Raw genomic sequence first — 119776 nt, 5'->3', positions numbered from 1 at the left:
AAAACAATTAATTTTGTTTTGGCACAAAAGGTTATTGTACATCAGGGTCTTATGTAGTATTGAAATAAAATTTTTTGTAAAGCTCCAACGGCCTATAATCCATATTAAAACAGGCTTAAACGGTGTCACATTCAAAACTAGTGCAGTTTATATGGCCACTCAGTTGCGGAATGAGGGAGCAACGACACTTTCAGCCAGCTGCGTCCAGGAGAAAGTACATAAAAATTAGCATTAGTATTGCCACTCTGGGGTGGGGTCAAAAGGTCGAAGTGCTGAGAGCGCCAAAAGCGAAAAAGCGCGGTAATCGCGGTCCTCGGTCCCCATCATAATCATTTCCCTGCCCCAGCATCTAATGGCGCTGGCAACAATGTTTGCTCCTGGTGATTAACGCAATTAAACAGGTGCTCAAAATGATGTTTCCAGTGGATTAGGCGAGGACACAGGATGCAGGATACGGAATACGGGGACTGGGAATGAGGATTGGGATGAAGTTGAGGATTCGGATGAGGGATGGGAATGCGTACGTCCGCTAATAAGGGATACATTAGCAACATGCGCCACGTTCGCATTAATTCTGGTCGTTGGTTGTGGGTTTTTTTTGTCGTGGGCGGCAAGGTATGTTCTTGCAACGCTAAACTTCCATTAGCCCACTGTTCGGGGGTTGGGCGTTTTTATAACAGGTGTACTTCCACAACTTCTTGTGCCCTGGACTCCGACTTCGATTCCGACCCCCGTGAGAATGCGGACCGCTTATGCAATTTCCCTAAACTGTTCACATGACCTCCTCCGCAGCTAATGAGCCACTTAATCGGACGATTGTACAAGCACTCATTCTTCGTCGAGAGTGAATGGGAAAATAAAACTCACTATTTTCAAGCCATTGTAAAGCGGGCTTTAAAAGGCTTTTGACGGAGAATGGATAAAAGACTTTTGTTACCCCGCAAATGCAAGGGGATAATCAACTCGTTAACAACATATATTATATATTATAATCCAATCCGTCTGTTCGTCCGTCCGTTTCTACGCATGAAACTTTCCCAAAAGTTTTTTAACTTCCTGTTTTTAAATTTTTTTCAATGTTTTTCGGGATATCGTAATGGGGTAATATTTTTAGAATTACTGTTTTAAATTTAGTAGAAACGGAAGACTATATCATTAAGCTCTCATTGAAAAAATCAGAAAAATTAATAAATCAGTATGCAATTGTTTTAAAGAATATTTAATTTTTGCAATAGTAAATATGGTATATAAACTTTGGAATGCATATGTAAGTTTGCTTCCTTTCTTTGTTTATTTTATTTTATTTTATTTTATTTTTGAATAATTTAAAAAATGAGCCGAAACCTCTTTCAGAAAGCTATCGTCTTTATGGTTATTATATTTATTATCTTCCAATTGCCCGGAGGAATTGATATCGTAGGAGAATAATTTTATTGAGTTTTTGTGACTATCATATTTTCTCGTTCATGATACATATGTAAATATTGTTTCAAACTACTACTACGATATTTACTTTTTTCTCTGATTTATCTTTAATGGAAAATAGATCAGATTTATATGTCTAACTATAACTATTACACAAGAATATTACTACTAAAAAAAACCAACACTTTTTTTGTGATTTTTTCTTTTGAGCTGGCCTATAGTTTATCGCTTTACGGCTCAAATTTTTTCACTGACCAGAAAAACTGTTAATTATTCGGTTTTGTTTGTTGTTTTCTCCTTCATGTGTTTCATTTGTTATTTCACCCATCATTTATTGTTAGGAAAACAAATGCATAAAAGAAAAATAAAAACAATAGAAGAGAAGTAGTAATAGTAAAAGGCGAAAAGCGAAAAGCAAACTACTTAATGACAATGGCAATCCGCAACCCACACAGAGCAGCCCAGAATCGGAATCAAAATCGGAATCCGACTCTCAGACCCAGCATAGTTCAATGATTTGCTACTGGGACACAGTCCAGGAATAAAAAATAAGTACATAAATAGGTAGGGTAGAGGTAGGTCTCTACGATCCGTAGGTGTTTGTTCAAAGTTAAAATTAAAAAACATTGATTTTATGTTTTAAGTATATATATATATATGTATAATGTTAATAGATATAACTAATAGTAGTCTCGAGTTTCACATAACGTTTAAGCTGTGGTTCTAACATTAAAATGACTTCTTAGATTTCTTTTTAAATATTTAGAAAATTCCCATGTAGTGCATATTCAATTTTATATCTAATGTTAAATAGTTTCATAGCTTTACATATTAAACAATATTAATACTATTATTATATTTATATTGTATAATTTAAGTTCTATAACTATAATATTTTACAAATAGTTATTGTATTAAAACACAAATAAAAGGTTTTAAAGTCTCCAGAAAAGTATTTTGCTTAAAAATATTTATTTATTTTATATTAATTATTAATTATTATTGATTATTATTATAAGATATAAACTACTCCCAAAAGGCATGCGAATCCTAGCTTTAAAATTTAAGCACCCTATGTCAAGGTATAATAAAAATAAAACAACAGGAAAACAGCTAAGCAGAGCCATAAAAAACTATTAACAAAACAAAAGTACAAAGCAGCGAACACGCCCTGCTTTTGGGGACGAGCAAAAAGTAAACAGAAAAGCCATTATCGACCACAACAATAGTGCTGCTGTTAAGCACTCTGCTTGCACAGAGAAAAAATATCACTAAAATGTTATTAGAATAGCTGAAACTACGGCACATTGAAATGAAAATATAAAACAGACATTATTATATTTTCCCTAAGTGTTTTTCCTCGTTTTGTTTGGTATACTCTTTTATTGTGTTATTTATGTTATGTTATTATAAGAAATTTTTCTTTGTTCATTAAAAATATATATATTTATTATCATTATAACCAGGGAAGGTAATATAACCTTCAAGCATTAACAAAGCTAAGGCACAATTTAAATGACAATATATTATTATTTTTATTATTGGGTATGAAATAGTTAGGAAATTTTTTCTTTTCCATTAAAAATATTATATATACCGTTTTTATCGGCACAACCAGGTAAGATATTATATATAGCCCTTAAGCTCTGGAGTTGATAATACAATTTTAAGCAACCATTGTCTTTTGCGTTTGTAAGGCCGTAAAAACTAATTTGGATTTTTAATTTAGCTTGATATAAAGAATTACAGATGACACCGTTTATTTAGTTTGTATATATATTTAGCAGAATACTTTAAATTTTTTTTGTAATTTAAACTGTACGTGATTTTACAAAATTATTTCAAGTTTATGGTCAAGAGTATTCTCACTTCGGCCTTAAAAACTAGCGCTCCTTTCTTGGGTTTCTTGCTGAATTGTGCATGGCAAAAACAATTACAATTTCGCAAACAAAGATAATTTGCGAATGAGATCGACGACGCGATACAATGGCACACCACCAACAACACAGTAATATATGGGGTGGCAAAAAACCTGAATATCGAAATAGAAGAGCTGGAATGGGAAACAAAAACAGAAGCTTCTGTCATTGGAATGGGTGAAAATGCAGGGTGTGTGATCGCTAATCGGCTATCGGCAATTGTCGATCGGTAATCGGCGCGTTCCTCAATTCTAAAGTACACTTACACACTTGAAAAAAGTGAGAGCTTAAAATGGGAGCACATATCAAATGTAGCTTAATGTCAAGCGAAGCAAACAAGCCGCATTCTGCCCACGAAATAATGGCTTCTATTCTTTTCGAGTAAGGCATCGTCATCTTTCTCAAATTCCATTTCTCGTGCAAATATGTACCAAACACAAACTGATAACAAAGCTAAAGTAACAGTTTATCTTAGAATCAAAAGAAAAAGTGTGAAGGGGAAGTGAAGTTAAATAGAAAATAAAAAGACTCCTTTTCGCCGATATCTCTGTGGACTGCCGTCCACGTAGTGACGATGAGCCCCGGTGAGACTACAATATATATTGAAAATAAGCCAAAAAAAATTGCAATCAAAAGGTATGGCTTTTATTCTAAGACTCTAAAAAAGTAAATTACACCAGCGTGCCGATTACGAAACTTATTTAATAAAAATAATGTTAATATTCTTGGTAAAATAAATAAATAGTCGTTAAAAAAATTGATATCAGAAATTTTTGTAGTTGAAGATGCGCTCGTCAGTTTATTCATACCTTGTGAAGAAGTGTTTTTGTTTGATACACTATAAGCATAAACAGCCAAGTCGATGTACACACAAAAAAAAAACTACAAGATTAGTTTTAATAAGTGTGTCTTGAAAATGAACATCTGTCAGTGTTAAAGTATAATTTTTAAATCAGTACTAAATAACATAGCCCCTATACTTTTAAGTTTTAATTCGTTTCCGAATAGTCTAAAACTTTAGTGGTATTTATTAAATGCTCATCTTATAGAGACTTTTTTCATACCTAATAGCTTAAAATTCATATTACAATAGTTTAGGTTCTATGGCAATTTTTTTGGGGTATTTCCATGTAAAGTTTTTCCCTTACCACTCGCGGGATTACAAAAGCTGTTATATTGACTTCAATAAACTTTTTTCCCCCAAGTTTTGACTGAGCAGAACACGGGCAAGCCGTAAAGCAAAAAAAAAAGGGAAAACTAAAGAGATTGTGAAATTAAAACAAATCTGCAACTGCAATTTAGCTCAAGACAAGAATAACTGCTTGCCAATGTAAATTGTAGGTGTCAAAATTATCTGACAATCCAAAGTCTCATTTCACAACACTGTATATTGATTTGGTCAGCATATTCATGGAAACGAATGTTACTGTTATAAGGGAAATCTAAAATGTTGACTTTCACATGACTTAGCTATTTGGTTAACCAGTCCATAGCTCACAACTTAAATTATACAGATATAACAAATGTGATTTTGGAACAGTTTACAAATTTGTTAAATTAAAAGCACAACTTTTTGGGTTTTAGAAGACTATTTTCTTTGGCTTGTTTGAGACTTGACACTTTCAATGTTTAGATTGAGAAATACCTTTTTGATTGGCGATCATCCGGCCCTATGGCCACAGTGACCACAGTAAATTAAAGTACATAAAGACAATGAGGTAAAATTCTATGAGTATCTATTTTAAATTTTAATAACTTAGCTCCATATCACAAACAAAAAGATTTTCAAAGTCGGTGACCACATTACTCGAAAACGGCTAGACCGATTGGTCTCAGATTTTAACACTAGCTTTTTAAATACATTTTTTAGTAATTTATTAAATATTTTTATTTCACCGATATATATATTTTTTATTTTTATTTATATTATATATTATATTATTTTTTTCGGCCTTCTAACTGTATTGTATAACCCAGTTAAGGGTTTACATTTTTTTTTGTATCATGGGTGATTTAGCCCGTCCCCCCAAAACAAAATGGTTAAAGTAAGTAGAATTTTTTGATGTTTATACCTGATAGTTTAGCGATCTTCCGACAGAATATTCCAAAGCGCCGTGACCACAGTGCGCAATCGTTTCGCATCTCGTAATGTTGCTGGTGTGTTGTTGATGTTGCTGTTGTTACTGTTGCTGCTGTTGTTGCTGCTGTTGTTGTTGCTGGTGTTATTATCGCACAGCGTTGTTGCTGCTGCCGCTGGCGTCGCCGATTGGCGGCGATCTTCGTTTTGTCGGCGGCTTCACTTCACTTCAGTTCAGTTTAGTTCAGTTCAGTTCGAGTTCGCACTCGGCCACAGTCGGTCGTCGCGTTTGTACACCGGTACCGCCTTCTACCGAAAACCGAAGTGAAGAAACCAAAATTGAATACCCAACAGCGAGAGTCGAGTCAAAAGTCGTAGTCGCAGTCGTAGTCGTAGTCGTAGTCATAAAGCGTTTCGGCGCTAGACGATCGCGAGAATTGCTATTGCTGCAGCTGAAATGTGTCGCACAAGATCGCTGCGTGTCGCGCTCAATTAAATACACATATTTTTTTATTTCCTCCTATTCTGTTCCCTTTTTTTTTTTTTTGTGCTTTTGCACCACATCGTTGTGTTATTTATATTTAATTGTTTAATAACAACAACAACAGCAAAGTTAAGTGCGAAAAGTGAAGTGGTAGTGGAGTTTTGCCGACGAGTGTGCACAAAATTGGAGCAGGCTCCAGAGTTCTCCAGATCGAGAGTTCCAGAGTTTCGATTTGGGTGGCGTTGGCGTTCCCCTGGTAATAAATTTATTGAATGTGATGATAGTATGTAGTAGCCCCCCGTCCATATATTTTACTTGCCCATCCTGCGGCAAGTTCAAGTTCAGCGACCACGCGGACTCCTCCTCGATCACTCTTCAACACTCGCCCTTTATTTTTGGCACTCTAAGAAAATACAGTGTTTACTGGGATCAGTGCGATACTAAAAAAAAGTTGTATTCACTGTAATAATTGGCGGAAGAAATATTAAAACAATTTTGCTTGGCTTTTCTACATTCGATCAAAATTATTTTGATATAAATGCATTATTTGTGTGTAAATGATTTAAATGTTGCATTAAATTTAAGATAAATTTGACAAACAATTAAATTAATAAATTTATTTACAAACTTAAACTAAAGCTGCTGCTGTAAGGTAAAGCTTCTTTAAGAAATAATGGTTTATGTTTAACATATAATTTTAATCTATGAATATCTTAACTGATCAATAAACAAATTAAAAAAATTAAATACATTTTTTTTACCGAAAACATAATCTTAAATGATGGAAAAATAGACTTTTAACAATCAAGGCACATTTACCAAAATTGCTTAATCAATTTTAAATGTTTAATCTTAAAGCCTAAGTAGGTTTATTGCTCATCTAGTGTTGAAATATATAAGTGTAAAATTTTGTAAGGGGGAACATATTATTTTGTTTTATAGATTGCCCGATTTTTCTTTGAGTGCGTTTCTCTCTCGCCGAAAGTGCGTTGCGTTCTCTTCTCGTCCTCTTTTTTTTTTTTTTGATTTTTTTGCCCACTCAGTACATTGCACCTTTTGGAGCGCATTTCCTTTAGTGTCGTCTTTCGCTTTCAATGCATTTTGACAGTGGATTGCTAATCGGCCAGGTATTCGCAGTCCACCTTAAAGCACCTTTTCTTATACATATAGTATACCCCCATCATTCCCATTCGCATTCGCATTCGCATTTTTGCCGCCGTTGTCATTTTCTCCCGTCGGGCACCGCCCTCCTGCTATCACGCACCTGATGATAAACAGCTCGAATTTTGATAATTTGTGTGGATTGCTGCGAATTGCTGAAATGGCTAATCAGCCGCTGTTAGCACTTCCACTCCCCTCCTCTTTTTGACCAAAAATTCAGTCGCCTTATCGCATGCCAAAACCGAAAGCCAAAAGCCAAAATCCTAAATCCAAGCCCGAAACCAAAACCAAAACCGAAGCCACCACAAAAGCGTTTCAGTTGCGCGGAATCGGGTCTATATTACCTCACTGCGGTTTAAACAAGTGCACAGAGAGAACATTTCGTAGAAGATATACATATGTACATAAATTTGTATTATTTTAAGTGAGTCAACCTCGTCTTAATGATATTCCCAAAAATTATAATGCTGCGCAATGAAGGAAACTTATTCAAATTTACTTATACAAAACCCCATTAATAATTCTAATATAATACACTGATTACTTAGTAAGGAGCTGATTGTTAACCCTTTTCTGGAATATTATTAGGATATTTGGCAGTCTTAGTATTAAATAAAAATACTCTGGAACCATTAATGCAAAAATATATTTAGATAGCTATTAAATAAAATATACGTATTTGCTAGTTAAAAAAGGATAAATACTTTTAGTACATTTCATTTTTATTTAATTTTTCTATTTCATTTCATTTTTCACTTTAGAATTTTTTATATTTTTAGAATTGCTTATGTTGATTATATCCCACAAAATCAAACCAAAATTGGTTTAATTTCTTAATATAGGACTACAATTTGACTAGTTAAATTTGTGGTAATTTAATGTTCTGATTCATTTACTTTAACTAAGATACATATGTTTAATTTTGTTCACTGTGCGTGCATCACTGCTGATTGCTGATAACTGGAGAATGTTTACTGTCATTACCTGTGTCTCACTACCTGACCCCCCCTCCTCTTCCCTCCACACCCCTCCCCTCCCGTCCTTCGCTTTCTGAACCCACTGTCTTGATATGGAATTTCTCATGCAATTTGCGGTTGTCGTAGCTATTAGCTTTAGATAGTCCACTGCGGCAGCCTTTCTTATCAATGGGTTGCTTTCTAGCTCTCTTTTCTTTCGCAGTCCAGTTCAGGTAGAGTTTAGAGCTTAGCATTTAGCGTTACCCGACATTGTATCTGTATTTGTATCTGTATCTGTTTGCCGTCCCAGTTTCGTTGATAGCGATCGCCAGTGGTTTACTCCGCTAATGATCTTAGCTCTGCATGGGCACATCGCATATAGACTTACTAATCCAGTCATATATTTTAGTTGTTTATCACGATGGTCATTTAAATACACACACTTTATAAGACCCCCGATGTGCACAGTTATTCTTGGGTTAATCTTCCCGCGGGCGCTTTCCAATAAATATGTTTTTGCCTAACTCTAAAAGCTGATGTTCTGCTTGTAGTTATTAAAGTGGTTGCAGCTTCTTCGCTTAAACTTTGTTGGACTGATTGATTTTGTCCAACATCAATAATTTAACACCTGAATAATCCAACGGTCAGTTTTTAAATTGCTTATATTTACCTTTACTTAGGAGTAATTTGCCAATCGATCTGCTTTAATTGTTAAATAGTTTTTTAAAACATTTTATGACATAGCAAAATATGCAAATATTAAATGTTAATATAATCTCATTTTGTTATATCTTAAATAATTGAATGTCACTAAATAAAATGTATACTATATTAAATTTCATTTAATTTTCATTTATTTATATCCTAACGCTACAAGTACAGACTTATTTTTATTGCGTTAGTCACAGTTGGTTTAAAAACAGGTTTAACATTATAATTTTGAAATTATATTATAAATTCCTTACAATTTGTTAAGTGATATAAGCGTTAGTTAACAATATGGCCTCATTTTAATTCTGAAGTTACATGATAAACATTCGCTTTTGATAAGGTTTTCATATGTGAGTTTTAAATGACATATATGTATACAATATCTGCGGACTACCGATAATCACTTGATGACTGTTTAGTGATCACACTGTAATAAAAACCATATCCATATTGGACTTTATGTCCAGATTGCCTTCTTGAGAAGCCCTTATGATCTCAGCTAAAATTCACCACCGATCTATGACACCCACACAACAAATGCCGCTGGAAAAAAGTCAACTTTGACTAATGCGCTGCATTGGCGATCAGTTTTAGCGATCAGTTTTAGCACCGATCCATGTATCCATGTGTCCATATATCCGTGTGTCCCATGAATCCATGTGGGCGCAGCAGCCGAAAAATACTCGTAGTTGGCCAAGTCTCACTTTTGTTTTTGTTTCGGCTTTGTTTTGCTTTTTGGCTGGCCTTTGCGCTAACCAACTGTGCCCAACTGTTCCAATAGAAAGCCAATTAATGCCGCTACACGCAGAAGAAAAACCCAATGGTTTTATAAACATAGAAAAATTGTTACTTTCCTATTTGCAAATATTTAATGTATTTTGTTGGTTTTGTTATTCCATTTATTTTGTATATAATGTTTAAATAGTTAAGAAAATTTATTTATTTTTGTCATATTCTAAAAACTACTATTCTGAAATGTAGATAATCTTTTTTAATAGACATGTCTCTAATATTTATCTCTTCGGAACATTTGAGTGTCATCTAGTAATCTGTGAGTCATTAGTATAAGGCAATTTTTTGCAGTGAATATATATTTTTTTTCAACACTTTTGTTAAGTGTTGATTTTAAGTCCACAAATGTTTCCTGAGTGCTCAGAGAAAAGCTGAAAATTAAACTGAACTAATAATGAAATGTAAGTGTCTATAAATAACTTCCATATGACTAAAAAAAAAGGCATTTTTATGCAAAAATAGAAACCACAATTAAAATAGGTGCATACAATTTTTTTTGGACAACTACTATATTTCCGTGTATTTAACATTTTATAGTTAATCAACTATTAGGGAGAGTTTTAAATATTAAATGGTTGACTTTACAAAAGTTTTTTTTGTCTGTGTATACGCTCCGGTTTTGGATCTTGGTTTTGGTATTGGGTTCGAGGCCGGCTTTTTGGAGGAAGACGATCGGGGATCGTGGATTGTGAATCGATCGATCGATCGATCGGTTGATTGGCGGATCGTCAGCGTCTAAATATAGATTTCGACCATATTTGCTGGCAAATATTGGCCATGAGTGTGCGTCGGCCGAACCTGCCTCAATCCAAGTGTCTGTATCTTTGGTCTGCATATATAGTATGTATATATATTTGCGGCTGCGGCTGCGACTGCGGCTGCACGTGTTTTTTGTGGCAGACGGCAGATCGGGCAACATGTCACCCCACGCGACATGCAACATGCCACAGTCACAGTGCTCCAACTTCAACTCCATCACCATCACCAACACCATCACCATCACCAACTCCATCTCCAACTCAAACTTCATCTCGGTTTTTCCAGTGCCCAGTTCACAGTTTTCGTCGCAACATTCCCAGCGATCTGATGTCGACGACTACCGAGCTCGAGCTCCCTTAATAAGTCTTAATCTATGTGTCAATATTTTCTTGTTTAGTTCCCAAACACACACGACCGCTGTCTGCGTACACACTATACACTATACATGTTGAGAGTATCTGCATCGCGTAGAATATACGATATATCTTATATTTGCTGTTGTTTCGTGCATCTTTTTGGCCAGCCAATTCTCGTTCGGATCCAGAGCCACCTCTTCCTGGTTTCGCTGGCATTCTGCATTCCGCAGTCGCCATCGCCATCGTCATCGGCATCACGCATTCAGACAATGCCCGCGTATTCATAAACAAGGCCGGTCCGCCTGTGTCCCTCATCTAGTTCGCCTCCTTCATTTTTATTTTTTTTTTTATTGGGACTTGGGACTTGGGACTTCAGCAAGTTGGTGCCACTTCCCTCGGTTGCCATGCGCCGCACACAAAATGTTTTGTTTCCATCATACCCAGTGATCCGAGAGCGAAGTGATATATCGTCTTCTCCAGCCAGCCAACAATGGAATGAAGGATCTTTTTAGCCAAAAAGACAACAATAAAACAATTCGCAAATGTCAGCTCATCCGCATCGTGTTGTTTCGCCTGAAATAGTTTGGCAAATTAAGATAGTTTCATGAATTTACGATTATAAATCATTGTTCAGTTTGATTCAACAATAATATATCAGTCTAAAGACATATAATAAAATCTTTCTAACCCACAGAATATATAAAATAAATATATATATATATATATTATTATAAAGAAGTTTAATTTCAAGATTTTGTTATAACACCACAAGAATAAAGCGTGAAAGAGTTCTGCAGTTCGAGTTTAATGATTCCACGATTATAGATCATTACATAATTTACTGTCACTCTAGTAGAAAACTTAAATAAAAAAGTTAGATACGGTTAATATACGATTTATTTTGGTATTATAACCTAGGTTAAGACTGCATGTTAAACAAAACTAATTTTTCCAAATTTGTTCGTTCCTAAGATTAATCAATTATAGAAACATAAACTTTAAGTATAGAAATTTAAATTCCATACAATTTTTTTTTGAAGAAATTCATTTTTTCCTAAAATATACATGCTGGACTAATCTTTCCTAGATTGTATTCCTTATTTCCCAATTTTTTGGTAGTCTTGACAATTTGTTGGGCTATTTTTTGTTTCTTTTTGCTATAATTGTTTTGAATTTTTTGAATAATGGGTGTCGCGTGGTCGGGACACTCGACTCGATTGCGCCTCGTGTTGTTTTTTGGTGCGTTCTGTTTGCCCACGGCTGCTGATATGGTTGGCCGTCCTGGTTGCGTCTGTTGTCCGTGCAAACTGAAACTGTCGTCATTGTATTGTGTCTCCTTCACTCCGGCTTGTGTTTGTTTGCTGGTTTGCTGGCTAGTTGGCTGGTTGGCTTGCGAGTAGATTTTCTCAGTGTCTGGTGGAAAGTAAAAGCCGGAGTCTTCTTTGTCTGGCCAGAACGCGATGGTAGCTATCTGCCAGATATGTGTGTGAAGTCAAAAGCCGGACTTATCTGGAGCTGGTCTAACCACTCGCTAACTGACCTTGGTCAACGCGATCTGAATTGCCCGTATCTACAGATACGCATACACAAAGTGCCAGATAGTCGACGGCAGGCATATCGCATGTCGATTGCAGTGACGCCAATGCAATTGTGCAGATTAATTAAAGGGACACTTGTTGTTCGCTGATTGGAACCATTGGCTGGCTGACCCATATGCATTTCAATTGGCGAGTGCCACCATCGAAATACACCGTCAGAATATCGAAGAATTCAATTTAAAAGGACAAACGAATTGAATAGACAATAAACTGAAATTGAATTTATATATTCAAACCAAACAAAGAATCTTATAATAAAAGCTAACAAGAACATTTTTAAATTTTGGAAAATGTACTTTATTTTAAGCAACAAAAATATTTTATTGAGATTATGTATAAAGAGGTTGTTGTATCTTTAATTTTTGTTTAAAACAATTATTTAATAAATGCAGCTTTAGGAAATTGGGAAATGAATGCCCTCGCAATGTTTTTGTTTTTAAATCTTCAAATTGCTTTTTTTAAACTGATTGGACTAAATTAAGATAAATGGGTGCTTGTAAGGTTTAAATCCACTTTCGGATACTTGAGAGAAGAATTTAACGAATTGACCCAAAATAGTCTTGAATTGCCGACCAATTATGGTGGCATTTTTTCTCTGTGCAGCCATATCTACTCCAGAAATCAATTGAGTGGCAACGAAATGCGATCGATTTTGACTTGGCGAAGAAATCACCTTCGGCCCAATTGAGATTGAAAGGCCATCCAGCCCATCATCGGCGACATCATCAAGGCAATCATCATCGTACAGAAAAGTTTCTGGATCTTGCTCTGATTCTGGTTCTGGTTGTGGTTCTGGAACACAGTGGCCTTATCATTCAATTGACAGTCCAGCCGTTGAGGTTTATCGGGGAAAATAAACGGCACAAAGGCCAGAAACGACCGAGCGATAAAGACTTTTCCGAGAAGATTAGACTTTTAGACCCGCCGAAATCTAGCGACCGAGATTCTCGTTTATCTCGTTTGTATCACACAATTCATTTCAATTTCACGCTGCTATTTAACCTTAACACAAATTCAATAAATAACCGAGGCGAAACCGAAATATTCATAAGAGCGAAATTGATAAACCCAAGAGATCGATCCGATCGACAGTCTCGTTAGCTGACCGCCATGTGTCGTATTGATATTGTTATTGATATTTCATGCCTCAAATATTTCTTTGCCATCCCCATCCCCAACTGTCTTCTCTTATATCACATTCGGTTAATGATCTCGTAAAAAGTATCGTAAACAAAGTATGGTTTGAAAATAAACCAAAGACCTGTTTGGATCTGCACGAAATTGGTTTAATAATATCGATACTGTGACAGCTGAATAAAATCTTGGAATAAGTTTGTTATTTTTCCTATTTATTGACTTTAAGCAAAATTTATTGCTTGTATTGACAATTTACACTTTATTTGTTTAACAAATATATATAAGTTTTGCTGAAGATCGTGGTTTCCTCGTTTCCCATAAATTGAGGCCTACAAAATTTTAATAATTCTAGTATTGATGTTAAATATATAATTAATATTCGTATCTGAATAACTTTAATAACATTGTGTTACAAAATTTAAACTTTATATATTGTTTATTAAACCAATACTGCTTATACAGAAAAAAAGTGTCACAATTTCACTTCGTAGAGTTATATTTGATTTTTCGCCAGAAGCAATTCTATAGCTTCGCTAAATTGCGAAGAGTTCCATTTCGAGTGCGACATTACTCCATCGATATATCTGATCGGCAATTTATGCAGCAAAAAGGGGTGAGAAGCAGCTAAATAAATAACAGCTTCAACACAAAACGCTCATTTTGTATGCATTTAAAGCTATTGTAATGAGCTGCGTACCCCTCATTTTGGGGATCTTGGAGAAGGGGAAAGGGGGCAGGTGGATCGTTGACTTGTATTTTTTTCACGCTTCTCGTTTGATTGCCAACGATTTGGCGTTTTGTGGCTTTGAGAAATGCGACAACCAATGCATTTCAGCCTGAGTTGAAACTTCTGGCCATTGCCGTTGGTATTCGTCAGATGTATACGAGTGTATACACGCGTATCTTGTATCTGGTATCTGAAACTGGGGAAAAATTTCATTTGCAATTCAACTTCCGTCAACTGGCCGAGGAATTTCGTGGCTTTGAGCCAGTTCAGCACATAAAAAAGCCAACAGCCGACAGTCGAAATGAAATGGTTATGTAAATGCAGAAATTGAAATGAAAATGTAATTAATGAGCATAAGATGCGGAAAATTGTGGAAAAATACGTGAAACGAGTTTTTCATTTTATTTCGTTTTCAGTTGTTTATTTTTTTTTTTTTTGTGTTTTTTTTTTTTTTTTTTGGTTTTGTCTTTTACCATTTTCAACATCACCATCAACATCTACATCGCCATTATCCATTATCCATTATCACCATCGCAATCCACATGAAATGCGTGGCGGGGTTTCGGGTAGGAATACGGGTACGAATACGGGTACGGGTACGGGCACGGGTACGGACATTGTCAAACAAACTTCGGGCCAATGTTTGGACAGGGGCAGAGCAATCGTTTGGGTTTTAATTAAAAACGTATGAATGTACGAGTATCTTGCAGATACATTCACTTTTAGACAGTCGCGCGTTTTATCTTTTTTCATATTTTTAATACTCCATTTGGCAGTTGATGTCTGGGGTCGTCTGTTTTATTTGTTTGTGCCTTCATGCTGGAAAGTTTTTTCAGATCCCTGAGTCATAGTGTATATTAAAGGATGTCCCTGAAAGTATCCAGTAAACGTTCGTCTTAAATTGTTGTTTCTTTTCAAGTTTCAAGTAAACTAAACAGTCCAAGCATAAGCTTTAATTCCCTTTTAAATATGTCTATTTAAAATCTTATTTACTGTAGATCTACAGAAATGACTATTAATTTTAAGTCGTTTTAAAAAGTTTCACCAGAAGTCATAAAAACTTGACAATTTTCAAGATGGTTAACTCTACACTGTTTTTTCAAAACCTGAGGCAATATAAATTGTAACAAACTCTTTTTTGGGCTATAATGTTCTTTCTTGTTTGAAGTTTACATAGTTGTGACAAACATTTCCAGTTTTAAAGAAGATCCATAAAACATGACCTAACTTTCAGCTTTCCCAATTTAGTTATTCCGATTTTTGCTAAGTTAGTTTGTGTTGAACAACACAATTTCGGAGGTTTCTTGTGAAATTAAATAAAAGAAATGTGAATTGTTAATACTTAAATTGGCTTGCCAATCATGTGCTGATTGCACACCCACTTACCAATCCTTTTCTACTTTCAAACCCATTAATTACTATTTTTATTTATAATTTTTTTGTTGAGTCTGAAATCGAAGCGATCCATCCCATCGACTGGAACGCCTTCTTTCAGATCCCACTTTCTGAGTGCCCACTAAAAACCATAACTCTTTCTAAATTCTCTGCCCACAGGAAAAGAGCACGTACACATTGCCGCGGATTGGAGAACCCCCCCATATTTGGGTGCGGAGTCCACCACCTGTCGTTAATTAAATGTCAACAGATTTGAAAGGAGTGGCGAAGGAAGATCCAGCCGAGACCGAGGAACCAAATGAATTGGATTCGGAACTGCGACCTTAAATCCAGTAATAAGCAAGCGAAATTATGCAAAATGTTTCCCCGACTGTCGAATAAATCATAAGAAACCAGGCAGAAGACACACTAAAACAGGGGATCAACTGGTTAAGCGAAACAAATCTCGAGGGACACAAACAAAAACGAAAAAGAAGGAAAATGGTTAATGCGGTGATGGATGCCATAGCGGTAAGTGAAGGGGTCTAAAGCAGATTGATCACTGGGAGCTTGCTTAATTTAATTTGCAGTTTTATACTGCATAATTTGCGATTCTCCGTTTCGTTTTTATGATGCCTAAATTGAAATTGCCGACTGACTTCATATTTCCCCGCCGCAAAATCACAAACAGTCCCCCCCCTTCAATTCTCCGGCAGCCAATTGAAGTTTTGTTTGTACTTCAAACAAGACACTCTGCGGTTGAGTTTTGTTTTACTTCCTTTTTTCATTATTTTTTTTTTACTTTTTTGCTTGCTTTGCCCACATTTTCAATTTGAATTTGTTGTTGAATGTGGCAATTGCTCAATTGGCTGGCTTGTCTATGTCTTTGTCTCGACTTTATCTGTGTGTTTTTGTGTGCGAGTGTGGCATATTACATGCTAATCCATATGTTTGAGTTGATTTCTCGTTTCGTTTTATCTATTTGCAAATTGAGGAGTGCAACGGGGCGAATACGCGATGCGGATTACATGAAAAAAAAAGAAAAAGAATAAGGGAACCATTCCCTGTGCTAATGTCAGATCTGCACCTAAACAAATTAATGGCTTTGATATAAATAAAATTATAAAATAATTATAATATTACAGTATTTTTAAAAACCTGAAAATGTACAGAAATTAAATTTTTTGTAATGTTGTACAAGTATTAAAGAAAATACAACAACCCGTAAAAGTAAAAGTAAACTAGCCAAATTTGTTTTGTTTTTAAATTTGCAACTTTAAAAATTTGATTTAAATTAAACTTATTAACATTTTTTAATGCAATTTTGCTATAGACATTTTTTATTTCATAACGTTTTTATTTAGAATTTAACATAACTTAATTGATAACTTATTTGTAGTTAAATTACAATAAAACAGTATTAAAAACTGATATATAATAAGTGTATTGCGTCCCAATCATATTGACTTTTTTTTGGTAAAAAAAAAATATATATATGAGGGTTTCAAAACACACCTTATGTGGCATTATCGCAGACAGCTCAGTTTGCAGTTCCTTTGCCGCAATGGTCGATTGGCTTACATCAACAATTCATTCCCCGATTTTTTTCATTTCACTCTTTGGTCAGCATTTGCATACAACTCGCCAAATTCTGCTGGTTTTTCGAGCCATAACAAAAAGCCTCAGAAAAATAACAAAAATCTGAAAACCATAGAAATATTTATAAATACCGAAAGACATAACAAAAAAAAAAAAAAATACGGCAAGAAACAGAAGTGGAGATCAAATTAGCACAGAGCGTGGGAGCCGGTTTGCTTTTGGTTGACGTGGATTTTGCTGCTTTTTTTGGCACTCGGGACATGGTTAACATTAACCATGTTGCACATGGGGCACCGCAGACATGGAGGTAGGGGGTTTCAGGGGGTTTGTTGGGGCGGGGAGGGGGGCGGTGGGCGAGGCGGATCGACGGGACACCGCCGAAAACCCGTTATTATTGCATTAGCCGAGACAGTGGCGCGTAATTATTGGAGATCGACTACGGCCTCGCCGCAAACCGCCGGAAGTTAAGACCAGTTGGACAGGTACGCAGCATTCAGCTTCGCCTCCAATTCGCCCCACCAGACATCACCCAACTCCAACTCCAGTTCCCAAGCCCAGCCCAGCCCACTGTTTGTGCTACGAACATTCCTCACGGACCCAGATCCGAAGGCTAAGTCCAAGTGCCACCGATACTTGCACTTGGAAAAACAGGCACCACATTCTTTCATTGCAAGGCATCAACATTTATTTTCAAGCAAAATTATTTGCCTTCTAAAATGTTTAGTATATATTTTAATTTGTCTGACTGTTTTCGGATATAATAAAAACAGAGACTTTTTTAAGGGACTACCAAAATTTTCATTTACAAACGTTACATATTAAACTTTTACTCTTTGCGTTAAGTTTATAAATATCAACCAAATAGGATATTAATAATATTAAATTCACAAGAATTCACAAAGTGTTTGAAAGTTATTAAAAAAATTTAAAGTTATAAATCCTGAACAAAACAATTACAAATCTTGAAAAAGGGCATGCAAACAGAGATGATTGGAACAAGTACAAAGTATTTATATTATTATTATTATTATTATGGTGATTTCTAGTAAATTACAATTAATATAAAATAATCTAGAACTCAGTCACTTATTTAAGTAACCACATACGATATATTAACAGAATTCTTAAGCCAGACTTTGCACATGCAAATTCGTCCAATAACATTATCAATTAAATCATTACAAACGACTGTAATTATTAAAACCAAAAACCAATCGTTGGCCGTTTTTATGATTTCCTAAAGTGCAATACTGGTTCTGAACAACATGTCGCCGGAAAAGGTTTACTCAATTAATCGTGCATAAGAAACTAAAGAGGAAATATACTTTACTTTTAATTATCGAAAAAAGAGAACGAGCTAAGAAAACAGTGACGATCGCACCTCCAACAAACAAAATTTCACAAAGTTGAAGGTTTTGATTAAAAACAAAAACTGATTTTTAGGTGGTCTTATCCGTTAATTTAGCGCTAATTCTTTTCAAAACTTGTTAAGCAAGCACTATGGACATTTAATGGATAGCTTGAAAAACATCTTGAACTGTTTGTTAATTCCGTAGATTGGATTGAATTTGATTGTGGGGCTCATTATGTTGTATTTTGATTTGGAGGCTTGTCCGACTCTTTGTTAACCTCCAACATTTGCCGTTTCATTGCAGCTGCTCAGCTCGCTGGCCAGCGACTTGGACATAATGCTAAACGATCTTCGATCGACGCCGAGTCATGCTGCAACATCATCATCGTCATCGTCAACGACAACAGCAACAGCAACAGCAACAGCAACAAGCGCAACAACAGCAATGCCAACGAGCCAGCAGCAACATCATCTCCATAATCAGCTGCCAATGCAATCACATCATTGGCAGGGCATTAGCAAGAACAAGAATAACAATTGCAGTAAGAGTAATAATAATAATAACAATAATAATAACAACAACAACAATAATTTGCCACACCCACCTGGTCTGATCGACATCAAACTGAAGTCGATCCGATCGGCGGCAACAACAATAACAACCAGCGCGACGACAACAACCAGCAATCAGTTGCAACAACGACGACGAGTGGCCCCCAAACCGCTGCCACGCCCCCCGCGACGCAGCCGCCCCCCGGCACCGAAGCAGGAGGCAGAGGGGGAGGAGGATGGGGATACGGACGCCAGTGACCTGGCCAATTCGACCTGCCCGCTGAGCGCCAGTGCAGCGGCCACACGGATCACCGGTCTCTCGCCGGAAGTGAAAAAGGTGCAGAGACTGCCCCTGTGGCATGCTCGAAATGGAAATGGAATTGGAGTCGCCGGAAATGCCGCAAATGGCGGAAACGGAAACACCACCCACTGCCACCCAACAGCGAACTGCGTCCCCCTGCAGCGACGTCTGCCGGTCCAAGGTCATCAGCAGCGAATTCTGACCCATCGATTTCACCATCATCGACATCAGCATGGGTGAGTCCCCTTCAAAGATTCGCTAGTCATAGATAAGATATTTGTTATATTACTATTACCTTTTTGAAAATTTAAAATAAGACATTTTTTATATAGTTACTATCAAAAAACCTGACATAATTCATTTAAAGAATTTGGTGCAATCTTATTCTTATAAATGTATAAAATAAAAGAGCAAAGGCTACTTTGGAACCATTATCAAAATTGCAAATTATTTCTTTTAATTATGCCCATCTTTGGGCCACATTTCCCATTTTAATTTTTATATGTTAACAAGTATTTTGTTTACTAAGGGAAATTAGATATATTGCCTCGTTTAGGCGAAAGCTGTCGAAGTACCACCAGAAATTGGGTCAAAACAATATTTAAAGTGGCAACCGAGCCTTTTGCTGCCGTTCTTGGCCATAAGGAAGTGGAGTTTTGTTTTCTCGGAACCGGAGATCTGACCAGACGAAGACGGAGATGGAGATGGAGGTGGAGGAGGAGGTGGAGGCCTTGGGCCTCTGGATGAAGGGTTGGCCAAGCTGGCAATGGGCTGTGAACTTTTTATGCTCCGCTGAGCGCTTCATGGGAATCGGTGGCATGCTTCGGTGGCATCGAAAAGAGCTCCGTAATGGGTTAAGTCAGGTCAGTTTAACCGGCGGGTGGGTGTGACAGCTGAATCATCAACGTCATGGTCACCAGTTGAACGCGACCTGGCGAAGTGACTGAGGATCACCGCGTTGGGGTCACCACCAGATAAGCTTAGAGAAATGCAAGACGGAAGTCTTTTTCAAAGGGGTTGAAAATAGCTCATTAATTATGACTCTGAGATAATATTGTTTCACCATTCAAAATAGACTCAGTATTTGGGGAATGAATTCAAATTAATTAAAATAGAGGAAAGTTTTCACTACACCATAAAATGCAGTGTATAAAAGTAAGCATTCCCAACAATAAAATGTTTTAAATAAAGTAAATGCATTCTCAAAGATACATTTTATAGCTTAGTTGTGTATTGATATTATTTATTTTCGTAGAAAATAGGCAATCGTACTTAAGATTTTTAAATTTTTTTTTGTTCTTTGTTTTTAAAAATTTAATATACAATTTTGAATTTAATAGTCAGATTTTTATTTTATTTCATTTTTTCTATTAGTGTTGAATAAACATTAAGTACCGAGTATTTTTAAATGATTAAATGGTTAATTTCCTTTAAGACAGTGTTTTCTGCAGGCTTAGCTTTATCAAAACATGGCGACAACTTGACGAGGGTGCAGATCGGGGTCACCAATCCGGTTGACTTTGGTCGCATCGTAAGCCATGAAAACCTCAGCCTTAACCTTTTCATTAGCCACTCCACTCCGAGAAAAAGACTTCTGCTGCTGACAGTTTAACCAAATTGTAACGGGCACAAAGAGCCAACTAACCAGGCCCACAAAATGTGTAACACGAAAATTTGCTACATGTATGTATATCGATATGTTGGTAATCCATGTAAGTGCAATATGCTTAGCATATAAATTATGAGGCCTGTCCGAAAGAGCGAAACCGCAACTCCAGCTTCGACCCACCCGAAAACCTTCTGTTGGCGTTAGGCGTTGAAAGAATTCCGCTGGAGCAAAAAGAAAAAATCCAAGAAGACAAAAAGACAAGGCTAAAACGAAGCCAAGACTAATGCGAGGGTCTGTAAATGAAGTGTTATATTTTATGTGGCAATCCGCAATGTCGGCGATGACAAAAACCAAAGACAAATACAAGGCTCCATAAACTTGAGTAAATATGAATATGTCTAACTGGGTGGTTGGTGAAGGACCCCCATTTTTGGGAGAGGGTTGCGAGCCAATGGCTTCTTTCATGCTTCTGTTGCTCGTTGACAGGCGGAAGAACCATTCCGTTCCATCCCTGCCACATTCACATCCACAACCCCATTCTCAAAGAGGACTTTCCCATCCTGCTGGTACAAAGGGTTGTGACTTTTGTGTGTTTAGCTATTTATTAAATTTGTTTGCCAACACACAATTGGTGGGTGGACCGGGTTTTTGTCCGTGTGGGGGGATGAGGCCATAAGGACCCATACGAACATGAGCTGCGTAACTAATTTGCTTAAAGTGCACGATGCCTCATCAACAACATCAGCTACAATGGACAATGGCACCAACCGTATCACATATCAGCAAATATATTTCATCGAATGGCAATCTAAAAGTGGATTTAAGTACAACAATTATATTTTTGTAACGAATCTTTTATTCTGGAGATTGTAATAGGTACATAATAAATGTAAGACTAACATTTTAATTAGTTACTAGTGAGCTTGAATTTAGGCTGGTACTATTAAAACTAAGAAAAGAAGAAAAATCATTCCTACTTATAATTCAAATCGTTAATTATCAATTATACTGTAAATCGATCATATTATCAATCGATAATTATTAAGTTTGTTATAAATCAATCATTATTGATTTAAATCCATTTGGATATTTTAGTTCAGTCACTAAAGCCATTTATAAATTTATGTAAATAGCCACTAATTGAAGAAAGAGACTTTACTTGGGTAGATACATATTTAAAGAGTTCTAAAATGCAAATTACTTAAGTTTTTACAATATTTATCATCCACAATAAGGCAATTCCGTCCCACTGTTTCCCAGTGAACCGCAGAAACTTTCCATTCCGTTCTGCTCCCCAAGTGTTTTGTGGTCTTTATCCCCCAGCCCTGAACTCTGACTCCGAAAATTGATGATGTCTAGGAGCGTCTATCCCTCGTCCGCCACCATGGCCATCAGCATCATCATCATGGCCTGGATGATTGTCAAAAGTTTGTGCAATTTGAGCGTTTTAAGTTTGGCGCTGTCAACGGTGCGTATGCGTGTCCACAGGAGACAGAACTGCTTGAAGTGCGACAGGTGTTGTTTGCTTTATTAACTTAAACAAAACACAAATACTTTTGCACGCACACATAACCAGGCGAGACATCCCTGAAAAAGCCCGGTTAAGAGCAGGCCTTAATGCGGCTGTCATGTAAACAGATTAACATAATTAATTTATTTGCTTCTTGCTCGTTGCTGTCATCGTCTGATCCACAAAATTTCGTACCCTTCACAACGGGTATTTGCTGCATTAAAATATAATGAGATCTTAATAACAAATTTTTACTGCTCTCTTTTTTAATTTTTTGAAACTTTTCAAAAGTATTTATTTTGGTCGCTGGTTCATTTCGATTTATTAGGAACAGACCTGCATGGAAAAGTTGTGTATTTGATTATTTTTGTAATCGATTTGCGTGTCCAGAATTGTAATTTAAATTTAAACCATATTTAACATCAATAAAATGCATTTAAATAAAATAGGAACTATTTTCAATTTAACATTTTCCACTTTAGTTAAAAGATTGTAACATTATTATTAATCATGGAATTAAATATACATTGTATTCAATGTTTTAATCCACTATTTAATTTAAATGCAAATATTTAAATATTAAATTTAAAATTTTGAATTCAATAGTCAAATATTTATTTTTACTACCCCATTTTATTTCTTAAATTTTTTGATTTATTGGCTAACACAAAATTTTTCCAATTTAATTTTTAATTTTTGACTCAGATGAATAAACACAAGTTAATAATTATTATTAATTATAATAAATACAAATTCAATTAATACATTAAGGGTATTCTAGGCTTGCTTATTATGCATCCCCAAATTTCCCATTGCAATCGAGCAAACTAATTAGAGATTTTCCTCAAAGGGATCCAATTAACTTAATAAATCGGTGGGTATTAGTCAAAGTCAAGTGCGCAGCGGTGAAATTTGCGAGAGAAAGACTGCGGTGGGGTATCTGTGGAGGAAAGTATCTCATGGCTGGATCATGAATGCGCCCTCATTAATGTTTGTTTTGTCATCTTGCAAGCAGGCCAAACGAATCGATGGTGGGATGATTGATCACATTTTTTTTCGCAGCTCTCTTTCAATCATTGCCTCGATCGCTGGGCATAGAAATCATGACCTGCTCTCGAGAGATCTCTCTTTGTGTGGATATCAATCATATTTAGCATACAACTGTCTATCCATCATTGACCGAATGAATGAATGAATATTTGAATGAGTGACTGGGTGACTGGGTGCCTGGTTGAGTGCTGCGGCCAAAGGCCGTGAAACGAAACGATTTCGAGGTTCCGCATCTCACGAGTCGCATTTCAATGCCAGCGAGATGGACGTCAATTGAAGTCTCCGATTTCGCAATTATGCAACTCCCCCGCATTGCCAAGTTTTTTTTTTGCAGAGTGTTGAGCACACATATTTATCGCACATTTGCCACAGACTCGCTCTAAATTTCCCCAGACAATACAATGACCAAAGACATAAAACAAAGCAACAAGAAACCCCCAAAAAGAAAGTCCACTAACCAAAAAGTGTAAAACATTAAGAAGAACAACGCTCGGGAAATATGCAAATTGAAAGGACCCCAAAAAAAAGCCAAGACAACTTTCGAGTGACGTAAATTGCATATTAAATTTTACATTTTTCATATTTATGCAGCTTCCAAAGCAGTCGTAAAGTGAAAGTGACTCGAAAGTGGGAGTTCGGGGAGTTTTGGGAGTTTGGGGAGTTTGGGGGTCAGTTGAGCCTGCCAACCCCCCTTTCGGCAAGGACAAACAACATTTCAATTTGGGAAAATATTCATTATGCTCAAGTGTAAGCAACGCAGACTAAACGGAAGCGGAAACGTGCCAAAGCAAGAAAAGGTGACCCCAAACTCGGCAACTTCACCACCCAATTTTGCACCCTCCACTCATTTGGCCATTGTCAGGCGGCTTCTTCTTCATTGTCGTTGTCGTTCTCGTTGTCGTTGTTGTTGTTATTGTCGTTGCCTTCCTGCATTGTGAAAAGTTTTATAAAGTTATGAAAAGTCATTCAAGTTCAGACCACCCCCATCCCCCCTTTTTCCCCAGACGAATCAACGACTTGGCGACTTTCGAGCACTTTCTGCTCATTTTCCCCCCGTAAAATTCGTGGCCGCGAGTGGGAAGGTTGGTTGCTCCAACTAAACAATAAAGCCGTCAAGAACGTGCAGCGTCTAGAAGGATCTCCTTCGGTTCCTTTGGTCCACCTGCTCCTGTTCTACAGCTTGTGCCACACCATCAACATTGTCATCTAAGCTGCAATGACAAGTTGCTCCAAAGTGGCAGAAGAAATTGACGGGAATCCGGAACACTATGAACCGATTTGCTCAAGCGTTTGGCATACGAAGTACCTCAGAATAATCTTTGTTCAAAATAAAGTTATTTCGGAATTTGTAAGATTACTAATTAGTTAATAATTTAAAAGCAAGCTTATCATTATTAAATTGGCAAAGTTGTTTTTTAAAATTACTTATCTGTTAAAGAGTGTATTTTAAGTTTTTGTTTTAGTTTGCATTACATTTCTTCTTCCATGTTTCGTATTTTTTTACAGGTAGAATAGCCTTATCAATTTAAACTCTATTTTAAGGTTGCGTTTCAATTCATTTTTATTAACAAATTTTAAATTTTCTTTTCAAAATATGAACATATTTAAATGCTGGCTTTATTGAAAGTTCCAAAGACTTGGGAAGAAATATCCAAAGAAACTCATTAGTAGAATTTTATAATTAAAAAATATCTCCCTCCGAAATTGTACTTAAGATCCGTCGCTGTCATAATTTGATATCCCTTATTCTCATTCCTTTCTTTCAGTTTTAAGCACTCTGCCATTTTACGATGTCTTGATGTTTAAACTTAAGTGCTCCTTTTTCCATTAGTATCCGTTCCGCGACAGCTGCTCCTCTTAGTTTTTTTTTTTTTTATCGAAGTAAAACTGCACCTTTAAAGCTCATTAACTGCGAAAAGTTGCCACAATGTTGCCCGCCCACAAATTTAATGTCACCTCATGCAGAATCACCAGAATCACCAGAATCACCAGCATCACCGAGTGTCTGGTCATTTTGCCCCCACAATTTGGGGTGAGTATATGTATGTATATGTCGCCCCGTTTCCATGGACTGCAGTAAATAATTTTTGGCAGAAAGGTTGTTGAAACATTTAATAAAACCAATATAAATCATAACAAACACTTAGCCCGACAACAACCACAAAATGCGAGTTGGGGTGATGGGGTCGGCAACAAAGCGAAACTAAAATTCCAAAACGTTGCCCATTTTCGGCCGCAAGAACTTCAGGCAATGCGGAATGGAGCGGAGAATTCCGCACCGTGGCCGAGACTTTAGCGTCGCTCCTCCGTCCGGAAAATGACAAAACGGACGGAGGGGTTTTTTCCGAGGAAAAAGGGAGGGATATGGGGGGGCAGACCCATGCATTGCTACGCGTGAACGCACCTTTTGCAGGCACTGTGTGCCAGTTTGTGAGTGTCTGCGTGCTCCTTATTTATTTATTAATTATTATTATTGTAAAGGTTTCATCCTATCGCTACAAGTTTTAAAACTTATAATTAAGTGCTTTTATATTATCTGGCAACTAAGTTATAAGCTTGTGAAAAAATAAAATAAATAATTAAATAAAAATTAAACTGAGAAACGTGTTATAAAATAAAAGTTTTTTTCTTCTTGAAATTACCGTTTTTAAAATTTTACTTACCTGGATATGGTTATATTTCGAATATTTTGAGTTTCCACAGATTAAAATTAGCAAAGATAAATAAATTGTGTCGTGTTTTGTAAAGTGAACATTTTCACCATTGTTTGAACGTATTCAGAGCAGTGTGGCCCTCATGCTTTGTCGCCTGTTACATAGTTCCGTGTCCGTGTCCGTGTCGTCAGCAGCAGCAAAAGCAAAAGCAACAGCAACAGAAACACCAAAATCATCCGCAGAGCAGCAGCTTCCCCATGGTAACATCCATGGCAGCAGCAGCAAAAATGTGCAAAAAATTAATTGCTACGCATAAATCAAAAGACTTTGCCACTGTACTTGGCCTCGCACCGCCCACCGCCCATCGCCCACTTTTCGAACGCCCCTTGGTTTTGGTCTGGCATCCCCCCAATCCCCTATCCCCTGTTTACTTGTTACTATTTCTGATTTCCATCAGCACTCTTATTATGGCCAAGAACGATATATGTAAATAACTATATCTTTATATACCAAGATGCAATTTGCAGCCTCATTGTTTTTGGACTCGTTGGTGCGTTGGCATCAAGGCCACTTCTGGATGGGGTCCAATGCACCACCCATCCACGCCCCCCCTGTCGAAGGTGCTTCAATGGAATCGCAACAGTAATCAGAAAACAGCGAAATGCGAAAGACAACAGCAGCTGTTTGCATCGCCCCTTGATTACCGGAAGTTTTGCCATAAAATCAAGCGAGAAAGACGCGATGCAACGACCATGACAGAGCCATAAAGAAGATATAGTAAACAATCGCACAAGATGCACCCATCCACCCCCTCGATTTGCCAGAAACATTATCATCATCATCGTTAATGGCAATCGTTTAAACACGCCTGATGAATGTGTTTTTTATGACTTTCAAGCTCCTCGGCTCTTTATTTGCCGATTGACTGATGTGCCAAATGGGCCAATATTTCAATGCATTGTTGCCGCACTTTCCACAAACAATATTGATAAAGTTCACTTCATATATATTGGTCGCCAATAATTCATTCAATTAAAGCTGAAGCTTATTGTCAACCTTTGGTAAATTTTTTTTATTAAAGGAATATACAGCAAAGGACTTAATATATTTTTTATAACACGCTATTTATTAAGTGTTTTTCTTTTATGAATTAATAATGGCTGTTTTCACACCACAAAACTCATTTATTATTCTTCCAATAATTGATATATATTTTTGCTGTTATTGTTTTTCTTCGCTTATCATAGATACGTCAGAAGACCAATGTTCAATTTATTTTGTCTTTCTAAAATTGAATATATACACTGGTTTCTATTGACTCAAGGAGATAATTTATCAAACTAATATAAATCTCTGTCAATAAATATTTGAGCATTTGAGTGATTGAAACATTGAAAACCTTTTCTCCGCATTCCGTAGGTGCAAATTGACCTTCTTTCTTAACTTTTTTCATGCCCAGCTCATCTGTCTGCCAGCTATAAAACCATCCATCGATTTGTCGCTCCCATGCACTAAAATATTTTTATGCGGATCATAATTCCCAGCACTCTTGGCACTTGGCACTTGGCAAGGCCATTTACAGTTGGCTTCTCTGATTGCTGTTTGTTATGTGCGGTTTTTGTTGGCTTGCCCACTAAATTAAAGAACAAACAAAGTCTGTGATGCCTCATGTCACATACCGCATATCACGTATACGTCATAGGTGCCGGTACCGGTGCCGCCCATAAAAAGTAACCATGCATAGCTGAAAAAGCAGAGCGGACCGTAAATAATGCAAAGGCGATTTATCAGCCAGAGACAGCGACAGTTTCCAGTTTCAGTTGCATTCATCGGACCCATGTACAAATTTACAAATGTGGGGGCAAAACCCAAGCACCAGAATACCTAAACGCCGCGACTATTCAAATGCAATTTCGTAATAGTTGTAAAGCCAGGTCCCAGAGTGTCCTAAAAAGCAACAAAAAAAATACACAAGACAGAACTTTTTTGAAAAACAAAACTTTGATATACGCTACCTTAATGTGGGCCTATAGAATTTAGAAACTTTTTAAGCAGGGCTTTGGTAATATTGAACCTTAGTTACAAAAATAATACTTAATAAAGAAAAGTAACAATTCTAAGTGAAACAACTGCAGAAGATACGGTAGTAGATTTTTAAACAGTAAATAAAATAAATTATTAAATTAAGAAAAAAATGTTATTAAGAAGTTCCTCATTTCTATACTTTTCGTTTATTTGAGATTCAAAGCTGCTAGAAGTTATACTTATTTAAAACTTAAAGTTATGTTAATCAAGCAAGCATCATCAAAAACTCTTGAAAATTTAATAATTTGCATACCTTTCCTTGTTTAGTAAGCAATAAAAAAATATGAAATAAAATATATTTAGAAGGACTTGATCTAATACAGCCCATATTTTATAAATTTATTTATAGTTTGTGCTATAAACAAATTTAAAAACTCTAGAATTTTAGAGATTAATAAATGTTGAACAATTTTTCAAAAGAAGAATTAAACCATTTGTTTTATTTAAGTAAGATCCAGTTTTTATAAGCATTGTGAAATGTATTTATAATTATTTTTATCATATTATTATATATGGCATACATGTTGTTAAATTAATTAAAGCTCCGTTTTCAAGCCAAGCGTCATTCAAAATCTCTACAGTTATAGAATGAGAAACAACTGGTGGCATGAAACATTCCAGACCTGAACTGGTCTGCCCAAAGTTTTACTTTTTTTTTGGGCGGTCTGCTCCAAAACCCAGCCCACGATCTTTTTGTTGGTTTAGCCCCGTTAAGCCTCACACTAATTACACTTGCGCTTTTTACAGATCCACACACATAAACTCTGCTCACATGACTACAACATTTTTCTTCTTAGCCCGGCCACAAAAAACTCGAACATATTTTCATTTTCATGGTCAAAGTGTCAGTCGAATTGGGTGGGGAAAAACCGACCAGGGGAAAATGAACAATTTTAAATGAGAGTTAGGACCGGTACAAAATATGCAAATGAATGCTGCTGTCTCCATATCCGTTTCCTTTGCCCTTCCTTTTTTATTGTTATATTTTTTTGTCCTGCGCAAAAGCCCGCAAATCTTGATTTAATTTCCGGCTATGAAAAATTCAGGGCTTGCAAATAGTTGTGGTTAGAAAAGGGAAAGCAGAGAGCAGCTCATTAGGATCGCAAAGCGTCACGTATTCGGAAATGGTATACGGTGATTTTTAGTCTAATTCCCAAGAACCTTATATAACTCGCCTTCACACTATTTAAATCGCCAGGCTGTTCACAATTTAAAAACTGAAATGAAATGAAAACAGGAAAGAAAGCAAACTTCGCCAAGCCGAAGTTCATAAACCCTTGCAGCTATTGCAAGAATTAAATACTTAAAAACATTAAAATTATGATTTACTTGCGTGTATGTGGAAAAACATTGAAGCTATGATGATTTGCAGCTCAATTATTAGATATTTATTTTATATATTTTTATTATTTCTATGGGAGCTATATGATATTGTCGTCCGATTTTAATGAAATTTAAACCGTTATTCTAAAATATTTAACCATTACTATATGTCGAAGAACTAAGATCGGGGGCGGATGGGATAGGTTGCTAGCTGTTCAAAATAGCAACTCTTTTGACTTTGGGTCTTATTTTGGCAAAGTTACAACAAAAAGACTCTTCAGAAATAATTTTGTTTGAAAAATCGCCAATAATCACAAAAAACACATTAAAAACTTGGTTTTTGTGTCAAAACCCTGGGAAATAATGGTCAAAATGTGGAATGTCATACACCGTTGAATTCGTAACAAAATTTCCAATCGAATGGCATTCACAGTTAAAATTTTTTTAGATTTTCAAATTTCTGCAAAAAATGATGATGTACCCCCTTACAAAAAATCCAGAAACTTGGACAAAATTCATTTTTTTAAAAAACGTCTTTCTAAATTCTGTTTTTGTGTCAAAACAAAATTTATTGTCTTAAATCGATCGGGGGCGGATGGGATAGGTTGCTAGCTGTTCAAAATAGCCACTCTTTTGACTTTGGGTCTTATTTTGGCAAAGTTACAACACAAAGACTCTTCAGAAATAATTTTGATTGAAAAATCGCCAATAATCAAAAAAAAACACATTAAATACTTGGTTTTTGTGTCAAAACCCTGGGAAATAATGGTCAAAGTGTGGAATGTCATACACCGTTGAATTCGTAACAAAATTTCCAATCGAATGGCATTCACAGTTAAAATTTTTTCAGATTTTCAAATTTCTGTAAAAAATGATGATGTACGCCCTTACAAAAAAGTCAGAAATTTGGACAAAAATTATTTTTTTAAAAAACGTTTTTCTAAATTCTGTTTTTGTGTCAAAACAAAATTAATTGTTTTAAATCGATCAGGGTTGGATGGTATAGTTTGCAGCTGTTCAAAATAGCAACTCTTTTGACTTTGGGTCTTATTTTGGCAAAATTACAACAAAGAGACTCTTCAGAAATAATTATGTTTGAAAAATCGCCGAAAATCCCAAAAAACACATTAAAAACTTGCTTTTTGTGTCAAAACCCTGCGAAATAATGGTCAAAGTGTGGAATGTCATACACCGTTGAATTCGTAACAAAATTTCCAATCGAATGGCATTCACAGTTAAAATTTTTTCAGATTTTCAAATTTCTGCAAAAAATGATGATGTACCCCCTTACAAAAAATCCAGAAACTTGGACAAAAATAATTTTTTTAAAAAACGTCTTTCTAAATTCTGTTTTTGTGTCAAAACAAAATTTATTGTCTTAAATCGATCGGGGACGGATGGTATAGGTTGCTAGCTGTTCAAAATAGCAACTCTTTTGACTTTGGGTCTTATTTTGGCAAAGTTACAACAAAAAGACTCTTCAGAAATAATTTTGTTTGAAAAATCGCCAATAATCACAAAAAACACATTAAAAACTTGCTTTTTGTGTCAAAACCCTGCGAAATAATGGTCAAAATGTGGAATGTCATACACCGTTGAATTCGTAATAAAATTTCCAATCGAATGGCATTCATTAAAAAAATCATCAAAAATTAAATATTCTTAAAAACATTAAAATTATGAATATGCTAAGCTTTGTATAGCTTAACTTATATTTACAAAAAATAAAAACTTTCATATTATTAGGCACAAAAAAAGTACGTCTTCCTCCAAAGTTAACCAATTCTTTCATTTCTTTAATATTCTATATCTAGCGTGTACAAAACAGATTTCACTATGTTATCTTCAGACCAATAAAAACCGACACAAACTCATGTTCTTGGACGCTTTAACCCACGCCTTGCACCTCGGCCACGCAGGAGCCATCTATCGCCGGCTTTATGGCTTTGCCAATGAATGGACACATCCTGGCTGCCCAAGGACCCTCACCCTCGGCCACCTTTCCGGCCACTCTATTATTTATTTATAGAAAGTTGGCAGACTCACGCCTGGGGCTAGGAATTTGGTCCTTTGCTGCTTGGCCGGCTCCATTCTGTGACAAATGAATTTGGGTCAAAAGTTGTGCAAATTAAAAAAAAAAAAAAAAAAAAAAAAAAACAACGACCACAAGGAAAAGGACTATGGAAGGCTTCGTTCTTTGGCGGATGTCAAAGTTCCTTCAAACAGGACCAAAAGATTCGTCTCGCCTTTGACTCGCCTGAGTGACATTCAACTGGTCAAAGTGCTGAACCGAATTGCAGTTTTATTTCCATTCACGTACCTCCACACACAGAGTGATACCCCCAAACAAAACAAAAATAAAGTGTAGCGACTAAGTGCTACTCTCTATTCTGTTACCTATTATGTTGCATACCCAAAGACAACCCACTGTTTGTTATACGGATGGGTATTAGTATTTCCTTGCCATGTTAAGGTTGTGGCTTCGAAACTGTTATCAAACCCAATGTTAAAACTTAACATGACATTGAGAAATCGGACCATATTCATATATTAACTTTGACTCTTGATGATGATTAGAAATATGAATTCCATGGAGTCAAGTACATTTGCGTACTTAAATACGCTTAAATACGGCATACCCCTTTACCCTAAAAATAAAAGGGTACAAAAAGCACATAAAAAAAGGGGACACCAAAGCGTTACAAAAGATTTACACCATCCAAACCTCAACGCCATCTCCGTATCCGCATCCGCATCCGCATACGACGCCACCTTCTGCTTGTGGGCAATACCATTACTTTTTCAGTTTGCTGGTTTGAGTAATGGATTAGATTTTTACTCACTTGTTCTGGGCTTCCCCGCATCGGCATTGGATGATAGTGTGTTCGTTTTTTATAGTCCCCAGAAAAGGATATCACGCCGTTGACAGTGGGATGCTGGAAACAAACTTAAAAGAACTTACAATTCAGGGTCCACCTAAGAACTTTGCTTGATGGTTTTGTAAAGAGGGTGAACCGGAAGCATCTTTAAAGTTCGATGTAGTGATTCCTCCCATACTTCCACGCATTTGATTTTTATCGTGAATCATCTATAAGGCCAATTTGTACAAATTAAGAAACTTCAGCTATTATTTTCTGTTTTTGAGAATAATTATTTTAATTTAAGCAAGTAAATAAGAGGAAACCATGGCCAATTAGAACATTTTAATTTTTTAAGAAATTTACATCCACATCTTTAATGTGTTTTATGTTAGTCAAACTATGACCAAAAAATACTAAGTGTAAGGCATCTACAAACATATGTTCATATATGGCTTATTCTCTTAAAAAATGTTTTTATATATTTATTTATTTATTTCTAATTATTAAATTTATAATTTTTTCTTTGTTCATCAATCTGTTATTACCCAAATAAGTTTGAATTTTAACACACATTTTTATTTGATGGCCCTTTTTGCTAGTGAATTATTGTGTTTCCACCAAAAAGTGACAGAAAGTTAACTTTTTTGTCATCTTAGTAGGCCTAGCACTTTGTTAGGTAAATTGTAAAAGACTAAAATCATTTAAAGCAGAACGTGTTGGGAGTAAGAACAAAAACCAAATTGCTTTCGTTGAACTTACGTCTTTTTTTTTAATTTAATAGATTCCTTCAAAACGTAATTTTTCTGTTGTGAATGTTTCTGATCCCGAATTGAGTTGAATATGTTCACCGCATTTATGGCACGAACGGCGGCAGTTTCGATGACCGTATATGTAACGTGCCGAGCTGGAGTTTGGGGCAAGACGGAGGAGTCGGATCGCCTGTTGCAGCAGATCACCACGGTTGTTCATCCGGTGACCAAGCTGGTGAGACGAGTGCTGCCCTTCGAGCAGACCGACCTGAGCGTGGGCCAGTTGGCTCGGGAGTACTACAATGAAGGCGTCAAGGGAACATTCCACGTTATCCGCAACATACCCAACTACTCGGGAGATCTGGCCAAAGGAGCCAAGTTTACCTGCTTGGATCTGGTCCAAAAAGCTAGGGTATTGCGTCAACAAGATGGTACCTGGTTAAATACCTCCAAAGACAATGCCAAGCTGAAGGATGCTCCTCTAGAACCTGCAGCCGGCGATGGGCACTCCCAAGAACTCGTCGTTATCGAGAGACCAGGGAATATAGGCGCCTTTGCCGGGGACGGCAATGTGGCCCTAAAACGGAGCACAAAGTGAGGGATTAAACACAAACAAATACTGCCCAAATCAGAAAAAAAAAATCAACCTCACCATGATTTGCCCTTTGCACAATCTAATTGTTAAATCTTTGAGTAAAGTTCGAGCATTTAAATCAATCTTTTAAATTTAACTACGTGTCACGATGGGGGAAAAAAGCAAAAAATGAATTAAACTTCCGCAGGTCGAAGTTTATATACCCTTACAGTGAGAATACAAATAAGCACTGTTTTTGTTAACTATACATGGATTTTGAAGCGTATAAGCTCAAAAGCAATTGAACTACATATAAAAAATGTATAAATTTAATAATTTTATTTCTGGCAATAGAAAAAAGTCTTTTGATATAGGTACAAGAGAATAAATTTAGTTTCATTCAGATAAATTTGTTAATATTATGGTATTGTCTATCCTCTGAAAACAAAAATATTTTAATATTATTAATGTCATTTAATGGTCATTCCAAAGTTTTAATTGTAATGTAGAATAATCTTTCTTATATTGACCATTGAATTTTTGGCTAGTTTTGCCTAAAATAAATATTTTAATATTTTGCGGATGAACAAAGATTTGTTAAATTCGTTGTAGCCAGAGTAAGAGCAACAGAAGCCAATAGGTATTGTCGTGTTCTTGTATTTTATCTTTTCCGGCTCCTGTGCCCAGACACTCGGTAAACAGTGAAAACCGTCAACAGTCTATTAAAATGCCAGCCGAGCCGCATTGCCGACCGAAGTCAAGTCGTGCGAAAAAGGATATTCAATCCTTTCCCTTTCCGAAATGCGAACTGAAGCCAAGCGAACCAAATCAATCCAACCAAACACAAAAACCCTTATCCCATTTCCCTTATCCAGTTGTTCTGCGTGTTGCTTAACATGCGTTTTAATGTGACCCTTGCGGGCCCATAAAAATGGTGCTTTCTTACCTATGTTATGAAAAAAAACCCAATCGGTGCCCTCCATCCTTTTATCCCCCCTTTTATTTTTGTTTTCATACCCGAAGTACTTGTAGCACGTTTATAAAGCATATTCTTGACCATCCATGACACAGTTTTACCTGTTTCGATCCTCACAGCATTGAATAAAATAATAGATACCAAAAATCGAACCAATCGAACTATTTTTTTTTACCATATATTTAAGATAAAACCAAACGCAAAATATATTTCAACAGGGCAGTTTCACCTACTGGCTTCGATTGATTTCCGCTTTTATTGTTGAATGTTAGAAAAGGCAGGAGAAAACAGTTCGCTGGTGGGTGGGTCATAAAAATGGGAACGTCAGGTGAAGGACATGGTCGTGCTGGGAAGGGTAGTAAATCCATTCTTTAAGTGAAGCAAAATAAACTTTATAAACAGCACTAGGCAATTGGCATTCAATGATTTGAATAACTACCCTATGTGTATTTATCATTTATTCTAATTAGTGTAAGCTTATTTACTTGCATTTTCTTAAAAGCTTGTTTTTGTTTTTGTTTTAACTTTTTGAAAATAATACCTTAAATGTCAACATTTGAGAAGAATTTGATACAAAGCTTTATAAAATATTTGTTATATTATATTCCTAATATTATTTTGAAATGTGTCATCGCGCAGGTTTCGATTCCTAATGTTTAAATCTAAATGTAATTTTTGTATGGGATATTTTCCGAGACCTGCTTCAAACCAACCAAATTTTCCTCAAATCTTTCTTGTTTCCCCGAAATCTTTCTCTTGCATCGAATATTTAAAGTATATCCATTGCATTGTTGTTCAAAGCATAATCCGCGTTGTATCTATTTACATATTTATCTGCGTTTTGCGGGATTCATTTCGGTGACTCCTGATGGAGGATGCTAAAAAGGTTGCCGTGAAAGGATAGGGATCGATGGAGCGAGGATGAGGATGAGGATGAGGATGAGGACTACGTGCCGCATCTTTTGGCTGACTCTTTAACCGCTTATGCCTTAGATTTATAGTCACGGATTTTATTTATGTCACTTTTCCCATCCTCACCGCTGGCACCATTTTTCTTTGCGGTTTAGCATACAAAACGTCTGGTCCTGGTCCTAGTCGTAGTCCTGGTTTTCTCGCTCTGGTCCTAGCCCTTTTATTCTACCAAATTCCATTTTCCCGCTGCTCTTCTAAACGCTGCATAAAATCAATTTCCTTAAGTTCAAGTCCTTGATGATGAGGTAAAAGTGTTGTAAGTTTATGCTCCTCTAAAGCGTGGGCTTTCAAGTGGTACACTTCAAAAAAAAAGGAAACATGGGACACAAATTATTAATATAAAATGTGGTTATATTTTTCTTATATCTTGTATAAGAATTTCTGAAACTACAAATCTAAGACTGATAGCTTTGAATTATCAATTATCCATAGATATATATATTTAAAGATTTTACAAATATAAAAAACAAAAAAGTATTTATTCTCTTTTAACATAATATTTTATAAATTTAAAAAAACAATTTGAATAAAAATATAGGTGAATACCAGAATTTGTGTCGATTTCTCAATATCATGTTAAGTTTTGACACTGAGTTAAAAAGGTGTTTCATTAACATTTACTTTCTCAAAATAATGCTCGAACTTATCTGACCAAAAACTCTTAACTAAAGGCAAAGTTTGGCACTTTCTGCCACAGATTTAAAACCAGAATCTTAACCTGACATTGAGAAATCGGACTTTAAGGGTTACAGACGTTGCGATCTTTAGAATTCATGGGAAACTTTTACCACCAGTTCCCAGAGTGCAACATTTTTGCACAGTGTCTGACGAGTGTGAGTGTTTGTCAGACCTTGGCGCTGTTGTCGGCACAGCTGGCGCTAAAGTTCTCTGGGGTGGGGTTTGTGGTGCTTTGGTGCTGGAGTCGTGGGGTCATGGGGCAAAGAGGCAAAGAGGCTGGGCTGGGGGTGGCACATTTGGCGCCCAGCCGAGCGCCGTCTTGCATATTTAAGTTGGCCGAACTCCCCATGTCTCTGGGAAGAGAAGTGCCCCGGTTGCTTCGTTGTTTCCGTTTAGTTATTTTCCCCATTACCTGAGTTCGCAGACTGTTGGTTGGTCCTAAAACCAGCTTCATTAGCAGTGGCTCTTCAAGGGCCCCTCCTCCACTCCTCCACTCCTCCATACTTTTCATACATTCACTTGGCCACTGCACTCATTTCCGTTCACTTTCAATTCCGTCCGTCTGAAGTCGTTTATTAATGAACCGACTTGATGCCGGATCCGTTTTTCGTTTTCCGGATCTGCCACACTTCACTGGCATTTTCATCCTCCTTTGGCCAACTGTGTGCGTGAATATTTTGTGCTAATTTCCGTTTAATTGTTTAATATGTTGTTTGCATTCTCTATTAGCCCAAGTTTCCGTTGTTCATTGTTCTGGCAATTATTATTTTCCGGCTTGCCACTTCGAAGTGACCTGTCTGTAAAATTCGGAGTTGGTAGACAAGCAGACTCAAAAGGGATCTAATCGAGTTAATAGCCAAAATTAACCGAAAGCTTGTGAAGTCGCTCAAGTGGGGTAAAAATGGAGGATTTAAATGAGTGGATATTAACTTTGAGTTCTTCGCTGCGCGTGTTTATGGAAATTATGATGGAGATACTCGTATTTAGCAAAATAAATGCATTAAAAAGCGGGTCTGGCAAAATGCTCGGAGCTAGAATATAGTGGTGTTGGGCAAATATAAACTAATTTATTTCTTGCTGTTATATAAAACAGGTAAAAGTTTAACCCAGCTTTAAGGAGAATCGGTTCTAGAAAGTTGAACACACTTTTAGTTTTATTTTAGTTCTATTCAGTTTGTGAGCAAGAAGGAATAAAGATTGATTTGTGTTCCAATTGGCTGAATTTTGTACACATTGTGGACACATTGTGAAAATCATAATAAACATTCAAAAATATATATGTCTTAAATAGCGGCTATTATTCAGTCACTAGCGTTTTCATTTGACAAATTGAAAAACTAAAAACGTTTGGTTATAAATAACTTAACTTTTGCCGCAGCCAAAAGTAAGTCGAGAATTTCCCCCAGCTCCCATGGGAGTCGGCAGTCTCCATGGGCAGCTGTTGTTTAACCATCTCCCGTGGCATTGGGTCTTAGCCGCAGTTAAGACTTCATTTACATACAAGTCCCTCACTCCCGTGCTAATTTAAATCATTTTAATGGCCCAGAAGCGAAGGCAGCTCAGCTAATTCTCGCACAACTCCTAAGCCCGTCCAAATCCCAGTGCCATAAATGTGGCGCTGGATTAGAGCAGTCGGAAAATGGAAAATGGAAAATGGAAAATGGCAGTGGGAAACTCAAGGAAACTCTTCGGGCTCTCAGCTGCGTCTCGATGAAAAAGTCGGGCGGAAAAGGATGTCTAACAGACAATGGAAGCCGCAGCCTCCATTCTGCAAGCTCCAACTTCGAATCTCCAGTCCTCACTTTCAATTATTCGCTTTCGCTGTTCTTGTTTCGGTTTTCAGTCCCCTTTTCCCTCCCGCCAATTTCCTCCTGCTCTTGTTCTTTGGCAGTCGTAATAGAATAAAGTTTTCACCATGGGAATTTCAACTGTTGTTTTTCAGCATTTCCCACCTGACCGCCTACCCAGGTTGAAACTTAACTTGAAGCCCCCACGCAAACACCGCCATTTCCACCCACCGAGACCGAGGACATAAAAAGTACATAGATCTCCGCCTGCTGGGGAGCGTCTTTAGCTTGTTCCGCACTTGTAATCCACTTGCTCCTCTTGCCAGCAGGGGTATTTTTTTAGTGTGTGATATTTTCCAGGGCATGGAAAAACCATGTCCATACATTCGATCGTCTTTTAATTGTTATATTTTAACATTAACACGTGAAAATACAGAGAGAACATATATAAATGGGTATAGGCAGTTCTACAATTAATAAGAAATTTGTGGAGAGCTCTTATTTTAATAAATTTAATACTTATTATTAAATTTTATTTGTTTAAAAAACATTTGATTTTGATTAACTGTTTATATAATGGTCGAATTATTAAACTTTTTATTTCCGTTTTTTTTTTAATTTTCATAAAGTTAAGTATATTTATGTTTTATTTAATTGTATTTATTTGTTTGATCCAAGATAATAATATTTTCATCCTAAAGAGTTCACTTAATAAATAATAATAAAATGTGAAATTCTCGCAACACACTTTAGAATCTGTTTAAGCCAAAATTGAATTTGACGAAACAGGGCCCAAATGTGTTCACCTTGGCCATCTATTTATCATTTTTATGTCAGCATAACGTGTGTATTTTTGTGGCAAAGAGCATTCTGCCGCCTTATTCACCGATGCTGTTGCTTTTCCCTCGTTTATGGTTTTAAATTTAACACTAAACCAGAGAAATGACTCGCACAACTTGGCCGGAATCCAAGGGGGGTAACTTAACTGTCTTTTAGTAGCGCTGCTTACCTACTTACGATGCCGTCTGCTGTCGTCTGCCGTCTGCTGTCGTCTGTCTCCTGTCGCCTGCTGTCTGCTTATTGCTTTTATTTATTTACTAGACATAACTCCAAACATCTCCAAATCCCCCCCCTCTTTGAACCTCCCCTGGCGTACACAAACAACCCCCCTCTCCCCCCGCACTTTGGGCAGTCATGTTTTTGATTTGTTGTGGCCCGCCGGCGTTTTAGCAGTCGCAGGTGTTGTGGCCCTTCATTTCAGTGGTGTTTATGACACAAAGTTGAATTTTATGCCAGCAACCGAAAGTATGCAAAAATATATTTATACTCACCCTGCATATATTTTGATACTCTTTCTAATAGTATTTTCTGTTCGCTCTGGAACCAAATTTATAAATAATGGAGAAGTTTCTTCACCTAAATGATGGTTGTAATCACTTTTTCTACTTTAAATTAAGTGAAGGCGTGAGGCGTTTTATTTATGATCAAACTATTAGGTGTTGATACAATTTTTTATAAAAATTTAACTTAATTTATTATAAATAAATTTTAATATATTTTTCTAAGCAAATAGATTAATTTTTATTGTTAGACTTTCAAAGTTTTCACTTACAGATGTTTTTTGAACATATCTAAAATATATTCCAAATAAAAGGGTATTCGTGGCTATACTTCAAGCATTCTTTATTTCACTGAACCGTAGTCTCCGGTGCAAGTATCTGTATCTGCATCAGTACATGTTCCTGTATCTGTAACTGTATCTGTATCTGTATCGCGACACAAGGGGCATAAAAAACATGGCCTGAAAGTAGGCAACACAACATTTTTATTGGCCCATAATGTTTTATACTTACATACATTTGTCGGGAAAATCGAATGCTGAATGGTGGTAGGGGGAAATCGAAGAGAAATCGCTGTGTTTTACCCTGTTGTGGGTGACTAGTCAATTAAACTGGTGACCGGGGTCATTTGATGGGGTTTTGATTTGCCTGCGGTCGACAGCACTGGCCGCTCCAATTCATGCGGTGATTAGATGGCGCCATGGATTTTTCGCCGTAAAACTAATCAACCTTAAATGCCTTTTTTGCGACCATCAAAGTTAAGCTGCTTAAATGGCACCAAGCCACCGAAAGACACAAACTAATTAAGTAATTACTTTTCGCTAATTAAACGCAAGCGGAAAAGAAATTCAACTTCAATTCGAACTGATGCCCTGTCTCCTTGGCCGTGACTCCCTGTCCGTCAGCCTCACACTTTGGCCCCAACTTTTGCTCATTTTATGTGGATCGATTGAATCGACGATGTTTAAATATTAATGATGAAACGAAGCGAACACGGTCGGTCGCACCACCGAAAACTACGAGCACTACGCCGTGGTTCGTTTGTAAGTCCTTTTTATAAGCGGACGAGATGGAAAAGTTTTCCACAGCTTTTGGAGCCGTGACTCATGATTTTTGGAGTCCTTGTGCTCGTAGTTCGAATGCCACATAAGCCACACCTGCTGCAAAAAAAAACATGATTCGCTTTTGTAATTCAGGTGCATTTAAAGCTAAATTTGTACAATATATTAAGGCCCTCGAAAATAGTTAAGAAAATAAATTAAAAATATACAATATACGATAAGATTTGGTTGTGATTTTTTTTTTTGTTAAATACAACATTAAAGGTATCTTGTTTTTTATTCAATGAGCATGTAAACAACTTCTAACAAATGAGTGCATAAAATATTATAAAAAGGCATTTCTAGTTCTAGTTCTAGTTCTAGGTAGATAATTAAAATTTATGCAGGATATTAATATATATGAAAAATAATAGCCTTTAGAATAAAATCAATCAAAGTTGCCAATTACAATAAATCAAATTAAGTATATACATTATTAAATTGTATAGTGTGATAAAAGAGTAAACTTTTAAAGTGTGCATTAATAATATATTATCCGCAATAGTATTTGACTATTCTGTATTTACTTTTACCTTGAAGCAACTCATAAGCTATATTGCAGCGATGCTAGCGCCATTTTGTGCGACAAAATCCCCAAAACTCAAAGAAAAGTGTCGGGAAAATATCAGACACCATAATTAACTTGCTCATAACGCGGCAACAAAGGATGACAGCAAAGGGCGTTGTGGTTGGGCGGAAAAGGGGGGCTTTTTGGGCGGCAAGGACGAGGATAAGGACGAGACCAGGCAGACGCCAGATGCTGCCCGACTAAAAGCAGCAGCAACAACAACAACAACAATAGCGTACAAAAGGGGGCAGCGTTGCGTGCGGAGGGGGCGTGGCACTAACATTGGATAATTTTTTCGCCGGCCATTATTTTTTCCCCCATTTCGGCAGCAGACTTTTGCCATTTTTGTTGTTTGTTTGAAAAGCCGTGCAGTGAAGTGCTTTAAAAAGATAAAAGCCATTTATCACGCATGCACACTCACACCCATTCAAAAGTGTGGGTAAGGGGGTATGACGGATTTTACGCCCAAAATAATACAGGTGCAGGAATCGAATTATGTATTATAGGATAGAAAATGGAGTGGGTAATGCCACATTTACACTGAAAAGTCATTTCAAGAAGCGATTTCAATGAGATTTCAATATAAAACATTCTAAACTTTTAAGAAACGGTATTCATTGCTTTAAAATTGACGTAACAATAGTTTAATTTTATTGCTGTCTCATATAAGTTTATTGTGAGGGGCACCAAAAGATTAAAGAAAAAAACACAGTTAAGCATCCCTTAATCTATTTCTATGCTCGAAATGTAAGTAAGGAGATTTCTCAAAAATTTTACATCCATTTAAGTTAACGTATAGATGGATTCTCTTTTCTTGTGTTAAAGCCGAATGCACACAAGAAAAACCCTTACCATTTTTGCCACAACACACTAATATATGGATGCTAAGCCGATCGGGAAGCATTTTGTATATATATTCTATAAATGTATATATCCCACTCTTGCCGACTTCCTAACTAACGGTCACATCGTGCATATAATTTCCGGCCTAAAAGCATGCAACAGTTTTTCCGCCCGCTCCGTTTTCGGCCACTTTTCAGTTTGGTTTTTCAATGCACGTAGCAAAAGTTAGCCAAAGTCATAAAGCACTTTTTTCTTCATCTCCTTTTTTGCTGCCAATTCAATTTGTTATCATTTTTTCCCTCGTTTGCGGTTGCTCCAGAGTGTGTAAAAGTGTTTCGGTGTACGTCGGAAAGTCGTAAATAAACCTGAGGAAATAAAAGGAAATACCAAAGTTAAGAGACTGTAACAATTGCACTTCCTATAACTTCAACTTCAATTTAAATGAAAGCGTTTTAAATACCTTTTTTTTAATGAGACAACCATGCGAAAGCTACGCACATTTATTGCATTCTTTGTTTTATAATGTTTGTCTAAATATCCACAAATTCCATAGAACACATTAATTATTTTTGTACTTGTACAACTTTTTTTTATTTAATACGAGTATAGATTTTGGGATTTTCCTTTCATTTTTTAAAAAATCATTTTGAGTCTTATAAACAAACCTTATATTATTCTGTTATATTTTATTTGTTGTGGCTTTCTAAGCTGTACGTTTTTTTTTAAACAATTGAAATTGCATAGAAATTTAATATAATGTATTGTTGTAAAACCAACCTATCTTATTTGGTCAAAAAGGAATATTTGTTTATCACCCTGATAGCAAAACATTGTGTGCAATTGATATTTTTATCGGTCGTAAGTTTTAAGAAAAATTTTAACAATAGATGCGAATGGACCCACTAAATTTGCGATGTTGCCGCCGTCGTTAATTTTTATCGCATTCGCGTGTCTGGCATGCATGCTTCACTACCGACCCGCCCACCATCCACGCCCACTGCCACCCATTTCCACCCACTACCAACCACCCACATAGACAGCCAGCAGCACGCAACTGAGCTGAAAATTGCTACTTTGTCTGACGCTGTCTGAATTCAACAGCAATGTGGACTAGTGGGTTAATATGTCTATCACTTTTATATGGCTAGTTGACGCTACTAATACTCCACACTTGCAAAAGCGAAAAACTCTCGAGGGTTTTCCATAAAGCCGTAAACGGCTTTCGCTTCCTCGGATTGCGCAAGTTGCCAGAAAAGGGAAAAGTCGATTGCACAGAAGAGTAATTTGAAATGTCAACTATCAGTAAAACAAGTTCTGATTGTCTTCAAATGTGTGAATAAGCTGAAGAAAGTTCTCCGAAGAAATTTCACACACACCATCTTGTGGATTAGAAATCCCCTAAAACCAAATTGTATTAAGTAATGAAACTCGATTGTTCCTTTAAGAAATCACAAGTAAACATGTCACAGATTTGTTTATGTTCAAAAATTCTTATATATATGGGTTATTGCTAAAATATATACATAAGTGTGTTGATATTGAAAATCATTCATTGGGTGTTAAAAATTTGTTAAATTTTTCAAAATGAGAAAAACATTGTTTTGTTTTTTTACACTATCTGTTTTTTAAATTTGAAGTTTAAGTTCCAGAATTAAATTATTTTTAAGGTTTTGATTGGAGAAAGTTTTTGTTAAAGTTTTTTAATAAACAAGTTGATCCTGTTTCTATCTCTTTTTCTTTGTTAATCCCTCTCTAGCTTTCTGACTATTGTTGTGATTTTCATTCCCATTTTTACTTACCGCATCGTGATTCCACTTGCCACAATTTGCATCGCGATTCTGCGGTTGCACTTGTTACTTTCTGCACATCGCCCACTTTTCAGCCCACCGTGGCCGCTCTCTTATTGGATTATGCGCTTTCTCTTTCACGCACTTCCGCATTTGCCGCAAAACTGGAAAATGCCAATGGACAGTGGAAAAACCAGACGCAGCGAAGAAAAACGCGAATGCGAATTCAGGCAAAATCTCTAGCAACATCAAGAAAAGCCGGTCAAGCTGGCTGAAAGCTCTGAAATAGTTTCTGCTTACAATTGGATTTCCTTGGGCAAAAAGAGGAAGCAGCAAAGTTGTCTAATTAATTTGCATTTTGCCAATGTTTGTCGCTTATCGATTTAATTGCCCGTCTTCCAATTGAAGTTGATTGAACTTCCAGGAGAGCAAAAGAGCATGGAGATCGGTAATTTGAGACCAAAGTGAGAGAGTCCTGGCCAAGTCTTCTCTTTTCTCTGGAAAGAGCGCACAGTGGTTGTATTAAATGGCAATATCGATCAAAAACCTAGATTTTTAAAATCTTAGCCCAATTTAGAAAAATTAAGAAAGGGGACTTATCTTTGGCAAGCTTATTTTCCAACAGATATTTTTTTTAGTCAATTTGATAATATTTTATTTGATTTTAATAAGCAAGACAAAATGTTCCAAAGAAGTCAGTTTTTTACAAAAAAAAGTAAAGCTATGCAATTTGGGACTGCTGTTTATATACTTTCAATAAACAGTCATCCTAAGATAATTTGTGTTTATTTTTTTACATTCCTTATTGAGCGTTGTTTCCTATAATCGGAACAACCAAAAAAAAAAACAAAATACGCCTTTGCTTAGATTATGATTCCAGAAAATAGGCCTGACTCATTTAGCTAAAATATTTTGTTTTTTAACTTTTTTTTTTGCATATGCAAGTACAGTGGTCAAAAATCTTATATTTATATTATCTTTCCTTAACATTCTTTATATTAAATTGTTCGATTTAGCCACACTTCTACAAATTTCGATATAAGTCACTTTGCAATAGTTTTTATAAGATATTGATCGTGATATTTTTTGATTAATGGATATAATAACATAGTTTTCATTTCAATATAATAAATATATATCTCTAGACACGAAGTACTCTACGGCTGGCCGTAAGTATGGTTTTTGTTTCAGGTCTTTGGAGTTTTTTATGTCGGCATCTTATTTTGTTCACATCGAATGTGGTGGATCTTCCGCCGAGGCTTCTATTTATATCGCCGGCAAGTTGTGTGTGCTGCGGGGCGATCTGACACCACAGTGCCCATGCCAGCGGGGCCCACTGCCGATGCCACCGCCGATGCCACCGCCGATGCCACCGCCGATGCCACCGCCGATGCCACAGTCGATGGCAAAGTCGATGCCTCAGTAGCCGTCGCTCGTCAGTCACAAGAAAACTTTCGATGCGAACGCGCGCCGCATCTCCTCGTTCTCCGTGAATGTAGTTTGTGTGTTTTTGGGGGGGGCAGAAACGAGTATATGAGTATTCGAGCCCCTCAATCGCGATCCACAGAGGTGTGACCATTGCCCCCGGGAATCCGAATCTGAATCCGAATTCAGATACCTGACCCAAAACTCGCAAACAAATTCAATGTGAATCACGATTCGCTTGAAATTCGCCTAATCGTCTGCTTCTTTTTCGTAATGCAAAAAACAATATCACACAGAAAGAAAAGTTCAATTATTGTGAATGAGTTTAAACATAAAAAGGAGTATTTTATGATATTTAGAAAACTGTATTTATCAAGTATTGATACATAAACAAATACTTCTTACTTAGTCAGTCTGTTGCAATCTTATATCAACAAGAAACTTTAAAGTGTTATTATAAGACATCGAATTATTAGGTTTTAAACATCCGTTTCCAACAGAACTTTAAACACAAATTTCGTTCATCAAATCACAATTTGATTTAAGCTTAATTTTATAACAATTTAATGGAAAAAATTAATGTTAAATAAAAGATTAGAAGAATTTATGGGTTAAAAAAAAAACTAAATAGTCATAGAATGATTGTTGATATCACACACATAATGTAATATAGTTTTAAAAATATTACTCGATTTATAAATGAGTGAATTTAAATCAATATTATCAACCCTTTTTATTACCAACTGTGGTTGGTTGTTGCTAGGGGTGATGTACATACATACATACTTACATCCAAAAGTGTATGTAAATGTATGCATTGAGACATAGACGCAACAATGTTACATCGCAAAAACAGTTTGCATAAGACGTTGTTTGCGAAACTCCAGTGTAGAATAGACCTTACCTTAGTTACCCATTTCGGGGTCACCTTTTCTCCGTGTGTGATTGTTTTACGCTCTTGTGACTGCGTTTGCGATTGCGACTGTATACTGTATGCTGTAACTTGGCTAACAGTTAACGGTAAACTGAGCTGACAAACAACAAATACAAAAGAGCAATGATGACGATAATAACAAAAACAAAACAGAAGAAAGCACTTTTATTTTTTTTTTGACAAACGACACAGCGAAGCGTAGAAGAAACAAAACAAACGAAAAGAAAAGAAAAGAAAATACCTACTGCAAAAAAAAAGGCAACAAACGAGGCAAATTAAATTGCAATTTATGTAATTTCTGTTCGCCATTATGGCTGGGTGGGTCATTGGCATCTTTAGCCCCCAGTACGAGATCAAATTGAGCTCTGAGCAGAAATGAGCTCTGCGAAATGATCGCCATGCAGATATGAAGGCCAAAAGCCTTAAAAGCCGGCAAATTCTGCGGAATCGGTTTGGTTTGCTCATTAATCACACGCCAAACGATCGGCAGACCTTATAGCTACCACCAACTGACACATTTGTCAGATCACGGCTTCTGAGTTGCTCTTAATGGATATATCTACAAGAATCCATCAGAAGAGGCTCTTTGCAGATCAAAAAATGGTGTGCTAATGATTCACCTTACATTTTTAACAACAAATTCCATACAAAATGATGAGTTTATCAAAGATTAAGGGAATAGGTTGATTTTGGAAAAATTGAAGCAAAAGGTATTCTTTAAAACTAGCCTTCCTTTATTTAAAAACAATATTTTTTTGTAAAATAACTCCCACTTTTACTTAAATTACAAAATTGGAAAATCGCGACAAATCATTTATTCTAATGGAAGGGGAATTTTTTTTTCAATTAAGAAAAATGTTCTTGAAGTTGTATATATTTAATATGGCAACACAAGTTATTTGGAAAACCATCGAATCTGATTTATTCCTAAATATCAGCTCCATAAATATACATAGATTTTTTAAGCTTTCTTCGCAGCTAATTTTCTCGAGTTGATGAGCAAATTCCAGTTCCTGATAAAAGCAAAGTTTAGTCACAGTTTATTAATTTTGTTTAACATACAAAAGATATAGTACCGCATCGGGCATACATCACCGATGAATCAAGCTAAAAAGAAAGAGCGTGACAAAGAACGAAAAGCGAATCGCGCGTCGCGTTTCGAAAAGTGTTTTCATCTTGATATCATTGATCTTTTTGTTTCTGTTCAATTTTACATTATTTTGTGTTGTGCCCCAAGTGAAACGATCTAATGAAAATAAATAAAAATAAAAACGAGTTCGTATGGGTATTACCCCGAAGGCCGAAGATCTTTCAAGCGACTCCCTGTGTGTGTGGGCGTCTGCTCAGTATCGCGCGTCTATATATGGTGTATATATCTTCTGATTAGTTTAATTAAAGCGTATTTCAATTGCCCTGCTCAGTGCGCAGTTGTTGTTAATGCCACCGCCACCGCCACCGCCACAACCACAGTCTTTGTTGCACCACATTTCCTGCCGCACAAAAGAGGAGGCTCCGCCGAAGCCGCCGCCACGAGAATTGGAAAAACATGACAACGACCAGCCTGGGCCGTCAAATACTGGAGAAGTTCTTTCCATTTCGGTAAGTAAGTCCTCTTGTCGGGAAGTACCACTGGCAGATCCGCAAAAATCCACCAGAGCAGCCGAGCCCATCAAATGCCATACCAATGTGCCAAAAATAAATATGGGTCAGGCGACGACGACGACGACGACGACGACGCGTCGGGATGACTAGCCATATATACTCATAACACTAAGGCTGACAATGATGCTTCACATCCCACATAGCACTTCTCTTCCAACTTTTCGCCAACTTGGCGGCCATTAAAACGGATATATATAAAGTCGCAACCCCAAAATATGCCCCTTGTCTTAACAATTGGAGACAAATATAGAGGTTTCTAAAACCAATTTTGAACAAGTCACTCACAGGAGATTTTTAGCCTAGAGTCTTTCAATTTCTTCCTTTAATTTATTCATATTTAATATAACATATTTAAATGGTTTATCCAAAAGGAAAATTGTAGAATTCAATTTTTATTTTTATTTAAAAAATTATTTTTCCATACTTTAAATTAATAATGAAAGTGTAACACACATTGGGCGTCAGTACCGTATATTTAATTCAAAGAGAAAATAATTGAAAATACAATAAAATCAATAAACGAAATTACATTCTTAACGTTCGCATTTTGCATATGAACTGACTTTAATTCTTAAAGAAAATAACAATCTTTTAATGAAACGATCATCAAAGGGCTAGCCACAACTTTTCACATTTGTCATGGGTAATTAAAGTCCAACTTTTGATGGATGCCATACATCGGAGATCCCTGATTTGTCTCTAGTGATCTCACTTTCACTCCTCGCTTTTGTTTACTCAAGTTTGCAGCTGTTTTAGGAACCACAATAAATAAACACTTTGATGACCAGAAAGATCGCAGCTGCTGCCTCTTGGGCTTCCCAAGTTTTCGACGATTTTCCGATTTTCCGACTGCCACCCACATTTCCCACTCACTCCGCCCCCATTCGCATTATCCTGGCTGTTTAAGTCTAATAAACATATTTTCTCATTTGCAAAACTCTCATTATTACGCCCCCTTTTCCTTCCCCCTTTTCCTTTTCCTTTCCCCTTCTCCATTTTCATTTCCATTCAGACGCAAACTCATCGCAGACCATTTTCCTAAGCATTTTTATCGCATGCTATAATTGTCTGCATAACAATAACACTTTTGACATTAACAACAACCAGCGGAAAATGGGCAGCATTAAGGCAGCAACAATGTCATAATTTTTCACAATAAAAAGTGTTTTTGTTGATTAAATGGCGCAGAAGAGTAAAGGCATAAATGTTGCCCTGCTAATTTGCCATATCTGGCATAAAAAAAGGGAAAACTTTTACTCACTTTTCCATTTTCTCACTCTCTCCAAAAGTTTTTGCTTCGCTATTTTTATTTTTGTTTTTTTTTTTTTTTTTGGTGTTCGTTTTCTGGTGGTGTGAAGAGCCAACAAACGGAATTGGCCCTAATTTTATGGCTTTCGTTTTATGTTGTGGGGATTTCGGGGGGCGGGAGGAAACATGTGAAAGGGTGCAAACTTAAGTTCTTCAAAAGGGCCAAAAAGTGGGGGAGATGGGTTGTTTGGTAGTTTGAAGGAGTCAGGAAGTTTATTACGATAGCAGGGATGCTACGCAATACTATTAAAGGCAATGCATGGTAGGGAGTTCATTAACTATTGATGACTAACATAAAAACAAGATGAAAATATTGTAAGCAGATACAATATTTGCTTGCTTAAAAAAGCTCCCTGACTTATTTAGGTGCACAATTTAATTTTGATTGAAAAATATAGCTGAATTAAAATATTGGAAAAAGATTCTATATCTATTACTATATTACTTTATTACACTAAATCTAATGCAAACTTTATTCAAAGTTGTCTTTTTAAACACACAATTTTATCAATTGAATGCCAGGTATTGAATATGCGACAGTTTGTTTGTGAGATACATCCTTTTGATCTCCATCAATCCCTGACATCTGCGAATTCTTCCAAATGAAGAGAGAAAGTTGCCAGTTTTTGTGGTCGCTTTTATTTGCCGTTTGCAATCTGAAAAATGAAAAATGCATTTGCCCATATACGGTGCACACATACATACACTTACATTTTTCAATGTTGCAAATGGCCAGATGTCGTACAATTTTGTCTTTATCATTGGCAAAGTCAGCTTCAACTTCATCATCATCATCATCATCATCATCATCATTTTCATTATTTATTTATACTGGCTTTTCTAACGTCAACGTTGAATGACCAGCATATGTTGAAATTGTTTATTTACTGTTGACACTAGCTTGCAGAAAAAAAAAGAGATGGAAATCCGATTATTGGATGATGTGACTCTTTAACTTAAAAACAATATGTGGATATTTCAGCTATTGATGTTTAATACATTCAATACATGTTTAAAAATTATCATTTATCCACTTCTCAAAACTTAAATTCAAAATAAAAATTGTAAGCTCCTTTAACTACTAATTATCTTTTGTATACAAATAAACCTTAAGTATAAATATAACTATTTAAATTATAACAGAAATAGCTACAAGTAAATGAAGTACTTTTATGCAATATTTCATTTGATCCCCTTGATGTTCTGGCAACTTTCACTGGGAAATTTATTAATTTATCCTAGGGGAGCAATAGTTCGATGCGTGTGTTTATGTGCTTTGCTGACCCTTGACCCCCGACTCCTCCCCATCCTCTCATGGGGGTCAGTAGACAGTAAACACGGATATAACTCCTGTCCACCGCAGGACCTCGGCTCCTTCAACTTCAAATGCTGTCGAGATACTTTTTGTTTTTGTTTGTGTTTGTGTTTGTCTTGTTTTCCTTGCCGAAAAGTGTGAGACCGAAAAGGAGGCGGGTCCGTTCGGGTCAGAGGGCAAAGGGGGCGGGGCAGCAGCAAGGGCATTATTTAATTACAGGACTACAGTTGTCCAGTGCCATTCCTCTGGCACATTTTTTCAGTTTTCCGCACTTGTTTCGCTGGAAAGTCGTAAAAATATTTTCAAGCTGCTGCCATTTCGGAGGTCTAGAAATGGGAAGCTTGGCTCCTTTGGGGTCGAGGTCCTGCCAATAGCCCGACCCCGTCAATGGCCTCTGGGAGCCTCAAAACAATTTTCGAAATTTTTTTTTTTCTCACAAAAAACAGCAACAAGTTTTTAATTAATTTACAACATTTTTGTTGTTCTGTTTATTCAGAGGGTTTTATAATTTCAGATGTTTGTAAGGACTTCAGGCGACCTCTTCGACTTTCAAATATTTTTATTAAATGTTCTTGTCTCAATATTTAACATAATTAAATTGCTTTTAAAAATGCTTGCAGTTAAAGTTAAAAATTCAGAAAAACAATCTTTTAGAAACCTTTCTGAAATTTAGAAATTTTAAATTCTTTCTTAGCTTTAAAACGATGGCAAAAGACAAATCTATTTGCTTCAAAAATGTTTAAAAAGCAATCATTTAAAATTTTCGAAATTTTAAAAATCAATATTTCCTTAAAAACGAAGAAAAATTAATGTTTGAATCGTCTTAAAAGAAAGAATATCGTTTCCTAATTTAAGGATTTTAAATACATATATTAAGAGATTTGGAAATTAAATTAAACTATTTTCCTTTCTTGTTATTACTTTTTTATGACCAAAAACATTTAGTTAATGTATTTACTTGTCTTTTCGTTGCAGGTGAGTTATATTTTGTGAAGTCTTAAATGTTAAAATCACAATTTTCTGTAAGTAAAATATGATAATTTAATAAAAATAAGTAAGGCACTTATAACTTATTATGTTTACTAATTAAGGTAAATAATTTGGTAAGTTAGAATGTGTAAATTTACATTTAAAATATTTTATTACCATTTAAAATCGAATGAACTTAGATTTAGGCTTTTATTTAAAAAAAAACATATTTTTATACAATAGTTAAAAGAAAAATTGAATTGTCCTTATTATGAATGAAGCAACAATTATAAAGTTATAATATTGGCAAAAGCATAATGCGAATTCTCGTGTGTTATGCTTGTGTCATTTCCCCATGGCTTCCCCGAGTCCGCTTGCCAAAAATGTCTTGCTGTTTGGAAACACACCATGTTGCACACACCATGTTGCACACATCATCTTGCACGACAACTGCAGTCGGATTTTTGGATTTGCTTCGAGATTTTCCACAAGACATTCTCCGCCCCCGCGAACAACATAGTCGTATATCTTTTCATTGTGCTCCCTTCGTCGCTTTCCAAACATTTCTCGTTTTCGCTTCTTCGACTTGACAGTTTGTTTACAATATGTTCCTTGGGGCGAGGCGGTCTCCTCTGTGTCTGGCAGCTCGATGCGGGCTTTTCCCGCTTTTCCAACTCGTGGGGGGGGGGCTCTTGTCATCATCGAAGAACTGCCCAATTATGTCAGAAAAAGCAAACGCAAGTGCAGATGTGAACTTTGCCCAGACAGCTGCATCCGCATTTAATTTGATTTTGAATCGTTGAAATCTTATCTTATTCGTTTATTACAAAAAGTAATAATTGGCATTTAAAAAGCCGCTTTATTTTTTACAAGAAGTTTCCATAGGAGGTGGCACAGAAATTTCCAAAAGTTTAAGCCTCTTAAAAAGGTGAGTAAAAGTATGCTGTCAAAAATATTAAGTCGTTGTTCGCCATATTTTAATTAGACATGACAGTATTTTGTGGCATACTTTTAGACATCTCAATATACGAAATTTAAAAAATCTTTTATAATATTAATTTAAATATAATCTAAACAGAATTAAATATACATAAATAAGAAACATAATCTTCAAATGTAAATTTAAGTGTCCGATACGGGATACTTAAGAAATGTTTCATAGCCTTTTGCGATTTGAAATCTCAAAATTTCTAAACCACAGTCAGTAGCGAAGTACCACCCATTTCGACCCATCTTTGCCGTCCGCTGTGACCTTTTTACAGCCATTAGAATTTCTTTGTGGCACCGCGAATTGTTCTCAGCATCGTGGTCGTTGTTGTTTTAAATAATTAATCATTTGGCCTGGAAAACCAAAAACACAGGGCAGCCAAAAATATGCACATTATGTGGCTGGAGTCCAAAGAACGGACTTTGCTGGAGAACAGGATAAAAGGAGATAGATAGGTTGCTACACAAAACAAAATTATGGTTCTTAAAAATTCTCTTAGGTTTTCAATGAAATCAGAGGCAATTCACAATATCAGAATTCAATTTTTTTTGTATATTTTCAAATCTAACTAACTTCGTAAATATATGGAAAATGTACACGGTATTATGGATAATTTAAGTATTATTTAGAGGGATTAAACAATATAATAACCAACCATGACCTCCATTTAGGCAATCAAATTAATTTTGACTTAAAAATATTCAAAATATTTCGATAACGTTAGTATATATATGTATATAGGGGTTCAATGTTTTTTAAGATACTCAAGCTTAAAATTCCACAAAAGTGCGATTTTCAGTGCGATCAGTATGTTATTTTACTTTTTTATAGTTATAACTTAAAAACTTTAACCATAACTAAAACTACAACTATATAAACTTAAATATTTAAGTTTTAATTTTTTATTTGAAAGATCCAGTAAATTCCGAAAACGTCAAGGGACTATAGGTATTTTTCTCAATGTAGAGCAATCTGAAAACGTAAAACGAACCGATATAAATTGCATTATAGGCAAATTAATTGTTTTTACCGGCCGCAAGGGGAAGTTGAGGGGGAGTGGTCGCATTAATGGCCAACCCCTGAGACCACCGCCCCTCCCCCCAGCAGCACACGCACACATACAGACCGCGGGCCAAGGACATTAATAAGGCCCAAAGGATGTGGTGACATTAATTGCGCGACGAAGGCCGAGCCATTTTGGATCCAGGGGGTCGGACAGTCATTACATTTCCATATAAATATTTATCGCATGTGATAATGCCCGCCTTGGCTCGCAGCATCGGGTGGGTTTGACAATAGTTTTTCAATTTATGTTGTAAATGAAACTGTCTACAGGGGTCGCCCGCAAATGGAAACTGCCGTTTAGTTAAATTGTAGTCCAAATTCATTTGTCTGGGAAATACAATTGGTTTAAAATATCTGTAAACATTGAAATAATTTTAAAGAAATAATAAGTAAGTCAAAAATACATTTTTTAGTTTATGAAATATGTATATATAAAAAAAAAGTTCGTTTTTATTTGCTTGTCGAATCCAACAAAATCTTTGTTTATTATGTATTGCAAAATTGCCTGTCGGTTGTTTTGAAACAAGCTAAATAAGTTTTTCGATTAAAAAATGTATATGGTAAAAAAATAGGAGAGATATCTTACATGTAGATATGTATGTAGAAAATCGGTTGTTGTTTTTTAGAGAAACTCTGGCGAGTTTCCACTGTACTTTGGGCTTAAGCCCCGTTAACTGCAATTTGAGCCACATGCTGTCCCTCTTGCACCTGTCTTTCTGTCTCGTTTACCCTTTCCAGTGGGCAATGGCTTTGCATGTGTAATTAAGGCGAAATGGTCAAGAAATCATAATTTAAGTGAGGCCCATTATGCGACCCGCACTCTTCTTCTTCCTTTTTGGCTGTTTGGCAACATCTGTCTAAGCAAATAGCACATTCATTACATTAATTAATAATTGTATGACATTAATTTTGATTTATTTGTGTTCTTCCCTCTCGTTCTCTTTCTGGAATGCCAGGGCCAATTTGTCAACTTGGTCAAATGGAAATGGGAAGCGAATTCCTTATGGAATGCGCTTCCTCTCTTCTACTCTTCTTATTGGAGCCGGTTTCTGCTTCAATTGGAAAAACAAAAACAAAAGCCCAGTCGCAACAGCTGGTCGATCTTTGCCGCACTCCCTTCTTCATCACTACCACTTCCACTCCCTCTCTTGTTTTCCTTCTTCTTATTCCCGTTCGAGGCCATTCGATATGTAAAAAAAAATGTACAAGAACAGGCCAAAACAACAATAAAAACAAAGCGAATAACACAACTGAAAATAAGAGGGCAAAAAAAGCAACGCAATGAAAACTTTGGCGCAGTTTTGACGATTTGAGCGAAGGGCTCTCCCACGTTCAAGCCGTATGTATGTGAGTGTGTGTATGCGTATGGGGGTATTTACATACTCACGTTCCACTTCCTTGGAAATCGAGCGAACAAAACGATCGGTGCTCTCTCTCTTCGCTTCGCTGAATTATCACCCGCACACTGGAAAAAAAGTCAAACGTTTATCACCAGTCTTTCAGAACAGTTCTTTCTCCAATTCTTATCAACGTATTAAATAGTAAGTCGATTGTTTACATTTTTTTAACTAACCCAAAAAAAGGGGTTTGGAGATGGTAAAGTTACAGCAATCGCGGCCTCGCCCAGATTACCTCCTCCGCCCACAGCCACGCCCCCACACGCAGCCGCCTCCGTGTTTTGGCCTTCTCGTCTCTCGATTTGCTCGATGCGTTTGCATGTCGTCTTTAAATAGTCGCCTGCGTTCATTACAGTATTTGCCATTCTACACTGAAAGAAAAAATGTATGAAATTTAAAAATCGGCTTGATGGTTTTATACATGATTTTGGACAACTTATCAGCTATTAATTTTTATATGTATCGACTATCAAATAATGTGGGATGTTTGTATTTGTATTTGTAAATAATGTGTTGAGATATGGGTGTTATTATATATTTATGCGATAATTAATATGTCGATATGGACAATATATATATTTAATGATAGATTTCATGATAAATTTCAGTAGGTACGAATCAAATTTACCAATCGAGTTGTCTTTTTTTTCTGTGCAGCAGTGGATGTTGTTAATTTTTGTGGCTGTGTGGATGTCGCGGTCTGCAATGCAGTTGACCAAAAACAATGCACACGCTTTTATTTTATGGCGGTTTTTCGTGATTTCGATCGCGGCGGCAACAACAAAACAAAAAAAAAACACATGCGATTTGCGCAATTTACGCGTGAGCGTGTGTGTGTGTGTGGGCAGCATCCACATTTCCAATGCAGCAAACTCGTTCCACACAAACACACAGATGTTTTTGTTTGTGCAATGCCGCATATGCGCGCTCTCTCTCTCTCACTCTTTTCCGCGCTCACGCTCTCTTTGGCTTGCTTTGCTCTCTCAGCTCTCGCGTCGGCAAACTTCTGTTTTTGTTCATTCCAATCGGAATGCTCGAAGGCAACGGTTCGCAATCGCGGCTGCTGGAAAAACGAATAAGAACGCCGACAATGTTGTTTGCCATTTTCAAACGCGAATAATTTCGTATTGCGAATTTTGTTTGTAAGTGCGCGGCATTTTTTCTAGCTAGTTGGGTGTGCGTGTAATTAACCAAAATTCGAGTGTTAAAATCGCCAAAAGGAAAAACAAACAACAAAAAACATTTGCGATTATTTTATGCTTTACCGTTTTTTTTGTTGGTGTGTGTGCCTGTGCTTGTGTATGTGTGTGTGTCTCATTTATTTGTTTCAATTCTTTGCAAATGCAAACACAAATAATCAAAGAATAACAAAGAACCAGAAAACAAAGAGGAAAACCGAAAACAAAAATGTTGCTGTGGCGGTTTCTTCTTCTTCCTTTTGCCGCTGATTTTGTTTGTTTTTATTTCTGTGTGTGTTTCTTATTCAGTATTTTTCGTTTTGCATATGAGTTTTCGCAATAAATGCAAATTAAGCTAAAAGTTTCAAGAGTTTGGAACGAGTTTGCATTGGTTTTAGCAAGGCCTGCAGTTAACTAAAATTTAAAATCTATGTCGCACTTTGATCTTCGTGGGTGACTCACCCTCTCTTTCTCTCCTCGTGCTCCCCTCTCTTTCTGACTCAGGCCAAGATTCTTTGGAATTATCGCGATTATTACCAAAAAAAAAATGTGTAATTTATGTTTTTGAGAGAATTGCCTAATACGGTCTTTTGAGTTAACAAAAAAAAGATATCAAGTTTTTAGTTTATGACTTTTGGGGATTGGTTAAGCGTCTCAAGTACTTAAATCTGTAAAAACATTAAAATATGTTGGCATATGGACATATTCATAAAATTTGTAATTTTATCAAACCAGAAATATTGTCTGTCATATATCTTTTAAAATGTTGTTTTTCTAAAGTAGAAATATCAATTTTATGAACTTCGGTTCCACAAAGTGGTAAATCATAGCATAACACCTGCATTTTCAAGTTTTGTTTGCCACTGTCTAATATTATAAGAAATCATAAACAAATATAAAGTATAATATAAAACTTACTTTTATAATACACTCCAAAACCTTATATTTGAGTTCCTAAAATCTTTTTTATAAAATGATATCATCACCTTATTATAAAGCGTTTAAATAAAAGTGTCATTAACTCCAAAGTTTTCTTCGATACTTTGTATAATCTAAAAATACCAAACCAGAACTCTTAATATTCATATTCGGGGTGCAGTCCGAAAATAGCTTTGGGAAATTTTAATTCCCTCTGGCTGCACTTTAGTTTTTCCGCTTGCTTTTCCCCAATCCTTTTGGTTTTCCGTCATTAATGTCATCCGAGACGATCGGCAAATCAATTTAACAACAAATGCGACGACACTTGAGTTTTCCTAAGGGGAAACAGAAGCCGAAGAATGGGCAAAAGAAGTGCCAACATGTGCGGCCCTTAAGATGCGATTCTTCTACCGATTCTTCAGCGGCATTCCTGTATGTGTTTAATGGAGTAGGACTGGGCCACTTGCGGTGAATGTTTATTAACTGTAAATGAAGAAAGCACACACCGAGACCAACAAAAAAAAAAGAAAAGGAAATGCAAATTGCAGTTGGGCGCGAAAAGCCGCAGAGAAAAACAATGTAGAGTTGATTGAATACAGCTTTAAAATTTGTTTCTTTTAATTTATTTTGAAGTATACATTTTTAACACATTTTCTTTTATATATTTTTCAATATCCCTATACATTTTCATTAAAAATTTAAATTTGATATGATTCTTATTAATCAAAATCAGTTAATTATAAAAGCAAATAATAATCCCTGTTAATTCTAAAATATAGAAACCTAAAAACAATCTTGAGTATTGAAAATTTAATACTTTTGCATAATACTCACATCTGACGATGTGAACCCTATTTTTATGTTTGTCAGTTTTTCATCATGAAAATTGTTCAGGTTTTTAATTATTTTATTTTTGTTTTTCGAAGCGTTGAGTTTCATTAACGTGCATTGTACGCCTGAGTGAATTTTTTACATTTTATTTACATATCAAGTGATGGTCAGCAATGGGGTTTTTGGTTTTTTTTTTGTTGCCATGACAACCACTCGAATGAATTGGGCGAATGAGTGGGTAAACGATTCTGCAGCAGAAAATACTATAATTAATTCTTAAATATTTTTTATTTCATCCGTTTCAATTAAACAAACAAATAAGATCAGTGCAAACTGTGAAAATGCCATCGAAGCATCGAAAAATAGTGCAAGAAGTTGCATTTTAAACAATAATCGAGTACGAAACTCAACTCTTTCAACAGTCAACGAACTGTCATCGAAGCCAGAAGGGCGAAAGAGACGGAAGAGCCAGCGAGAGGGAGACAGAGAGAGCGAGTCTCTTCTCCGCCTCTTAAAAATTTGCATAGAAAAACCCGACACAAAAAGCAGCAACATGTAAGTATTGCAACAAAAAAGAAATAAAATACAAAATGAAAAATTGTTTTGCTACCAACACAAAAAATGCACTCAATAATGAAGATAAACAGGATTCCTGATGCTTTTTATGGCAATTCCACAGGGGATTTCTAGTGAAAATAGTTAATAATTAAATATTTCAAAGGCAACTAATGGAAGAGATTTATAAATGAGAGATGATCATAGCAATTACAAATAAATTAGTTTGAAAATGATATCGTCGACAACCCCAACTGGTTAAGATTTCATTTTTTAAGGCTTTAGTCAATATTGACAACCAAAAGCATTAAATGTAACACAATAATTGTTTGGGCTATAGAATTGTATAGCTTAAAGTAACTAAAACTTTTTTTATATTGAATATGGCATTAAATATTATATTTAAAGCATTTTAGTTTAACAAAAGTCGAATTTCTACATTTTTCTATAAATTTGGCAAAGTACAGTCCTTTGATCAAAAGTGAATATGTATGTATTACACAAATAACAGATTTTTAAAATATCAATATTAAAATCCACCGACGCCTAGAGCTTAGTTAATAATAGCTCGGCTGTAAAATTTCAAAGATACAATGAACCTACCCTTGGCAATTAAAATTGAATGTACGGAGATAGACAGAGAGTTCAAAGGGCCAGGGCGGTTGACTTAATGACAATTCTCACCCCTCGATTTGAACTTGGTCCCCCCCCCCCAACCTATACATGTCTTTGCCCCTGCCATGTGCAACAAATATGCCGGCTTTTCCTTATCAGTTGACTTGCACTGCGCAAAACACAAACAAACCACAGGGAGGGGATGGGTTTTGGTCAGATGAAGAGCGACAAAACACGATGGAACATTTAAGTTACTTACTCACTGACTCCCCGAAATCGACCACCCAATCAAAGCTGCCACCTGAAAGCGATAAGAGGAAAACATTTTGTTTGGAAAGTTCTTGGGGGGGAACGGGGGGTGGTGGTGGGGATTCCGGATGGGAGGGCGCCTCAGATATCGACGGTCAATCGATGATGTCCCCAAAAACAACAACAAATCGACGATGACAATTTCTTTGTAATTTGTTTGTCTGTTCCCCACAGCCGTCGTTTTATCTTCCATTTCATTATTGCTACTTTATCTACACCGAGAAAAATGCAAACGATGTTAGATATTTACAGATTGCATATAATTTTGATATATGAATAACGTTAAATTATAATCATTTTGAGGATATCACAATGGGCTCAAATGTAAAACATCTGATTGTGGTAGTGAAGGTCCGAGTTCGATACCCACAGCCACTTTAAATTTTTATAAAAATTTTCAGCTTATAAAATTGATTTCTGATAATATTATCTTAAATTATTTCAATGTTTCAAGTTGACGTATTTAGTCCTAAAATATGTGTTGAATCAGCAATATGATCATCATATTATATATATTTTTTCCCTTTTTCTGCTTTAAAAAAGAGCGACTTCCTTAATGCTGAACAAGCAAAGCTTTGCTTATACAGTTTACAAAGTAAACAAAGTGCGTTAATATGGTTTTTTCGTAACACCGTGTACCATGAAACAAATTAGAGCTAATAGCAAAGTTATTAACGAAAATGTGTACTTATTTTCTTATGGTGTATGCGCTGGGCAAACATTTAAATAGATTTTGAAAAGTAAACTGAGGCCAAATCATGAATTCAACCTCAGGCAAACTCAAAAGTCAACAATAACAAATTGCAGTCTGTAGAAAAGACTTCTTTTCCTATTTGTTATCAGCTTGAGGCCAATTTTAACTTTCGTTTTTCTCTTTATTTGGCTTTTCCAAGAGCAGAGGGCAGGGCACCTGCCTTATCACCGTCTCCGATTTAGTTCTGCCCCCCACGACCGATTCATAACCCATTTCGGAGTGCCCATTCCCATTCTTACAAACCAATCACCGATTACGAAACTCCTTGCTGGTATCTCAATAAGTTGCGTTGCGTAATTCCCAGAGAAAGAATTGGAAACGAATTTGTAACAGTTGCTGGACATGTATGTAATTGTTTGAGAAATTGACAGAAATTTAAGAGGATTTGTTTGAATTGTTTTTAATAATGTTTCACAAGTCTGATTGACATACTTAACAACAGTTATGGGGTCTTACGATTGACGATTGTTATATAACTTTTGGAACTTATGAGTTTATTGGATAATATCTAAAGTTTTTCAAAATATATGCAATTAAGAAATACTAGCCCTTAAAACTTGTCCAACTATTGAATTTATTTGCCTTATAAACTAAATCAATTGTAAATACAATGACCAAAAAAACTTGCGCAATTATTAAATTTATTTGTTTTTTAAATCCATAAAGGAAATGTTTCAGCCGAAAAAAGCTTAAATAATAAGAGTTGTCAATTAAAGTACAATAAACAGAATGATCACTTAATCTTGCTCAATGAATAAATATATTTGTTTTGTTTCAGCAAGAAGTAGCTTCAAGAAAAACAGTTGTAGATAAATACAATGCGCAATAAAAAAAGCTCAATGATTAAATTTATTTGTTTGGAAGTCAAAATATAAATCATTTCGTTTTAATACTCAGTCAGAAATAGCTTGAAAAATAATACAAAAGAGCAATAATTTTAAAAGTAACTCAAATCTCATTTAGGCAAATAATTTGATTCGAAATACATGCCTCAAATTAAAATTGCTGTAGCCACTGAAATCCCCGAACCTCTTTGTAAAAGAGCGTTAAACTTTATTTCGCGGTCCCCAAAGTCAGACGTTGTACAAAAATAATTGCGATCTTTAGCTTCTTCTCAATTGAGGCTTGTTGCAAGAAGGGCGGGGTTATGACGAGCATCTCAATTCATTTTTTGGTTTGGTCTTTTTTCTTGGTTTTTTCGCCTCACTTCCGCATGCTCTTTGTGCCTTTGCTGCCTTCGCTGCCTTCGCATCTTCATTGCTTTTTTGTTCAAGATACTTCAGACGTTGACGACGCACTGCAAATTGTGGGTTGTCAGGGGGGCTAGAGAAGCTTAAAACCGGGAGTATGGGCGATCCGGAGATTGGAGCTGAGCTGAAAGGCGGTCGTCATCAGACGAAGACGATGGCGATGGCGATGGCGATGGCGATGACGAAGTCTTTCCCATCTTGAACTCGAGATTTGAGATTGGGCTGCGCCAGTTTGCGCCGTTGTCGTTGGCAATATTTAATCAAGCCAAGAAGCCAACTGGAAGCAGCCGCCTACAGGGCAAAACAACAACAACAACAACAAGAACAAAAACAGCGGCGAAAACGAAATCAGCGAAAGACAAAGCCAACTTCTTGTTGTTGATGTTATTGATAGTTCGCCATGAGTGGAGCTCGTCTATCTGAACGATACGCAGATATTCGCAATCTGTGCGTGGGTGACTATCGCAGCAAAACCCAAACCAACAGCAGAACCAAAAACCCAAACCCAAACCCTCGAAATAAATATATATCTGGCACACCACGTTCATAAAAGGTGAACACAAACTTCGATTTGGTGGCACTTAATACAGTTGCGCACAAAATAATCTATATATTAAACTGTCTGTTGATATCCACGAAACAATCTAGGGCCCAAACCAAATAGTGCACACTTAAAATCCAAAAGCTATGGCTTACTGATTTATGTTCAAAATATTTTTAACCACTTTTTTGACGCGTATATTTATAAAAATTAATTTAAAAGGCAATACAATTGGAAATGAATACAAAAATATAACACCCATGCCATAGTTATTTGTATACTTTATTTAATTATTAAAATATGCTATTATTTTGACCCTGACTGTATTTTTGCAGCGTTTTGGCTGACGGTGGTAAATGAATTTGGTCAAAACCCACAAAGCAAAATTACTCAAAGAGGAAGTAAGAAACTTATATAAAAAAAAGTTTGACATGCAAATTACTTCGTCTGCTGACACTTGAAAATAAATAACAATAAAAGATATTAAAAACAAGAAACGTAAACTTCAAAACCTTTATTAAAACCCCAAATTAGTATATTAACTGTACATTTTCACTACTAGCCCAAGTTCACTTCCTCTCTCGTTTTGGATACAAATAATTTTAGTGATATTATTGGCAAAAACAAGAGCAGCAGATGTGTTCGCTTTTAGCCAACAGCGCCACTCTAAATGATTTCTTCTTGTATGTACCATTTGAAGCATTTTTAATAAAGCAAATGTCAACTCGAATGACAAAATCGAAAATCGTTAAACTTTTAGTGACTTTTTTATGGAATATCAAAACCGCAGTTGCTTAATAAAAGTCTGCGGCTGCAACGAAAAACGTAAACTAAACGAGATAAGAAAGTTATGATATACGTAAATGGTGATTGCGATGAAATTGTGGTGCTGCACTTGACAAGTCACTAAAACGGATTTAATCTTGCAGTATTCTGCCCTTTTTTAAGTTATCGAAATGTTATTAAAATCTGCTTGCTACATTATCGTATAACAATTTAATGGATAACCAGAAATTACGATAAACGAAGAGCTATAACAGTGGTCCAAATATACATCTCAATTTATATACCGGTTAAGATTTAAGAGTTTCCCCAAGACAGATGGTTGTTGCGCCAAGAGCAACTTTCTATGCCGCAAAAGCGGCAGTAAATTGTAATTAATGATCCTTTTGTGGTTTTCCCTCAGGTAATAGGATAATGAGCTTTCCTCTCCTCTCAGCGCATTTCCCCAAAGGAGCCGGCAAATGTTAATTTCTTTATGATATTTTCGCTTGGACTAAATGAAGCGCTTAATATTCGACCCTGTCGGCAATTACAAGGGTCTGTATGTATGTACAACGTTAGGGGGCCGCATAAAAATGCTAAATAAAATATAAAAATAGATTATCAGCCGCACTTTGGCTGGCGAAAATTGAAAGTTAAACTGCAGTAAAATGGTGGGAAAATCACCAAGCAACCGAACTCTCTGCCAAAGAAATGTCAACAAGCGTGAAAGTGACAGGAGAAAGAGGGTGGGGTTTTTTTTTCGTTTTTTTTTTTTTTTTATTTTTGGAGGGGTGTGGCAGCAATCAAAGTTGAAAATTAGGCAATAAAATTAAACGAACGGCAACGAAACCGGGGGAATAAATGGAGCCGGGGCAGGCTAACCTTTTGTGCCTCACAATAAACACAAATAAAAGAGCTCGGAGAAAAAAAAAAATGGAAAAGCCGAAAACGAAAAGAAATTGCCGCAAATGGTGGAAAAATTGACATGCCACATGGCCAAGTTGAAGTTTGAGCGACGTTGCCGCACTTCGCTTGGCACCCCGATTACAAGTTTTTGGGGGAGTGTATTAGTATTATATGCTGCCATAAACTATGCCGCAAACGGGCCAACACTAGACCAGGTTAACCCAACTCAACTTAATTCAACTCCACTCCACTCAACACAACGATTGATTTGCCTGCAAGTTGCCTGACAACAGTTGGTTTTGGCCAAGTTTTCGTTGCTTTGTTTTGGCATTTTTATGTGAAAGTGGCATGTCGTGGTGTTTGCCACATAAATGAAGCGATTTGTTGCTGTCCCACTTAACTAGTCGATAGTGGCTACAAGTGTAGCATGGAAAAATAATGGATACAAATATGAATTACTAAGCATTCTCAAGGGTTTGGTGCAGGCTCTAAAATACTTGTCTTTATTAGTCTTTAATTCAAAGAGCTTACCACTAGAAGCTGAATGTTTTTTTCAACAAACCTCTACTCTTTTGTTTTGCCAAAGTTAAGTCTTATACATACTCTAGGCAAAAACCAAAAGCTAGGTCGAACTAATTAACCTTGCCACTTGAAATCTGTTTTGTTTGTGTTTTTTGCGATTTTTTTATTTTTTATTGTTTTATACATTATAAACCTAAAATTTTCAATACTATAATCAAGTGAGTACCCATTTAAAGGGTTTAAGTTTTAATAATGAACTGACATTGGGAAATAACACATTTAGATGCTGAAATCTAAATTGGACAGAAGTTAAGTAAAGTTAAACACTTTTCATAAATAATTAAAGCCTTTTAAATAATTTAATTTTAATTTAATTTAATTTACAGTAAGCTTAAAAGCACAAATCTTTTCTCTTTTCTGTCTGGCGAATTTAAACATTTTTCTAATTACCGAACTTCCGCAAGCTATTTTACCTGATTGTCAAAGTTATGACTCTGTTATTTTCAACTTACCATGTCCAACCGCACTAAATCACCTTAAAATCGCTCTGGGATAGATGCAGTTATGCGCATTTTCCCAGTGACCACAAAATGCTGGGCTGCGTTTGCAATTTCCAACTGTGTTTCTCCAGTGGCTGCTCCAATTTGGTCCAAAAGCTGGGCTCATAATCTGCTAAACGCATCATTACAGTGGATGTGGATGTGGACGTGGATGTGGATGTGGATGCTGCCTTTTTGCCCAGGGAGAAATAAAGTATCTGATGGATGCACATGATGAGGCGAAGTGTGGCAGCTGAATTGCGAGGGCGTGTTGCTCATTAAATTTCCGCTCTCTTTGCAAAATGAAGTGGCCAAACGATGTGGATGTGGATGTAGATGTGGATGCGGATGCCGATGTTCTTGGTTGCTGCTGGTTATGCTCTGCAAACTCATAAAATAACTGTAATTGTCGTACCATCGGCAACAACGTTGCCGCACTTCACTCGGCCACTCGAGCCTCAGTTTTGTCTCAATTTTGCCTCAGTTTCGCCTTAGTTTCGCCTCAGTTTCGGCTTCAACTTGTTGCCAGTCACGTTTCGTGTCCGTTTCACCTCGGACAGAAAAATGTCCAAGGAAACGGGAGTGGCGTAGGGTGAAACCCAAAGCTTAGTGCCCAAGTTCCATCCAGCGAAAAAAAAACCAAGAAAATCATTAATTCTTGAAAATGTAATACAAATTATATACTAATTTCTAATTTATTTTTCCATATCACAAAACAACAGATATTTGTTATTTCCATAAAACAAAACAACAAATTCCAACTTAATTTCAATCGATCTTGAATAGACTTTCAGTTTAAATTTGGCTAAAACAGATTTCTGTAGCACCCCAGATATTAGCTATCAACTTTGTCACACCGACTTTGTGGTAGTAGTTCTATATTTTTTGTTTTGGAGTCATATGTTCTAATTCCAATTTTGGGCATTGTTTTTGGGAGCATAAAACTCTGTCCCTTAGCTGTATTTTATAATATTCTATCTAAATCCTTGTGAAATAATGTAGATTTTCTAATTCGAGTTAAGAAAGCTAATCATTTCGTACTGTGCAGCACCTTGCACCTGCTTCTTTGTTAGGTGGTTCCGTGGTTCCTTCTTCTCGCCATTCCCTTAACTTTCAGCCACCACCTGCGGCTAAAAAGTATCTGGGAACGAACACTCACACTCACACACACACACACACACACACACACACACACACACACACACACACACACACACACACACACACACACACACACACACACACACACACACACACACACACACACCACGGATCCAGAGTGTACAAAAGCAAATTTTCTGGTTCATTGCAACCATTCAAACTGTAATCAGATACTATCCCCTTTGCCTTCGTTTTTGCCTTCGTTTATTTTTTATTTTACTTGTGAGTGGGGACGGGCGCATTCCAGCAGAGCAGGTTGCTCAGGTCTTCGACTGCTGCTTTTTTTTTGTCGTTTTATTTTCTCTGCCGAGTGTGGGTGAGGGATTAACTGGCGATCGATAGAGGTCCATAAATAAAAAGTATCTCAGATATACGGGCCATATACAGCGATTGCTGCCCAGCAAAGAACAAATCAAAAATCATTGACATAACTGGCCAACAAACCTTTTCCGGGTTTCAATTAAGAACTGAGCATTTAAAACTAGGTAAACTGAGAGATTTAATTTCATCTAGAATAGTACTACTACTACAATTGTAGTATCTTAAACTTTTTTGCATTTTTTATTCTATTAAAAGAAAAGTGATAATATTGTTTAAAACAAAAACACCATGCTCTTATCTATTGTTCATAGAAAAGTGTTTTGCCGGCGCTCTGCCGACATAACAAAGTTTTAAAATATTTACTATTTGAAAGTATCCTTGCTTCATTGATCAATTGGTGAATTTTAGGAAAATTCTAAGAAAATTCTTTGTAAATATTAAAAATTTAAAAAAGAATAAATTGTTTTGCAAAAACATGGAACTGCCTTCGCCTTACATGCAAACTTTATCAATTATCTCCCGGAACTGCAGTCGGCAGATATTCATTTACTTTGGGCTGCTGCAACAACAGTGGCATCATCTGTTAGCGCTTCAAACTCCCCAGCTGTGCAACTAATTAAGATTGACCCAACGACACCCTTTTTGCACTTGTAAAGCTCGTGGCAATAACCAACGATCATGCCGCTCCTTTTCCCAGCAAATCTATCTTTCTCTTTTCCCACATTCCGCTGCTTGCACAGAGAGAAATTCCTTATTCCATATATAAATAAATAATAAATAATTATTTTTGTTTAATATTTGTTATACAAAAAAAAAATGCAGCCGATATTACAAAGCTTTCTTTGTTCTTAGTTAGTTTTATAATAAATGTCCAGAATTTCTTTAACTTAAATTTTGTATTTTTTTTGTTGTCAAGGAATTTACTATATTACTTTATCGGTGTGAATATGAAATGTTGTTCGAAAGATGCGGTAAAGGTGGCGGGGTAGGTCTTGCTGCGGTTTAATGTTAAATAATTTTGCGTTAGATAATTATTGTAATATCCACCAGCGGCCTAGTGGATTGTGTTTGGTGTAGTATGTGGAGTGTATTTCCAAGTTTTCCCCGACCCACGTTTGTTGTTTTAGTTTAAGTTTTCCGCCTGCCTGTGTGTTTGCATCGTATTTCTTTCAAATGGCGTTTCATGCTCGGCTGTCAAAGTGATTCAACAAGTCGAAGGCGTAAAAATAACATCGCATAAAAACAAAACGAAAATCAACTTAACTCGATGTAAAACACTTAGAAAACACCACGCAAACGAACCAATATAAAGATATTGTAATAAAAAATATTTTTATAATCGCTGCGATAGAGTGGAAGGAGCCAAAACAAAACAAAAAAGGGGGACTAGACTAAAGAGAATGAAAATAGAGAAAATGTGGAATATACATACTTATACATTTATATGATATGTACATATATATGCAAAGATAGATGATAGTCGATGGAGTAAATGAAAAGCTTTTTTAGAGCAGATTGTAACGGTACCACTGACTTGACCCACAGACAACAGCACAAAGCGATATAAAAAAACAAGAACGCGAACGCAGCATACAAGATCAATGAATTTCCGATCGTCTGACTTGAACAGACCGACTATTATGCTAATTTCTACCTCCCATTTCATTTCATTTCGCTTCATTTCGTTTGGCTCTAGTCTCTCTCGTGTTTCGTATGCAAATAGATTGCGTTCCTTATTCAAATCGAAACGCGAAAGTGTCACTTTGTTGTGTATCTCGTGTCGTCATAAATCAACATTTCGTGTGTGAATTCAGTGACAACTTCGATGGCCAAATGGCCCATTCATCGATCTTTGGGAATCACACACGACTTCCACAGCTGACACATTTTTCTGTCTACTTCATCTGTAATTTCCGCATTTCAATTTCAATATCCCCGTGGGCTGAAAGACGATCGATCGATCGATCTATCGAGCGCGGTTTTCTCGACTTTTTGAGGACTAATTTGCAATTTGGTGCGTTGCTGCGTGATCGATCAGTAGTTGAGTGCTTAACACACATATTTGGCATGATTAGTGGCTTTTGATTTTGCTTTAAATAATATAGTTCGCGCTTTGGTTGGGGAATCGAGGCAAATTAAGTCATTTATTATTAATTAATTGAGAAATTCCAAAAACATCTGGTATCGGATTTAACAAAGCTTAACGACAATGCAGATAAGAAAACTTTGACTTAGAAAGTCTTAATCGTTTCAATTAAACATTGATTGTTCTGAAAGACTTTTGACCTTAACAAAAGCTCTAAGCACAATTTCTTCAACATAACCTTATCTACAAAAAAAAAGCCTATAGAAAAGCCTTATTCGCCTCATAGACTTTCATAATAATAAAGCACATCCAATTGATTTCCAAGATGTTTACAACTCTGGAAACGAATCGCTAACAATTCGACATTTCGCTTCGTTAAGTGATCTTTATGGATTATGAACGATGGACTTGGACAGTGCTGTGTGCATATTTCTCTTTAATTAGAGCCCCACACGCCCAGTTGAAACTCGTTCTGGCTTTCCGGATCCCCAGGTCTCCCTATTTCGATCGTAAGGCAGTTAAGCTTTCGCCTCTTCAATTAGAACTAGTGACGTCAGCTGTAAGCGGGGAATCATTCCCGCCGATCTCCGCTGGGAAAATAATAATTCGACCCCCTTTTGCTTGGCTACATGTTAATTTCCACAATGGACAGCGACGCCGCTGCTTTCATTATGTTATGTGTCGAATTTTTATAGCCCTGCAGAGGGTACTACGATTTTTACCAGAAGTTTATAACATTTGTTGATAGAGCTAATATATAAGATAATATTTCCATACTTACAAACCGAGCTAATACGTAAGAAATTTTTGTCTTATAATTATATAAGAAAATGTATAAATATTAAGAAATTTATTTTTTATATTTGAATGATCTGACCTATAGCTGTATTACTTTCAAGGGTGTACAATCTTCGTTTTGCCGAAAGTATTTTATATTCTCGTTTTTTGTTTGTTTGAAGTATCTGCATTTTTGCTGGGGCCGCTGTGGAGTTACCGTTGTTGTATCTTTTGCTGCTGTTGGTTTTGTTTTTTTTTTTTCAGGCTGCCAATGGCATACACTTGCGTTCCAAGAGGGCGCAGCGTAAAAGTTGCTGAGCAGGTTTTTTTTTGTGTATAAATGTGCTGCTCTTTTTTTTTTTGTTTTGTTCATGCTTCTGTTTTTGTTGCTGCAGTTGTTGCACTTTCATATTTTTGTGTGCAGTTTGTGCCTCTATTGTATGGTCAACTTTTGCAACTACAAACCGTAAGATACAAATGGAGCAACATCGGTAACATCGTCAGCGGGAGTTTTGTTGCACAGAAGAAAAAAAAACTAATCATATCAGCCATGCTCCGATTATCGCTCCGAATTGCAATAATATGGTTCAACTCTATTTTAATTTGTATGAGAATTTCATGGGAGAAACTCGGCAGACCCACGAAGCATTAAATCGTTAAGTGTTGCGGCATAGATAAGCTTAAAACAAAAACAGAATGGCTTGCGAAGGGGTCGGAAAACGGTTATACAGAAAATACGTTTTAAAACAGATAAGTTCACAATATCACATTTGTAATTTGCGATTTGATATTAAAATTTAAGGTGGTTTCATCTAAATTTAGAGCTGAATTTTTGAACTTCAATCGATTGTAGCTATTAGCGAATGGCATTTCTTTCTGTGTGCATTTTCTAGCTGCCCCGTATCATAAATATTTCAACGCCTCTGTTAGCCGCGCTTGTTTTGCTTTTCTGGCGATATTTTCTAGCGGCGCCTTTCACCGACCGACCGACCGACAGCATCTAGCCAGCGATGCCAAGCGAATTAAGTTTGGCGGGGTATCTGATAGATACAAATTGTGTAAGCGGCGAATTTTGTTTCCTTTTCAGCTGCGTGAGGCAACCCATTACTCACCGGGCTAGCTTTGGCACATAGAAATATTATTAAAAAAAAAAACAAAAACTATCCCACAGATAGACGAGAGTTCAATGTGTTATGAGTTTGGTTAGCTACGCACTATCGAAATTATGTTTACGGTTTGTACTTAAAAGAAGATTTAATCGGTAACCCCAGTTTTCTATTTACACTTTATGTGTGTTTTATGTGGGTTACTTTTTTATATATTTTAGAAAAATACAAACCATTTAAAAGCAGGTTTCTGTGCCGTCAAATGAGTCTTGTGGGGATAACAAACGCCTTTTATTAAAAACAAATAGCTTGTGGCCACTTCTAAAACAAATCAAGTGGAAAAAGGCTATAAAAGCACTGCAGTTTGATAAATATTTAACACTCTATCTATATAAAAATGCTAATCAAGTATATATATACATGTATTAAAAATTAAAATGCCCTCTGCAAGCGTATTAAAACTACACCCACGAAAGTATACGTTCCTCATTTGCATTATTGGGTTACACTGATATACTTTAAGTTCGATCCGCCCACCAGATCGAATGTATCCCACAGATACCCGCACCAATTGGCATCCATCAGATAAATTCAACGACACCCTAAGTCAATTTGAGGAAATTTCATTGATGGCCGCCCAATCTCACGATCTCTTTGCAGTGTTTTTAGTTCACAAATCACACAAATTGCTCTTGGGCAAAAGTGTGAAATTTTCATTCAACCGAATCCCAGCGAACAAATTAAAAATTCATAAAAACCCCGAACGAAAATACGATTTACAAAAATTTCCAAACACCACAAAAATTATGGAGAAAGGAAGGGAACACATTCGAAATAAACGAAACTTGCATTTACATAATTTATAGACTCATGTCGCAGGCCACATATATATTTATTTAGATAACATTGCTAAGTTGTTGATGTTGTTTGTGCTCGTGTGTTTTTTTTTGTTTTTCATCTTGTTTTTTGTCCCCGGTTTTGTTGATTCTTGAGCTCTAAACGCCACAACGTCTGGCATTCCACAGCGCATTTTGGGGGACACGACGTGGGCGTGGATATCTTGTAGGTGGACTACTAAAGGCCTTGAGCTCCGTTGAGTTGGAAAATAGCAATGTAGAGTGGAGTGGAATGGGGCTCATAAGTGGAGGGGAACCTCAATGACCAGCGAATGCTGTCGAAATCAATTTGGCTAATGTTGTCGCCATAGGCTGACGGAAACGCATGCGACCCTGTTCCGATTTTCACCAATTTCTGTGAATCCAAATCGATACGAAATCAAGGGATTGCTGAAAATCACTCAAATTGCTCAACCAAAAATCGTTAATGTTATAATATTAATAATTTTTTATCATATATTGATCTTAAAAAGAGAAACATTTAAAAAGGGTTGCCAAATGGTAATTTGAAAAATGTTATCTTTAATATAAGACTTTTTTTTTGGCATTTAATAATAATAATAAACTAGTAATGCAAAACAACGCTTGGTATAAATATATACTTATAGTTTTATCAGCAAGCTCTTGAGCAAATCTTGAAACATTGAAAGCAAGAACAAACCTGATGGACCGGAACAGGGTTGCCATTGTCGGCCAAAGTCAAACCATCAAAGAGCTCAAATTGTTGAGCCGGGCACGCAGCAAACGCATTCATTGCAATGCGAAATCAATTACACTAAAACCCGCCACCATGGGTGGGGAATGGGGGCTGTGATGGTGGAACTGTGGAAGGGAAAACCCTTAACCCCGCAACCATTTTTCCCCCCCTCTGGCTGTGGGAACACGTCGCGCACGTGCCGAGCGTACCGCCGATAATTTGTAGTAACAAGGCAGACAAAAAGCAACCACCGGGGCAGATCTCACCCCTCAGCCGCCGAAAGAATAAACCCAAAGCTATACCCATACCCATACCCATACCCAAACCACATTCTCCATCCACAAGGGGGCAGAATTGAAAAATTACTAAACACAAAAACGCGGAACGTGTTTTCGGAACTGCCCACCCAAAGAAAAAAAAAAAAAAAAAAAAAAAAAAGGAAACAAAAAACACACGCACACATAAGCATGGATATGAAATAAATATAAAAAATAATAATTTTGACTTTTGAGGAGGTACCGATGGGGCGGGAAAAGCTCCAAGTTTATCGCATTCCACTTACGGAATCCCCAGAGTTTCGGGGGCATTTCGTTTTTCGTTGTTAAGCAAGAGCGATAAGCACTCATTCATTATTCACTCACTCGCATATGAATCACATTCATGGGATGATTTTAATTGCATTCTGGTTGATAGATGCACTTACCGCAAGTAGAACAATAGAGTAAAACATGGAATTACATATGTATATATGCATTTATGCTTGACTCATAACACAAGACATTGATGATTAAGCATTAATGTACATATGTGCGGAAAACTAAACTGAATGTCAAATGGTGCGGACGATTAGTGGAATCAATACATGATACATGTTCTGTGAATCACATTTAGTTAAAAGATTTAAATTAAAATCAAAGACACAAATGGAATACCTAGCTAGGCAGGTAGTTTAAATTGAACAAAGTGACTAAACGGATAGCATTTTTTTTTTAAAATTAATTTGTGCAGTTTTATTTGTTATTAAATAATTGTTGTCTGGACAAACTTTCGCACATTTCGGCCTAGGGACTTTATCGGGCCATATTTAAACGAGCATCGTGCCGCCTTTGGCCTTGAAATCGATCACTACTGACTATTCATACGTTAACTATTTTTTTTTTAAAGGCTGCAAATTGCAAAGGCAAATGGCAAGCGCTTTTGCACGCGACGTTCAAATCGCGTCAAGCTTCGCCTGGCAGTCAGCCCAAATAGATTCGGATTCGGATTCGTATTCGAATGACTCCAAAATGGGTACCGTGCCCTCTTCCTTTTCAGAATGAAAACAAACTGCTCAACTAGCCCAAGTTTGGTTGACAATTTGTTGACAATTGCGTTTCACACTTTGCATAATAATCAGAAATATAAACCGAGACCGAGAAAGAACGACGGGTAGAGAAATAAAGTTTGCATAGTTCATAAAAGCAATGTTTGCGAATGAGGATTACCATTCCCGTTTCCATTCCCATTCCCACTACGAGTATGAATCCGAAACCAATTGAAGGCGAGACAATTTATGGTAATATATTTACAAGGAAATTCTGCCATCGAAATGAATCAGAATCGCAATCAGATATTTATGGAATATATCTTTCGCCAGAGCGCCGCAACCAATTCAAGTTAAAAGCCAAAGCCAAAGCCGTACACAAACACTCAAATGTAATCGAATAGCAACGAATATGTCGAACACGAAACGCGATTGTCTCTATTATAGTGTAATTGTTGTCAATGTTGGCTCGTCAAGTGATTCAGGTAATTGCGAAATGCGGCGCGGCAATGTTTATTTTATACATTTCACCCTTGCTGCGTTGCCCAATGCATTCTGCATTCGAAATTCAACCAGAGCACGACTGAAATCGGCGAAATCGTGAAAGTTCCAGCAACGAGGAGTATGCGGCGGGTTGTATGCGGAAAAGTGCAGGTCGGGTAACTGATGAGTTGTGGGGGAATTTGGAGAGGTGCAGCCAAGGGAATCGGTGCCAGACAAAACATCGATGGCAATATTCCGAAGCACTTAGCATTCAAACGACGGCGCTTATGACTCGAAATTCGTGGGAAAAGTGGGTGTCGAAATCGGCAATAAAATATTAATATTTCAAAAATCTTGGGATTTGGGAATGTCATCAAAGGAATTACAAATATAAAAAAATAAGAAAAAACAATATATATGTTATAATATTTAAAAGTATTTGAAAGTCAACTTGCTGAAAAAAGCCTTTGTAAATACATAAATGTGTAGGTTTATATTCTTGATTAATGATACGCAAAATCTTTTCGGCTTGCCTTTAAAGTGAGTCTTTAACGTTAAACGGAAACTGCGACAAATCTCCAAGAATTGGAAACTATTTGGCTTACCATATGACGAAAGATGCAGACTTGAGAGCACAAACATACGATTGTACATGCTCCATTCGAATGATGTGGTCTGAGGCCGAACAGCAAATAAATAAATTAAGAATTTACTCGACCACAACGAGGAAAAACGAAACCCATTTTGGTTTTTGGTCGCTCTGCTCTGGATCGCCTCGTTTTCGTTCTGGTATACTCGTACAAATGTACATACGAGTATTTCTGGTGTGTTCTTTTATTTTTGTTTTTTTTTTTTGCTTATTAATATTACTTTTGCTGGGAGTTTCTTTCAATTTCTTTTGATGTCAAAACAAAGCCAGCACAAATGTTTGTAATTGCTTATCGCCACAAACTGTTTACACAAGCCAGCGTTCTAATGGCACCCATTCCCAAAAATATATGGGCCATTCATTCATCTGCAGCGGTCACCTTTTGCCTTCCGTTCTCGGTACAGCTTTTTTTTTTTTTTTGTTTTTCCATGAAGAAAGCCCCACTTACGCCAAGAAATACTTAATAATTTTTTTCAACAAAATGAAATGGATACGTGCGCACGGAACACAGAGATACAGGTCTGAAAAAAAGCAACAGAGACAAGCACTCAAACACTTGCGTACTGACACAGGAATTATTGTTAAAAGTTCATAAAAGCCATAAAAGTCTAGCTGACAATCGGTCGAATGTTGAATGCTCTTATCGAGAGGGTGGTTAAACTAAAGAATATATTGTTGTACTTAAAGATACTCTCGGTTTAAAAAATACATTTTTTGTCTTTTCTTTTGTCTTTGTAATATATTCTAAAAATCTTAAGTAAAAATTAGCAAAAAATTTTGTTGAGTTAAAGAAATAAAAGATCTGTTATTAGCCAGTAGAAAATTGATTTTACCTCTTTGTTTAGCTTGTAATACTTAAAGTTGTAATATTATATTAAATGTTGTATGATCCTCCCACTAAGTTGCCAAAATCTGTCAACCCCTAAACTGGGCATTCAAAATTGTTGTTGAAACTGCCTGTCGTTTGGCAGGTGTTGCCCTTTTTTTTTACTGCAGTTACATAATACCAATGTGTTTGTCTTGGCATTTTTATTGGTAATAACATTTTGAAAGCCACAATGTGGCCGGGTTGTATTAAAATTCATGTTCTGAGTGGTTCATCGGATGTGCAATATGCGATATCCGATATCTTAAGAGGTGGTGCAGGGGGCTTACCTCGGGTATTTAATGTCGGAATCAATAAAAGAGACTGACACATGTGTGTGTGTGGGGGTGTCTTCATTTATGAGTTGCAGTGCAGTGTTGGTAGCATCAATTTTCCATTTCCCTGTCAGCTTGATTTGCCAGTAACTAAATGAAGGCGACTTTGCAGCCAGGATGTCGCACGAAACAGCAGTTTCAGCTGGAGCAAATTCCGAAGCGGCGGTGTCCTGTGCGGATAACTCCTCGAAGGTGGAGGTCATCGTGTACACCACCAAGTCGGACAAGACGCTCAAACAGAACATGAATGCCAAGGATGATACGCTCAGGAAGCGTACCTCCCTGATCATTGTGCCCCAGCAGGTGGACGATGAGGAGGAGCAGGATGCGACGAAAAAGGTCAGGGACAATGGTAATCGCAACTCAACAGCCAGCATGGATAGCTGCGTCTCGAACACGACCAGTCAGAGTAATCAGTCGAGTGCTGGTGGCTCCAGTTCCTCGACAAGCAGCAGTGGCAGCAGCAGCAGTAGCAGCAGCAGCAGCAGCAGTGGCTCCGAGGATGCCCACGCCGCCTACCAGGATCTGCAGAACGGCAATGCTGGCCAGGATCTGCACTCACCGTCGCCGGTGCCCAGGTGCCATTCGTCCACCAGCTCATCCTCCGCCTCGGAGTCCACCTCGTGCTCCAGCTCAGCGGACTATTCGCTGCGGGAGCAGCTCAAGAACTTTGCCAACCGAAATGCCGAGGAGCAGTTGAGGTCATCGGGTGCCGCCGTGGAGCCCACCGTCCGCCTGCTCAAGGGCATGAGTCTTCCGGTGGGCGGCGATCAGCAGTCGGTGCCCTCGGCCCTCTGCGATGCCCTGCTCAGTCCCCAGGAGGCTCCTCTGGGACGACGCTACGCCGAGGTGGCCCAGTTCAAAGGTCACCCCAAGGCAAGGTGAGTCAACTGATTCGATTAGAGTGATTCGACTGGTAATACACGTTTTTAAGATTTCATAAGACCACACTCAAATCATAAACCATTTAATTTTGTTACAACAGTAAGTCAAAGATCACTTTGTACTTTACTTTCGTCATGGCTAATACGGATTTATTTTATTCATTTTGAATTAAAAAAAAAAATCTAGAAAAATGTTATTCTGAGTATGCAAAAACTATCATACTAACAACTTTTGTTTTAAGCGCACTGAAATCGAATTAAAGTTTAAATTTAAAGAAAGCTGTGCTGTTTCGAAGTAGGAACCACAATGTGTCCTAGTCAATGACTTACTATCTTCTTACTTCCTCGGCAATCCAATCAATATGCCTGAGAGGCAACAAAAAACTGACCTAGTCTGAGCGAAAGCACTCACTTCGATGACATCCTCTCCAGGTTATCTAACCACATACACTTGGCAGCCGGTCCTCCAGCAATCCCCTACTGGATGGATCCATTGTGTTCGGCGAGTGCTCAACTAAACGATGTCAACTGGCTGCTCAAGTCGAGTGCCCGACCCCAGGCATTCCACCGAACTGACGAGCTGGAGTCCCAGTCCCAGTCCCACTTCCAATCCCACTTCCAATCCCAAACGCAATCCACCGAGCCGTTCCTCAACTCTAGCTGCACATGCATAATACACAACTTAATTAGTATTACTACTTTATGGCACTCTCGACGACGTTTGCCCCTTTACCAACTACTCTCGACTCCTTTCTCTGGTTTCCACTTTGAGTTTGGACGACGGGGGGAAAATCTAATAACGGAGCATTCCACACACGCACTGCCATTGCCACATTACCATATCAAAAACGGTTGGGCTGCCGACACTCGAGCCCGTGGGGCATAGACAGGGGGTTAACTCCTTGCCACTGCCACACCCACTGCCATTCGCCTACAACTTCTTTTCTGTTGCTGTTTTGGCTAGATCAGAAATGCAGTTCACCCACACTGAAAGGAAAATAAGACAGAAAGTTGGTTGGTTTTTAAAACTTATATAAAATGATTGTGCAGAAATAATATTCCCTAAGGGGCTGGTACCTAATAAATATCTAAAAAACATCAAAAAAGTCTAAATCATCTTTGCCATCGATGTTTTTGTACTAAATATATGTTACACTCAATTTTCTTCAATTGCGATTTACAATTTATGGATTATTGTAAAATATTGTTATATGACATGTAGGATTAAAAAAGGTTAGAATAGCACACTTTCTTATTTGTTTATTATTTCTTATATGAAATTACATTTTTAATCATTTTTCTTCATAGATATGCGTAAATTATGCAAAGTATGTAAAGTAGTACTTATAGTTTTACAACAATACCGCAGTTTTAAGTGCACATATGAACTTTGTGCGGGATGAACTCTTGTGCACTTGCCGCCCCTGCCACACTCGATGTGTCAGCTGTCAAGTGAGGAGGACGAAGCTACCATCGACAACTATGTTGAACTTTTTGAAAGCTGTCACAAGTAATTTGCATTCCCCCAAACTCCTTTTGGTCCTGACCAGCCCAACTCCAACTCCAACTCCAACCCCAACTCTAATCCAATCCGATCCGATCCGACCGCATCTAGCTGAAGTACGACCCGCATTCCCCCTACGACTTGAACTCCATATCCTGCACCTCTGTGATGTACATATGCTTACTTTTTGTTTTATTTTCCACACTTTGATTCCATACCATCTGGGCCTGAGAACAAAGAGTAAATATTCATGGGGCTAACGGGGCGAAAACTTTTGACAATTTTGGGGCCAACTGTGATTGCGCTGGGCGAAGAAGAATGGCACTACGGATTTCTGTGCGAACGAAACTTCCGATTGACAGAATCACGGATGGGATTGCGAGTTCAACTTTTCAAATTTGTGCAGACCAATAATTGAGTTAGCTCTGGTCCTCCGCCAATGTTGATTGCGAATAAAGATTAAGATGAAAGGGAAATCTTAAAATACTTACAGTTTTACTAACTGACAAGTTTCGTTGAAAGGGGAATTTTGGAAATAAAATCGAATTTATTTGTATTTAATTGATTAGGCAATAAATTAAGTCTGATTTAAAATAAGTAAAACAAGAAAGAAAGCAAACTTCGGCAAGCCGAAGTTCATATACCCTTGCAGCTATTGCATGAATTAAATACTTTTGAAAACATTTAAATTATGATTTACTTGAGTATATGCTGAAAAACATTGAAACTATGATGATTTGCAGCTCAATTATTAGATAGTTATTTTATATATTTTTATTATTTCTATGGGAGCTATATGCTATAGACGTCCGATTTTGATAAAATTTAAACCATAATTCTGAAATAATTAAACATTGCTATATGTCGAAGAACTAAACAAAAAATTAAAAAACAGAAAAGTTATAATTTTTTTTCATTTATTTTTCCGATTGTTCCTATGGGAGCTATATGCTATAGTCGTCCGATTTTGATGAAATTTAAAACATAATTCTGAAATATTTAACCATTACTATATCTCGAAGAACTAAACAAAAAATTAAAAAACAGCAAAGTTATAATTTTTTTTCATTTATTTTTCCGATTGTTCCTATGGGAGCTATATGCTATAGTCGACCGATTTTGATGAAATTTAAACCGTAAATCGGAAATATTTAACCATTACTATATGTCGAAGAACTAAACAAAAAATTAAAAAACAGCAAAGTTATAATTTTTTTCATTTATTTTTCCGATTGTTCCTATGGGAGCTATATGCTATAGTCGTCCGATCCGGCTCGTTCCGACTTATATACTACCTGCAATAGAAAGACAACTTTTGGGAAAGTTTCATGCAGATAGCTTTAAAACTGAGAGACTAGTTTGCATATAAACGGACGGACAGACGGACAGACGGACAGACGGACAGACGGACGGACAGACGGACAGACGGACATGGCTAGATCGACTCTACTAGTGATGCTGATCAAGAATATATATACTTTATAGGTTCGGAAACGTCTCCTTCACTGCGTTGCAAACTTCTGACTGAAATTATAATACCCTCTGCAAGGGTATAAATATTGGTACAAAAGAAGTAGTAATATTTAATTAAAGCCAAAAATATTTCATAAGTTTCTATAGTTGAGAGCTAAGATTTGTATTTGTATTACTCTTGAACCAGAAATTGTTCATTATTTTGTTACTAATTATTGACTTTTTAATTTTGTTTATAAGTTTAAGCTACGTATAATGTAAAAAAGTTATATATAATTTAATATAAATATAAAACAATTAATTCCTTTAGATTTTAAAACAAATGTTCTTCATACTTGCAAATACAGTTAATGTATATTTATGTAAGTCTTTATTAATAGACTTTGTTTCATATTCAATTCTATGGCTGTGTCTATTGGACTAAATAAATTTTTTTTAATTCTCCACCTTATCAAGGTTCCCCAATATTTACCTCCCAATCAAGATATTTACATACGTGTTATGGCTTAAATTGACCTTCAGCCCGCAGAATGGCCAAACTTTCAAGGTTTTCCGCCACCGACCGTTTATATTACCCCAAACCTAAATCCAAATCCAAACCCAAACCCAAATTCACGGCGCCAGTCGCTGCCACTTAATCTTAATTGCCATGAGTGGGCGAATTTCCATAGGTTTCTAGTCCTACTTCTCCTCTACTCAACTGTCATTTCCCTATTTTGTTTATCGCTCGCCCTTGTTTGTTCTGCAAATCCTCATAAATACGAGCGTGTTTTCTTTGGCGGCTTGGCGTGTCCTTGAGCCTGCCACAAGTTTCCCTAAAACGCCTAATTCTTTGCGAGTGTTTTATTATCCACCCAAACCCAAACCAAGTGGGCCAACAACCGCACACAACAAGTTTGACATCCTGTTTGTTCCGTGTTAATTTGACATGATTATGTCAGAGTGTTTGACAACTTTTCATATGGCCAAGTCGAGCATTTTCCGCCGCCTTCTTCTTCTACTTGTCTATGACAAGAGGGCCTGCTTTTCCAACGGCGCTGATCCATCAAAAGCAAAAGGCTGTCCTGCGTCCTTGGAGTCCTTTGAGTTGAAGGCGGAAGCACATGCCGGCTCTCATTTCTTTTTTTTTTCACGCACTTTATTTTCTTTTTTCTCCGTTGCCCTTCTTTTCTGTTCTCTAGCCATTCATTAATAACATTTGTGTCCTATCGTAGAAATATTGTTAAAATGGCGTAAAATTGCCCGCTTTGAGGCGTCATGACGATGCGAGTCCTGCGTCCTTCATCCTTCATCCTTCATCCTTCATCCTCGTCTTGAATTTAGCCACTTTGGCGACGGCATTGGCAAAAAAAATGTGTCGCAAATTAACCTTTTGACAGCTGACTGAGGGTTGAATGGGAATGGGCTTGACAAATGGGTCCAGAACTTGGGATTCGTGTCTATGTCAGGACTTAAAGACACTTCGAAGTTGAAGGATCGAAGACTACTTAAAGACTACTTCAGATAAAAAAAAAAAAAACACAAAAACCTATCTGATATATTGTTTTACAATCTGTAAAATTTAAATCACTAAATTTATTAAAAATATTGTCTGCCCAGTTTACATTTGCTTGGAATCGAATGTTTAGGACACGGTTTTGCATCCGCTGTCTATTAATAAGAAATAAAATACAATTTCGCTGTAGAATATCGGAGGAAAAATACTTTAAAATAATGCATTTAATTTGATTTTGTAAAAGTAATGTCACACGCTGAATTGTTAACGCAAAGAATGTTTTAATGCTAATAGCTAATAGCATGTTTAAAGGCTAATAGTGTTGTGTCCAACAAATTGTGGGAATTGTCTACCTCTATTTTCTTTATAACGCTTTTAAATCGACCTGTGAAGGTGAGAATACCAAAAATGTCTGAATCCATGTCTAATTAATTATTTCTTACTTCCATTTGCAGAACAAGTGAACCGCTTCCCTCTGCTGGTGCCACGCCCTCGTCTTTGGAGGCGTCCTCTGTGGATGCCGGCAATTCCCACGGTGGCAACAACAATAACATCAACAACAATCACAATGGCCAGCAACAGTCACAAAAATCTCAGCAACAGGCGAGCCTCAACGCCATCAGCAGCAAACTGAATGTCCTGGCCCAGTCCACTCTCAATAACAACAATACGAGCAGTCAGTCGGGATCCATGACACCAGCCTCAAATCGCACGGGCCTGGACTCGAATCAAAACCAAAATCAAAACGCAGGCAGCCGCCGGAGCAGCAGCCTCGATCCGGATGTGGATGATGTCGTGGATGCGTCCCACGGCGGAGCCTTCGATGATGACATGCAGGCCCTCCTGCCCAAGTGCTCGCGTCGGTCCCGGGATGAGCTCAGTCAGGTGAGTCGGCGAATCCCTGTGAATCCCTGGAAGTTGCCTAACTTAATTCCGAAATAAGTAAAGCTGCTAAAATATTTGAAAATGTTTATTTTTGCATCATTCGTGGTAGTCAGATATTTTTCCCCGGTTCAAGTTTCATATTGTTCAATGAAATATTGTAGAAGGCTGGTTGTAAACGATGAAGCAGCTGCATTTGCTGTATTGTCTATGTCATCTATCTAATGCAAAGCACTACGATTCAGCTTAATATTTAAATGAACTTAATGATCTGTGTATGGTTTACATTTACATGAGCTGCGAGACTGCTGCTGCTGCTAGGCTTATGTTAGGCTTAGGTCGTCCCAAATTTTTTTAAATTTGTTTTAGGTAACTTTGTTTTGTTTTTTGGTTTGGTGGTAAACGATGCCTCCGCAGTCTCGCATGTGTTGCATGACCATTCGGTCAGAGATATGAATATTTAATTATATGTTTAGCTAAATCGTACAGGTTGCTATAACTTATATATATATAATATATAATAACAATACCGCTGACCAGTGCCAAGAAGGAAAACCAAAACCAAGAAGTTTTCGTATTTAATGGCAACCATATTCACTGGCATTTCTATCCAGACTCCTGGGGTTCCCAGTTCGGGCTGCTCATGTAATTTGCCACCGTTCATTGCGCAATTTACTCAGTTTGCAGGTCCTTGGAGAGCGAGCTGCAAAGAACCACTGAAATTTGTCGCCTCCATTTGGATGGCCTGCCACATGTGACACAACCAAGTGGCAATTACGAGGCAGGCTCCACTGTTCCACACCCGGCTTTCATTCATTCATAATTTGCTACGTGTTGCCTTGTTGATGGGCAAAAGCAAGGGAAAATATATGAAAAAGGTTGAGGGTAGCATAGCATAGATGTGTGTATGTCCCACAATACTATGTATAATGATAATGCAGTGTCGGGGTCCATAAAATGATGAAATCGAATGATTTCGTTTCGGCATAAAAATAAAAATTACAATACACGTCGCTTCCTCTCCCTTTTTTCCCCATTTCCCTTATATTTTCCTCATTATTGCGAGCTGGTCGTGCGTGCTTTTCCCTGTGATTTCCTCATTAATAACTGAGAATCCTTTGTGTCTGCCTTCTCTCTCTCGTCTCATCGTCTCATCGTCCCATCGTCCTGTGCCTAATGGTTTGTAATTTCCTTTTTTGGGGGCGCTGGGTGGTGGGCGTGGCATGCCGTGGGGCAGAAAAGAGTTTGACAAGTCAATTTGTTAGTTAATTTGATATGCGTTGCTATGCCACATCAATTGAGCAACCAATTTTGAAATGCCAGCAAGTCAGTCATGCCTTCTAATTGCTTAATAATTTATCCACTACATTGGTTAGTCATTGCATCCCCATTGCATCGTTGCCAAAATTCGGTTTTATTCAACTTTGGAGTGCTGTTCAAAATAAGGCAATAAAATCGTTGGCAACTGAGTACAAAGTCGGTAAAAGGGGCGTGGCAACCACAATCGAGATGGACGAAGCCAAATCGTCTGGGGCGTGGCTCTTTCCGACAAGTGTGCTCACATATTAATTTGTGGCCTGCACACATCCTGTTGCACTTGCAGGCAGTTTACGTTACACTTCACGAAAATAAGCTACTCTATTTCAATATAATAAGATTTTTTAATTTAATGTAAAATCTTAAAAACTTTAAATCGCTTAATCCATTTCTATAACTGGAGTAACATAAAGGGTCTTTCAATTTTTATAGAAGCATTTTAATTTGTAGTTTTTAAAAGCGCGATCGAATTCCCATTTTACTGCTGAATTGATTTGAGTTTTTCCTTTAAGCCAATAAATTCCAAATCAAATAATGTTTGAAATAGCCGATTTACATTCCCATTTCCTTGCTTACCTGTTTTTCGTACATCTTTTTATGTTTTTTGCTTAAAGAAAAATCGATTAGATTTTAAAGATTTAAAGGTATAATTGTTTTTAGCAGTGCACCTTTCTCTAGGTGGCTTTAATTTCTTGTGTGGTCGTTGGTAGCATCTTCCTTTCTGACCAGCAGATGGGCATAAAATATTGATTCTATTGCCAGACAGTCAGGCCCAAACAGCTGAGGCCGCCGACCAACGACAAGCGACCGTTTTAGTTGCAGCTTCTTTTGGTCCTTTTTTGGCCATTTATGAATATTCAATAAAAACAACATCAGAACGGCAGCAACAGGGCGGGGCACCGAACATCAACGATGGCGATAAAAGTGTCTGCCACCGGTGGAAAGTGTTCTGCGTTCTGTATTCTGTATTCTCTGCTCTTCGTCCGCTGGACAATATTTTCCGGTGCAGGAATGTGTTGGCACGACCACAGAGCCGATGCAAAAAACACACACATGCAACACACATGGGCGGGAAGGACTCGTCGAAGGACTCTCTGTCTGGGATGCACAAGTTTTTATCGCCACGGTGCCGATCAAAAGCATGTTTGGAGTTTGAGTCCTGAAACTGTGCAACTTTATTACTTTCATTATGCTTTATCCCCGCTGACGGTGACCGCCGCCTCCCTTTTCGCCATAAACAACTTTGGGTCTAATCTCCTGGCTGCGGGCCATGTCGAGTGGACATCGTCCTGTTGCTCCTGCTCCTGCTCTAGCTGCTCCTGCTGTTGCTATCCCCTGATCCCTGTTCTTAGGCAGCTGTTTGCACAGGTGCACAGGTTTGCTAATTGCAGCGGTATTAGTAAAGCTTTGTCAGCGGCTTAGAGCATCCGACCCCCCAAACCGAACCGAACCGACCCCACCCGACCTCCTTTTTCTTTGAAATGGATGTACCAAGGGGCTTTTCTTGTTTCCTGCCCGTTGCCCTTTTAATGGGAATTTAGGTAAATGGAAAGCTTATGGCCCAAGCTAGCTAATACAATATATGTTTATATATAGGTTTAATCTCTAATAAAACATTTTTTAATTTGTCGCTGTTTCAAAATGCAAGAAAATGTGCTTGAAACTCAAGTTATTTTCGTAAACGGGAAAATTTGTACCCGCTTTTTAAAAAGTAAAGCTTGTTTTCTACAAAAAATCAAAAATCAAATCAAAAAACTTTATTATTATTTATTAACCATATTTGTAAACTACATTCCCTGAAAATCAATTAAAATCAATGAGGAACACACCTAAATAAAATGTTAAAAACCTTTTGAGTATAAAGGGTATTCCAAAACGGGGACCCCGTTTGTCCTGGTAATTTTTTGTTGAGTTTTGCGTTCAGTTCATGTTGCTTGTCAGGCGAGAGATGTTTGCTGATATTGTCAGGTGGGCAGGACGAAAAAGGACATGCGACAGACGACCGCAGCAATCAGGCTCGAAGGGATGCGAGTTTGTTGTGTCCTGTCAAAGCCAATGAGGCGTCTGTGCTGTGCATGTCCTGCGGTCGCCCAAGCTCACCATTTTTCCCCATTTTCTCCATTTTGCCCCATCCGCACTTGGTGGCCTTTTTAAAGTCCATCTAATGAAGTGTACGCTTAAATTTCGTTGTTCATTTGCGTTAGTTTTTGGTGTCAAAAGTGGTGAGGACTTTGCCTCACATTTTTCTTACCACTGCCATCTCTCGTTTCAATACTGTCGCCGCTGGACGCATCTTCCTTGGTGTGTGCCTAATGGCTTTGACTTTTTGACAGCATCCCCAGCGTACAGTCCAGTATCCTGTTTCCTTGCCCCCTCCATTTTTCCCCACCATTTTTCCCCAACAGACTGGCCATTTGAACGTCTCGTCTTCGTTTTGGCCATCGGCCATTTAATGGCGTTCTTTATGTGCTGGCTTATTACTTGAGCTGAATGTTTATTGCATTTCCCATTTAGCCATTTGGTATTTAGAATTCGGAAGCTGTGGAATTTCCACTTACTCTTAAGAGCTGCCGGCAATTTTCACTTTTCCCAGCCGGCTTGTTAATTATGCAGACGCTTTCGTGCTTTTTGTGTGCAATTTGTGCAGTGTTGCCGAATTTCCGCTTGGCTAATTATGCATTCACAGGATGGATAGTTTTATGCGCAACTCTTTTCAACTCATAAAGGAAGAACTCTGCTGACAAATGCAAGGGCTCACTGAAATTAATTAGACTTATACATTTGTAATATAAATATTTAATATGTTTTAAATCAAAATTAATTGTACTTGTGCATTTATAGGGAGTTTGCATATTTGCGCAGTATTAAGTAGCTGCAACATGATTTTAAAGAGAGAAAATAATTGTATAGCTGTTAATTTAATTTGAAATTTAAATACAAAAAAAAATAATAAGTGTGGTCTGACTTTAGAAATTAGTTTACAATGGTTAAAAGAGGATCTTGTTGACTTTATTTCTGTTAAATTTCAATGTTAACTATTCAATAATGAAAATGCTATTTTTGACGCGTTACTATTAATTTTTGTTTGGCGTTCCATAAATACACAAAATTAAAGTTTTTAAAGTACGTGTACCATTTAAAAATAAATTAAAGAAGATATTCTTGACTAGATTTCTGTCCCATTTAAGCCTTTAATTTTATTTTAATTTAAAATATAGCCAGTTAAGTATTTGTTTTCCTTTTCCTTTCTGTTTTAAGTTCGCATAAAGTTTCTGATTTAAAAAAATTCAAAAAAGATTTTCTTAACTAGATATCTCAACCATTTTAGCCTTAATGAGTATTGTTATAACAATATGTATGTTGTTTCCTTTCTGTAAGTCCGACCCAAACTTTCTTTTAAACCCTTTTATGGAAAAATATTTTCCGAGTGGACTGCGTGCTCAAAGGATAACTAAATATGGGACCTGGGAGATGCACACTAGGCACACACTCACATACATTAAGCCACACACACACGCACACACATCAGTCAGTCTGTGTGATGTCTAGCTGCTGTTGTTCCCATTGCGGTTATCCCTACCATTTCGGGGCATCCTGCTGCTGCTGCTGCTACTGCTGTTGCTGCCATTAAATGTAATTCTCTGTGGTTTTTATGGTTTTTTAAAACATTCAACAACATTTTACGTGGCTGCTATTTATCTTTTATTTCCACGGCTGCTGCACTCCCCTCTTTCCTTCTTTTGTGGACTTCCTATCATGTCCTGTGCACGTTTTGTGTTGCTGTTGTTGTTAGTTTTCAGTTGGTACATTGAGACAGAAATGTTGGTAAGTTAAACTTGAAATCTTAAAACAGGAATACGAAATTGTAAAGTTTGTAAAGAAATTATCACAATCCAGACAACTTAGAATAAAAATAACAGGCTTTAAAATACAATAGTTAATTACTATGATGAGTTCTTAACGCTGATTTAACGAACGAATAATTTAATTTATTTTTTAACAGAAAATTCAGGAATTGGAAAGTCGGAAAAAATATAATCTATATTTTATGTATAGGTTTCATTGCCATTGGGCTTTCGTATTCCTCATATATTGTTGCATACTTTTACCCACCTTTTTTTTTATGAAGTAACCCCACCAGACTTTGAAAGACAGAGTTTTTCTTTCAGTGCACTTGCTCCTGCGCTGCGACGGGTAATAATTCAGTCTCGAGTGCAATTTGCCCGCACGAGACAGAAAAACAGCGGGTGCGATGGGGCCAGTCCTATAGAGACACGTGCACGGCAGCTTATCGCTCTCACCTTTTGTCAAACTATTAGTTGAAAGAGAATAGATTCGGCAATGGGATGGAAAACGGCATCGTGCACCGTGGGACTGTTAATCAGCTTTATGCGAACAATGGCCAAAAATCACTCACTCGTTCTATATGATTTTTATGAAATTAATTTCACGCTGGGACCTGCGCCCCGATAAGAGAAGCTTTATGTGGGGATTTCGCACTCACACCCCGCAATCATATGAGCCATTATCTTGATCGGACGGCATGGCAGCCGCAAAAAAGGGAAAGTGAATGTCTGGGGGTGTAAAATCATTTCAAATTGACTCGAAGCCGATACAAACAGCACTAGAAGAAATGCCAAGTCAACGTAGAACTTTGTATTTGTTGAATTCTAAATTATTATTAGCTATAGAATTTACATAAATTTTAAACTATATTTATTTGAATGCTTGAATGAAGAAGTTTAAATATCATCTCAAGTATTGCAGAGCTTGTCCCTTAACTTCTTGCGATTCCGTTGCCTGATTTCATTTCCGCAAGTCTCCAGTGCAACTTCCGCTCCTCTTTGCAGTTTTTTTTTATTTGGCAAGTTCCCCCTCATTTGTCGCATTTGAACAATTTTCATTGCTCGCTTTTCGGCGGCGTAAAATAAATAGTTTTCCCCCCATGCCCTTTTTCTTTTCTGGTTTTTATTTTTGTCTTTTCCTCTGCTGCTTGTTGTGTAATTTATTAAATGGCAGTTGAGTGAAAGAGGTGGAAAACTCCCTGGTGAAGTTACAGGGCATTTTGTCAATGGCTGGGAATTTTTATATTGCCATCGAATTTTGGCCAAAAGTATTTCACCAATATTGGCAAGATAGAGATACCAGGACGAGACTCAGACTCAGACAATTGTTTGCCAATATTTTAGCCGAATTGGGAAGTTAGAGGCGGGAAGTTTCCAGGGGGTGGAAATGAGATTGGGTCGGTATGAGAATGAATTTCCTTTTCGACATCTGCCAGAACGGAACCCAGAATACTTTCTTCGTCTGTCGTCGCAGTCTGGCTCGTTCAACTTCCGCTGCTTTCTCATGACCGTGAAAGTGTTGGCCCTGGCCCTAGCCCTGGCCCAAACACAAAAGTCGGCTTTTGGCCCGACTTGGTCCACAACCATTCGCTTCGCTGGCCATTGTTGCATTCACAGATACACTCGCACACACTACGAATCCGAAGAAGCCGCATATAATATGAGTTCAGCGGGCTTAAAGTCGCGACTGTTTGCCCAGCATAACGAGATCCCTTTAGGAAGCCAAAATCAAACAAATCCCCACACACAAGCTCAAAAATCTGAAGTTACACGCGAAGAAATACATTTCATTGCATGTTTTACTTGTTTAAATGCGTTTAAATAATTGTTTGGCTATTTACTTTAAGGAATGGCCATTAAATTTAAGTCAAATAATACGTTGCATGAATAAATTTATAATAATTTGGACCACTGCTCTTTAGAACTCTGCCATTCAAAAACTATTTTAGAATCGACCTTGCCGCTTTTATAGGACATTTTTGAAATTGTAAACTATCAAAAAGGCAAAAAAAAAAAATTGATTAAAAAAAAATGTACACTGGTAAGGCCTCTTTATGGATTTGGTTAACTTACTTTACAAATAAATGTTTTTAAGTCTGAGTTACACCAAATCGGATGAATATAGAAATGCTGCCAAAAGAACATGAAACTGCGCAATTTATTTGATCTTTTATCATTTGGGGATCAAGAAAATCTCATGAAGAATATATCTGAGTGTATTTAAAGGCAAAACAGAAGCCCTGGCAGCATCAACCCTCGGCTTAGATTTCCACCCAAACCACTGTGCGCCACTCAAAATTGCAGCCAGGCTACTCAGAAGTCGATTCTGGTTCTGGGCACGGTTATTTATTTTTTATTCGGGGTTGCTATCTACTGCCCTCACTGCACCCTGCAAGAATTTCAGACTTATCCAACATAAAGCTATTAGATATCCCTGCATGTCCATGTTTTTGTGTCGGTGGGTGTGTGTGTGTGTGTGTGTGTGCTTTTTTTTATGTATTTTGGTAATTCTGTAAACAAATGAGTGGGATCTGGGCAGATAGCTATAATATTCGAACTGGGGAAGCTCAAGGCTAACTTAATAAGTATCGCATTAGAGCGGAAGTGTGGGGATGGCAAAATGGTCGTATTTTTCTTTGACGCGTTCAATTTAAGTTTAATAATGTTAAAGAAGAAATGTGTTTATGTTTTATTGCGTTTATTTATGGAGTTTTCTCAAAGTTGTGAACATATTATTTAAGGCACTTTTAAAGGACTACTATATTTTTCATTTGTAAATGTTGGAATCTTTTTTACTTTACCACAAAGTGTAGTAAAATCAGTTGTCATCAATTCGACAACTATGCTTTCAGTTTAATAATCTTTTTCATTTAGCAACGCAGTTCATTGACTTTAAATAATGTAAGTCTAAGTGCATAAAAAAAAGTTTTGGGCATTCGAAATTCAGTCGTAAAACGGGTAAATAAGTATCATTAGGTTTCTAAATTCAGCATGCATTCGGCCAACATTTAACTCCCTCCTTAACTCGACCACTTTGAAATAGTTTGGGTCCCGGGCGACCGAATAAAAAGTGAAAAGGGACCCCAACGCTGGCGTAATAAGCAATACTTAAGACCTAATGCAGGGTATAAAATATGCGCAGCATTCGCAGTCACCTCGCTCCACGCCTCCTCGCATTTTCCAGGATACCCAGGACACAAGGGTTGCCCTGTGTTCACGGTCGTCCTTTTTGGTTGGGGAAAAACCCTGAAAACGGTCGCCTGCAGTGCGCGTTTCTTTTGCCGCTGCTGTGATTTTTGATTTAAGCATAATTTTGCAACAATTTCGCTGGGTTCTTTGGGGCTGCCCGCTGTGAGATCTGAAAAATTTCAAACATTTCTTCAAGGGATTTGCGCAATTTTCCATTTTTTTTCCTGCCCAAGTTTGTGTGTGTGTGTATGTGTGTGTGTCTGTGTGTTTGCCCTGCCTGCCATCATCTGTCTGCTGGGGATGCTGCCTTATTTTTTTTGCTTGCTGTTCAAGGCTCCCCCTCTATATTACTCGCATTTAAATGGTTGGCAAATAAACAGGCGAACATTTTGCATTTCCATTTCATTGCGTTTGTCTTAAGACCTCTCTCTGTCTGAATGTCTGCGGCAGCTTCTTGGTTCTATTTCCTGCTGCCATTGTCAACTCGGCGTATGATTAATGCGTCAAAGAAGGGACAGCTGAAACCGAACCTCTGAACCCCTGAAACATGATCTCTATTCTACTCCAACTCACTCACGCCCACAGTCCAGTCAACCCAGCCCAACCCGTTTAATAAATGACATCAAAAATTAAAATTCGCCGCCGCCGGAGCGTAATTCAAATTTACTAAAGCAATAGGAAGATATGCATCTGGGATGTATATCAAAAAGGTGAACCAGGCAACCTAATTTGACACTTGCCGGCACTCGAGCAAGTTTCACTTCTTTTCCAAGGACACAAAAACAAAAAAAAAAAGGAGCAAAAAAAGGCACAGGAATCCGTGGCGTTGTTAGTGGTGACGAGTCAAGTCTAATGAAAGGGGTGCTCAGTCGGTGCGCGGAAAACCACTCGACTCGACTTTTTTCCAAAGCCAAAAACACGCTTCGGTGGTTCCATCCTCTAATGAAGGGATTTATCAAGCATTTTAAATTAAACGGGTCCAGCAGTGCGAATATCAGGGCACTTTAATGAGATCCCAGAAGCCGGAATAACTCATTTATTTAAGGGGGTAGAATTATTCAGTCTATGTTTTAATCTAAATCAAATTTTCAAATTCTCTTTTCATAAAGTAATAATAATAAGCGATAAGTTTGCAAACGAAGGAACCACTTTTTTCACCGAAAAAATGTCGAGTTAATGAGACTTTGAGTTTTACAAAATAAATTAACTTGTTTTTTTAGATTCTATTAAGTTAAAGTTTAGCAAAAAAATAATTTCATTCACTATTAAAGTCATTTAAAATTTGTTTTATTTTTAAGTTAACGTTAATTTGTATTTAAATTAGTATTTTACTCAAGAAATTCTTATCTGCGCAAAAAGATAAATTGCAAGTCAAAAACATGAGAAAACATTCAGAATTTTTTATTTTATTTATTATTGGTTCTAGGGTATTTGCTATGGTTCATCCTCGATTATTGCCATCCTATCTCTTATCTATTTTCGAATAAATTAGAATTCCATAAGCATTGGCTTTGGGATCAATTGTGGGCATCGCTAACAGTTGGCAAACATCGTCATCATCATTTCCATTTTGACAGAGGGTGACATGCACACTCATCTACGATATAAACCCCCAAATAACATCCGCCTGCTGAAAAGTATGCTACACAACACTCTCGCCCACACTCACTGGAATAAAGAGGCGAAGTAACTTCAAAGCCAGCCCTTGGCAATTTTCAATTAAAAACGCCTACAACGCGACTGCTTTCGCATGCCTCTGCTGCCATAGAATTTTTGTGTTTTTGTTTCGCTTTGTTTGCCCTGCAAACTCTGCCTGCGGGAAAATGCCGCTTCTGCCGCTCCTACCCCTCCACCTCCACTGGATTTTCCGGCCGCTCTTTGGCACAGCTTTAATGTTGAGCTCCGAGCCATTCTAGAAAAATATCACGACATGGAATTGCACTCGCACTGATGGAGATTACAGAAATATGGCCAGAGGCAATGTGTCAAGTGTCGGAGATTCGTCTGCCAGCCCTGCTTTTCCATTCGCGGAGCACGCTTCTTGGTGCCCCTAAACTTGGTCAAGTGTGGGCTTCTGTGTGTCCCAGCAGCTGCTCAGGAAGTTCTCCCCCACTTGGCCCTCTTTTCTGGCAGTTCTAAGTTCTAAGGTTGTACATTAGCCAAGAAAGAAACTACATGCTGTGTGAAAAAGGCTTAACAAATTGAAACCCTGGAAAATTAATGTTATCTGTGTGTTAGACATTGAGAATTGTAAGTTCCAGATATAGATTCTACTAAGAAGGAAATGCTCCTATTTTATGTGAAGAAATTTCCAATGCTTATTGTTTTTCTGCTGATTAGGATGCATAAATAAACATCGAAGTTTTTAATTTGAAAAATAATTAATATTTGGACGACATTAAGTGCTTTTGGTTATTATTTTTATTTAAATCTTTACTAAAAGTGTTTGGAGACATATTTTAGAAACCCGGGTCAGAGCAATAATAATAAATAGGGACGAAATTAGACAAGAGTGTACAGAAACACAACTACGTGTTAGATGTAGATGCCTATTTAATGATTTTTGCTATTTGTAGACCAAATTTTTAAAATATCTTTGGCACTCTTTGCCTTAAATTAAAACACTTTCAATTAAGCTTACCTGTACTTGATTTAACTTTGAGGTGCAGTAGTGTACAGTTTGATATATAGGTACTAATCCATACCCATCCTTGTCCACTTGCAGTCGCGCACATCCTTGGTGTCGAGCTCGGAGGGTGGCATCCTGGCCGAGGGCGAGACGTCCAGCGAGGACGACGAGGAGGAGCCCGTGGAGGCGGAGGACGAGGACGATGGCGAGGAGAGCAGTCGCGATTCCAGCGACAACTCGCCGCCCTGCGACCTGGGACTCATGGAGCGCCTCCTGCTGACCCATCCGATGTGGTTCCTGCCGGGCATCCAGCGATCCGGGGCCGTTCATCTGCTCCAGGGCAAGGAGGAGGGGGTGAGTTGTCCTTCCTGGCGATAATTATTAATTTATTGATTTAGCTTAATAAGGCAATTTGGTAAATCGCAAATGGACGGTAAAGGGTAGGGGACGGTAAATTAACAAACACATGTGACCACACAAATTTGCACAACAATGAGAGCAGGCAAACAAAAAAAATAAATAAATAAATAAAAAAGGACAGGACAGGACAGAAGGATTCATACATTTGCTGCAAAATTTACATATACAAATTGCAATCAATTAACGACCAGCGGGTCCTGCGATTTCCTGTGATGTCCTGCGTAGCCAGCAAAAACACCAAAACATACACACACACACACACACGGCTAGAAGGTGGCAGGGGAAGATTCATTAATATTACGACAGGACAACAATGCCAAGCCCTTTTAATTGTAAATGTATAAAGATAAACAAAGAAATGTAGTCAGGACCAGGACGCCGAGAACGAGCACGAGAACGAGGACTAGAATCAGGACTCTGCTGCGTTTGCAAATTCATTGAAATTTATCTGACTCGAGCAGCAAAAGGCAGACAATGGGTATGAAGAACGGGAGGAACGGTAGAAGAACCATGTAGTATGAGAAACGAGCACCCATTCACAAAAGGCGACAAAAACAAAAGCCCAGCCAGAAAGCAAGCAAGCCAGCAATGGTCAGCAGGCAGGGATTGATAAAAAGGACCAGGAGCTGGACTATAGATGGCCCAGGACCTCTAGTCTACACTGAAGGAAAAAACAACATCTTAAGTTAGGACTATGTTTCCGGACTTCGGGCCGATTTCTCAATATAAAGTTAGAACTATTTTGTATAACTATAGAACTATTTTGCATAAAATATCGCTTTGATGGCGATATTTCATTATTATCTGTACTACAACAAAATAAGGCAAAAGAAATCTAAATAGTTCTAACTTTTCTCAGTGTAGGCAGAGTGTGCTGACCATTTTGCGATTCAAAGCTCTATGCATAGACAATTGAAATTACGGGAACCGGGTGGAACTGGCAGATAAAACAGAACAGGTAATGGCTGAAGAAGAAAGGGAACTCCTTGGGTTTTGGGGAATAGAATGGAATGGCCAACAAATTGTACAGATTCAATAAGGTAAAGTCTCCCCGACTTGAGCTTGGAGACTGGAGCAGCAATTATCACGTGTTCGCCGGTTGGCAGGAAACTCATTAAAGTCCCAATACGTTTACCCCCTTTATTTTTAGTTGTAATCATTCAATCAGAATATTAAACCAATGCTTTCCAACGAACATTTTTCCATTACCAACTTTATGCGAACGTATTTGCAATTTAGCTTGGAGGGAATGATGAATGGAATTGTGGAGAAGTTACCATTTCAAATTAATTGGTACATGTTTTGAATTACCAAATGAAAAGAGTTGAAAACTCAAAAAGAGGAAAATTGGAAAGTATTTAAAATTTAATACTTTTTAAAAGCATGTCCATTGTTCATTGTTCTGCTAACGTTCGCTATAGTCGGGGCATCTCCGAACTGCACAAGAAAATCGGAAACGGCACGCGCACTCTTTATTTGAATGGATATATGTATATTCTCTGGTTCCCTCGGTTTTTGCTGCTAGCTTAGCAATTTTCAATCGTCGAACGCGCCGTAACAATAGCTCATTGATTGCAACGTCGGCCCGTTTGCCTCTTGCAAGACCACTTCAGTTCACCAGCACTGAGAAAAGATGGAAGTAACTTGTTAAGATATTAAATATTTATGTTCTGCATAAATACTTAGCGTATATTGTGGGCCAGAAAAGAAAAGCACACATTTTTTTAAATTAATTAATTTGTATTTGTATTCTTAGTAGGCCTTCAATCATAAGCTTATGAAATTCAAAAGCCATACAACATTTAATGGCTTATCGATTTTTATAGAAATTCTAATTTAGGAAGGCTTTCGATTAGAGTAAGCGTAAGGCTTTAATCAGAATAAGCTTTTAAAAAAATGGCTAAATAAAAATATTCCAATTGATTCCAAACCCAAAATCATTAAAATATTAAAATGTATTCCAAACCTAAGAATTGTTTGTGTGGGTTGTTATTTTGTTGATTTTCTTAAGCATATTTAAGGATTTAAGATTTCTGCGGCACATTTAAACATATTTATATAACATTTCTAAACCACTTTTCTGATATAAAATTGAAGTAGAAATTGCAAATTAGAAACCAAAGGTTAACCCCTTTAATTTCACAGTGCCTTAGAGTTTGTGGGGTTGTGAAAAGTTTTTCGCCAACTTTTGTATTTTGCTGCTTGCTCTTTCAGTGCGTTGTCGTGCCTCGGAAACTGTCTGCAGTTCCACCTGCCACGACTGCCGTCCTTTTTTTTCCGTTTTACCCCATTGGATGCTCCTTTTCCATCCATTGCTAATTGCATGCGTCAACAGGAGCAAAAGCATCGGCATTGGTATCGGTTCTGCCTCAATTATACTGGTGAACGCTTCGGAAAAGTCCTTAAATCCCCATTAGGATGCAGGACGCACTCCTTCCTCGCCATTGTTTATGCGTTTAATAAAAAGCCATTTAATTGAAATTGAAGTAGCACCCCGCCGTCCACTTTCGTTCGTCCGTTCGTTCGAATTCGCTCGCTTTATGTGTAGTTTGTAATTAAAAATCAATCAATATGTTCGAACTGGACACACACACATTCACAGTGCATTGTGATTGTGGCGTTATATGGGGCTGAAAACGAGTGTTGCGATCCATTTGCCTGCCTGGTATTTTAATTACTTGTTGTTCGGCCTCCCATTCGAACCGTATCGAACCGAAGTTGAACAGATTTTTTCCAACTTTGTTTGCACATCTCTACCGATTCTTTCCGGATACCTTTTACATCCGACTGTGCCCCGCCATCAATCATAAATACGCGTGGAGTCTGGGGCGTGGTCACATGTGCGTATGTCTCGCATTTCCATTTCCCCCAGTTCATCTATACATATATTTTTTTTTTTTTTGTTGCCCCTTCTTGGCCACGGGATTTGTTATGCCGACCACAGAATGTAATTAGCAGCAAATGTCGATGCTTTATGGACCAAACGATGACCATGGATTGGTAGTGGCAGTGGGGTGATTGGTCAACAGCTGGGGCAGCCATTTAATGTCTGGGTAATCGGCTGCAGAGGGAGTTCGATTGGGTGGAGTCGCGACATCATTAGCGCTCGTCACCTGTACGGTGAGCAATGGATATTTGATGACCCCCCAGTTTCTGGGTTTAAGATACTATTGATTAATTTCGATTACTCAATGAGTAAGAACAGAATAGTCGAATAAGATAATAAGTAAAGTATTGCACATTCATTAAAGTCGTTAAGGATTTTAACACAAATTTAAATAACTAGATTAATCAAACTTATATAGATATTTCGACTTGCTTTAGCTTTTATAGTTCGTGAAATCATTTTAAAACAAAGAAATCACTAAGGTTTTAAAAAAAAACTTATAGAATTGTCTAAAAGTATGCTGTGAAAATTTTAACGTCTTTTATTGACTAAATCAATCAGATTTCTGGACTGAAAATATATTGTTGCATACTTTCAGACACTTTTATAAATAATTATAAAAGCCTTACCTTTTCTTTGGCATCCCGGACTATTTTATTTCAACTATTTTGTTTATTGGAGTAACACATTTGATTACTTATTTAACTCCTCTCTGCAAAAGTTAAGCGCATTTTAAGTGAACAATCCATTTTGCAAACCAAACTAAGCTTCCACTTTTGACAGCTGGAATCTTAAATTGCATTGCCGCCCACAAAAAGTGTGCAATACATTTGAAATTCTCTCTGCATTCATAGCACTCGATTCATTCATTCATTACGCATTTTTGTTTTTGTTTTGGTTTTTGTTTTATTTTTGATTTGCTTTGCATTCTACCGATATGAGTTTGATTTGGGAAAAACACACATATCCTTTGATCCCCGAAACGAATCCTGCACTTGTTTTGCCATGCTCTTGAACTATTTTTTGGCTGCTTTATTGACGCCTTGCTTTTGATTTATGAATCCATGGCCGTATGGGCCGAAATGAACATGTTAAGCTGCAGCTAAGGCCAAGCTGCAGTGCCACGCCCACTCGCTTTACGGCCCCCGCCCACTTTGACATCCTTAAATGGCCAAATGGTCGATGGCGATGGCGATGAGAATGGAAAATGCCAAATGCGGAACACAGTAAAATTGAATTTTTTCGGCTTCATCCTTTGTTTGGCATGTGGTGTTTATTTTTTGGTCTCAGCTTACATGGCAAAAAGTCAGACACTGTTCAAAAATAAAGTACAGAAAAAATGTCGAAATGTACATACATTCAGACAGTAGCCACATAGGCGCAGACAGTTTTTATTTATCACCCAAGCCAACCACCGCCATGTGGGATGGGCAGGTGGTCCAGCAGGAGGAGGAGGAGGATATGCAGTCCCACTGGGTGGCAAATGGCCATCAACAACAGGCACAGAGTCAGTCAGTTAGCCAGCTGATGAGGCGATAAGGGAAAGCAGACAGCCGCAGGATGGGAAGATGCCAGCCAGGACATGAGTCCACTTTCCACCGTCCACTGTCTACCGTCCACTGTCCAGTTCAATTCGTCGTCCCCCATCGATGCGAGTGTGTCCGAAATTATATTAGCAACCACATGGCAAGCAAGCCAAGAGGGAGACAGCAACCACTCGATAAGAAGGCAGGAAGAGGGGAATCCGCAGGATGTCGTATTTATTGACGTGTTTATACGGTGCTTGTCAGCCTTGAAGCCACTTTAAATGTTAACTATCCATGGGCATTAACCGTGCATCAATCGTTTTTACACGACTTTCACTAGTTGACACCTTCGTAATCTAATAATAATTATTGAAATCGTAAAATTAGTAAAAGAGAAATATGTTAAGTGAATCGGATTCTTTTAAGGGTTACACACAGCACATAACATGCAAATTTCAAACAAAAACACAACTAATTTAGTTTTCTTTATACATATTTTAATTTTTTGTTAGTTTTTGTCTTCAATATTTTTTTAGTCCTTGAGTTTAAGAATATTTTTTACTGACTCCTATACTTATTATTATTGCCAACATGTAACGTAGAAAACATGTACTTTGTCATTTAAATAATGCATTTCTTGTACTTTTTATGTTTATGTTTGTCTTCACCATTTTCTTCTATAAACTTATAAAGAGTAAAAGCCACTTTTACTTACCTTGCTTTATCCTTATGCCAAGACTTTTTATTCACTTACTTATTTTTTAGTGTTTATGTTTCCTCGCAGTCCGTTTTAATATTAAATGTGTATAAATTATCAACTCTTGTGGTTATGCAAAATAAATTTTTTTGGAATATTCAAAACCTTCTAAAAAGTGAAAGCAGCTATTTCTGTGCCCATATGGTGTCGCACACATGGCGCATTCACTCTTTGGAGAATACAAAAGGGTAACCAGCATCCATCAGTAGAAAGCCACAGGTTCAACATCATCCTGGCTGCAAGTGTGTCTGACTGCATTTCGGCAACACATTTGGCTAATGAATTATTAACAAAAATTATAATTGAAAGCCGTTTGGCAAATGAGTTTAATGCACTTTGTCCTGCTGGCGGCGAAACAAGGATGCTGGAAATGGAAATGGAACTGCGACTGGGGATAATGGGGAAAATGCGGCGGAAAAGCGGCGGAGGTTTTGTCCGGCCACTGATGACTGAGTCGAGTGGAAATAAAGGGAAATCAGCTTAAGGCGGCAGTGGAAAACTGGCAGGGGGCATTCATAGTACAGTGGATTTAAAGGGAAGCCTCGACTCTTGAACTGCCAAACGGAATCCGCTTAGAGAGGCCATTGGCAGGTGAATGGAGCTTGAGCTTGAGGTGTAGGTGGAGGTTTGGGGGGAAAACGGAGAGGAAAACGCATAAATAAGGCGACACAAAATGCCTGCAGAATAAGGGGTGGGTGGGTAGACCTGGGCCTTTGTGGATCGTCTGGGGTGGGTCCACAAATGGCAGAAGGGCCCAACCAGTGGGCTCCAAGTCCATTGGACTTAGTCTTGGCCAGCCAAATTCAATTTTCTATGCAAATACGACTAGACCCACTTGGGTCCCACCTTTTTATTTTTTTTGTTTTCGCATTGATAAATGAATTTACGTGGGGCTAAGAAATGTTTCAAACTCTTTCTCTTAGCCAACTTTATTGATAATAAGCTAACACTCTAACAAACCTCAACATTTAAAATAAAATTTTTGTAGTTCTTTCGTTAGCAATTTTAGCTTAGTTTTGTTTATATTAATATATTAAAACTTTAAATTTATTTTAAGTAGTACAACAGGGAAACTACCAATCGATTCATATGTATCATATCTCTTAAAATAAAATCTTAAATACAATGGCAAAAGGACAATCGTAGCACCAAAATGAATATCAACGATATGCAAATGTGAAATGTGGTAAAGGAGACAAAATGATGCTTCATTTTTCCTGCGTTGCTACGGTTTCACTTTACATTTCCATGCCAGCTCACACAGCGCTCTCGCATTACCAATTTCAATAAAATATGAGATTTTTATTATGTGACCCTGGTGTCTAAGTCCCCCGTTTAATGAGCAGCGAATGGCAAGATAATGGCAGGTCCAGCTTTGCTGTCCTGCCTTGGCATAATTTCGTTATTTTATGCAAGTTTTTTCTATGGCCCCGCTGGCTATTCTGTTTGCTCGAACCACAGAAACCGCCGACACTCATTAGACGCCTCCCCTGGGGCTTTCAAGGGGGTGGGGGGTCGTAGGGTCGGTTGGTTGGGTGTTTTGGGTGGGTTACGCTTTGCTTCGAAGGGAAGGTCAAAGGGGATGGGTGTCATTATATTAGTACGTATTCAATTTCACTGGCCACGCTTTTTTTTTTGGCTTAGAATTTGCATGCAACCCTGAAAAGTAGGCAACATTATTCTATATTTAGGGTATATCGAGTATACGCCGGGTATGCCTGAATAATGAGCACAACATTTTTGTTCATTTCACTAATTACATATTCCTAAGAAATTATTTGAAGCCAAATAGAAATATTATATTGAATTCTTTTGCACAATTGTAGCAAACTTTATTTAAAACACATTTTCATGTTGGCTAGTGCATGAAAATATTTAAATTAAAATTGCAGTTTAAAAAGGTAAAAAAATTTCTGAATAAAATTTAAGATTGCTTAAATTTATTAATAAAATAAATGCCATTAAAAACAATATAGAAAATAGAGATAAAGTATCTTAACATTTGTTTTTAAATAAAGTTTAATTTGCAACTTTTTAGTTTTATGTTTCCAATTTTACGGATATTTAATCGTATTTTCTGGAAAGAACAGCTTTATACTGGACAGGTTATTTCTTTTGTTAAAACAGAAAAGCCAATCTAAGCAGAGATTTAGTGTAACTGCCAATAGCAACGTCATTCAGCGCCTGAAGCTTTCCACTTTAATTGAATAAATTGCATCGCTCATCCGGGACCTTTGAGGCAGCCTAATCTGCCACTCAAGCACCACATCTAATCCGGCCAATGCACATTGCATTCCGGGGCACTTACACCCCGTATTATTTTCCCAGTCCGCTGTCCTTCAAGTGCTTGGCCATCTGGCACAACCACAGCAGAGCCAAGGATCTCGTCCAGGTCCAGATAGATCCCCGGGAGCTGCTGCACTCCATTCCACTCGACTACAGTTGGCTTGGCAGCCTTTCGTTTCCATTCCATTTCGCTGTCCATGACCATTAAGCAGTCAAGATTTGTTGTCAAGCATTTTGATGGCGTCATGATTGATAGACAGAATGGGGCATGAGGATGGGGATGGCTATATATACGGGTGAGGACTGAGGGCATGGATTGCAATGTAGTTGCTGCTGGGTATAACATTTGTGGCATGACTTGATGATTATAGACTAGACTTGGCGCTTGAACGGGTCCAACGAGCGTCGACGAGTCTATTTGCGGCCCAAAACTTGATTACGTCCAAAACACCAGACATCCTGCGACAGCACTGAGCAAATATTTTTATATATACATATATTATAGATATATTATCAATGAGTGATTAAATGTTACATTTTGTACTCTATTATTGGAAATTAATTATTTTGGGAAATTCAATTTGTTTCAATAGGCTATGTTATTCTGTTTTGACTCATTTTTTTGTAAGTGTAACTAACCATAAATGAAGTGAAGCATCTTCTCATGAAAATTTTTAAAATAATTTTTTAAATAATTTATTAATTTGTACATATAGCGTAATTTGCTTGGCAATATCGAAGGGATGCTAGACTAGTTTTTTCGCAGTGTTGTAGCACTTGGCAACGGCTGCACTTTCAATTCGATGGCCAAAACCACAAACAGAATGCGATGGGGGCAGACAGGCAGCAGCTGCGACACGTTGCGCATTGTGAACGGGCCAAAAAAGGGGTGACTTGGCCAAGGATGAAGATGGTGATTGAGCCGAAATCAGAGGCGGCGGAGTCGCATGCGGATGCGGATACGGACGACACTGCGGACATTTCGAGAAATGCAGCCCCGAAGGCACGCGGCTAGAAATGGAAACCGGAAATGTTGTTACCTTCCTTCCCCCCTATAAAAGCAGCAGATGGGGCATTGGGCATCCCGGAAATGGGTGCAAATGCGACGAATCGTTATTTTCTAGAGAGGGGGTGTAGTGTGCGTAGTGTGTGTTCTGTGTCTGATTTGCAACGCCGCAGGGAATCGAGTGAAACGGCGAGGAATGGGTCAAGAGATTTGATGCGGGCGGAGGTCAAAGTTGACTAAAAACGGCGGCAGGAGGTGCGAACATTCGGTGCCATGTGCCGTCCAGTGCACAATAATTTACATGCAATTAAATGCAAAATAAATGCAAAGAGATAAATGATTACCCGTGGAATGGGATGACAGGGGAGGGCTTGTGAATGGATACCTATAGGGGGAATAGAAAGTGAAATCGGGAGAAATACTGGTAGATGTTAATTGGAATAAAGGCCACATTATTAAACACATGTTGAAAATTCCATAAATATGTTGAAATGGATTTTCGTTACATGACTGTTAAAAGGATTTAACATTTATTTATACAAATTAAAAAAATAAAATCGGTTTTAAAATACAACTACAACTGGATCCAAAGGGTCAATTCTTATTGTAAATTTTATTTTGTAAGGTACCATTCTAAAAGCAAGATAAACCTGGACTAATAAAACCAAATATAGCGAAATTATTGACAAAGTTTTGTATGAAAAATTAAATTCGCTTAAAAGCTGTTAGAGAAATATATTTTTGAAAGGTTTTGAAATTTATTATAATTCGATGAAAACAATCAGCATCTGATTGGTAACTACTAATTAAAAACAACATTTTAAATTCTTATTACAAAATATTTAGTAAATATTAATAAAAAGGTTTTATTTTCTTACAAAATTAAGATTAATCCATTTGATAGATATATGTAGGATACAGCACAATGCTATCCTATTGAACATTCCGACCTTTACCCTTTCTACAGCTTTTAAGGGGCAATAAAAACGTTTAAATTTACGACATTTTCAGCCCCAACCCCCAAGGATACACTCGTATTTTCCTGTGTAATTGAAAATGCAATGGCAGCAAACACGGAAATTAAACTGTTAACTGTCTTTTGCGGTTGGCTAGCAGAACAAATCGAAAACCAAACCGCATCCATCAGTCTGTTGGCGAGTGGAAAAGTGCAAGTGAAATGCAATTGGGAAAAGGAGGACCCTTGTGCGGTGTCTACCTATCGTGTCCATGCCAAAAGCACTCCCTTCTGTTATCCTTCATCCTGCCACACATAGAGAATAACTTTGAGACAAGAATACCCTTTTAATTTGGTTAAATTTCTTGTGTCGAGATAGTAAAAAGATGGTTGTTTTCATTTGAAGATCATAACTTTTAAAATAGCATTAGAGTGTGGTAAAAAGTGAAGCCCTTTTAAAGAAATTCCACCCTTTTCTCACAGTTTTTTCTTTTTTTTTTTTTTTTTTGAGTCAATGAACTGGAGTGTGCATTTCTAGGCCTTCCTTGTTTCGCCAGACGATGGCTAAAAGCCTGCAAAAAGCCATGGCCAGCTTTGGAAATGTAAATGGGAATGCAAGTGCAACAGGAAATGGAAATGGCTGACGAAGAGCCATTGTGACAGGTGCACAGTGTACAGTTGAACGAGTATACACCTGTACTTACGGGCACATCCACCTGTCTGTGGCTTTTGGGCCTTAAGCTAATGCATTTCTTTAAAATCAACTATATAGAATACTGCTGGAACAGCAGATGTATGCATTATACATACGGCATTATTTAGCATTATTTAACTGGTCTGTCGTCGATGGTAAATGCCGTTACGCCTTTTTATTGTTCGCCACCCAAATGAAATTTGTCAATTCGAACCAATAAAATGCAGGCACTCAGACACACACATGTCAGTACAGTGCGTTGTAAAACTATAAGTCTGCTCAGAAAATGTTAGCTGGCAATAGATTTGGATATCTAGAAATAAGTAAATTACTGAAAATTATTGCAAAATTAAAATAATAGCGTTGTTCTGAAAACTTAATTTAAAATATAATAAATAAACTTAGAAATTAATATGTGTCTTTTTTCAACTTGCTTACAAAGTTTAAGTCTTTATTGTTTCATTTAATATTCGTTTTACTAAGCTTCTTAAACTTCTGAAACGCAGTGTATTCATGGTACTTTTCTCTATCTTTTATGGTCAGTATCCTTGGCAACCTTTGTGCATTATACTACTTTCCTTGCATTGGCTTTTCTTTCCTTTTTTCAGCTCGGGTCTTTATTAAGTTTTCCTCTTGTCCAATTTTGGTTGGCTTTCAGCCTGTTCAAGGAACTTTTGCGCTCGTTTTGTCTGACCAACTCGATTTCAAGTCGTCTGTGTTTCCAATAAATTGCATTTTCTTGATGGTCAAGCCACGCCCCCTTTGTGACCGCATTATTAAATCAGTATAAGATGTTTGGCACTCGCCGTAAACCTTTTTATTTTGGTTAATGGCATCAAAAGTAGATGTGGTAGCTGAAAAGTATGCTTTAAAAAATGGTTGCAGCTAAAACGAATAAACATCCTCACCCCCTAAAAAAAAAAAACCACCCGTTTCATGGGTTTTTATCATCTTCTTTCAACTGCTTATTGAAAAATTGTGCGCAACTCACACAGAAATCATAAACAACGCCACGGGGTGCACAATTTCTTCCTTTTCCCTTTCTCCCTGCAGTTGGCATTTATTGAAATCTAAAGAAGAAAAATTATATATCTATATACGGTGCGTAGGCGTGTGTGTGTGTGTGTGTGCGTGTATATAATTGCATGCTTTTAGGGTTGCTGCGATTAAATTGAAAAGCAAATACAACAATGCCAGCGGAGAAGACAGACGTGGAGAATCTGAGAATCGGAGAAAGCGAAACACTTAAGAACTTCTCCCCAAAATCGCTGTCGCTTTAATTCCCCTTGAATGGCTGCTGGTGGGCAGAGGATTGGGGAAACGGGGGTTTTAGAACTTTACAGAATTGATTTGAGAAAGATTATGAATGGAAATTATAATGAAATTGGGCATGAAAGAATTAAGAGCTTACACTACTGCAGACTGTAATTTTCGAGCATCTTTTGTGTTATTTTTTCAATAACAGAATTGAAACGAAATATTTTTATGTTACAGTACGACAAACCAAACGTTTAGTTAAAAAATTTAAAATTTCGCTTTTACATGCTCTTCATAAAAACTAAAAATTAAATTCATGAAAACTCAGTTTTATGCCGTAGTGCGAATAGCAGGCTGATTTTTATTAACATTAAATTATTTTTTTTTGTCTTGACGAATGTATAAGCTTTGTCTTAAGTCACTTTATTTTTAAGCCTTTCTCAAAACAAATAATAGAAAATTACTTAAACCTAATTAAGCACATTATTTTATTTTTAATCTAAGCCAATAATTTTTAATCCAATGGCTTTCAACTTTTGTGCTGAATTATTGCAAAGTTCTTCTTTTATGAAAAGGCCTTACTCTGTGCGTGACTTTAAGTGAAACGCTCATTATGAAAGTTTTCACAGGCGATTAGCAAACCAGAGTTTTGGCCCAAGTCTTGGCCATGGTCTTGGCCACACTTGACCAGGTTTTACCCACTGAAGAGGCATATTCCCCCGCCCCATTTTTGTAAGCCATCGTCGCGATTTGTCGCAGCGTCTGCAAAGTTTTTGCAGTCAAAAATAAGTGGAATGGGATGGCAAAAGAAAAATAAGAGCCAAAGCAAAGGCATTGTTGCAAGTCTCGCAAGAAAAACGGAGGAGAGTAGGGACGATTTATCATCCATAAGTGGTAATTCATGGGCGAATTGTGAACGCAACATTTAACGCTCAGTCAGAGGAAAAAGACTCACTTAAGGACTTTAACCACCTCCAAGTTATGCAAAGATAAAACATAATATTTTTCATATATATCATGGGATGGCGAGAAAATCCAGAGAAAGAATGAGAAAATGCTCCATTACGTTTTGAAACTTTATCCGTTGGAATAGAAGTATATGCTTAAATACCTATAGAAAGATAGAATAGATTATTTGCAATAAATTCTAGGGAGGTTAAATTTAATATATGAATTTAAATTATAAATGAGCTGAGAATTAGTTGGATGGGATAATATTTAAACAACTTTGTTAGGGTAAGTTTATGCAAAATAAGTTCATGAAACGTAAACTAAAACTAGAATTAAATAAAAATGTATTAAAATATTGAACAAATTTCTGCTGGTTTTGAAAACCATGTATAATTTAACCACTGAACCCAAGTGTATAAACACGTATAATTTAGGCAGAGCTCTATCCTAAAAACCATAATAGCGAGCAAAATTATTGTTTTTATTTCAAAAAAGACTTTTGAAGTGAGTAAAATGATTTGAAATCTAAAACCAGTTTAAGATATTATCAAACAAACAAATTCTAAAACATGGAGTTAATATATAATTTCGCTATGCGTTTTCTAAAATATGATATAATTAAACTACTACTATGGACAAACAGACATGTTACAGTGACGAATTTAATCCTTTTCCGCAAAAGGCTTTATGTGCTTACCCACTAAGGATGTTTGGAGCACTTGACTTATCCCAATCGTATGTTTTTTCTTTACATCCAGACCTTCATTGTACGTGGTTCCAGTCAGCCCAACACGATGGCAGTTTCGGTGAGACTTCCCCAGGACACGGGACCCTACATCGAGCACTATCTCATTCAGTCGCACGACAATGTCCTCAGCCTGGAGAGCTCCCGTTTCACATTCGGCTCGATTCCTCTGCTGATTGCCCACTACGCGCAATGTTGCGATGAGTTGCCGGTGCAGCTGATGTTGCCGCGTGTCCTGCGGGAGGCGAACAACCGGAAGAAACTCAGCTCGTTGGCCCTGCTTGGCCAGGAGTTCTGGAGCTATGCCAGCAGTCCGGCCCTCCTCGGTCCACCCACGCCGACGGTGGCTCCCGCAAAGGATCAGCACCACCTGCTGGATGCCAAGTCGCCGCTGTCGCTGACCGAAACCAGTGGCCTGGGCACGGCCACGTTTTTCAGCGATGCCCTGGCCAAGCCACCGCCCACCGGGGCCCCGCCCCTTCCGGGCAGCAGTCTCTTCAGCCCCACCGGCAGTGGCCAGCTGCTGGGCTTCTTCAGCCAGGCGGGCACTCCGTCGGATACCACAAACTCGAGCCTGAGTTCCTTCACCACCAGCGGGGGTCAGCATCTGCAGCTACTGAGTCCGAATTCCGTGGACTCGGTGATACTCACCATGTCGCCGGTGGACAATCCGGGGCATTATTTGCCGGGATCTGGCTCTCTAGCACCCATTTGCCCCTTGGTGGGTGACCAGCAGCTGAGCACCTTTAAGGTGGCCCAAACAGCGACGGAACAAGTGGATCAAGTGCGTCCGCAGCGACCGAAGCCACCGAATACATTGAATCTCAAGCCACCGGCGCCACCGATGCGATGGTCCAAGCCGCACTCACCGGATCATCAGAGTGCGGGCGGAAATGCTAATGGTAATGGTAATGGTAATGGAAATTTCACGGTCACCACCACGGTTACCTTTTCGATGGAGAACGGCGTGGGCGGTGGAGGCAGTGGTGCGGCCGGAAATGGCAATGGCAAATTCGTGGAGGTGACCACACCGGCGGCCAGCAATCCCTTCAACGCACTGCTCAACGGCCAGGCCAGCACTTTTCAGACATTCGCCAAGCGACTGTCGCCGGAGGGCGAGTGCAAGGACACTCTCTCCTCGCAGGGATCCTCGTCGAACGATGGCCGCTGGCCGCCCACGGGTCGCAAGCTGCTCGCCTCCCCACTCACCCCGTTGACGCCCAGCGGTGGCAGCAGCAGCAGCGGTGGCAAGACCAGGAAATCCCGCGCTGGCAAGGAGTCAAAGCACTACAAGGAGTCGGACATCCTGGAGAGCCCGCCGCAACAGTACTGCGCCAGTGCGCTGAGCGACAAGATCAGCGACTACGAGGACGTCTGGTCACACGATCCCAGCGACCGGGCCAGCCTCCTGACCACTTTCCGACCGGCCCCCGATTCGATGGGCGGCGTGATGAACCGGCGGCCCGATCTGCTGGCCGAGACACGTAAGTCTTTGTACACTATTTTGAAACTATGAGAGGGGTATTGCCATTCCAGAGGTTTGAAATCTAAAACAGGAGGATACCAGTGAGTTTATTTCAAAAGTTGAAATGTAAGGTATATGTTCATTGAAAAAAATTCTCAAATCGAACAATTATTTCGAAAGTTATAAAAAAATAAAGTATAACATGGTCAATGACGCCATCGCTAGCAGATAAATTTACCTTACCGCCAGATGGCGCCGCATCTTGTTTGTTTGTCGCGCCAACAGAACTGCAAGTAGCGCCATCTGTTAGGTGCATATTTGCTTTGAAATTGACTATAAGTCTTTTAAAGACGTGGCACTCTAATGTTTCTTTATATTTTTGTCATAATGCCCTTGCAGAGAGTATTTTAACTTTAGTCAGAAGTTTGCAACACAGTGCAGGAGACATTTCCGACCTTAAAAAGTATATATATTCTTGATCAGCAACACTAGAAGACTCGATATAGCCATGTCCGTCTTGTCCGTCCTTTTGTCCGTTTTTATGCAAACTAGTGTCTCAATTTTAAAGCTATCTGGACGAAACTTTACCAAAAGTCTTAATACCATTGCCGTTCTTTTTCAGATTCTGTTCTATATATATATATATATATATATATATATATATATAAAATCATATTCCAGTGATAAAATTCATAACCATCCGTTTTTCACCGTCTATTTTCCAGCGAGCACACCCACACCGACGCAGTCGTCGCACCTGACGCCCTGCGAGGAGGAAACCACAGTCACGCCCAACGAAAGCTCGAGCCAATCTCTGCTGCAGTTCCCGGGCGATATTCCAGCCCGTTCCCGAGCCGGTCTGCTCCTAGCGAATCTACCGGGTGGTCAGGCGCCAGCAGGCACAATGACCCAATCCCTGACGGCGGCCGTCGAAGATGATGGGGGCGATACCACGCCCACGGCCGAGGGACAGAGCCACGGAGCCAGCAGTCGCAGCAAGCAGGGCAGCCCCTTCTACGCGGAACCGGCGGATGCACTGCGTCAGGCGGGCCTGACCAGCGCAGCCACCGCCATCCTGAGGAGGCCGCCTCGCAGCCAGGCGCTGCACGCCAGCCAAAGACACTCGGAACCACTGAAACCGGGCTCCGGAATTTCGGGTAATGGGGCAATGTTGCAGCCCAGCGAGCTGGAGAAACTTGCCGGAAGCCTGGACGAGCTGAAGCCCAAGCCGAAGGTTAGTCAGCTCCAGCTCCAGCTGCAACAGCAGACACAACAGCCAACCAAGCGGCCGCAGAAACGGACCGACCAATGGCCACTGGACAGCAGCTGGGAGTTCATGGCCAAGCAGGAGACGGGAAGCCATGCTGGCGGGGACTACGATGCGGCGGTCATCGACTGGCAGGAGAAGGAGAACTCGCTGGGCAGGGAGGGCAGTCGGAAGCGCACGCTGACCATCCACCAGATCATCGCCAAGCGACTGCCCGACCTCAATTTGCCGGAACTGGTGCGCTGCTCACCGCCACTGCAGCCGCATGTCCTGGGACAGGATAAGGTCGGACTCGGAATCGGACTCGGAACTGGGCTCGGATTTGGAGTGGGAGTCGGGGGCAGCGATGGCAGCCAAAACGGTTGCAGGCTGTCCTCCTACGACAACGTCTTCTGCCAGAACTCATTCGGCGGCATCGATTCGGCCCAGTCCGACGATGGAACCATCTTCTCGGAGCCCTGGGATTCGTCCCAGTGGGACACCTTCATGCCCCACGATGGTAAGGCAGCTCTGTGGGCATAAAATATGTGTTATATAGTCGGTAGTGATTTATCTCAGCATATCTGTATATTTGTCATGACATAAAAACATTTATTGTTCAGATTAATTAATTAAGATATCTTCGATATCGTTGTATCTTAGATACCATTCTCTAGATTCACTTTTAAATTGACATCATATTTTAAGTAATTTGATGTGGTTAAATAACTGGCTTTAAAAAATACAAAACATAAAAGTGTACAAAATCCTACTCAAGTTGCCACATAAATATTTAAATAAATTAAAAAAAAAAAAAAAATAAATAAATAAAATAAAATCAAAAAAATAATAGGCATACAGTTATAATATAAGTCTCTACTAAAATATGACAAACCTTCAACAAAGTCTCATTTTGTAGTCCTGTGTCCTAAACAATATTAAAATGGATTTCCTTTTTCAGATGCCACCATCAACTCGGACACCATCCATCTGTCCAAGTGCCGACCCGCGCTCTCCGAGGACGACACGATCATTGAGGAACTACAAAGCACCAAAGACGGCAGCAATGCCAGCTGCAACCAGGACACACTCAAGGCCAACCGGAACGGTGCTGGACACCACAAGCCCAACAATGCGGGCCACAATGGCAAGGCCAACAGTCGAACCAAAGTGGCCACAATTCTGCGAAACCCCAGCATGCGGGATCGTGAAGTCTTATGTAAGTGCATAGCTTGTATTGCAATTCTGTTTGGATTCATAGATGGCTGTCTTTTGTGTTTTTTTCAAAGTCAACTTGGTACTTCCTTTCTATTCTTATCCATTTACATTTTAAAATGGCTGGCTGGCTAAATCAAATTGTCAAATAAACATGAATAGACTAGGATTATCTTTGAGTGCCTTAAAAAACCATGGCTTATCATATATTCATTTTAACTACCATATTTTCATATATTGTAGCTCAACATGCCAAATTTTATTATTTGAAAGTAAATAACTACTGTTCGCAATCTTCTTTAAAATCGATAGATTTTCTCTATCAAATCGATCTGATTTTGTAGAGCGAAGCGTGCTGATAATGTCATTGAAATCGGGTCAAATGGGCTGCAATGTAGATGCCAGCACCTGACAGCACTTCGCCTTCGGTTGTCGTCTCGTGTGCTTGGGAAGTGGAGTAATGCTGATGGCGATCATCACGCTCCATTGCAATCTGTTATTATGGTTGCATCATAATCGCTCATCCGCCCCATGGTCGCCATGGCATACGAGTTTCGAGTAGTTATCAGTTATTGGCTATCATCGGCACACCGTCATCGATTGACGGTCCGATTGAGTTGCAATTCTCAAGCCGAAGCATGCATGTTGTGAACTAAAATTCCGTTCGATTTGTTTTGGTCAAGAAACCATAGTCAATGAATCAGATTATTAAGAAACCTTAGAGGCAAAAGGGGTCACCAATATTACTCATAGGCAGCTACTTTTTATTGTAAACAGTAAACAAAACACGCGCGAACGGTAAAAATAACTACAGCGATAAAGAGCTGGAATTAGCTTAGAAGCTTCTTTTGTCTCCTTATTTTGAAACAACTATATTTACTAAAAAGGAAGTCGAGAACATATATTACAAAATAATTTCTAAACAAAAAAAAAACGAAACAATTTTGAGTTCTTATAAAAATCATCTTTACATATGATGATCGTTACTAAATTTCATTGAATCTTAAGCTTTTTAAGTAGCTATTGGAAATAACAGTTCATTGAGACTATAATATTTACATAATTACTGGGAATTGCTTGATTTTAATATACTTTGCGGGCAAAAGTTGTTAGTAATTATTATTAGTATTATTATCTCCTAACAAAACGCTTAATTTTGGTCCCAATTTTGAAGATTACAAGAATATAATACGTTGAACTCAAGCTTGTTCCCTTTTTAAATGTGTAAAATGTTATTATAAAATAACTTAGGTCTGTCGTCTGCGGTGGTTAAAACCGGATTGCAGCGACTTGGACAGAAAAGTCGCAACGCCAATCTGAAAAATAAAACGCGACTGCACTTTTTGCCGTCGTCCGAAGACTACAAAGCCTTGCCGAAACTTATCTGCTGCACAACGTTGCCTTCTTCCAGTCGAACCCAATTCCGATCTCGACCAATCCCGCCCTGCAACTCACAACTCACAACCCACTCCGTTATCCGCTGCCCTCAGATTTCTGCGTCGCAGTTGGCAGCTAAATACTTACAAATTAGATAGATATATGCTCGCAAGGCAGCAGAAAGCGAGAGTGATATACTGAAAAAATAAGAGCAAATACTCGATTTACGAAGGTTTTTTATATAAAAGACCTTGCAAAAATATTATACAAATTTATGACACACTTATGGGCATTTGTTCTAGCTTAAATCCCCAAACCCAATTCTTTGAATTGGACTTATTTCTTTATTTAAAATTTGTATTTTATTAATTTTTTCAAAGATTTGTAGATTAACTCTTTAAGCTGGAAAAACAGATTTCTGAGGAGAATACTTTAGAAAAAATTAAAAACAAACCTTGGATTCATTAAAAAAAAAATTAATTTAAAAAGTGTTATATTCGAAAGTACGGTAGATTTCTTTTTTAAGTACATTTTTCTATTTCAAAAAGAATTCTCATATCTGATATATTTTGATATTTAAATATTGAAAAATATAAGAGAATTTTATTTTAAAAAGTGATAATTTTTAAATAGAAAGATGTTTTTCTTTTTTAAGTTTATACAGTAGTTGACGTAAACATAATGGTTAATTAAAATTTTCACTTGCAGAGTTTGCCGCAGAAATGCATTTAATAAAGGGATCAACAACTTTATTAAACATTTTTTTAATTAATATGAATATGACTCATAAAATATTTTAAAGCGACAAAAAGAAGGTTATATTGTTATTAAATGCTTCACATTTCTTTTGTTGAGGATTTAACAAATTTAAAAATCCAATTAAAAACAACGAATACAACAACGAATGAGAAATAGCTATCAAACATTCGCTTGGAATTATAATACCCTCTTTCAGTGAGGGTATGATACGGATCATACATTTCCGAGTTGATTGAGGGTGGGGTAGGGGGAATGGGGAGAAGGGGGGGTGTTCATTACAGAGACAGACTTTGGAATGTAAACCGACGTAGCGACGGCGGCAGCGTTTTTATCAGCGAGCGCAAATTTCACCGCGCGGAGCCAGAGACTCTGAATGGGATGCGTAATTAGTAGATGAGTAAACACGAGTGTGCGTTGTGTGCGTGGTGTGCGTTGTGTGTGTGTTTGCAGATTGAAATGCCGTTTGGCCAAGCAGTGGGAGTCTCGACCTAGACGATCTATTTTTGGGTCAGTGTAAGCAAAGAAGTCAGGCCAGACAACAAAGGCCATCTGAGATGTTGTGATGGTGATCTGATGAAAGCCAAACAAACTCGCTGCTCTGCTCTGCTATTTTAAAAACGCACTCGTTGCGTTTTTAAAACGCCATGATGATGATCGCTTTTGGTCCAGCCCAATTCACACGTGCCCATTTTTCAGTCGGCGGCTTGGCAACTGCATTGTTGTTTGCCTGCGGCCATCGTAAAAGTTAATGGGGGGTGGCTGGCACTGGTACTCATCATCATCATCATAATCATTATCATCATCTGCTAGGAGGATTGATAAGCCAAATCTCCGGTTGGAATATCAGTAGGCCAACAAAGAAAATCGGGCGAAATAAGCAGGTAGTCGCGGGTTCAGTGCACCCTGCACTCCAAGGCTCAATTTTCATCTCTAAATGCTAAACTTTGGACGAGGAAGATCCCAGTTGGCAGATCGCAAAACCCCTTAACCCTCAACCCTAACCTGGAAACCTCCATTTACCGACCGGAGGTTTTTCCGAATTGCGCATCAAGTCGCAAGTCGCCAGTCGCCAGTCGCAAGTCGCAGGCTAATGCTAATGCTGATGCAATCCGGGCGTGCCATTGCACGAGAACCCGGACGGAGTGGCGGCTCCAGTTTCGAGCTAGCCAGCGTGTCTATTGATAACACCGCCCAGAGATAGACGATAGAGGATAGATGATAGAGGATAGATGATAGAGGATAGATGATAGAGGATTGGAAAAGAAGAGCGATTCAAACTAGCTTTCCGCCAAGGACATCTTAAGATTCTACATTGAAATATTGCTGATAATCAATAATTCCATAGAACCAAAGTAAAATATTTGATGATGATGTTTTGATAGCAACTTTGAACTTCAAACCCACTCTAAACTATAGAAATTAGGCATAGAAATTAACCCACTAAACTTAAGAAATCGGTTTAATTTTTTATGATGATGTTTTGATAACAATTTTGAACTATCATTATATATTTGATAGAAACGATTTAGAGCTACAAACCCACTTTAAACCATAGAAATCTGCCTAAAAAATCAAATATGTTTGATGATAATATATTAATCATAATTTTGGTTATAAACTTACATGATGATGATGTTTTGACAACAATTTAGAACTCCAAATCGTTATAATTAAATCCAATATTCCGTAAAACCATGTCTATATTTTAGATGATGATAATATGTTGATAACTCTAACCACTCAAAACTATATAACTTTGTGTGATAAAGGCTGTTCTGCGCAACAGATAGCATAAGTTTGATAACAATTTCGTACTTCAAACAACTCTGGAACTGTGGAAGCACAAATATTTCAAGTCTCTATTCAGATTTCAAGCTGTAATATATCGAAACCTCAGGGTTCACAGCCCCGATAATCTGTATATGAGTAATATGAATATGCTGCGGCTTCTAAAAATGGTTTTCTGGGGACATACAAGTACATACGAACATCTGGGATTTTGTGTTGTAGGCGAGATTGCAACGGGGTTTTCGACTTGTTGGCCGCACAAAGAACCCCCCCTTATATGAATCAGCTTGAAATGGCGATAAGTTGCGCCTTATTCGCAATTGTACAGGTAGTGATTTGTTATATTACCTGCTGAATGATTGGATTGACTACCTAGAGAGTGGCAAAAATCAAACCAAATCTGCGGTTCACTCATTGGTTTGCGCAACTGTACCTGCGCGAGTGTCCAGAATTTCCCTTAAAATCGAGGATTAGGATTGGGAATAACTACCTGGTTGCAGCCTAAGATGGTTTGTTTTAAGCGTAACGGGAAAGGAACATGAAAAGGTCACACGAATGAGGCCGCCACTTGGCGAGTTGACACATTTAGCGGCGCCGTTGTTGCTATCTTTTGTTTTGCGGACTGCGACGTCGACGGCGATGAGAGTGCCGCCCGCCGTCTTATAAACTAATGCGTATGAAGTTCAGAATTAGTTTTGCATTGGCCGCGTTTAGAGCAGCAGCACAGTCTGCGAGAGCAGAGAGTACAAATCTGATTTCGATCTGATCCGATCTCATCCATAAGCCATCGCATATCAATTAGCCGCCGCGTGTGCCGATGAGAAACCTGCGTTTCCGTCAATTCGTTTTAGCTGGCAAGAATCGCTACCGGATATACCATGAGCTGGTTCAAAAGATCGTCGCCTGCACCGTCCGTGAGCCGCCCGCATTTGGATGCCGTCCACCCGAAGCCGGATCGCCGCGTTGGCCAGGACATGTCCAAGTTGTCACTCAGCTGGCTGGACGAGCGATCCATTGAACGGCAGGAGCCGGAGGAGTTCTTTCACGATCCCGACCATGTGCGCCACTACAAGGAGGAGGCGCAATTCCTCAGCATCATGGCCGAATGGGAGATCATCGAGCATCCGCCGCAGAGCAATTACTTCTCTGCCGACTTTGAGGAGGAGCTGCTGCACCAGCGGACACAGCTGCCCGAGGATATCACACCATCCAAGGAGTCCAAGGATGACATCCAAGGGAAGGCAGTCAAAACCAAAGTGACATTGAGACCGAAACGCAAACGCAAGTTCCTAGAGCTACTCTTCGTGGACAATATACAGAATGGGATTGCCCTGCCATCTGGCGATGGGGACGAGGACCATCAGCAGGCGGAACCGCCCTCCTCGCCGACAGCCGTGCTGTGCAAAAAGTCCAGAAAGTCGAGCAGCTCCTCCACACTACCATCATCCATTGCCACCTGTCCACAGCAGGTGCTCAAAGACTGCCGCATCAATCGCAAGCAACTGAAGACTGAGGCTCTGGCCGGTTCCATAATGGGCGCCATTGGCAAGTGTCCCGCCGGAGAGGATGCCGTGGATCCAAGGGTCACTACCGCCAGCAACAACAGTACCGCCAGCAACAGTACCGATCAGTGCCATCCTGGTGAGCTGAACACCTGTGACCACTACGACATCAAACAGTTCTTTCACCTGGACGAACAGGGCAACATCCTGCTGAGCATGGCGCACATTGTGGAGTGCCAGGCGCTGGGCCTGTGCCTCCAGTCCCAAAGTCGTCGTCTCTATCGACGCTATCGACGTGGCTGTGAGTGTGCCGACGAGCACTTTTGTCGCAGTCGTGGCTGCTGTTTGGTCCTGCGCCGTCTGTTGCGACATCTGTGTGAATTAATACTTGGTAAGGAGTACTTCAGGCTAAAGTTTTTCTCAGTTTTGAACTCTTTTTAAAGGCCATTCTGGATTTGCCATAGCCCTATTTAACTACAAACCCATCTCAAGCCATCTCAAGTCTTAAAATAGACATTTTAAAGAGTTTTGGACTCTTTTTAAGGCCAGTCTTTAATTTGACATTGGTGTTTATAGCCTTATTCAACTACAAATTTAAATTCCAGCAAAAAAGTTTAGCTATCTAGTGCATCATAAGCTTTGAAATAGGATTTGATATTGGTTCTTATTGCCATATTGATCTAACTAGTTAAATTCTAGTTAGGAATCTTATTTGTCTAGCAAACCGACTGCTTAACTTTGTTCTATCTAATCCACTTTAAAACACACACTCCATTCTGAACTCATATAATCTTGATCTAGATTAAGTTGAGGGGGTTGAGCTTTGAAAATATATTACCAAGATTTTTGGGCTCTTTTAAAAGCTTTGCTGAATTGTTACTGCTTTTTGGTTGCCACATTGAAGTACACAGTTAAATAATGGACAGCCAGCCATTTAGAAATATAAATCATATTGTATTTCAACTCATTAAAAGATCAACAAAATTGAACTAACCAACCAATCTTATAGATCTAAACCATCCCTAGAACCCCATTAAAAAATACTTCGCTATACCTATTAATTTAAATATGTAACTAATATAGTAACGCATTAATTTCGCTTACCTTCAGGTCACCCCCGCAACAAGATGAGCCTGCAGAGCAGTGGTCCCGGCGATTCCCTGCGAGCCTACACCCTCCAGCTGGCCCAGGATCCCAGCTCCACGTTTGCCCGCAACATCGAGAACTTCATTTGCTGCACGAAGGAGTCGCGCGAGGCGGCACCGCAAGTGGTGATGCGCAACATGCGCCAGTTCATGAGCGGCATGAAGAACTATCTGGTGAAGCACGGCGAGGGCAAGTTCCATGCCGAACTGGAGACGGCCAGGGCGCGACTGAAATCCGATGAGTTCCTCAATCTGGATGCCATGCTGGAGACGGTGATGCATCAGCTGGTGGTGCTGCCGCTGCGGGAGCATCTCTACGGCATCTTCGTGGATCACTACCAGCGCAGCGAGGACATTCAGCTGTTGGCGCAGAATGTGCGCTATGCCTGCGAACGGGAGGCGGTCGACTTCGGGATCAGGGCCACGGTCACGCCGCCATCGCAGGCCGCTCTGCGGCTAATTGCCAACCTGCTGTGGCGACTCCAGGAGGCCGAGCTGCCACTGGACAAGCTGGAGCTCTTCCTGTGCGTCATCTCCACGGTGTTCGATGCCACTGGGTGTCCGCGTGGCCAGCAGCTGGGCGCCGACGACTTCCTGCCCGTCCTCGTCTATGTGGTGGCCAAGTGCGGCTTCGTGGGCGCCGAAATCGAGGCAGAGTTCATGTGGGGCCTGCTGCAGCCGACGCTATTGAACGGCGAGCCGGGCTACTACCTGACCGCCCTCTGCAGCGCCGTCCAGGTGCTCAAGACCTTCATGGCCTCCGAGGGCGAGAGCGGCACCGGATCCCTGGACGTAAGTAGCAGACACAAATGAGACTGGATTTTGTACTTCACTTAACCACTTGATCGCACACTTAATTTGCATAGATTAAATTTTGAAAACGTACTTAAGCAACTAGGATAGAGCAAACATTTAAAAACCACTTGACGCTTAAAACGAGACTTATAAACAACAAATCAATTTATAATACTACATTTTAATTTTTCATATTTAAGCAGAATGTTTAGGATTACAAACTATAAACATAGTATTAAACTTTAACCTCTAGGACTACAATTAAAATCGAAAGTTACATTTTAAATGAATATCCCTATTTTAAAGTACTTAAAACAAAAAAAACAACGACGCATTCTTCAATTTGCATATTTTTTTCATTAAAAATTGTATTTTAAAAACCAAACAAAAATAAAACATCAACCTTTTTTTTACAAAAACAGATTCTTTGAGTCAATATTTTCGATTTGAAAATGCTTAGCAAAAAATGCAACATATTTGCATATAAAAATGATTATTAACTATTTTTTTGATAAAAACATAAACATTTTTAAGCGCATTAAATGAGTCGTATGGTTGTAATATTTTGTTTCCAGTTTTCCCATTTGACTTTGTCTCTTATTTTTGAATTTTGATAATTTTTTTTTGATAATGGTAGTTATATACTAAAATTCAGCTAAATATTTAGGGAAAAAAATAACTAAGGATACATAATAGATATTTTAAGTCACTGCTCAAACAATAGAAAGTAATAGGAAATTATGCTGGAAATGTTGTACAGCGAATTCCAACTTAAGCTTGATAAAAATAAAAGAATTAAATATATATACAGATAATAGAAAAAAAAAAAAAAAAAAACAGATCTATGTAAATATATTTCAAGTCATTGCTTATCAAAAACGTTAAATATATGAAAATGTTTTTGGAGTTGTACACCCCAAGACTAAGTTATATAAAAGAAAGTAAGATAAAAAATATATATAGGCAATTTTTTGATGCGGTTATCATAGAAACAATAAATAGTGCAATCCAGTCCAAGCTCTAGACCCCCAAATGTGCTTCAGTTACTTACCATTCTTGTGCTTTCTCTTCCAGTGGCGCTCCAGCTGCCTGCCCGCCTGCTCCAGCGTGCTGCGCGTGATCATCCCCGACGAGTGCAACGGATCGCTGCAGACGAGGACGTTGCCGGTGCGACCGCACACCACCACGCGCGAGGTGTGCCGCATCATAGCGCACAAGGCGCGCATCACGAACCCGCAGGACTACGCCCTCTTCAAGCTGGTCGACGGCGAGGAGACGCTGCTGACGGACGCCGAGTGTCCGCAGGATGCCCGTCTGGCGGCCAAGGGGAAGCACTGCATGCTGGCCTACAAACGGATCGATGCCAAGATCGCCTGGCCCACTGCCCAGCTGGCAGGACACTGATTCATTGATTCACTGGTCCACTGATCCAATGATCCAATGATCCACTGATCAAATGATCCAATGATTCCCTAGGGACATATATACATATTGCCCCAACACAACCCGCCCCTCTCTTGCTCACTAACCAAGCATATTTGATTAATAATTTATTATTATTACATTAAAATATACTTAGTAGCATGTAAGTAAAGCTAATTAATGCTAATTAGAAAGCATCTAATGTGTACTAAACATCAGTATTGAGTTAAGTGTGTTTTTTTTTCCAATCATATGTTTTTTTTTTGCTAATAAATATACTATGCGAATAATACATATACACACATATACGATATATAAGCCACTAAGTAGAGATGCAAACTCTGCACAAACAGTAGGAGTAGAAGCAAGGAGTCATCATCGAAACGAATCTACACTCTAAACATACATATATGCAAGCATGAACATACCATATAGCGATGGTATGGTATCGTATGGTATGGTATGGATCGTGTGCGCCACCTTGAAGACCAAAAGCACAGTTCAACAATCCACAGCAACAATCATTCAATCAAGCAATCAAGCAAACAAGCAAACGATCATTGCATACCATCAAACTACACAGAAGGCATTTAGGTGTGAATGGGTTTCGTGTTCTTTTAAGAAGCTATACCATATTATATTAAAATATAAACCACTACATTTTAATATTTATGTTCAACTAAACACCGCTATCAGCCCTCGAAATATACATAAATACTTATTTCGTTGTATACTTTGTAAAATATGTGACACGTAATCCAAATAGCAAGCAAATAAATAACCAAAATAAAAAAAGTGGTATTTTTATTACAATCTTGGTAAATAAATTGAAAAGTAAAAACGAATATTCACACTGTTTTTATGTGTGTGAAAATGTTGTGTTCTGAAAGTCAGTTTATTAGCTTGAATATAAGCTTCCGCAGATACCTTAAAATAGGCCTCGTTATTCTAATGCCACTCTTCATTGCAATATACTTATAGGCTGACAATTTATACTCGAGTTTAATTAAAAGCAACAAAACAAATTAAGTAAAGTCCTCTCCCGCATGCCTCTGATTTTAATAAGTCTGCCTTTTTTTTTGTTTTCTTTTGAGGGATAAGAAAGGTGGGGCCAATCGCCCGGGATCATGCCAAATAGACTTTCCGAAGTAAGAATCGCGAGACATCTGGGGACTTAATTGGGTCCCACC

General features: G+C 37.9%; 2 protein-coding genes across 7 annotated transcripts; both read left to right on the top strand.

The window, feature by feature from the left end:
• Positions 1–5681: 5681 nt before the first annotated feature.
• Positions 5682–118878, top strand: LOC108140860 (protein sprint). Of its 6 annotated transcripts, none has more exons than XM_017263846.2 (10): positions 5682–6161; positions 15657–16007; positions 18731–19515; positions 80982–81411; positions 92485–92742; positions 105886–107356; positions 108063–109103; positions 109545–109802; positions 116335–117161; positions 118239–118878. In XM_017263846.2, the coding sequence occupies exons 2-10, from the start codon at positions 15978–15980 to the stop codon at positions 118566–118568; spliced, it is 5430 nt and encodes a 1809-aa protein (XP_017119335.1). In that variant the 5' UTR covers positions 5682–6161; positions 15657–15977; the 3' UTR covers positions 118569–118878. The 6 variants fall into 6 exon arrangements, with proteins under 6 accessions (XP_017119335.1, XP_017119338.1, XP_041566017.1 ...); XM_041710083.1 differs by lacking the exons at positions 5682–6161; positions 15657–16007; positions 18731–19515 and adding exons at positions 55843–55950; positions 58063–58290; positions 75287–76051; XM_041710081.1 differs by lacking the exons at positions 5682–6161; positions 15657–16007; positions 18731–19515 and adding exons at positions 55843–55950; positions 58058–58290; positions 75287–76051.
• Positions 33009–33837, top strand: LOC108140861 (MICOS complex subunit MIC13 homolog QIL1). Its single transcript, XM_017263851.2, has 2 exons — positions 33009–33093; positions 33153–33837. The coding sequence occupies exon 2, from the start codon at positions 33212–33214 to the stop codon at positions 33716–33718; it is 507 nt and encodes a 168-aa protein (XP_017119340.1). The 5' UTR covers positions 33009–33093; positions 33153–33211; the 3' UTR covers positions 33719–33837.
• Positions 118879–119776: the final 898 nt, after the last annotated feature.

This window comes from Drosophila elegans, unplaced genomic scaffold, assembly GCF_018152505.1.
Source record: "Drosophila elegans isolate 14027-0461.03 unplaced genomic scaffold, ASM1815250v1 contig_149, whole genome shotgun sequence".
Classification (NCBI taxonomy): domain Eukaryota; kingdom Metazoa; phylum Arthropoda; class Insecta; order Diptera; family Drosophilidae; genus Drosophila; species Drosophila elegans.
This window is presented reverse-complemented; position numbering and strand designations above follow the sequence as displayed.

Coding starts and splice junctions, on each gene's coding strand:
- LOC108140860 (XM_017263846.2), top strand. CDS start 15,978: ATGGTTAATGCGGTGATGGATGCCATAGCG. Junction 81,412..92,484: donor CCCGGGATGAGCTCAGTCAG/GTGAGTCGGCGA, acceptor GTCCACTTGCAG/TCGCGCACATCCTTGGTGTC. Junction 117,162..118,238: donor GCGGCACCGGATCCCTGGAC/GTAAGTAGCAGA, acceptor TTTCTCTTCCAG/TGGCGCTCCAGCTGCCTGCC.
- LOC108140861 (XM_017263851.2), top strand. CDS start 33,212: ATGTTCACCGCATTTATGGCACGAACGGCGGCAGTTTCGATGACCGTA.